Source organism: Macrotis lagotis, chromosome 6 (assembly GCF_037893015.1).
Source record: "Macrotis lagotis isolate mMagLag1 chromosome 6, bilby.v1.9.chrom.fasta, whole genome shotgun sequence".
Taxonomy (NCBI): domain Eukaryota; kingdom Metazoa; phylum Chordata; class Mammalia; order Peramelemorphia; family Peramelidae; genus Macrotis; species Macrotis lagotis.
Window position 1 is genome coordinate 81,046,259 of NC_133663.1, and position 112,702 is coordinate 81,158,960.

A 112,702-nucleotide genomic window follows, 5' to 3' on the forward strand; every position below is an offset into this window, starting at 1 on the left:
TTAATAAGTAATTTGCCCTCTTGTGTTTCCATGTCTTCATAAGTACCTCCTCCCATGAAATTCGTGTTTTAGTAGTGATTTCCACCCTGATTACTTGCAGATTGATTGATTGATTGATCAACTGTACTTACAATCTCTTTCCCACTACATGTAAGCTCTTTGGGGATGAGGCTGACATTTTCTCTACACTGTCTACACTGAGTAAACCTCATTAAGGGACTTTATGAATTCAGCCATTAGCTTCTAAAGGCTTTTTACTCAAAGGCTAAATAAAAGCATTAATTCTTTATGTAAAACCCATTCAATTATTTGATTCTACGCAAAATATAAGGGCTGAATCTAAGAATGGTTGTGCTGAGACAGATAGTTCATTTACTTATATTATACACAAAAAGGATAAAATATGGGGGAAAAGGACATACATTCATGAAACAACCCTCCTCTAAATACCTAAAAACATGTCAGATACATTTGTACTTAATTTTCTATGCAGTATTAAATCGGAAATACTAAAACAAAGTAGGAAATTTGGAAGCTTTCTTAATTCTAAAAAATAAAACACTTTTTCTATTTTCCTCTGCTACAGAACAGTCACACCTTGAGATACTGACATATGAATACATAACACAGGCAGTTTTAAATAAAGCAAAGGAAAGTAGACACTTGAGAAAATTATTCAGATTGAAAGAAAGTAGATATATATTCTAAGAACTAGTGTTGACTACAATGGATCTATTGCCAAGAAGAGTAATAAAAGGCTCAGCCCCAAAGGAAGATAGTTTCTCTATATAGGGAGAAAAAAACTAACTAGGAAAGCAACAAGTTGGTTTGCAGAAAGGGCAGACCCATGCCTATAGCTGATTCTAAAAAAAATGCTCAGTGTTCAAGGTTGTGATTTATATTCTCAGCATCACAACTTGCTTTAAGTATGATCTTAGCTAAAGTATATTGATATTGCTGCTCAGTTTTCCTTCACGTCTGACTCTTTGTGCCCCCATTTGGGAGTTTTTTGGAAAAGATACTGAAATGGTTTGCTATTTCCTTTGCTACCTCATTTTATAGATGAGGAAATATAGGTAAATGGGGTTAAGAGACTTGCCCAGGGACACATAGGGTCTGAGGTTGCATTTGAACTCAGGACTTCCTGAAACCTATAAAATGAGATGGTAAATGAAATGACAAACTACTCCAGTATCTTTGCCAAGAAAACCCCAAATGAGATTGCAAAGAGTCACACATAACTAATAAAGGAAAAACCTACACATTAGTGCTCCTGAATGTAAAATTAGTTTGTACTAAATGATGTTCAAAAATCCCTTTCCCCTTGCAAAATCTTTGATGCTAACCACTCATCATAAATACAAAATCTCTAAGTTCATAGATTTAGACTCAGAACTGAATTCCAGAAAGGGAAGTAATTTGCTCAGGATCACATAAGTGGTCATTGGTAGAGCTAGGATTCCATTCCAGATGAGTTTGTTTAAATACAAAACCATTAATAGTATTTAATATTCCAGGACAAAAAAATCAAAAGAAGAACATTGAAACCACACTGCAAGTCAAACTACATATGTCAGTAGTCAAAGGAATTTCATGGAGATTTATCACAATACAATATAAATTATCTTCCATTGATATACCATTTCCTATGTGCTTTGTATAATTCTCCCATCAAATGAATTATTCCAATAGCTTATTACAAAGTTGAGAATCAATACTATCAACAATTCATGCTCATATAGTGCTTATACTTGTTTTTAAAATGATTTGATGTATAGCATTTAATTCTCACAGTTGATTTTACTATACCCCTAATACTTCCAGAACCATAGAATTGAGATGTTTGAAAGAATTGAGATGATCAGTTGAATTCTTATCACCTCATTTTATGGATATTACTGGCAGTGTAAAATCAAAGTCTAAAATCCTTTCCATATATATATATATATATATATATGGAAAGGATTTTAGACTTTGACATATATACATATATATATATATATATATATATAAAATATGAAAGGGAAGAATATTTTCAAAAATAAAAATGAATTCCCTGCCTACAAAAAAGTTTGTTTCCCATTTGAAAAGACAAGCCAACCCAAATTAAACCATTGAAATATATCCATTCATCCAACTAGACATTTCTCAGACATTTCAAAAGGACAATAAACTGGACTTGGAACTTAATAGGATTGCTTTCAGGGCACTGTAAAATGTCTTTAATGGCCTTGTCAAGTTTATCCCTAAAACAAAAGCCCAACTTTTTAATACCAATGTTCTTCCAGAGATGCCAAGTACCTGGAAATTATGAAACACTAAAGTCTCAGAATAAAAGTTGAGAATCACTCAAAGGACAACAGAGAAGCTCATGGCAACTCTGAGGATGCTACAATGCATTAAAAACAAAGAAGAAACTCAATAAAGGATGAGGAGAAGAAGCAGCAGAAAAGATTTCATCATTGAAATGTAGGGTCAAAAAAACTGAATCAATTGTATAGGAAAAGCAAATGAAAGCCAGTGGAGAGTCTGCATAAAAGATTACTATGCTCATCATGTCCTGAGATTGAGGAAGACCCCTAGTGTATCAAGTTGAATCCTGGTGTCAACTTAGAGGAAGACTGAAGAGAAATTCCACATGGTCCATGAAGAAATATGTGGGTTTCAAACTGCATCCATCATTGGATGGGATGGCCTTGAAACCAAGATCCACTGGAACATAAATAGACCCACTGAAATATAAATAGAAAATTGTGTGGTACTGACAGCAAATTCAGTAGGAATTAAAAGAAGAAAGACAGCAGTGTAGGCTAGGCAAGTAAGAGAAAGTTTCATGAAGACATGAGCCAATGGAAAGAGCTCAGGATTTGGAGTTACCTGGGACTTGGATTTGAATCCTATCTCTTGACATTTACTGGTTGTGTAACCTTAGACAAATTATTTCACTTCTCTGAACCTCTATTTTCCCATCTGTAAAAAAATTAAAAAAATGGGACTGGACTAAATGACCTGGAAGGTTTCTTCTATGACACTCATTTAAAAAAAAAAGGAAAAGCCCATACATGTACAAAAATATTTATAGTGGCTCTTTTTGTGGTGGCAAAAATTGGAAATTAAAGGGATGCTCATCAATCAGGGAATGGCTGAATAAATTGTGGTGTATTAATGTGATGGAATACTATTGTTCTAAAAGAAATCATAAGTACATGGATTTGCATGCACTGATGCTAAGTATAGTGAGCAGAACCAGGAGAACATTGTACACAGTCATAGAAATGTTGTATGATGATCAACTATGATTCTCAGCAATGTAGTGATCAAAGACAATTCTGAAGGACTTGTGATAGAAACTATCATCCACATCCAGAGAAGGAACTATGGTGTCTGAATGTAGAACAAAGCAAACTATTCTTTTTCTTATTTATTTTTTCCCTCATGGTTTTTCCCTTTTGTTCTGATTCTTCTATTACAACATAACTAATATGGAAATAAGTTCAGCATGTATGTGGCCCATATTAGATTATTTGCTTTAGGAAAAGAAAAGGGATGGAATGGAGGGAGAAAATTTTACAAAAGTGAATATTGAAAACTATTTTTACATGAAATTGGAAAGACTCTATTAAGATTTTTTTAAAAATGATTTAAAAACTTAAAAAAAGATTTTAAAAAATAAATCCATGAACTGTAAGAAGTGAGACTCGATTTAAGTCTTGGAAAAATGGGTAGGATTTATGCAGGCAATCCAACTAGGGATAACAAATAGGAATAAATACACAGAAGTATGTGGAGAACAGTTAAGCCAATGGATGTTTAAAAGTAGTGGGAAATAATGTTAAATAAGTAGGAAAGGTCTAAGCATCCCATCCAGACAATGAAAGACAGATAGAAGAGTCTATGATGGATGTCCTGGGTAAAAGAATGCCACTTTTGACTCCTAAGCAAGGGGACTGACAAAAGGTGTTTTAGGAGAATTGTTCTGGAAGCCTTATGCATGAAGTTTGAAATCAGACATTCAACCAACAAATATATACTAAAAATCCATTATTTGTCAAGGACAGAGAAGGCACTGAGCATACAAAGACAAAAGCATTTGTAAAAGTCTGCCCTTAATAAGACTCCATTCTATGAGAAGAAAGAAAGTAAAGACACTTAGACTAATTCAGTGATCTCAAAGAGGGTTTTGATTAGGGCATCAACAGTGGCAATGCTATAGAAAGGAGTAGCCATATCAAAAAACAAGTGACAGAACTTATAACTTGAATTCATAGGTTAAAGGAAAGATAAAGATTAAACATTTGATTAAACAAACATTTAAGTACTTCCTAAGCAAAAGGTACTATTTAAGTTAGAAACTTGCAAAGACAGAAAAAATGAAATCCCTGATAGAAACAGGATAGTTGAGAAGGGGAGTTCAGTGGGAAATGGTTAGGACAAGATGATGAGTTTGAGGTGATCTCAGGATACCTAAAAACAGTCATCTTGTAGGCTTCTGTATATTTGGAAGTTGAATAAGTTAGGACTGAAAGATATAGATATGAAAACACTCTGAAAGGTCCCTTGAAGTTTGCCTTACTCCATTCACTAAGTAAATCAGTAGTCTATTAACAAGTTACTCGGGTATTTAAGGCTCAGGTACTGAACTCATTCTTGGTTTTTAAATTGGGGTTTGAGTATGGTCTCTCTTGACCCTCTCTTAGTCTTTCTCCAGGAGAAATTTCTTACCTAGAAGAAAGGGAATTCAGCCCTATTATAGTAGCAATTCTAGATTCAAAAGTACAAGTTTGGATGGCTTCAGTTTCCCAGGTGGTTTTATTTCCTGGTCTCCCTAAATAATTCCATCTTCCCTTTCTTCTTTCTCTTTTTTCCCTCCACTCTGCTACTATTGAATAAAAAATCTTTACTTAATATACAGCCAGGGACTAATTAGGGTAATATCTATCTATCCATCCATCTATCCATCCAATTATCATCTATCTATCCATCCACCCATCCATCCATCCAATTATCATCTATCTATCCATCTATCTATCTTTGCAATATCTATCTATCTAATTCAAGAGAAAATTTCTCCATTCTCCAGTTCATTCATTTCAAGGTAAAAAAGTTCTTTTCTCTCAGAGGTTTGAAAGAAAAAGTTGGTGCTCAAGAATTAAAGCAGTCATCTTTTGACTTTTCTCCTAGAACTAAAAATACTCCACCCAAGATTTTCAAAGCATTTTGTTGTGTTTTTGAAGGAACTATAGCTACACTCAATAGGAAAGAACACATATTCCGTTGAAGCTGTCTGGATAGTTCCCATCGTAAACATCCAAAAGCTAAATTCTCTGGTGGCAGCAGTAGTCATGAGAACACTGAGAAGTCACAATTAAAATTTGCTATTAGATGTGTAGAGAGTTTTTCTGTTCCCCAAAAAATAACATTAGACTACTTAGATCTAAAAGAAACCTTAGAGGTCATCTAGTCAACCCCATCATTTTACAGATAAGAAAACTGAGGCCCTGAAGGATTTAAGTGATTTACCTAACTTCATCAATGGAACAGCTTCCCCTCCAGTGCATTTCTCTTTGTATTATAGATAAAAGCAAAGAAAGATTAAAAAAAAGATTTGTTTTCAGAATCTTGTCTGGTAAAGAGTTTAAATTTATGGCTAAAATCATGAAAAAATATATAGTAAACTATTTTAACATTTTTGGACTAAATCAACAAGTATTAGCTTAGTATTCACCTTACTCCAGGTATTATGTTAATGCTGGAATACAAAGAAAGGCAGAAACAGAACCTCAGCCTTCATAGAACTCACATTCTAATGGGGGAGAGAATATGAAAATAAATATATGTATGTGTGTCTTAAATATTTTATTTATTTTTTCCAACTACATGCAATGGAAATTTAAAACCATTTTTTTGGACAAGATTTTGAGTTTTGCATTTTTCTCTCTCCCTCCCTTCCCTTTGACAGAAAGCAATCTAACCTAAACCATACATGTATAATCAGAACAAATATAGATTCATGTTAGTTATGTTGTAAGAGAAGAATCAAATCAAAATGGAGGGAAAAAATACATAAGACAATTTTTAAAAATTGAAGATAGTAAGCTTTGGTTCTGCATTTAAACTTCACAATTCCTCCTCTGATGTTTTTTCCCATTACAAGACTTTTAGAATTGTCTTTGGTTACTGTGAGGCTGAAATGAACCAGTCTATCATAGTTGATCATCACCCCATGTTTTTATTAGTATGTATAATGTTCTTCTGGTTCTGTTCACTTCACTCAGAATCACTTCTTGCAAGTCTATCCAGGCTATTCTGAAGTCCCATCCTTCATGATTTCTTATAGAACAATAGTGGTTTCACCATATTCATACACCACAAATTGTTCAGCCATTCCCCAGTTGATGGGCATCTCCTCAATTTCCAATTCTTTGCCACTACCAAAAGAGCTGCTAGGAATATTTTTGTACCTTTTTTTTCTCCACCTCTTTGGGATATATAAGACTAGTAGTGGTATTGCTTGATCAAAGAGTATACAGAATTTTATTTTCCTGTGGGCGTAATTTCCAAATTGCTCTCCAGAAAACTCCACCAACAACATATCAGTGACCCTAGGATAAGTTTCTTGAATAAGGGAAGCACTGAGCTCAGTTTGAAAGAAACCAGGGATACTAGATGGAGGTGAGGAGGGAGAGCCAGTGCAAAGGCAAGGACTCAGAAGATGGAAAAAATTTTAAAAATTTAAAGAATTCCATAGCAGTGTCTCTGTTATGAAGATCAAATGAGAAATTTGTAAAGCACCCCCATAGTGCCTGGAAGGGACTTGCTTCTTTTCTTTACACTAAAATTATCAAGACTTTTCACATGAATTGCCTTCTAGTCCTGTCTCCTCCATCCTATATTTGTGCAGTGGATATTTTGAATTCAGTTCTATGACTTTACATTTATCATAATTAAATGTCATCTTGTTAAGTTCATCTTACTCTTATAGCCTATTTAGCCTATTTAGATCAATTCTAAAGTTAAGTTCCTCTTAACTGTTCTAATCTTTTTAGATAAATTCCATTGCTATCATGTAAAGTGGAATAAGTTAGATGGCTCAGTGGACTGAACAGTGGACCTTCGTATTGCGGAAATAGAAAAAAACAAGATTGGATTTGTGAGGTGAGTAGTCAAGGATGTCAAAAAGATTTGTGAACTAGATTGACTAAAAGAATGATGCCATCTCAATAGAAATAGGGCATATGAATCCCCAAACTATGTATCCAACCCTAATCTCTTGAAGTCCATTTCTGCATCCTTAATGAATTATTTCAAACTCAATGTCCTATGGGTGTCTCAAATTTACTATGTTCAAAACAGAGTTCATTATTTTCCCTTCTAATAAAGCCAATAAGCATTAAGTATCTACAATATGGGAAGTGTTAAAAACCTTCTACTCTTCCAGGCTCACTTCAGCATTTCTTTGACTCTCTTCTACCCACCTTTTGGCTTTATCTAATCTGTTGCCAAGTCTTGTTCATTCTATCTTCATGAAACTTTTGATTCCTCCTCTTTGTAACAAGGCCTCCATACTAATTCCATTTAAAACTATTTTAATAGTCTTCTAATTGGTTTCACTACTTCAACTCATTGCCCTCTTCAACTCATCTTCCAAACAGTGTTAGGTCTTTCTGATTCCAAGTTCAGCACTCTATTCTACCACCTAAGAGTTGTCAGTGATATTATAGAGGGGATTTACAGACTATATGGTCTCAGATCTCTTCTAACTTTTAGGATCTGGGATTATATACACATAGAAATTCTAAAATATTTGCAAACATTTCCAAATGTCCAGGTCTCTAAAATAGTGGGTACCATTCTTTCAAAAAAGTTGTTCATACTTAATTTACTTAACAAACTCTTCATGTAATATGCAAATATGTAAATCTAATCTTTACCAAGCTATCAGTAATTTTGAATTAGTGGCATATAAACTAACGATATCCAATATGAATTGTAATCAACATTGTTCTCATAGGATAATAACAATAATACACTGAAAGCTTTGTCTTTGAATTATTCACTTCCTTTGTACATTTACCACCTATATGTTTTATTTAATAGCAAAGATTCAAGTTGCTCATATTGTATATTTTATAAATTAGCCAATGAAAATAGGAAAAGCAAGGCCATTACTGTATATACTGAGATGTTTCCAGAAACAATTGGAATGGGGCAGCTAGGTGGCACAGTGGATAGAGCACCGGCCCTGGAGTCAGGAGTACCTGAGTTCAAACCCAGCTTCAGATACTTAATAATTACCTAGCTGTGTGGCCTTGGGCAAACCACTTAACCCCACTGCCTTGCAAAAAAAAAAAAAAAGAAAAACAGAAACAAAAGGAATTATTGAGTTATAGCCCATTAAGAGGTTTTTAGTTGTCTTCGTGTTGCTTACTTTTAAATATTTTTCTTTCCCATTGCATAATGAAAGCAACTTATAAGTAATTTTGAGAAAGTTAAGCATTGGATTCATAAAGTTATAATATGCATAGTATGTGGGTCATAATAAATCTCAACTGATATGTAAGGTAAAGAAGAGTAAGCTGAGGCTTTTCAGTATTGGAGAATTATAGCATCTGAGAATGAGAAGGGGACATTCAAGGTCCTCTACTTCAGCTTCTTCCATTGGTGGGCTTCATGAAATGGGAAATTAGGGTCAATAATAGCACCACGTTAATAAAGGCTCACATTTACATAGTATTGTAAATCTTACAAACCAGTGAAGTAGGTCATTCAAATTTTAATATCCTATATTTAAAGTTGAAGAAATGAGGCTCCAAACAGGCTAAGGGAGTAGTTACTGAGTTGAAATCTGGCCTCGGACATTTATTTGATGTGTGGCCCTGGACCAGTCACTTAGACCTTCATAGAATCAGTTTCTTCATCTGTAAAATGTGGATAATAATAGATCTGACTCAAAGGGTTGTGAAAAAAATGAGGTAATATATGTAAAGCATTATGTATGAGAATTTGAAAACCTTCAAGTCCTGTATAAATACTAGTGATGATTGTGCATCATGATGCTGCTCATGATGAAACATTTCTGAGAAATGTTACTAAAGTTAAACCTACTTTCTCCCAAGAAGTTTGTTTTATGTTTTAAAATTTATTTCTCTCACTGTGAGAAGGTTTGGGGTTTTAGATTTTTTTTCATGCCTGCATCAATCTTAAATCTTCCTGTTTTTTCCACTCTTTAGTCCTTTTCCTATATTCTAGAACTGAGCAGATTAATCTAATTCCTAATATTCAAGTACTTGAAAACAAAAGCTATCCTGTTTCCCTCACCATGAGGGAAACTGCTACTGCTACTACTACTACTACTACTACTACTACTACTACTACTACTACTACTACTACTACTACTACTACTACTACTACTACCTCCATACAGCTATGAAAACTTATCAAGCCTTCCTATGGCTAGGATAAAGATGCACAGTTCCTTCCAATTACTCATGACATAGTCCCCAATTCTGGCACCATCCTGATTAATCCTAATCAGGACAGGTGGCTGAACAAAATACTCCAGTTGGGATCTGAACAGGAGGAAGGATATAAGCATTCAAATATTATTCTATTCGATTCTCACAATAACCCAGTTATCACCATTTTACAGGTGAGGAAAAAGGGACAAGTAGAGGTTAAGTGACTTGACCAAGTCACTAAACTTACAACTAGTAAATGAATATGGCCAGATTTGAATTCCAATCTTCCTGAATCCAGGTCTAGTACATCCTCTGTACTACCTATGAACAGACCTATTGGCACTATGTTCTAGAAATGATTCTTGTCATTAATATAGGCTGAGATGTAAGTAACTTTTTGGGCTACCATGTCATACTCACACTCTTATATTAAGTATGTAGTCCACAAAACTCCAGAACTTTTTTAATTGACTCAGTATAAATTCCTTATTTTGCCCTTATAAGATTAGTTTTTCAAACAATTGCAGAACTTTGCATTTCTCCCCATCAAATCACATTTTACTTTATTTTAGCTTGTTGAGACCCTTGAGTTTTGGCTTCAGTCATCCACTGTTTTACTTATGCCCCTCAATTTGCTCATCTACAAATTTGGGGAGTATGCCATAGATAAAGCATCTAAATCATTTCACTTGTGTTGAACAGAAAAGGGCAAAGGAAAGATCCTAGGCACTCTGTGCTTCCTCACACCTGAAACCTGACTAGTTCATTAATAAAAATGATAATGAAGATGATAACAATATTTATATAGAACCTATTAAGTTCTATGCACTTTACCAATATTATCTCATTTGATCCTTATCACAACCCTGAGAGGTAGATGCTTTTACTTTTTTTTTACAAATGAGGAAACTAGGGCAAACAGAGGCTAAATAACTTGTCAAGGGTCACACATAAATATCTGAGGTCAGTTCTTCATCTGTTAAACTAGGGGTTTGAACTAGATGACCTCTAAGGTCTTTTCAACTTGAAAGATATGACCCTCTAGGAGCATTCATAACTGAAATTGGAAGAACATAATACTTTGAGCACAAATGTGGTATATATCCTCTACATTCAATCACAAAAATAGATTGATACTGGCAAATTTGATCCACTTCTTGCTCTTATTTCCAGATGACATTATGCTGATTACAAAACTAAAAATATTACAAATTTTTCTGAATGAAATCCATAGCCACTCACCAGAAATCTGTGTCACAACACACACAGGAAAAACTAAGGGGATAAAGAATGCATAGAGTCCAAATTATTACATGTAGTTGAATGGGCCCACTGAGTTAATCTATCAGCATTATGTCTTAGACAAGCACTACAAATGTGTAATGATCTGGGCACTGAATTTAATTTAAAAAAAGGCAGATTGTATTTTGGAAAATATGCAATATTTTCCATGATTACAAGCTGTTCCCTCACACTAACATCCACCATTTTAACATTGTCTTAATCAAATTATATGGCTTCAACTCTTAAATTAACATCTCTGAAATATTAATATTGAGGATGACCAGAAAGGAGATTTGGTCAATTTAAGTAGTATGTAAAGTTCCACTCAAGAAATAACATGAAAAGATTATTAAGGGTTTGTATGACATAAAAGATATAGCAAAGTTATAGATTAACAGATGGGAAACTAGACTATTTCATTAGTAAGTATTCATAAAATATTAAAAGGCTTGGAAGATGACTTCCAGTACATTGAGTAGAATATCTATGGAGAGCTTACGACATGATCTGTATCATTTGGGTATTACTAACAGCAGAAAAGTCAGGGATCCATCAAAATATGAAAGTAATGGAGCACTCATTCTTCAACCTGCCTAATTAAAATTTCCTCTTAATGATCCTAGTTCCTCCTGGAGCCAAGGATAGCTTCTCTTCAATGTGACAACTAAAGAATTTCTGAATCATTAAGTTGAAAGTAACCTCAAAATTCATTTGAAACAACTTTCTTGTTCCCATTACTAAAGTATGAATCCTTCCCTGATGAAGTGTTTCTGTAAAACCTCTTCTTGAAGATCTTTAGTATTGGAGAGTACACGATTTCCTTTCAAAGCAATTTGTTCCATTTTTGGAAGACTCTAATTGGAGAAAAATCCATCCTTATAATTATCAAAGATGTGCCTCCCTGTGACTTGAACTTATTGGTATCAGTTCTAACCTATCTTTCTATGATACATTCCAAATTGTTAACATCTTTCCTAAACTATGGTGCCCCCTGGGGAACCATATATCTCTAAGTTTTTTAGGCTGCCCTATTACACAACTGAAAAATGCTGAGCTTATTAGTCTACTAAAATACTTAATTTTTTTTTTCAATGATACTAGGTTCTGGGTCATTTCGTATTTGTATAAAAGTACATGACCCATTTTATCATACTTGAATGCAAACTAACTGATGTATTCTTTCCACTAGTGCAAATCTGAATTCAACTTCCTCTTTTAGGGGAAGAAGGGACTAATAAAAGTGCTGATAAAAAGTAAAAGTAAAGTTAAAGTTAAAATTAAATGCAAAAGGAAAAGGGAGCAAAACATTGGTGAGAAGGGATAAGGGGAAAGGAAAGGAAAGAGAAAAGTATAACCCGGTAAGATAGCATCAAGGGAAATTCAGTTAGTAATCTTAAATGTAAATGTGAATGGGATGAACCCTTCTATGAAATGGAAGCAGAATGGATTAAAACCCAGAATTCTACAATATGTTGTTTACACCTGAAGCAGAGATACACACAGAGTAAAGATAAAAGGCTGGAGAAAAATATATTATGCCTCAGCTAAAGTTAAAAAAAAAATAAGGGGCAGCGATCTTGATCTCGGACAAAGCAAAAAGCAAAAATAGGGATAAGCATTAAAAGGGATCAGGATGCAAACTACATCTTCTTAAAAGGCTTCTTAGGCAACAAAGTTATAAAAATTCCAAGGAGGCAATAGACAGAAAAACTATAATGGGGGATCTTAACCTCCCTCTCAGAATTGGATATTTATTCTAACCACAAATTAACAAGAAGGAAGTGAAGAAGCTGAATAGAATTTTAGAAAACTTAGATATTTTAGAACTCTGGAGAAAACTGAATGGGGATAGAAAAGAATATACCTTCTTCTGTGCAGTACATGGCACCTATACCAAAGATCACATACTAGGTCATATAAACCTTATTATCAAATGCAGAAAAGTAGAATATTAAATGCATACTTTTCAGATCGTGATGCACTAAAAATTACATGTAATAAAAGGGTCATGGAAAGATAAACAAAAATTGGAAATTAAAAATCTAATTTTAAAGACTTGAGTGGATCAAATAACAAATTACAGAAAATCAGCCATTTCATCCAAGAAAATTACAACGAGACATCATACCAAAATTTGTGGGTTACAGCCAAAGTAGATTTTTTTTTAGGTTTTGTTTTGGTTTTTTTTGCAAGGCAAATGGGGTTAAGTGGCTTGCCCAAAGCCACACAGCTAGGTAATTATTAAGTGTCTAAGACCAGATTTGAACCCAGGTACTCCTGACTTCAAGGCTGGTGCTTTATCCACTATGCCACCTAGCCACCCCAGCCAAAGTAGATTTTAGGGGAGATTTGGTATTTCTAAATGCCTTATATGAATAAAATAAAGATATCAATGAATTGGTATTACAACTACAAGAGCTAGGGGAAAAAAAAAAACATCAAAAATCAACTATCCAGCCAGCTAGGTGGCGCAATGAATAGAGCACTAGCCCTGGAGTCAGGAAGACCTGAGTTCAAATGCAACCTCAGACACTTTAATTGCCTAACTTAACCCCAATGCCCCTTAAATAAAAAATGCTTAAATTAACTATCCTTTTTAATAATGCTTGATTCCTGTTTCCCAAAGCATTGATAGATTAATAAGATATGCTAGATGTTTTCCTCTTTTTTACTTATATATAGTACAATTGCAGTACTTAAATTGTGTATCTCTCACTCACCCTTTTATGCTTCATTTGCATTTTGTTTAATCTGCTCAACTTTAGTGTAAATAAAAGAAATTAAAGGTCATCCCCCCTGCCCCAATAAGTTTTTAGTCAAATAAGCAGGGTAAGTTATCTTAAAGAGTACAAGTCATTTTCTGTTATATTCCGGCCTCTCTTTCCTTTATTATGAATAGTCATCTTAGGTAAGTCAAAAAGAAGCACTTTGGATCATATCTCTAATCATTTATAAAAATTTTATTTCTTTTAACCTGGAACATTTCTAGGAGGATTCAACAGTTTTTTTCTCCTTCACATGGAGTGCTAACTTTGATGGGTTCTGTATTTTTTTTACATACTTATATTTGTATGTCATGTGAGATTCTAGGTTAATGCTATCTCATAAAATTTTTTTAAATAAAATATATCATTTCCTCCAGGCCAGTAGCTGCTCCTAGCACTAGGACCACTAGGTGAAGTGGGGCTTCCTTGGGGTGTCAGGTGTTACAACCAATCCAAGTTAATGGGAAAATCAGGCTACAGCTTTGCTGGGACCAAGGGCCAAAGTCTGCATAAGTAATTGGTTAATTTTAAATGCATGGCTACACCAAGGTGGGGAGTTTCACTCACTGAATCTTGCATTCTGAAGTTGCTAATGGTTGGGGGTTGGATGACAGAAGATGGAACACACAACAATGTAGTGGGGGCCCCTTAGGAAATGTCTCAAGAAGCAAACCAAATGAAATAAAAACTTAATTTATTGGAACTCTTATTTATATACAATACAATTTTCCAAAGTTATGGGAAATATCACTTAAATAGTTAGCATGTTAATCATATAAAACAGCTAGAACCAAGGTAGAAGAGAAATATATACAATATAATACATCAAGTGCTTTCAACAGTTAGCTGGATTTCCTTTAATTAAAAGTTATTGTGATATACAACATAAGCAATTTTCCTAGTTAAAATGAATAATGTCAAAAATTCATCTTACATTTATACAAAACTGATAAAAGCAGTTTTACAAAACACTGCCCATGATTGTAATTAATTTTCCTATAATACAATGCACCCTTCTTAAAAAGAAAAAAAGACATTGCACTAGACAATAATGCCTGATCCACATAAGCTCTGTCAACTCTATCTGGCCAGGGATCATAGCCAAACAATATTTTTTGCATTTCTGTGGACATCCTTCCTCGCTAATCAGTTTTGAACAAGCCAGTTTCAAATAGGAGCAGGGTCAAAGAGAAGCTGCTAACTGAAACCAAAGCTGGTGTTGGCTCTGCTATCTGCAGTATTAAAAGAAGCACTCCATTCCTGTTTCATGGATATAATTAATAGGCTTTTTCGTAATGCTAAGTTTTGATACATTTATAAGGTGAAAGTACTCAAACGTTCAAAAGTGCTTGAGAAAGCTCTTATTTTCTTAAATGATGGTACTATATAATATCTTTACCTTTGAATATCACTCAGCTAATCAGTCTCTGATGCCAATAAAAACTACGCGTTTTGATAAAGTTGTTTAAAAAACTACTGTAAAGTAATGTACAGTTTACTTTTATTCATCAGTTATACACTCATTTTTTCATAGTTTTTCTCTAAGAAAAAAACAAAAATTTTCTGGATCCAACCTTATTTTAATTCTGAGGCAAATCTGTATTGTGACATAATTAAAGTTATCTTATTTTCTACTCTCAGTTGTAAGGTTGGTTTTTATAGGTAAAGGTCATTTCCTTGAAAGCAACTGTTTCTGCTGTCTCAAGATTTATCTTGAAAAACAAAAAACAAAATAAAACAAAACATGGTCGTATAAGGTTCTACCCATTTCTACTAGACAGTGGTGCTCTGAAAATGACATTTGGGGATTTTTTCTGTTATTTAACAAAAATAAAGGCATTATGTATTCAACCATACCACACAGTGCTATAGCTGCTACAGATGGTATTGAAAAAAAGGCCATCTGTGATTTTTTTTTTGGGGGGGGGGACAATCATGTTAAAGCATTCTAGTAAATTCTTTCTTATCAAAGGTAGGGAAAAGTAGTCAAGAGCATATAACCCTCAATATCCTCACAGGAGAAATAAGTAGCAAGTCAAAGTTTTATTCTGCATTCAAAACCTGTCTCTCCAGAATATATTTAACAAATTTAAGTGTTTGTCAAAATGAACTGTTGAAGTTAAGATGTACAACATCATTCTAAATAAATATTGGCTATAGGAATGTCTTGATTTAGAAATTTTTTTCATAGAAAGAATCTGAGGAGGAAAATAACTAGACATGATTACTTGGCAGAAGACTATAAAAGTCATCTTTTGCTCAACATGCTTCAAAAATCCCTTCATCACCATTCTCTACAACCTAGAATAAGACTATGGAACATTTGAAATTTACTAAGACATTGAAATAGCAATTCAGTCTCAAACTATATTTAGGAATCAAGAAACTGGGTCCAATTTGTTGAACTTACTGCAGGAATCTTGACCTGAACTGACCCTTCTCTATCCACTGAAGGAATAAAAAATACTATTTCTAATGGAGTCATACAAATGACAAAAGTAAAGATCTTATATTATGATCTTCATGGATTCTGCCACTCACCTTATAGAAACTAAAGCAGTTTTACTTCTTGTTTAGTTATATACTTAAGATGAGAATAACAATGCCCACACTTCTCATCTCTATATAAATTCTTCATTTTTAGCAAAATAATCAAACTTAAACCACCTACCTTTTTTAAATCTACAAAAGGACACACAACTTTTAAAAATAAAACAAAAAATTTTTATCTTTATAGTATAACAATTCATAAATCCCTGGAAAGTTTATTTATTATAGCAACTAAGTTTCTAGTAAGCATTGATTTGTATTTTAATTTTCCAAAACAAGTTTCAAAAGAATTGTTATTTCAGGTAACCAGATATCTGAACTATATGTAATTTGAAAAAAATCCAATCTTTTTTTTACTACAAAAATATAGTGAATAAATACTGCAGAATGTGCTACTTGTAATAATTTTGGCTCAATCACTTATGTAATGTAGGAAAAAATCCAGGGGAAATAATCTGGTTTCAAAGATTATTTTTAAGATATTCTTTAAGAACCACCCCCCCCATATTTATTTCCTAAGAGAAAATCTAAATTCCTTGTTCATATTCATTTAAGTAACCATTAAACAATTAGCAAAAAAGGGATCATGAAATGGAATTATATAGACCTGAGAGGTAATACTTTATCCAAAAATCTCAGAGTACTAAGAACTAATCAAACAGGAAGAAGAGAGAAAACTGGCATAGGTAAAAGATGCAGATTCATATTAAGCCACTAGAAATTCTGAAATCCCATAGATTCAACATGGGTTGCTTTTCACTGGAAAAAATTTGAATTCACCTTCGTAAAACAAACACACTGGACTGACTTCTTCATTTTGTGAATCAGGTAGCTTTTGGGAGAAGGTAAGAATACTTGAAGATTTAATAAGTGATCAGAGACTTGCTTAGCTTTGCTAAGACTTGATTGACTTTTTTGAACATGTTGGGGGAAAGAGGAAGACTAAATAGTGAAGGCATAGAAACGAGGTATAGTTAAAATATATTAAATTGCATAAAATCTTTATACAAAGAAAAAGTGCTGCAAAATCATTTCTGGTAATTGCTATAGTCATCAGTCAGCTAAAATGCTCAAAATAGCAGCACTTATTAGAAGCCCGAAGATTGAATCTGTAAACCATCATAAATAAGTAGGGAAAAGTTACAGGGATACACAAGAAATACAGTTTTTACAGGAAAGAAAGAAACCACCTTCTGTCAAATCTTTACATTACAGTAATATATCAAACTGACTTATTTGGCCATTTAATGGAATTCTTCAAAATGAACCCCCCGCTCAACAATTAGGCAAATATACACCATTTTAAAATTCTGAAGATGGCTGGTATTAGGCTGTATACCAAAAATGCAAAATAAGAACTCACCCAAAATATTTTCAAAAGATGGGGACAACACAATATGTTGGTCACCATTTAGCTCTTATGGTTAGGCAATAAGTGTTTCATTATTCCCACCTTCTTATTTACTGGCCCTTAAACATACATGTTATCTTTAAGCTTTTGATATTTGTCTCTGTTCTTCAATTCAAATGAGGAAGAGAGATTGTATCTTCCAATGTTTCCTGACAGTGTGTAGTTAATTCACATGTTTCAAAAAAAAAAAAAAAGGTGCAGATTAAGATGCAGATTTTACATTTCAGGTACATTTGGCCTCTGTAAGTATTGAAAAAAAGAGGCCTTTGCATATAGCAATGAATGTGAAGGACGGGAAAAGCCTGGAGCTTCTTTTTTGGTCCTCTTCTTCTATTCCTACTTCACTCTAGCTCACTTCAAAACATGGGTTTCATGTCAGCAATTGAGACCCAGTCCTGTCCAGTGGTCAGGCACCATTAGGAAATACTTGTCCATTGCTTCACAAAATCTAGTCCTATACAATTCTGGAGAGACTACTGTTGGCATCTTACCTAAATGAGAAAAAAGGGAGGAGGGGAGTTACAAAATGGAACAATTAATTGACAGGCAGGTCATTAGAGCAGATAATGCTCATTCTTACACATGAGCTGTCCCAACACACACACACACACACACACACACAGCCAGAAAAGTTCAGTTCTCCAAATGCCATTAGGTATTTCTAATGTATTAGTGCATTTTCTATCATCAGACTATTACTGGAGAGAATAATATTATGATTCATTTTATTTTGCCCTGAAGTAACAAATTAACTGAGTTGTATTTTGTTAAGTGGTAAAGTAGATAAATCTCCAATGAATTCAGGAAGACCTAAGTTCAAATTGAGGAAGACACACGCTATGTGACTCTGGGCCAAGAAATATAAACTTCTTAGCCTCAGTTTCTTCCTCTATAAAATAGGTAAAATAAAAAGCATCTGCCTCATAGGTTTGTTTTAAGAATCATATGAAAACATGTAAAAGGCATTTTACAAACTTTAAAGGTATTGTATGTACAAAAATGCTGGCTATTATTACTACCATCCCTACCAGATTATACATAAAATCACTTCAGATTCCAAATAAAAATTTACACTTTTGAAAAAGGCATGTATGCTTAGGAAGTACTGTCAGAAAGTCAGAAACTAAACCTATACTAGCAGTGCTGCCTGCCCATACAAGGAGACTCAATGGAATCTTTTCTATAGTTAAAAGAGTGCATCCCTAAAGTTCCAAGAAGAAGCAATAAAAAAAAAAGCATATATAACTAATAAGCCTAGGAATAGGGAAATAAGATCTAAGCCATTTTCTTCGATGAATTTTTAAAATATAGGCACAAGATATGGCATAAGGAAAAGGAATATAGATCAATTAGCCACAAAAGCATTTGCTAAGTAAGTACCTAACTTAAGCAGGCACTGTGCTAAGGAGCTGGGGTACAAGGGAAGGCAAATCCAGTATCTCCCCTCAGGGAAAAATAGGAAAAAGGATGAAATAAGTACAAAGGAATGTTCAAATCACCTTGGCCTCCTAAAATTCCTGATGATTTCACTACCATTTCAAGCTTTTTGTCCCATGTAAATGTTCTAATGTAATCTGTCAAAAGAAAAAGAGGTTAACAGTAAAGTAAAACTCAGAAATGTATCAAATTAAAATTGTGACTTTTCAATGAAAATATGGGAGCAAAAGAAATTTTGGGGGAAACTCACTAAGATATTATTAATCAGGTTTAGTAAAAATCTACAATTTTTCATTTCAATTTATATCACCTTAATGAAAGCAAACTTCAAGTATTTACTTACCAATAATTCCAACTACCAGTTCGTTACTGGTATCATCTCGTCCCACCAGTAAAGAATAGTCTATAATGAGGTGACTGGAGAGAAAATGAGAGTCACTATGGATAGAAGCTCTCAGCACAGCTTTGCAATGAGAACGGATGTACAGAGGATTATCTCGAACCATCTTTAAAAGATTTTCATCCAGTAGAACAACATCACAGCTCTCTTTTCCAGTGTCTGTTTTCACATTGCGGTTCCTAAGAGAGCCTTTCAGATCAAAAACCTGATCAAAAAAAAAAAAAGAATTCATGTTCAATAAAACACTCATAATGATATTTGGTCATATCTTGTAGCAATGGTCAAGTAATGTCATGAAAACTATGGGGAGCAGTGTTTAGTGCAGAGAGTGTCATACTAGAGTTCAAGTTCTGCCTTTGACATATACTGGCTGTGTGACCCTGGGCAAATCAAAGCAGTTGAATGTCTATGATAGAAGAGGGGGATGCTATATCAAGAGTTCTTATATCAATAAAATCATAGATTTAATCCCATCCAGCCCTAAAAGAAGTTATTTAATGTAAGTCAATTTAACATGTAAAGATACCTAAAATTAGTACATGAATTATATTATTAAATTATAAGAATTCTCCTTTACCCTATTACTATAATTTTCTCAGGGATCTCGCAGGTCAAATGTTTCTCTATTAAATGGTTATAAAGAGCTATGTAGTGTGAAATTGTCCAGCAGTCAATTGTTACTGGACTACTTCACATAAAAAGTTTATTATAACTGTCTACATTTGTATATCTGCAGAAATAGGCTGTTGTATACAATCAAGAATACCTTACCTGAGCCATCTTTCTCCCATAGAAGAGATTTTCCATAACCAAGAGATCCAGCTTCTTCTCAGTATTATTCTGAGAGTTCTTATAACCAATTCGGTAAACTCCAAGAATTTTGGCCAATGCTGTGGGTCTCTAAGAAACAATCATTCAAAAAGAACTTCTGAAAATTGTTTAAACATAAGTGCATATGTTTTAGTGTTTTAACAGCACCCAAAATATGCTCAACTGTTACTGACAAGTTAAATAGATATCTTAAGGGATAACTGCATTATGTGAATGACATATTTGAATTACAATTCAATGATAAAACATTAGGTTGTTTTTATACAACAATTTTAACCAATTTGATTGCTTTGATACAGTTCAAGGTATGGTGTTTTTCAAAATAACAAAGATAACAGATAGATAGACCAAGTGCTGTACCTGTATAATGTTAAAAATCCCAAAGATACTTATTATCTACCAAGCACTATTCAGGGAGATACAAATACAAAAAGCAAAATTGTGCCTGTTCTCAAGGAACATACATTCTAGGAGGTGGCTTCTAGGTGCAGGAGAAGAGACCATTACAGCCCTTGGAAGCAGGGTAGGTGACAAGATGATGACCAGGCCTCCTGGCATTACTAGTAGTAGAACCAGGATTTGAACACTTTTCCAAGGATAAAACTTAGATCTTTCCACTCCAAGTAAATGCTACTGCTATCCATCTCTTCTAGAAATTTGTCTCTTTGAAATTCAAAGTTCAAGATGTCGGAGGCGGGGAGCATAGAGAAATCTAGTATATACAAATGAAATTGGTTTTGTTCCTACCTTCTGTTGTACAGCATTAGTGATATAAGTGAAGTAGTGTGGTGCAAAGTCAAGGAAAGACTGGACCTCCAGGCGGGGCATCTGCTTCAAAATGAATCTGTCATCTGAAAAGTTTCAATTTCATATGTCCATAAAATATAATACCTATATAACACCTACATTTATGTATAACTTCTCAGCATTTCAGAAAGTTAGGAAAATAATTCAGGATTTTATCTAAAATGATTCACTGTGTATAAATCAACTATAGATGGTGCTTAAGTCTTGAAGGTATTCATAGTAAATCATTTCAAAAAATGTTGAATACTTCAGTATTTTTTTAAATTACTTTGTCAGTTACTTTAGCTCTCTAATTCTAATAATGGATACATGCTTAAGTGATTATCCATGTATAATTTTATATTATGGCAAAATGATGAGGTAACTGAAGCAAGGATATATGATTCCTCCACTTTATGTTTTATAACTGTAAGTTATAAACACAGATATTTTATGTGTGCTCTCCCCTAAATCCTTCAAAAGCTTTAAGCTCACAGGCTGTCTTCCCAGATTCATATTAGCAGTGTTATCTCTGCTTTTCCCATGTCCCTTATCACCTAGAGCCAATCAAATGTCAGGTCTCTTCCATTCCGTCCACCCCACATCTTTTATTTCTCTCTTGTCCCCTCACAAAACCATTGCTTTAGTTCAGTCCTTCATCACCATTATAGAAACTAATGACCTGACCTAGAACATCATCACAATAAAAATTCTTCCTAATCTAAATTACTCTTCTCAAAGTTTAAATCCTTTTTCAAATTACCTAGATTTCAGTTAAGAGATGAAAAAAATTTTTTTATGCCATTTGTATAACTTTCACAAAATAATTTAGCTGTTTTCTCATCTCCAAGTTAAATACTTAATTTCCTTTAACTCTTTTTCATTAATCTATTCCAGTTCTCTTTTGAACTCTGGCCCCAAGTTACTCCATTTCCATTTTAAAGTGTGGGACCTAGAATCAGACATTTTTTATTTAACTAGTGTTTATTCAAGCCATTACATCCCATAAAATGCATTTTCTTTACTATATTATATATCTTTAAGTTCAATAAAAACAAAAAGTTTCTTTCTAAAAGATAAAACTATCATTATCATATATCTCAATACAAGTATGATACCTAAACCATAGGATTTAGGGAAATGTTAGCAATATTATAGTCTAACATCCTTATTTTATAGATGAGAAAACTGAGATCTACTGAGAATAAATGAGCTAGTCAAGATTACACAGGGCATAGTAGTAATTAGCTGGATCACGATTCAAACTCAGATCCTCCAATTTTAAAACCTAATTTTTCCTAGTCATATTCCTTAAAAAATGCCCCCAAATGATAAATGTGATCTACCCAGTAAATAACTAACTTACCTTCAGTCACATAAAATGCAGCTCCTGATTTTCCACCCCTGGCTTGCCAAGGCAAAGAATGAGAAAGTGAACGAATAAAATCCTCTTCACTGCTCCCCAAGATTACTTCACGCATCTTATGAAATTCTCCAGCATAATAGAGCCGACAATAGAATTTGGCATTAGCATCAGAAAACTCTATGAGCAAACACAAGAGAAGAAAGAAAACTTTTTATAAAGTTATATATAAGATATTTACCTTCCAAAAAAAAAACCTCTTCCAAATGCCATTTTCAATTTTAAAACCACTCTTCTAGAGTATTATCATAGTTCAGACCAGGAAATGTTCAGAAAAGACAATGGAAACTTTACAAATGATAAGTCACATACTTTCAGATAAATTAAGAACAACAAAATCAAGAACCAATTCCCTTTCTCTACAGTATCCTTTAAAATCATTTACACTATATAATTAAAATTATTCTCTTCACTCTATATGAAATCATGCAAGACCCTAAAGATTTCTTAAGTCAAAAAATCTCTAGATTTCAATTACTAATTATTAATTAGCAATTACTAATAGGAAAATCTAGATTCAAATGGCACATTCCTACTTAAATATAAATTTAGCCCTTTAAACAGTTTGAAGTCAGCTTGCCCAGACTTAAGATACCAATTTTTATTACCATATAGCAAAACAACCAATAAGTACTATTTGTTTTAAAGCCAGAAAGCCTGGAAAAGATGACAATTTATACAACTACAATACCTTCCCTGAAAACAACCCTAATGTATACTTACGAAGCTCTACATGAGGATTTGCAAGCTGTTTTTTTTGGGTCTCTCCTCCATCTATTTCATCTAAAAAAATTATTTCAAGAACAATTATTTTTATGCTTTCTCCATTTCAAAACACAGAACATTGATTAAAGGCTACTATTTAGAATTTTATAAGCCATAAGCAACTCAAAACATGATAATTAAAGAGTTCTTTTAAATTTTAGCTTAAAAAAAGGCAACAAAATTATTCTTAAGGGTTTTGTAGATGTTTACTTATACTCTAGTCCCATACCCAAAATAAATGCTAAAAAAAAAAAAAATCAAAATGAGAAAACATTCTAAATTGTGCTGTGAATTCCTGAGCCAGAGAAATATGAGAAGGGGGTAAGCCACTTAACTACATTGCCTTGCAAAAAAAAAAAAATTTAAAATAAAAAAATAAAAATAAATAAGAGAAGGGAAGGGTTAATCTTATCAAATAAACAACATCACTTCAATGATTCTGGCAAAGCTTAGCTGTCTAGGTACATGATAAATTCAAAGTCTTACCATGAAAGTAAGCACATACTGCCTGTCCTACAGTAAGGTAAGGTAACTGGAAAACATTTTATGTTTAAAACGGATGACATTTTCTACACTCACCTTGAGGCTCTATTCCTTGGTTCTCTGCCCCTTCTTTGCCCATTTGCCCAACCTGGTAGTAAGCACTATCTGCACCACGTAAAGTCTCCTTTTTTTGGGAAGACAGGTCAGGGCTCTTCCCTCCTGTGCCACGGAAGAAAGACAACACTCCAGAAGCTTTTTTGGCTGAAAACAAAATAAGTTAATATTAATTTCCAAGTGCCCTTAACAACTGTACTTGAAATTCAAATGTTTGAATTTATTCCCTGGATGGAAGGAAGCATTATACAAACACAGAAATCTTTGTTTCATTGAATCTCTCAAATTCGTTATTTATGGTTTCTTGTGATGTGCCCTCTTGCCCTGCTGAGTCAGTCATATGTCTCCCAGACATCAGTTCCTGAGAACCAACCCAGTGACTGTCAATGAAAACAACACTTATTTTGTACTTCAGTCCATTAGCATTTTAAGCTCAAAGCCAGAGTTATAACAATACAATTGTCAAAACAAATAAGTTCAAGTTTTTAAAACTACAAAGGGAATTTACAGTTAATTTATTTACTAAGTAGTAATCTTTATATAACCTTTTCTTTCTGAAGGATGATAAAAATCAAGTTGTGCTTCTGCACTGTGTTTAGGATTGGAAAGAGGGGCCTTAATACAGCTGGGCCTCATTTTTACTCTAGCATTAACTCTTGCTGGTTTTGAGTTTCATGATGTGCTTGCTGTTGATAGTATGTGATCTCATATCATTTGTTCTTTACAAAATCCACAGGAATTACCTATTTTCTGAAGAGCATGTAGTTGTACAAGAAAAAAGGCAACCATCTGTTTATAGTATGACAACAAAATAGATCACACAAGTGAACAGAAGTTATTTAAAATTCGATAGTTTTAGGAGACTAAGGGAGTACTGTATTACTTCAGCTCAAAATCACTTCAAAAAGTAAGGATGTACAAGATTGACAAATCAGAAAAATTTGTACAATTCAAATAAATCAACATGCCTTTATTTAGCACCACCTATGTGCTAAGGTCTGTGCTAGAAATACAAAAAAAAATAAATAAAACGGTTTCTATTCTTCCGGTCCATGCCTCATGGATGCATAGTGAGCACAACTAAGTTCTACATGGAATAAATATAGAGTAAATACAGCAGTTTGAAAGGAGCAAGCACTAGCATTTCAGGGAGATAAGGAAAGGCTTCATGTACTCAATCTGAGTTTTGAAGGAAAGCTAGGTAGAGAGGGCAGACAGTCATTATGTGAGAAAAACCAAAGAGGTCGATTTGGCAAGACCCAAGGATGAGAACCTGGATACACAGAGAGAGGAATGATGGCACAGTTATACCATAGGAAGGGAAGTTTGGAAGAGGAAGTTATGGGGAGTGATGTGCAGACATCTATGGAACATTCAGGGTGAAGTGCCCAAAAGGCAGCTGGATGGTGTGACAGGCTTAGGAAACACTAAGGAAGATCTGTAAATCTGCCAGCATAAACAAATAATGTACCTGCAACAGCTGATATGGTCAACAAATAAGGAAAAGAAAAGGAAAAGAGAGGGACCAGGCCAGGAGAATGATAAGTAATTAGACAAGTAAAAGAAATAGGAGAAAGTATTGTTACAAAAACACATAACCAAGACAGATTAGTATGAAATGTAGGAGAAATGTTAAGAATGGGGGGGAGGGCAGATTTAGAGATCACCAATAACTTTGATGTTCCAGTCAAGTGATGAAATTAGGGAAGTCAGATCACAAAGGTTTGAGAAGGGAATGAAAGGCAAGAGGTGGAAACAAAGAATGTATAGTTAGCTTTTTCTAGGACTCTGGTTGAGAAAGGGTTAAACAACTTAAAGATAACTGTTTGAGGGCACAGTAGGGTTAGTGAAGGTTAATAAGGATGTGAAATTTGCTCATGTTTGTAGGTACCAGGAAAGGATGATTAGAGAGACAATGAGATGTCACTCTGCTGGATGGCATACAGGACCCATGAAGAGATGTTGGTTTTGGCTAGGAAGGACAAGCTCTTACTAAAAAACTAGAATACAAGTAAAAGCAGAGGATTGATAACAAGGGGTTTTATAAAAATTAGAAAGGAGGAAAGACGCAGAAAATGGCCTTTATTTTCTCAAATTCATGATAGTTTAGTTCCTTTAGTTGATACGGTAATCTGAAAACTCCAAATTAGTAAGCATTAGTATAGCATCTAGTCAAAAACTTAAAAGTTTTATTCAACTGACTACCTCCATCAATAGAACTAAAGATTTAGAACAGGAATGGGTGTGTATCTAATTCAACCCCTTCATTTTACAAAACAGCACCAAGTGCAGAGAGAGAGAGGGTAAGGGCTTAGCCAAGCTCACAAAGATAGTAAGCAGGAGAGTCAGGGTCCAAACCTAGGTATTCTGATGCTAATACAGTATCTTTCTGCTATACTAGACTACAGGAGAACAGGACCTCGTAAAAACTTGCAAAAAAATATGTAAAAATTTCAAAGCTAAAAACCAAAGAAAATAAATACTTTTGAGAGTCATTTCTTATTTGATTGCTTTTCCTGTTTTCAACAACACCTATAAACACATCTCAATGAAGTTGGAATTACAAACTAAGCCAAATATTAGGGCTAACAAACTACAGCTGGGCAGTCTTACGTGGCTGAGGTTCAGCTTCGACTGGTCGACTTGTTGATCCTCCTGCAATCTCAGGTAATCTGACAGGACTGCTACTCTTGGGTCTGCTATCCAAAGTACTAAAATATCAAGCAGAAATGAGTTTTATAATACTCTGAGTTCTACATTTAATCGATAACATAGAAACATAGAAAAAAGGCCTTTTTAAAGGCAAAAAACTTGCTCCTCGGGTAGCTCTCTTCTTAATTTTTATTCAGAATCGGTTACTTTTTTCTTGCTTAAGGCTTTACTTGTAACCATGAAAACCTTACTTGAACACTTCATTGAGGCCCAGGATTGTTAAAGGAATTCCAATACATCAAAAGGTCTGGCAAGTTCTACCAAACTAGAAACAGGTTGATAATTGACTATTATATTTGATGCCTGCAGACCTGTAGAAGTTGGGACAATGATATCTTCAAAAGGTGGGCCACCAAGTGATAAAATTATTTTGGACACACACCAACAATCATTTTAAAGGCAGGAAGGCCTTGGGTGTACTCTGTAGGGGTTACAAACTTGAGCTTGCAGTCTTATGCTGAGGAGGTATGTCCTGGTCTCTAGAGCAGCAAGTATTTTTCCAGATTGGGAAGGAAATAGTGATAAATAAGCAGTCATTAAAATTTTTTAAATTATACCACTGAAGATACAAAGTCCAGAATTCAATTAAAATTTTATCTCAAATTGTTTAAAAGACTACCTTATTTTCCTCATATTCTTCCCGAATGAACACAATCTTTCACCTCAGCTAACTAAATTGTATTAGGTAAACCTAATTTAGTGAAATCAATGATTAGGATGGTTTAACTTTGGATGACTTAAAGAAGAAATTCTCAGTTTAGGGGGGAAAGAAATTAGACTTGCTTTTTAGTAATATTAAGTGAAATTAAATATTTTATTTCTCAAGCTGTCAAATAAATTTCAACGACAGTGACAATATCATGTCTCTAAGTGTTTCAGAGAATGACCCTATTAAATAGGACCAAAGAAACTAGTTTCCAAAAAGTTACTCAAACTCAAAAAATATAACTTTCAAAAAATTTTGCAATTTTGCTGCACCATAACTAATTTAACAAGTGCCTTATTATTTGAAAAAAAAAGTAGAAGTATCAAAATCCTGCAGACTTTGAATAATTATACAATTACTGATCAAATCTCACTACACCATGCTCCAAAAGACTATTCAGGATCATTTGCTATAAGCAGAATTGTTTTATCAAATAATACCCAAAATAAGCAAGTCATCTTCTATAACTTAGAAATTTTTATCACATACTTTACTATAAAAGTTATAAAAACATGGGGGCAGCTAGGTGGCACAGTGGATAGAGCACCAGGTCTGGAGTCAGGAGTACCTGAGTTCAAATCTGGCCTCAGACACTTAATAATTACCTAGCTGTGTGGACTTGGGCAAGCCACTTAAGCCCATTGCCTTGCCAAAATCAAAAAGTTATAAAAACAAAAATATTAATTTTAGTACAAAATTTACCAAAGAATTTCAATTTATAAAATATTCTGTGGAATGTCACAAACCTGCTTGATTGCAGCACTTCCTCAGTTATATTCCTCAGAGACACTTTGGATAATTCATCTAAGGCATTTTTGTACTCCTTACAACTTAAAAAAGTAGGAAAGAGATTGAAAAATATTTAAAACATTTAGAATCATAGAACAGAAACTGTTAGAGATAGTAAGTCCCTCTGAGACCATCTAGTGCAATTTTTGTTTATTAATTTCATAGCTTAACTCCAATATAAGCAAACTTATTGAGCTTTCTGGGAACCATAACAATAACAAAACCCCACTACTGTTAAAGAAAATGTTGGTAATTAATCAAATGTTCATTTAGGGTGCCTAAGGAAATGTAAGCTTGAGAAAAAGACAAATCTTTCATATAACTGTCCATAACTCCCTCTACCTCCATAAGAATACTTGATGATTACAAAGGCTTAGTCATTAACCTTCAAGTAAAGTAGATTATTTCTATATTCATCCACAAAGTAACAAATTTAAGATGCAGTTAAATATTAAAAGTTGTTTTAAAGTAGTATCTAAACTAGAAAACCTGCTCCTTACAAGTGCAAAGGATATTATTTTGCTCAGATAATTTTTTTTGATTTCTCATCTATTAATAGTTTATGGCTCATTAATGCTTGGGAGAAGCAATATCATCTTCACAACAGCAAAAAGGTAAATGCCTTCTCATTGAAACAGAATAAAAAAAGACAATTTAGATTCAGCCATAGCAATGATATTTGATATTAACAATTGGACAATAAACATTAAAATCTCATTTTAGATATAACATACATATTTTACAAAAGTGTCAAAAGTATTGCAAATTACTAATCTTTTTAAAAAGTAGGAAAGTAGCCCATGCTATGGACTACTTACAGTTCATGGGACATATTATGGAACAATATATTCTCTAGGCCAGAAAATTCAACCTAAGTGAAACTGCTAGAAAAGTACATGTTTTGAAATCTTTCATTATCAGAGAGTATCAATGGAATGAGGTGATAAGAAAATGAGAAAATACAAAGAACAAGAGGGATAATAATTATTGGTATGATTATTAGGTTAAAAAATTATCTAAAATATAATCTGATATAATCATGATTGTAATATCTTTTTTAAAGGTAATAATCTAAAAAACTTAATTTTACTTATATGTAATTAATGATTTTGTTTTAGACTTTAAAATGTTTTTAAATGCATAAAAGAAATGTATAGGATTATAAATGGAACCAATTATACTAAATAAAGTTATCAAAATATTTTTTTAAAAACAAGTTTAGGGGCAGCTAGGTGGCGCAGTGGATAGAGCACCGGGCCTGGAGTTAGGAGTAACTGAGTTCAAATCCAGCCTCAGACACTTATAATTACCTGTGTGGCCTTGGGCAAGCCACTTAATCCCATTGCCTTGCAAAAAAAAAAAACAAAAAACAAGTTTACAGACTTCAAGTTAAGAACTACTGCTTTAAACATAGGTGAATGATCTCAAAGATAAAATCTGAAAAGTCAAATACCTGAGAGCAAAAGCAATAATGGAGCTGGGTTCCTTCTCACAAACTGCAATGGGTACCCGTTCATGTTCGTACATTAAATAGTGTTTATCTGGGTCACTAAAAAGAAAAATGTAAAGAGGAAAAATGATAAAGACTTCACTTTGCATGCTGATTAGTGAATGGTTAGTTAAGTCAAAGGCGTTAACTTTTTCTATTTTCTACATCTATGTGATAATTTATTACTAAAAATTAAATTTCAGTAATGTACATTTCATCACAAAATTCTATACCTACAGAAAAACTTAATTCAACCACACTAAACCTTATATAATACATAGAATTATACTGTTTTGTGTAAAAAAAAAAAGTGGCAAATATCAAAACCTCTTACCATTTTTCAGTTCATTGCCCATGTCTTGAAAAGTTTAACTTTTTCAACCCCAAAAATTCAAAGAGGTAGTCATAAAGTTTATCAGCCCAACTAGCCAATTTCTATACAATATATAAATGATGAAACTATCTCATGGGAATAAATGCTCTTAATACAAACTAATAAAATCAATTAGATTTATATTAATTAATATTAAACATACCATATAAGAGAGTAATACTTGTGGTAAAAGAAATTGGGATAGTTTAAATTTAAACACAAATAAACTTTTAACACAATGAACTTGCATTAGACTAATACTCACAAAGGAAAGGGAATGGGATTATAGCTATTTCCTGGAAGCAAATTTGCAAATATAGCCTTCATTGTTGATTTTTCTTTCACTTGGCTATCTGTAGATCCCAATAAATGTCCATCAAATACATCTGGAATGAAGAAGAGTACTCTGTGTATATCTAATAGTTTATAAGCACAATATAAAATGTATAATCTCATTCTTAGATTTCTTCCTACAGTAATTTGTCATCTATACTATATATGAACGTCATGCACAATTAATTAACTCTACCTTCTGAGCTACTAGTTGTATCTGCTTCAGAAGGCCCCCCTATCAGTTGCTCAGACAGGACTTCAGGAGGAGTAGGCAGCTGGAGATGTGTGGAGTTCGTGGAACTCTGACTTGATAAGGTTGTTAAGAATCGATCCTCTGAAGGAAAATGAAAGCAAATTTGAAGAGTTTTTAAACATCTGAATTTATATTCATTTATTATTTTTTATATTTAATATTATGATGATATTAGGATCCCTTATTTGAAGTTTTAAAACAGAAAACAAACTTACTTGTATCTGATACAATTTTTAAACTAAAAATAAAACTTTTCATTTGGATAAACTGATTTTATAGATAATCTGAGCATAAGTTTTTTTTAACTGACTCATCTTAATATCTCATAGTTCATTAGTTACAGAGCTTCAAATCTAATCTTAATTCCTAATCTAGTGCTTTATTACTCTGTCACTCTGTTTGCCACCATGCAACTAGGAATGCATAAAACAAAAATACTTCTTTTTCCTTTTTTTTGGTTTCTGCAAGATAATGGAGTTAAATGACTTGCCCAAGGTCACCAAGCTAAGTATTAAATGTCTGAGGCCATATTTGAACTCAGGTCCTCCTGACTCTAGGGTTGGTGCTCTATCTACTGCACCACCTCGCTACTCCAAGAATACTCTTTTTAAAAAATGTATCATAAATTATTTTCTATCAAAAATAACCACAAAAAAAAAAACTTTTCTAAAAATCTCATTTAATCATGGCTAGATGTGCTGCTCTAAATCCAAATATTTTCTTTGGGATGAGATTTCTAAATAATTTTTGACTAGAGGGTCACACCAAGTTAGTTACCAAATGAAAGTCACCAAGTTACTTAATGAATCAAACAGCTTCAAAAGCTTAAGCTAGAAAAAATTTTTAGAAGGAAAAAAAAAAGGAGGGAAAAAACCAAATATGCAGACTTAGTAAAACCTGAGAATTTACTCTCTAACCAGAAATTAAATTTCAGTTTATTCCTCTGATTCCTTGGCTCCTATATATAGCTTTAATTTATCTGCATCTAATATATGATTCTTTAAAGCTAATAATGTAATGAAAGCTCTAGAAATGAAACACATCACTTATTCCAAGAGAAAGAAAAGAATGACAATGTTTATTTTTAAAGTCCTCAAAGTGACATAAAACCTTTCAGCTTAAAGACAAACCTTTTTCTCCATTCTGAAGTCCAGGAGAAACATTGCGAGGAGATGCATCCATTGCACTTATCTGAAGAGAAGCAGAATACTTAATTCTTAAAAAGAGCATTCGAGATCTACCACATGTGAACATGTTTGTTCCAATTATCATTCTAGTATCTGATGCTTCGTTCATCCCATCCTGTAATAATAATTTTCCATAATATACACCCCCAATGAATATGGAGATTTTTCATTCCTAAGGATCACATCCAGAAATGTTATCAACACTGAATATTTTTACAAATTATTTGATGAGAATTATGTGTTAAGACTATATGAAAAAAAGGACTATATAAACAATTCTCAATGAACTTTCCAATTAAATTTCTTACAGCTGTGCTGAAGGTTATGTATCTGTTTCAATTAGATATTAAATTGACCCAGATGCATTATCTCCATCACATGGAAACAGGAAGACAGCAAACTTATGCAGTATCATCTATTAAGTCATGAAAAACTTCCAGGCATTCTAAATAACAATATATGGTCATTTCAACCTATTCTTTTACTAGCCTACTGTCATCTATACAATAATAGTGAGCATTATGCTCTAAAGCTTAAAGAAATGAAAATGAACTCAAGCTAGCTTAACTGAAACCCAAGAGCACTCTGATCCAACTCCCTAAAGAAATATCCCCAATAAATATCCTGCTCTTGGTACCACAGTTAAGTATTCCACAAACACTTATGTTATACCTAAAATGCTTCAACTATTTACAAATATGTAAAAAAAGTTCCAGTCAGTCTGGATGTTAGATATCCATGCAGAGTAATAGAATAAAGGAGGAAAAACTGGGTGTATCCTTTGTCTGAAGGACTTCCTATGTGATGACAATCACATCACTGAACTTGACTAAATATCAGCTTCCTCATCTATGAAACAATGAATGAGAATGCCTGACAACAAGAAGGTTCTTAGGATAAAAATGAAAGACTTCGAAATACTTTTCAATCCTTGGACCACCTCACATTCTCCTCATAACAACCTAAGCAAGAGAGACAATTAGAATCTCTTTTATCCAGATAAGGGGTCCATAGTAATGACTGAGGCAGAATATTAGGAATATTATTAAAAGTTAATGTGGATTCATTGGCACACTCAGGGCCTTTTGAGAACAAATGCTCATAAAACATCAATTTTTCTAAAATAAAATGGAATCCTTTTAAAGCAGGTCTTATTAAAACAGATTTGTTAATAATGTGGTATGGCTCATATTCCTTGAAATGGCCTGACTTCATATACTGAAAATAAATTTAACTTACTATGGGGCAAGTTAACTTTAACATCAGTATTTTAAAGATGTTCCTTAATACTTAGGAAATAATTAAGAATATTTATCTTAAACATATATTATGGCTATTATATATTTAATATATATGTGAAAGATCAAATATACAAAATCAAATTTCATTACCTTACTGTCTTCTCCTTGTCTCATTCTTCCAGGACTTGGAGGAACTGAAGGACGTTTCCTACCTTTTTCCTGTTGGAAAAGATCCTGTAATCTACAATAAAAGAAGAAGCAAGGGAGTTTTATTTGTCTACAGCATAATCATGCTTACAAAAATCTGTTGACATATTAAATATAATTAGGTGAGCCAAAATCAATCTTAAAAATTTTATCTATATGAATTAAATTTTTTATTTCACTTCTGAATATTTCAGAGTCTGTCATTTTAGAGCCTAGTCTATAAAGGACTGGATATACTGGATAATAAAATAAACATTCCAGTAAAAACTTTTTTTAAAAATTTGATTATTATATTACATTATTATATTTATTATATTAAATATTATATTATATTACATTACTGAAATTTTCATACATAAAAAGTTTAAATATCTTAAAATTTAATCCCATAAAAATAAAACATTTTACTGAAACACCTGAAATAATTATTTACACTTTTTAAAAATTTATTCAACACTGATATATTCAGCAGTGATATAGCATATAACAAAACATTTAGGGAAAAAAATTTGAAACTTGAAAGCCAAATATATTTTATAATGAAGTCAATTAACCAGAGATTCTTTTAATTACAATGTCATAGTACAAAAAAATTGATGATAATAATAATAATGCAAAAATAACAAAATAACTAAAACTAGATAAAAATGTTACTGTTATTTTATCATCATCATTATTTTTATTACTACTGCTACTACTACCACTACCTGTTATTCCAGGCTTGTAGCATTTCACAAAGGCTTTGTTTCTTAGCAATTAGAGATTCAAAGACTGATTGCAGCTGTTGAGGGGTTTCTATTGAGGAGGTCATCAGCCTTGCTTGCATCTTCTCAATCCAGTTCTTGAACTCACCTTCCTCCATCTATGGAGAGAGTGAATAATGGCGTATCTTAAGAATTTTTTCAAACAAACCACAGCAAAATTTTTATAAGATAATAGTTGATTTACTTGATATTCTGAAAACTAGTTACCTCTTTTTGTGCAAAAATGTCTTCCATCTTTTCCTCTCTTGTTTTGCTAAATGTATCAGTTTTCAAAGAAGCAAGCCGTTCATCAACTGCAAGATACACCTGTGACACTCTAAAAAAATAATGCCAAAAGTATTTAATGATGATTTGAATTTATCTATCTCCATAGAAACAGCAAAAAATAATTTAATGAAATAACTATAGAATTTACATTTAATGTAAAAGTAGAGTCTCAACTAAAATTTTACAGCACGAATGCTAATGAAATCAGTATTTTTTTGATGATCCATACCTCAATTGATAATTTCAAAAAAACAAAAGAAAAATTCATAAATGCCATGAAAGTACTCAACTAAAGAAAAAATTCAAAGCAATAACAGAAGCTTTCTCTTCTCAACCTCTCTCCCAAGTTATGAATAACTACACTTAGCTTTCTGAAGCAGCTGAATCACTGTCAAAACAAAATGATGCAAATTCTTTGCCTTCTCTAAATGATAAAACACAACTTTGAGAAGCAACATGATGGAGCAGGCCAAGTGCTACCCTCTGAGCCAGGAAGAACTAGTGATAGTCCCACCTCTTGATAAGACTGAATCTATGACCCCTAGAAAGTCACATAATAGCTCCTTATCCTAGATTTATTATTTGCAAACAAGGTGATGACCTGAATTGGTAGAGGAAGTTTCCTCATATGAAAAAAATTACAGGTCTAGTCTATATCCTAGTTTCTATTTTTGTGACTGGTATAATTTAAAAGCTCGAAGTACTCCAACTTTTTGTAAAAGATAGAATTTAAGAAAATCTGAAAAAAGTTTTTTTCAATAAAAACATAATAAAAAGCTGATCTATTTTTTGATTTTGTGAAAAACAAACTTTAATCTCATTTCCACAGCAGAAGCAGCAATATTCCTCTAGTCTAGGTTTCTAGAACAAATGGCACTAAAGAAAACAGAAACACTTACAAAAAGTCCACAAAAAAAACTTACTTTTGAAAGAAGTCCTTGAGATCCTGAAGAATGGACAGTTTTAATGGAGCCTGACGTTTGATGTATATTTTAGGAAATGGAACACATACTTCAAGAAGCCGAATCGGAGAATAACTGAAAGGAGAAAAAATGAGTAACAGGTCATACACTGAATTAACTTTCCACACTTGCTACCATTATTCTGGATGTTGTGACATTTTTGTGCACCTTGAGAAGAGAGGTATATTCAGGTAAATTCTATGGGACACAATGGAAAATAACTTTGTTATTAAGACAATATTCTTGCAGACAAATTTTAGTTTTTATAAAAATGAAATCCTAAAAAATCTAAGGCATAACACAATGACCTCAAAGATCATCTATCTCATTGAGCTGAGATTCCTCTTATCTTTTATAAAAATGACTTTTGTAGAAAAGCAGCAGTATTATATAATAAATATAGAACTAGATGTAGAGTAAGAAAGACCTGAATCTAAATTTCACCTGAGATTTAAACCCCAGGAAATTTCAGGCTAGGTCACTCTCTATGACTCTTAAGTTTCCAAGTAGTTTGCCAATGAGTAGAGTTCATTTCTTCTACTAATGAAATCACAGATGAGGTTCAAAAACTTCTATGGAACTCTGAGTGAGCAGAAAGGTTTATAGAAGTAGACCAAAACTTGTCATTTTATCTTTATGGTCCCTTATACCTCTCCAGGAAACTGCTTTCTACCTTCTAATTTCTTCACTCTCTTCCTCATCTACTTTCTTTCTTCTTTTATGTTAGCTTCCAAGAAGAATGTATTCTTCCTCAGCTAGATTTGCCTGCTGTAGCTCTAAACACATCTATCCTTTCTATCAAAAACCACCAGTGAGACTTCTGTTCTCAAGCTACCTTTACCACATCCATCACTCTCCCAATGGACAGAGCACCTGACCATTCATCATAGCTCCCTCTTCCCAATTTCATATTTAACATCATTTCATGACCATTTCCTGTTCTCACCTTCTTTACTCCAGTCTCAAGGGATAAAAATGATCCTTCTAATCAAGGCCAACTCTTCTACTTACAACCCTTCATCCCAATATCTCCCACCTCACCCAACAATTTGCTGGCTTCCATTATACCCTGCTCTCTAAATTTGCTACTATTCCTTATCCACTCTTTCTGTGCTGCCTATAAATATGCCTAGACTACACAACCCTTAAAAAAAAAAATCCTTCAGCTGACATGACCCTCTATTTCACTTTATCATCCATTCCTAGAATGTTCTTCTCATAGACCAATCCTAGAAAAAGTTGTCTACCCTCACTGCCTCCAATTTCTCCTCTTCCACTTGCTTCTTTATTGCTTGCTGTCTTGCTCTATTCTCCATCATTTGAATAAAATTGCTCTTAAGGATCATCAATGACCTTTCTCATACATCTTGACCTCACTAACATTTGACACTACTTGCCAGTCCTGCACCCCCTCCCACCATCCCACTGCTTTCTTCTCTTTGGGTTTAAGACATTGATCTACTGCAATTTTCTTCTTACCTGAAAAAACTAAAGTCTCCTGAAAGATCACCATTACCCATGGCCCATTTCCTTATAGAGAAGTACAGCCCAAATCTATGTCTTGGTCCCCTCCTCTTCTCTCTATACACTCAGTGGATTCATCAGCTCTCTTGGATATAATTTTCAACGATCCACTGATGGCTTCCAAATTTACATTTCCATCTTTTTTGTCTTTCTCCTGAATTCATCTTGTATCTTCAAAGGTCAGCTAGACATTTGTGCCTAGATGACTGCTAGACACCTTAAATTCAACAAGTCCAAGTCAGTATCTTGCCACTTAAACCTCTCTTCTAGCTAATTTTTCATTTCTTTTTAGGGTTCCACATTGCTTCCAGTCAAAACTAGCCTCATTTCTTCACTCATGCTCATTTCCTATGTCTAATAATGTGTCAAAGTTTATTAATTCTCTCTTCTCAAGTCTTGTATCCATATGCCTCCCTTTATCTATTCATACTGCTACCTCCTAGTCCAGGACCTTATCCCCTTTCACCTGGACTCCTCCCCAGTTTCCCTGCCTCCTCTCTCAAGTCTTCCTATCCAACTTCTGCACTGTGAATTCTCTGAAGCATAGACCTGTCACTCAGGTGTGCTCAACAGGAATAGAATTAAATACAAACTTCTAGTTGAAACTTAATATGCTTAGAGAAAGAAGGCTTTTGAAAAACATTTAAGATAAATGAAGCCAACTTTTCTCATATGAGAATTCATTATGGTATCTTTCCAATACAAAAGAAATGCTACATTTAAAAAAAAGTTAAAAGTATAAAATGACTTTAAAAACTAGAGTTCTCTAAATCTTACCTGAATGAAGCCACCATTTGGTTATAAGAGAAATACTGATGATAATCATGATGGATAGAGTGACCACATGGTTCAACATTGGCTCTCCGAGTATACTGGTATCCATAAAATCTAAGCTCAAGGTATTTTGCAAATGACATTGACCAGGAATCATTGGAAAGAGCAACAACTGGTGTTACCTGAAATTTAAAATATGTTTAATATTTAATAATTAGTTGAATTTTTAAAACAAAGCATATATAATAACATTTGACATAAGGATCAGATAGATTTCAATCCAACTTCAATCCATAAGTTATACCTGCTTCAATATCTCTGACAAAATATTATTAAACATTTAGCAGACAATAAATGACTTAATAAACAACTACAAAAAATTACAATTGAGAGTCAATGGAAACTGAGTTTTTTTGCACACAACTGCTTGCATCAAAGGGAAACAAAAAATATCACCTTCTTTGGGGGAAAAGGGGGAACTTGGTAAATTATCACTTTATTTTGTGCTAGTTATAACCACCAGTTTCTACTGTTCACTATCAATACTTTAAAAATCCATTTGCAGGGCGGCTAGGTGGTACAATGCATAGAGAACCAGTCCTGGAGTCGGGAGTATCTGAGTTCAAATCTGGCCTCAGACACTTAATAATTACCTAGCTGTGTGGCAGCTTTGGGCAAGTCACTTAACCCCATTGCCTTGCAAAAATCTAAAAAAAAAAAAAAAAAATCTATTTGCCATATAATGTTGAAAATAGAGGAATATAGGAAAAAATTTAAAAAGGCTGACATTGTTTTATAACTTTTCCTGTTCTAGTCAATATTCTAAAGCTAATTTTTAAAAAAGTCAAAGAAAAATATTGTGCCCTAATTTAACCTTACTAATGTTTTCTTTCAATTCATTTAGAGTAAATAAAGTAAATAATCCTTAAAGTTGTTGCTATTGGTATTTTTTCTGAAACACATACATAGGAATACAAGATAGATAAAATCTAGAATGTGAAATAAAACTAGAAAGAATTACAAGTCAGAATATGGAAGGCTTTAAATACTAAACTAATAAATTTGGATTAAGGGGAGGTTGGTTGTTTTACAAAGGTAATAAGTAGCAACTTAAGATTTTTGAGCAGGGAGGTGACATGGTCAATCTAATTTTACTAAAACTATCTGTCACTTGAATTTTTCATTTAAAATAATGAATCAGGGGCAGTTAGGTAGATAAAGCACCACCCGGGAATCAGGAGGGTCCAAGTTCAAATCCAGCCTCAGACACTTAATAATTTCCTAGTTGTGTGACCATGGGCAAGTCACTTAACGCCAATGCCTTGCAAAAAAGAAAAAAAAGGGTACAAAATAATGATGATGATGATGATGATGATGATGTTGATAAAGTTATGCTAATCAAGAGTGATGGCTAGTTTTCTTTAAGCCCTGAATTAATACCTAATTTAACCACTATAAGTGTCATTTCCCAGTCACCTACATTGATGAGAGCCAGAGTTTGCTAATCCTATACTTAAAATAGTGCTGTACACTATTCAGTTCAGTTCAACACACATTTATCAAAGTGTCTCCTACATATACGAAGCACTGTGCTTCATTCTGGTGACTCAAAGACCAAAAAAGTAGAATATATAACTCCTACCCTTTAGGAGTTTATACTATAGTGGGGAAAATACAACATTATATACAAAGATAATGCAAAAGACATACAAAGTATTCCAAGGTAATTTCAAGAGAGAGAGGGGATAACAACAAGAGGGTCAATGTAGAACAAATGTTTGTGAAACAATCAACCAGCTTCTATTATGTTTTAAACATTGTGGTTTGCACTGTGGTAGAAAAAAGGGATCACAGGACCATACATCTAGAGAAAGGGACAGAGGGGAATAAAAAGGCAATGTGGACATAGCAATCAAAAATATTCTACAAAAAAAGATTTCAAATGACCTTCTAGCCTCAAAGAATTTACAACATAGAAATAAGACTTATTAGTTACAAAACAACTGAAAACAATATCAACATGTTCATTATCATCCATGGAAACAAAGTAAAATGAGTTAAAAATTAAGATCAACTCCAGATGTTTAGATGGTGATCTCATGTGCTCACATGATTCTGGCATCATTAACACATCTGAAATCTATCCAGGTTTAATTCTCTTCCCAAAACTTCATACTTCAACTAACTGCTAAAGACTTCTACAAAAATTATATATATATATATATATATATATATATATATATATATATATATATATAACACACACACACACACACACACACACATACATTATGGAACACTATTGTTCTATTAGAAACTAGGAGGTGGGGGCATCTGGATGTCATGGGGCAGCTAGATGGCACAGTGGATAGAGCATCAGCCTGGGAGTCAGGAGGACTTGAGTTCAAATCTGACCTCAGGCACTTAATAATTACCTAGCTGTGTGACCTTGGGCAAGTCACTTAACCTCATTGCCTTGTAAAAAAAAAAAGTTGACTAGAAACCAGGAGGGGATGAGATTTCAGAGAAGCCAGAAAGACTTGCATGAACTGATGCTGAGTGAGATAAGCAGAGCCAGAAGAACAACATACACCCCAACAGCAACATGGGGGTGATGATCAATCAACCCTGATGGACTTGCTCATCCCTTCAGTGCAACAACCAGGGACAATTTTGAGCTATCTGCAATGGAGAATACCATCTGTATCCAGAGAAAGAATTATAGACTTTGAACAAAGACCAAAGACTATTTACCATCAAATGGGGGGGGGGGGAGTATATTATAATGTAATTTTACTATCTCATACTTTATATTTCTTCCTTAAGAATATGATTTCTGTCATCACACTCAACTGAGATCAATATAGCATGGAACCAATGTAAACACTAACAGAATGCCTTCTGTGGGGGAGGGGGAAGCAAGAATGGGGAGAAATTTGTAAAACTCAAAATAAATAAAATCTTTCATTTAAAAAAAAAAGGAAACAAACTAAAATGAGTTAAAAATCAAGATCAACTCCAGATGTTTAGATGGTGATCTCATGTGCTCACATGATTCTGGCATCATTACCACATCTTTAATCTATCCAGGTTTAATTCCTGTTCCAAAATTTCATACTTTCTCTCCAACTAACTGCTAAAGACTTCTACCAAAATTATATTTTACATTATGGAACACTATTGTTCTATTAAAAACCAGGATGGGATGGGATTTCAGAGAAGCCGGAAAGACTTGAAGGAACTGATGCTGAGTGAGATGAGCAGAGCCAGAAGAACATCATACACCCTAACAGCAACATGGGGGTGATGATCAACCTTAATGGACTTGCTCATTCCATCAGTGCAATAATCAGGGACAATCTTAGGATATCAGCAACAGAAAATATCATCCATATACAGAGAAAGAACTGTGGAGTTAAAACAAAGACTAAAGACTACAAACTTCAATTTTTAAAAAAGTTGTCTTTTTTGCCATCTCTAGTATTTTAATTTTTCCTCAAAGATGTTTTTTTAACACATTCAATTTTGATCAATGTAAAGATTATCAGACTGCCTTCTGTGGGGGGGGGAGAAGGGGGGAAATTGTAAAATTGTAAAATTCAAAAAATACAAAAAAATCAAAAATTCAAAACCTTACAAAAAACCTTGCACAAATCAATATTTTTTAAAAAAAGACTTCTACCAAAATGTCCTGCCTGGAACTGAAACCTAATATATCCAAAATGAATTCATCTTTTTCCTTGTCACTCTCCAATTAATCAAGCAAACATTCATTTAGCACTTTATATAGGTTGACTACTACTAGGTGCTAGGGACACAAAAATAAAAATCAAATCATTTTTGGCCCCAAAAGAACCTGAACTCCATTTAGGAGACACATATACATTTTTTTTTAACAAAACCTGTGATTTCAATGGCAATTCTGAAATCTCAGGATGTCTGCATATCATGTATATACAAAAGAAATAACAGATACCAGGGAGAGGTAGCTGGGGGAAATCAAGAAAGGTCTCACTTGGGCTGAATTTGAAGGAAGCTAAGATCTTAAGCAGCAGGTGAGAAAAGAAGGACCTTCTGTGTAGCTACGGAGCTACATATTACTAAGCAGAGGTCTGAATATCACTCCCCTACTCAAATCCTTAATTGGTTTCTTAATGTTACTGGATAAAACACAATTCGCTTAGCCTACAAGTTAAGGGTCTTCAAAAGCTTACTTCACATACTTTCCATCATGAATTCTAAATTCCAGTCAAAGTGAACTACTAGTTGATCCCCAAACTCAAGACTCCATCTCCTGATTTCCCTTTATGTAGAATGTATTCATTCCCTAGCTGGCCTTTATCTTTCAGAATTCTTATCCTTCAAGATTCAGTTTGGGTACCACCCCCTCCTTTGAAAAACCTCTGATCCTCCAAGTTGCTGGTCTTGTCCTCCTCAAATAGTCTAATCTATCTACTGATGAGACCAGGGTTGACCAGTGTGGCTCTAGTCCCATCATTTCAGCCTCTAACAAGAGTGGTACAGTTTAGGTTACTTTTCCCATTTTCCTCGCTGCATTATTCCCTCCTTATTATTACTTTATCACTACTTTATTATTACTTTATTTACTACTTTATTAGTTCTAAAAATTATAGGGCATTCTCCCACTGGTATCATACTTGGTTCACTGTCTCAAATGACATAATAGGTTGAGCTCCAGCAGCTCTGGGTCTTTAACTAAAGCACAGATTAAAGTCTACCACCCATAGTGAACAGGGAGGTCACACAGGCATATCTTCCTCCCCTCATGAGTGGTAATACAAGTCTGATGATCTGTCAGCCAAATTCCCCAGCTCTAAAATTACTAAAGTACTTCCTATGCGTGTGTACTGCATACTTACAATAATCTGTTTTAGGACAAATTCAGTTTCAATTTTTGCCTTTCATCTCTAAAGTTTATTAGCACATAGATTATATTTAAGAAATATTTTATATTAATTTAATTCTCCCAGACAAGAAATTAAACAAGCATTAGTTTAACTGATTGTTATTTAGGGTTACTGAAATCTGCAGACAGTTGATTGATTCTAAAAGTACAACATTCAATATATAAGAAAACAAGTACATTAAAAAAAATTAACAAGACATAAATGATTTTGCCCAAATGCTACCTACTATGAGTTTAAAAACAATAAGAAAAATGAGACAAGCCAAATAGGTAAATGAAGAAGAAATCTTACACACTGTATTACATTACCTGTTTGCAGATTCTACACCAGGAATAGGTAAGAATTGTGTGTTGATATCCAGGCACTGGAGAATCCAATTCTTTCAATATGATCTGTACACAGCCTTGTCCATGCACAAATCGACGAATATGATGTACCATAGGAGTATCACAAAACATGCTGGGACAATGGTAAGAAGGCCTGTGACAAACAAATGAAGAAAATCCTTTTCATTGTTCATAAAATGAAAAACTTTGCCACAATGCATATAACAAACAGGTCAAGAAAGCTTAGCAGCTATAAGTGATTTCTCTATAAATCTAAGCACTAAACAAACTTAAGGCATTTAGAATGACACTTAAAGAATGAAGGAATTTAGGACAGTATCTCCCTCAGATTTCTAAAAGTTGGTTCCCCTATAGATTATTACCAAGACTTTACATAGCTTAAGAAAAACACAAAGTCAAACCAGGATTAAGAGCAAAGTAAACAAAACATTTTAAATCTATTCATTCAAGATATTCTGGATTCAGAGATGTGATTTTCCACACCTTCAGTCAAAGAAGTGATATGATGTAGTACAGTGATTCCCAAATCTTTCAAATCTGGGGAAAGACCCGCCTTTTAGCAAAAAAACTGTGGACTCATATAACATTCATTTTATTCTTGGTGTCCACTGACAGAGGAAAAAGTGTGATGGAAAATAGTTACTATAAATTCAGAAATGTTTCGAAACAACTCTATATTGTGTAAATCATAAGAACATCTATATACATGAAAAATAGTAATGTAATTTATTCATACAATCTATAAAGGTATGTATGCTTATTTATCATAGAGTTACCATAAGTACTTTATTGAGGCTAAAGATCAAAATGACAAGACTGTGAGATACGTAATAGATCTGTAAACACCCCACAGTAATAATACCCCACCCAAACTCCTCTCTTTCCTTGGTCCACAGGTTTGGATTACTTATGAAGTGAGTATTAAAAAAAAAAAAAATCCAACCCTCAATTTGGAAGACCTAAGTTTTATTCCTAGTTCTATCACTTAATAGGTTTGTAACACTGTCCTCTTTGTATTCTCTTCTAGAAAAGTGTGGATCCTCACATTCCCTGTCTCATAGACATTGTTTAAAGCTGAAACAAAACTTACTGTTATCAGTGTCAAAGAAAAAGATTTGGAAAAGATTTAAGGAGTTCATCTAGCTTAGCTTCCTACTTTCAGAATCTTTGATATTCCCCATTTTACTAATTAATAAAAGAAGCAATTCCTAGGTAAATTTTGGGAAAAGTTTGGCAAACATGACAGACACAGAAACAAGAAAAGGACTATTTGACAGAATGAGTTAATTTCTGTATACTATGATTTAGTATGTACAAAATCAAGACAAAAAACGTCTTAACAAGGATAACAGTTTTAAGTCTCTTAAATCACAGAATCTTTTCTTCCCCACTAAACTTCAGAGTATGAGGGAAAAAGTATATAGAATGGGGAAAAAACTCTTACCTGAAGCAATACCTCTCTAAAAATATTCCTAAAGTGAGATCATTCTTCCCATAAAATTCCATGGTTACAATCCTAAAAGAAAAAATTTTAGAAATATATATATATTATGTCATAAATGCATTAGAGGAACTAATTCTATCCAAAAATTTCATAATACTTCTGAGTATTCTTATTATATGTAAAGTAAAGCTTTACTAGCCTAAAAGTTCACTTTTGGACTTTTGGAATATACTGTGTTTACAATATGGCATTAATAGAAGCAATTCCACAAAAGGCATAATTCCTCATTGGAAAAAACAGCTCATATTAGAAATATCTATGGTATCTGACTCTACTCCTAGTGCCACACCCAAGTTTCTTTTAAAGTTACCTAATAAATAGAAATAAATATTGGTTATCAACAGAATAAACCTGATTGAATTGGCTTAAGATATCTTTTTGCCAGTTGTGAAAATAAAAGGCTCCATCACAAGATTAAGTATTCCCACATGTAATAGAATTCTTGATTACTGCTTTGGATTTGAAGTGGAAAGTTCAGGATTTAGAATCCTAGCTCTTCTTACACTCAGTTTCTTACCAGTCAATAGTCAATAAGTATTTGCCACTAAAATGTGAGGCCCTGAGCTATACAATGGGGTTACCAAGAAAGGCAAAATACAGTCCTCAAGGAACTCATAGCCTAACAAACACAATTTATCCGGACCTCAGTTTACTTATCATGAAAGAGGTCCAGGAAACAATTTCGGAGATTCCTTCCACTCTTGGCTAAAGGCAATGGCTGTCCTGTGTCTTTATATCCCCTGCATTTATCACAGTGCCTGGGACATAGTAAGCATAAAATAAGAATTTTAATAAATAAATTTAATAAAAGCTATTACTCATTTACCCAAAGAAAAGTGACTCAATTAAAGAATGCAACAATTTTTACAACTAGTATTTCTGACAAAGGACATATTTCTAAAATATACAGAGAACTGAGTCAAATTTAAAAAATAAAAAGTCATTCCCCAATTGACAAATGGTCAAAGAATATGCAAAGGCAATTTATAGATGATGAAATCAAAGTGATCCATATTCATATAAAAAATTGTTCTAAATCTAATCAGTAATGATTAGAGAAATGAAATTAAAGTATCTCTGAGGTACCACCTGACACATATCAGACTGGCCAATATGACCACAAAGGGCAATGATCAATGTTTGAAGGGATGTAGGAAATAATACATTGTTGGTGGAGTTGTGAACTCATCCAACCTTTCTGGAGAACAATCTGGAATTACTCCCAAAGAGCAACAAAAATGAGCATACCCTTTAACCCAGCAATACCACTACTGGGTCTATACCCTGAAGAGATCATGAAAAAAGGGTAAAATCATCACTTGTACAAAAATATTCATAGCAGCTCTATTTGTGCTGGCAAAAAATTGGAAATTGAGTGAATGTCCATCAACTGGGGAATGCTGAACAAACTGGTATATTATTGTTCTATTAGAAACCAGGAGGGATGGGAACTCTGAGAAGCCTGGAGGGATTTGCATGAGTTAATGTGAGCGAGATGAACAGCACCAGAAGAACACTGTACAACCTAACAGCAATATGAGAGTGATGGACCTTAATGGACTTGCTCATTCCATCAGTTCAACAATCAGGCACAATTTTGGGCTATCTGCAATAGAGAATATCAGCTATCCAGAGAAAAGAATTGTGGAGATCAAAGACTATTACCTTTAATTTGAAAAAAAGAAAACATTATCTTTATTATATAATCTTGCTATCTCTCCTATTTTATTTTTTCTTTTTTTTTGTTTTTTTTTTCTTCTTAAGGATAGGATTTCTCTCTCAACACATTCAATTTAGATCAATGTATAGCATGGAAACAATGTAAAGACTATCAGATTGCCTTCTGTGGTGGGTCGGGGTAGGGAAGCAGAATTGGGGGGAAAAACTGTAAAATTCAAAAAACAAAACTGTTGGTCTTTTAAAAAAAATTAAAGAATATATCCAAATAACATAGAAAGTAATTCTTACCAAGGACTAACACATGCACTGGGAGCATTACTGGACTGGGCAGAGGAACTACTAAAAAGCACACAAAGCCTTTGGTGGTTGACAGCACTCAGACAGTCCACCTAAAAAAAAAAATTAAGTTACAGTTTAGTAATTAATAATTATTTTATAGAAAAAATACTCATTAATGTGAAATATCCTAAGTCCTTCAATAATTCACTGCTGTTGAAGGCTGTATAGCAGAATGTAAGCACCAGCTTTAAAAAGGTCTTCTATCCAGAAACTTAGATTAGACTAACACCTCACACCCTATACCAAGATAAGATCCAAATGGATCCAGGATTTAGACATAAAGAACAATATTATAAGCAAACTAGAAGATCTAGGAGTGGTTTACCTGTCAGATCTATGGAAAGGGAAGCTGTTTATGACTAAAGATGAGATGGAGACCATTACTAAAAATAAACTAGATGATTCTGATTACATTAAAAAGCTTTTGCACAGACAAAACTACTGCAGTCAAGATCAAAAGAAAGGTAGTAAACTGAGAAACAATCTTTACAACTAGTATTTCTGACAAAGGACTCAATTCTAAAATATACTGAGAACTGAGTCAAATTTAAAAAATAAAAAAGCCATTCCCCAATTGACAAATGGTCAAAGGATATGCAACAAAGGCAATTTACAGATGAGGAAATCAAAGCAATCCATAGTCACATGAAAAATTGCTCTAAATCATTACTTACTAGAGAAACGCAAATTAAAACATCTCTAAGGTACCACCTCACACCTATCAGACTGGCCAATAAGGACTGGCCAGAAAGGACAATGATCATTATTGGAAGGGTTGTGGGAAATGTGGGACACTAATACATTGTTGGTGGAGTTGTGAACTCATCTAACCTTTATGGAGAGAAATTTGGAACTACATCTAAAGGGCAACAAAAATGTGCATACTCTTTGATCCAGCAATACCACAACTGGATCTATACCCTAAAGAGATCATGAAAAAGGGTAAAAACATAACTTGTAGAGTGAGATGAGCAGAACCAGAAAAACACTGTATGCCCTAATACCAACACAGGGATGATGATCAACCTTGACAGACTTGCTCATTCCATTGTGTAACAACCAGGGACAATTTGGGGCTGTATCCAGAGAAAGAACTATGGAGTTTGAACAAAGACCAAAGACTATTACCTTTAATTTAGGGGAAAAACCTGTTATCTTATTGTCTGATCTTGCTATCTCTTATACTTTATGTTTCTTCCTTAAGGATATGATTTCTCTCTCATCACATTCAATTTGGATCAATGTTTACCATGGAAACAATGTAAAAACTGGCAAACTGCCTTCTGTGGAGGTGGGGGTAGGGAAGTAAGATTAGGGAATTGTGAAACTCCAAATAAATAAAATCTTTAAAAAAAAAAGTCTTCCATCCAACTGAAAAAGCTCCAAAGTATGGACCAATGACACAAATGTATGCCTGTTGTCCAATGATCAGACTAAGTGCAGAAAGGCTCATTCCCAGACTGGCCATAAGTTGATGAATTATTCAACACAACTACTCCAGAAGAACATCTAAGCTGAATTAGGGGGATACAGCACTGACCTTGGAGTCAGAAGGACAGGAGTTCAACTCTGACCTTAGACACCTGAGAATTACTAACTGTGTAACCCTGGGCAAGTCATTTAACCCTAATTGCCTCGCATCCAGCACCATCTCCAAACACCCTGCTTCATATCTGACCACTGAACCCAGATGACTCTGGAGGAGAAAATGAGGCTGGTGACTTAGCACAGCCCCCCCCCCCCCAATCTGATTCATGTACTTGTCATGACATCACCTCCCTTATGTCCTGGTCTCCTCTGAGAACGAAGGACAAACATCATAATCATCATCATCATCAATATCATCGAGCTGAATTAAGGAGAAACTGTATATAATTGATTTCAATGCAAAAAATATCCAAACCAATAAAATTATATCACTTTGAAATGGATTTATATCTATGCACCTATTTTTGGTGACTGTTTTTGCCTAGACTCTTGTTCATATTTTCCTGATATAAAGTGCTTTGTTAAATAAGATGTAATCATTATACTTTTGTTACTGTATTTCATTTCCCAAATTCTTAATTCCACCCTATTCATTAAAAAAAGGTTAAATATTAATTTCTTCTTCACCCAATATTTATGAAATATGGGTATAGGTAATGCATGGATTTATATTTGATACAATGATATTTGACCTGACCCCTCCTCTTCCAAGAGTTGTAATTAGAGCAGACTATAATCTAATGGTAGAATACAGTGACATACACACACAAATAACTATTATACAAAGGGAAATAAAATAAATGTAAAAGAAGATCTGGACAAAATGCTATGGAGAGGGAAAGATCACTCTTTTTACCAGGGAGAGTCAGAGAAGGTCTCATGGTCAAAACAAGGACTTGAAGAGAGAGAGTGCAACAAAAAGAAATGGCAGCTATGAGAGGAAATCATTCCAGACAGGTTCTGAACAGTGGAGGGCCATAAATTATTCAGCAGCAAGGTAAAGGACCAATCATAAAAGGGAGAGAGAATAAAATATGAGAAATTTCATTTTTTAAGATCAAGCATGTGATCTGGATTCTATCAGGTAAAAGTTGAAAAGCAGGATATTCTAGGTTCATTTCAAATCTGTACAGATAACAAAAGTATGAAAATTTCAAGAGAAGATATGAAGTGACAGACAGAAAGCAGTTTATAAAGGTTAGAATATGGGGGCAGCAGAGGGGCGGCTAGGTGGCGCAGTGGATAGAGCACTGGCCCTGGAGTCAGGAGAACCTGAGTTCAAATGTGACCTCAGACACTTAGTAATTACTAGCTGTGTGGCCTTGGGCAAGCTACTTAACCCCATTTGCCTTGCAAAAAAAAAAAAGAATATGGGGGCAGTTAAGAGGAACAGTGGATAGAGCACTGGTCCTGGAGTCAGAAGGACTTGAGTTCAAATCTGACCTCAGACACTTAATACCTATCTGTGTGACTTTGGGCAAGACACTTAACTCTATTGTCTTACAAAACAAAACAAAAAGGTTAGAATACAAAATCCACAGAAGTATATTTCAAGAAGGCTGTAAAGATAGGCCAGCACCTTATTGTGGAGAATCTTAAATGAGAATCAAGGATTTATATTTGATTCAGTAGGAAAAATTAGAGCAACTAAAGAAAAAAGATGCAGTCAAACCAGAGGATATATTTGTATCAGAATTCTCAAATAAAGTTTTGATATCTAAGATTGATATAGAAAAGGAACAGAAATATTTAAGACAAAAATGTGATTTCCCCAATAAAGAAAAGGTAAAGGTAAACAAAGATTCTCAAAGGAAGAACTGAAAACTATTATTAATAATATAAAAGAATGTTTCAAAGTGGGGTCAACTAAGTGGAACGGTGGATAGAGCATTGACCCAGGAGTCAGGAGGACCTAAGTTCAAATGCAGCCTCAGACACTTAATAATTAACTAGCTATGTAACCTTAGACAAGTCAGCAACTCACTTAACTTTATCCCACTGCCTCACAAACCTACCCTACCCCACCCAACCCCCCCAAAAAAAAGAATGCTCCAAATTACTATTAGGAAAAAAAGGAAATCAAATAGCTCACACACCCCCAAAAATGGCAAAGAAGATAAAACATAGTGTTTGATGGGGTAAAAGAAGAGATGCCATTTTGTACCATCAGTACATATGGACTGATAAAATCATTTTGGAAAGCTAGTTGGAATTATGTGAATAAAGTAAATAAACTGTCCATAATCTTTGAAATAACAAAAGACAACTGCAAAGAATCCTGGGTAGTATGAATTGATACAAAAGTGAAGTGAAACTATTAGGGTTGTATTTACCCTATATTCCAAAGAGATCACCCTTGTGGAAAGTACAAAATATAGAAAACTGGGCTTTCTAAGTTTGAATCTTGCTGCATAAACTAACTGCATGATTACACATCTCTGGGCTGATTTTTTTTTATCTGGAAAATAAGAGTGCTTAGAGGTATTACCCAACCCACCCTAAATCTATACATTTCAAAGTGGATAATAATATTAGTTAACATTTAAATAGCATATGGGGCAGAAGGATGTCACAATGGTTAAGACACCAGGCCTGGAGTCAGGAAGACTCAACTTCCTGAGTTCAAATCTGACACTTCCCAGTTGTGTGATCCTAGATAAGTCACTTCACCCTGTTTGACTCAATTTCCTCATCCATCAAATGAGCTGGAGAAGGGAATGGCAAACCACTCCAGTATCTCTACCAAGGAAATCCCTCATGGGGTCACAAAGAGTCAAACCTGACTGAAAATGACTGAATACCACATAGCACATACTATGTGATAGATTCTATATACTGTGCACTTTACCAGGGTGATCTCACAGGATCCTCACAACAACCCTGAGAGAAGTGTTATTATTAACCGGATTTTATAGATGAAGAAACTGAGGCAAACAAAGATGAGATGACTTGCCGAGCCACCCTGGCTTGATTCTCTAACTGCCATGCCACCTAACAACCCCTAAATTTATTATAAACTATTCCATTTTGCATCAAAGCACCTTATAAATTTTCCTGTGTGACTTCTCAAATTATTATGGCTGCTTTATTACTTAATGTGCTTGTATTTCTTAAATAAGCAGCAGTGGACATGCATAAGTAACACCCCCCCCCCAAGAGTTCTCTCTTACCTTTGTGGACCATAAGACATCACTCTGACTCGGGACTCTATCTTCATCTCCCTCAGCTTTGCTTCCAGATCTTCCAGCAGGATTATCTGATGAATCCTTTGACTGAACAAAAGGATCTGCATTTTTCTGCTGTATCCGTCCTCCTCTGGCCCGGTAATCTGCTAGCATTCTACCCAAATTCTGACTCCCACTCAAATGTTCTGTAATTCTGGTGCTCACTAGCTCATGGGATGGTAATACTTGGATAGGCTTTGTCTGAACACTTCCATTCACGACTTGAAGTCCAGAAAGATCTCTTAGAAGTTGTTTCTTCCTTCTGCTCTCTAGTTCTTTTAACTCTTTATTGAGTAGAGGAGATAAATAAACTTGCTCTGGGAAATAGTCCCGTGCTGGGCACTTCATACCCTTTTCAGTCAAGAGGAAGGGTTCCCGGAATGTGATTACTGGAGAGATACAAAGGATAACATCTTTCAATTCTTGTTTGAAGGTTACAGAATGAGTCTTGAGTCTATCTTCAGATGATGTCACTTCTTCTGCAACATAAAATCCTGTATCATCCTGGAGAGGGTCTCTGAAGACTCTCATCTGACTTTTAGGCTCTTGTATCTTATCTCTTTGCGACAAGGCCTCTGATTCATTATCAAAGGCATCATCGTGCTCTTCAATATGGATAGGCAATAATGACTCTGGTACTGATGGAAAGAAAGTGGGTATCACTGACGGTCCAGGCATTGTGAAATGCTCCTGATGTTTTAAAGAGGCACTATCCTGTGGAACGCTTTCACTTTCCTGGCAAGTTTTCTCAAACAGGGTCCTTGATTCCAAATGGTTACTATCATCAGAAGATATAGATTCAGATATTTTAGGCAATTTGTCAGGAAGAAAGTCAGCCTCCCTAGGAAGGGGGCTCCCACTGAACTGGTCCTGCTGACCACCATCATTGTCCTGCTCTTCAATTAGAGAATTAAATGAACTATTTTTTATTAATGTTGGTGGCATGGCAAATTCATCCATAAGAAAAGAGATTTCCAGTTGAGAATGGTAAGCCACACAGATCATGAATATAAGGATCTCCTTTACTCGAGCTAGCTCATAATCAGAGCCTCCTCTCAATTTGATGGTACAGCCAAGGTGCTGTGGACAGCCTTCAAAGAACATTAGCGTTTTTGTTTGTTCTATAAGGCACAAAAAAAAGTTGGAAAAGGTTAGAGTAGCATATTGGAAACTATTCAGAAGACTTCAGAAAGGCAGTACCAACTAAAAAGTGACCATAAATATATTAGTTTCTGTTTACTAATTTTTATGTAAGACAATATTTTCACTATTTTAGCTTTATTACAATGATTATTTGACTTGTTTCCTATATTTTCTAAATACTTAATGCTATATGTTAACATGTTACTCACCATTAGGGAGCTGAAATATCTGCATGTAAAATTTATGACAAGTTCCTAAGTGTGGCTTTGTGAGCAGCTGATCCATTGACATCACTAGGTCACCTTGGGTCATCCGACTAATTCGATCTAAAACTTGCTAGAAAACAAAAATGATATCACAAATGAGGATAAAAATACTACAACCTTATTAAATATGCAATAGAAAAGTAACAAAAAGTTCAATCAGTGGCACTTTGGTAGCAAAGGGCAATCTTAATTATAATTATATAACAGCTCATTCAAGCAGAATAATTTTATAAGCAGGATTTTTGGGTCTTTTTTTCTTTAAAATCAAACATTTATTCAATAAAACACTAAAATATTTTCTAATATATCATCAAGAGGATTATTAGGTAGGTAATTTGTTTAACAAAGTGCTACACACAAAGGAAATTACACAGAATTTTTCCCTAGGTCTACCTCCCCTATTTTAAATCATTTAAGACGGTATTTTCTATTTATTCTATAATTCCTTACATGGTAACTCACATAGTTGGAGTCTGTATACAGAGACTATCTGGTAAATACTGCCATATTTTAATGTCCAAAATACCAAGACCTCAAGTAACTATGGTCACAAATATATTTGCTTTTTATTTTCTTAAGTCTAAATTTTCTACTTTTGGGGAAGCCAGAAAAACAGATGAGGGAGAAAAGAATTTTTTTTTAAAATAACTTTCTTTCTCACTATTTCCCACTTCCAATCCACATAAGGGACAAAGAAATGAACAAGAAAATAACAGAAATTCTATGTCACTAAATAAACAAACAGCAACAATAATTTTAAATCATATCTACATTTTTGTAAAATACTACTATACTCACCGGTTTTACATTAATGACTAAAGTAATACCATGTTCCAGCAACATATCCTGGGCAATTCGAGACACGGTTTTTTCAACTAGAACCAAAGTAGGTCGAACATCAACTATCCGCTGTACATAATTCTTCAAGAATTCTCTTTCCTAATTAATAAAATAAACCACAAATATATCAATTATGATGCAAAGTGTCAGATAAATTAGGAGAATTTGCAATAAAATGTGATCAATGTTAATCTCGACATAATAAGGTTGTTTCGTCCATTACTATCTCCTCAAATACTTTCTAAAAGATTAATTTTAAATTTCTGACTCCAATTCTTTAAAATCTAACATTATAAAGATGTTAGTAAACCCTAAAGGATGTTTCAAGTAAGAAGGCCTGTATCATTCAACATGTATTTATTTAATCATATATTATGTGCCAGGCAATGAGGATACAGATAAAAAGAATGAAACCCGTCCGATTCAAAAAAGAGCTTACGTACTTAACCTTGAACAAGTGCAATCATTCTTTGGAAAAATTTGCTTAATTTACAAAAAATCCACTATTCTAGCTATTATTTTTCAAGCACCGTACTGCTCAATTATCATTTAGCAGGAATTAAAACAACTGTATTCTACCAGTGGGGAAGCTAAAAAATTTAGCAAAACCACATTGTAATTTTTTTTTAAAAACTACTGGGGAAAAGAACTTGGGAATCTGGAATTCCACTTCTTCAGATACATACTATTTGGTCATGTTCATTTTAGGACAGCTAAGAAAACTTACTACAAAGGTAATTTATGATAAAATATATTAAACAACCTGGCAATAAACTCTTGCCTTTGCCTCAATTGACAAGTTATTACAACCAAAACAACTAAAATAATTAAGAATTAGGAAATACCTAACATAATAAAATGATAGGAAAGCTAGGTAATCCAGAGGATATAACACTAGACCTGGAGTAAGAAAGACTTATCCTCAGGAGTTCAAATATGGCATCAGACATTTACTAGCTGTATCATTCAATGCTATATAACCCTGGAAAAGTCACTTAACCCTGTTTGCCTCAGTTTTCTCATCTATAAAATGAGGTAGAGGAAAAAATGGCAAACCACTCCAGTATCTTGCCAATAAATCCCCAATTGGGATCACAAAGAGTTGAACACAACTGATACAACTCAACAACAACAACAACAGAAATAAAAAGATAACTACTGTCCCACACATACATCTATAACAAATTCTAACCTGAAGAACAATTGGGTCAATGCAAGTAAATTTTGTTTCTTCTCTGTAGAGATACTCAATGGAACATTTCAATAAAAGGATTTTGGGATTTTTAATAGAAGAATTCATCTAGAAGAAAAAAAGCAGAAAAGTAATGATTTAAAGCATTTAGAAAGTTGAATGGGTAACACAATTTTCATCCCTTCTACCCTTACTGTGTAGGTCCCTCTCCAAAACATTATCTTCCTACAAATCTTTGTTAATCATTAAATATGTCATTAAAAATGACATACAGATCATGACACTAATCAAGTGTTCCAATATTCTCATGGTTTCATTTCACCTTGGAAATCCTCCCATCATCTAAATCTTTTTATAACAAGTAATTTCATTCCATGAAATGTGAAAAAATGCTAACCTACAGGAAATTGTGGAAGAATGGAAGTATATTATACTCTAAAATTTTTTCACTATTCTTAGATCTTAAAGACATTCTTTTACATTTTCTTTCAATATTCAATCTTAAACTATTTCATGTGCTATATATACAAAGTAATAGCAATATTGTAGGATGATCAGCTGACTTAATTTTTCTCAGCAATGCTATGACCCAAGACAATTCTGAAGGACTTATGATAAAGAAAGAATACCATACATTCTCAAAGAAAGAGTTGATGGATCTGAATACATATTGATGCATCCTCTTTTTTAACTTTATTTTTCTTAAGTTTTCTTTTTTCGAGAGGAAGGTGTGGGAACACAGGCTATTCTAACAGCCATGACACAAATCATTTCCAAGTAAACCGCCACCTGGACAGTCTCAGGAGCTGGCATGCCGCCCTTAGAGATAAGGTGCACCAGAGTCCTTGGGAGCTGGACAATCTGCCCCACAGACCAAGGGCACTAGACATAGCTGTGTTTTATCACCTCCCCCCAACCTACCCCCTTATCCTGTAACATAAGACGCTGCACGTACACACCACTTGTGCACCCCCATTCCCTCAATTATTCTTTGTTCTACCCCAGAAGACCTAACAGTATATATGTAAAAGCTAAGCAGTAATAAAATTGAGCTGGAGACATAAGGCAGTAGTGGCTTGACTCCTTATTCTCAGCTCCCCTCCGGGAGGGAGGTCATCACTGTGGGCCCCAAGATGAAGCAAGCCACAGAGAGGGAGCCTGGTTTTTTTTTTTTCCCACAAAATGGAAATGTTTTGCACGACTACATGTTTTTAACCTATGTCAAATAACTTATTTTCTCAATGAGGGGGAATGGGATAGGAAGAAGGGAAAGAATTTAGAATGTTTCAAAAATGTAGGTTAAAACTTGGTTTTGAGGCAGCTAGGTGGCACAGTGGATAGAACACTGGCTCTGGAATCAGGAGAACCTGAGTTCAAATCCAGCCTCAGATACTTAATAATTGCCTAGCTGTGTGATCTGGGGTAAGTCACTTAACCCCATTGCCTTAAATTAAAAAAAAAAAATCAAAATTTGTTTTACATGCAACCAGGGAAAAATAAAATAAAATAAAAATAAAAGAACATTTCAGTTAAATGTCACCTTACTAAAAGTTAAGAAAAATTAAAATATTTTGAAAACTTCCGGTGCTATGAATTTCAAGCATTTATTACATTAACAAGTACAGAAAGAAATGAAGAAACCTCTTTTACCTTGAAGCAAAGTTTCATAGAACATAACTATAGATTAAAGAAAAACTACTGCTCAAATTCATAGAACAGTTAAGCAAATTCATACATTAGCAATTAGCACACTTTATCCTTCTGTGAGGGGAAAAGAATTTGTTTAAGTGGCCCATAAATGGAAAGAAAGATTGATTTTTTGCATATTTTGTCATTACACAAATTGTGAAATTTTGACACCTATAAGTCAAATATACAAACTTATTGAACAGTCAATTGTGATTTTAATAAAGCAATTTATTTTTCTTAAAGAAACAATTAGGCTTGGCTAAGACAGGAGTGAATGGAGGGTTCAAGTTTCTGAATTTGCTATTACACAGAGATAAGTTATTTTTTTCCTTTATTAAGGAAATACCAGTTAGCAAATATCTAAAAAGAAAAAACTTGGTCAATATTATTATTGATTTTTAAAAAATCAGTAAATATCTAAAAAGAAAAAACTTGGTCAATGTTGTTATTGATTTTTAAAAAATCAGTACAATTATTTCCTATACTTTCTGCTAGAGTTACAATACCTTTTTATGTGCGATATTCTTTGTACACACAAAGCCATTGACAACCATAGAATCAAACTTCTTTCCACCTGGAATCTAATAAAAAGAATTGTCATTTTTTTAAAAGGCAAAATTTTTCTATTTCAGTCAGATTATTTTTATACTTTTTAAATTTTACTATATATAAAAAAAGAAAAATACCTCCCATAATGCAATTCTTTTATACCAAATAATTAGTGGCAAAATTAGAATGACTGCCCTTTATATTACTACTTCTAGTAACTAAAAAATTGGGGATACTTTGGGACTCAGGAACCAATCAAGTAAAGTCAACTTTAAAATTTTTTAAATGAAATACTTTTTAAAAAGGTTTAAGCTAAATATTCTGGAACAAAACTACATTCAACACTACCTATACAAACAGTAATCATGCCACTGCCTGGATATTTTAGAAGAGGTATAAATATGATTTCTAAAGATCCCCCAATTCATCTCTCACGTTTTCCTTTCAGTTTCCCTTTCATTTCTATCCCTCGGCACCATGATAACACTGGGGGTCAGAACAAAAGCAATATAAAATCCCATTCTCTACTCCCCACCCCAAGTCTATCATTCTTTTGATACTGTCCTTGTAAACCACTCATTTCTTATAGCATCCTCCCAATTCTGAAAAAAATAGTACAGTCAATAAAGCTCACTTTTTTGACATGGACAAACTGACGGATATCCATGTCATCATCCCTATTTTTGACATCAGGTCGGACAGTCTGCACCACCTGGCAGACCACTGGCACAATGATATCTCTCCAAGATGGTGATAATGAATCATTATACAGTAGTTGTTGAAGTAGTGCCATCATGTGATTATGATTAGCTGAACTGTAAAAATATTAATGAGGAAGAAAAAGAGGAAAGGGATTAATGGTAATTTCTAGATGACTCTTCTATAAGAAGTAATGTTTAAGATGCAATATATAATGTGGAAAAAATAGTAAATGTATTATATAAGTTGCTCTAAGTCAGTTGATTCTTTTTAAAAATAGCACTTTAAAAATTATGTCCCTTGTCCATAAAAGGAAGTTTAATGCAAACTTCAAAAACAAGACTTCCTTCAACTAATTGGTGGAATATTTCACCATAAGGAATAAATTGCTAACTGCGGATAAGGCAATTTTGTGCTATTAAGGAATTTCATCTGAAAATTTCACTTAATAGTCTTCATTTTAAAACAGAGAAACGCTGCACCACTCATTAAAGGAAATGGAAATTAAGAAAGCTGACTGACTTACAGTAATCTCTCCATGGCTTGTTTCTCCCCATTTTCCTCCCTTAGGAGCTCCAGATTGCTATGATGCCAACCTAAAGGTGTAAATGGCAGCTCCTTGGATTTCTCCTCTACCCGTCGGTTGAACAGGGACTCTAGGAAAGCCAAAATAATAATTTATTGTTCATTTTTGTTCACAAATTCACATTTTAAGAAATTTTTTTAATGTATAAACCTAGATATTAGGTAATAATAAATATGGAAACAACAAAATCAGAAACAAGCTTTTGCTAAGTGTCTCCACAAAGTAGCTAAAGTCTCATTCTTGAAATCCTATTTCTAACAAGCAGAAAAAATTTTGGATTATAGCCCATGTGACTTTAACAGTACTCTTATCTATCTAAGAAATCTGAAAAAGAGGAATTGCCCCATCCTGTTAAATTATGAAGTTTGGAAAAAAGCAGAAATATAAATGCTGACAAAACTCCATGTGGTAGTGGTGTAGGTGTCAGATTTTAAGAGTGAAAACTCTGGCATAAATGTTTTAAAGTCAAATAAGAAATCCAAAATGTCTATTCAGAAACCAGTGCTTCTAAAAAGTTCCTTTTTCATTAATCTGTAACATTTTTGGTAGATTTAGACACAAGGCAAAGAATAAATGAGAATTCAAGAAGAATGAATAGCTATTATTAACTGTTTTTTTCTTTTTAAAAAAGCAAACTATTAATCTCTCCCAACAAAATATTGTTATAAAAGTCATTAATTAATTTTTTAAATGTAAATTTTAAAAATGTAATGAAACTCAAGATCATTTTGGCATATATGGAAAAGAGTCAATTAGAGGTGAAGAAAAGTTTCCATGCTACATCCCACCAAAAAAAAAAATCCTTCCCAAGACATAAAAACATTTAACAAAATCTACCCATCTAATATAATAAAAAAAATTACATCTGTAATATTTGAGGTATGGAAGGTCTTTCTATATCTTAATAATCTGGATTGCCAAAAGACTAGCATTCTTTGCTGAAATCTCAAGGCTAGGACAAAACAGATGATAGCCTTTAATCTCATACAAGATTTCTTCCCCCAGGGTCCTGCATTTTAGAGAAAGCAGATTATCATGCCCATTTATTCATGAAGCCTGCAGTTACAGCGTGGTTAGGGAGGAGTTAGTGGCTGCTTTAGATCTCCACATCCATTTAGTCTCATGAAGTCATACTCAAGGAAACATTCTTCCTGTCCTACTTTCCGCTGATGAAATATCAAACTGGGTCATATCTGTCTATTGGCTACAGAGTGGCTCAAGACTTGGGTAGGAAAAAAGTATTTAATATTAAAATCATGAAAAAGGAAAACTTTATATAAATAAACCTCAGGGTGAAAAAATAAAATTTCCCTGGTAAAAGTTTTTTAAAAAAAGCAACAAACTATTATTTAGACTAATTCTCCTTACCCCAAAACAAGTCAAAGTGTATAGCTACTGCTAGTTCTTGAAACACTTAAAATCACTACATATACTTGGAAGTAGCTTCCTCAACTTCTCATATAAATTTACCTTTAATGAAGGCGTCACTTATTGAAATCTGTTGTCCTCCATTGTCAGAAATCAAGTACTCTAAACAGCAGAGAGAAAGCAAAGAGAAAAAGCAAAGTGAGAGATGACTAATATGCTGGTAAAATTATACAAAACACACCCACTCCATATATAGAAAGTATTAGTCATAGAACGTAAGCTCCTTTAGGGAGGGACTATTTTCATTTTTTTTTCTTTGAGAATGAAATATATATCAAGCACTTCAGAGTAAATGCTTGCTAATTTACGGAAAGTTCTAATCATTCAAGTTCTTCCCTACCTGAACCAAAGCTTTATACTCTGAACTTCCATTACATGGGTTTCTAATTCACTGCAACATAGTCTTTCTTATTCCAGGATTAAATATATTGAAGTCTTAATTCTTAAGGCATTAGACCTATTTTTAGATCTTTGTTCACCGCCCTCTTCTAGAAATGTTCTACATCAATGGTAACAAACTCAAATAGAAACAAGGGTCACTAAATCATATTATGAGGATCCCTGTTAGCCAAATACTGACATAAAACCACATATTAATATTATCTATGTTGTTTCGTTTCTTATATTACATTTTAATCTAACATCCAGAACTGTTGCCTTTGCTTTTAACAAAAAAATCATGTTAAAATATGCCATCTAAAGCTGAACATGTGATATATTCCAGAAATGATTTAACAAGAATAGAAAATCTTAAGAATCAAAAACAAAGAATTTCAGAGTTAGGAAAGTCCTCAAAGGTCATCCAGATCCAACAGGAATTACCTCTATAATATCTTCACTTAATTGTTCACTTAAAGACCACAGGTGTGGATGTACAAAGTTAGGTGGCACAGTGGATAAAACACAAAGAGCTAAAGTCAGAAAGACTTCAAGAGTTCAAATCCAGTCTCAGATACTTATTAGCTTGTGACCATGAGCAAATCATTTCACCTACTTGCCTCAGTTTCCTCATCTGTCAAGGTGGGTATAATCACAGCATCTCCATCCCAGGGTTGTGAAGATCAAACTTTACAGATAAAACTGTATCTGACACTTAAATGCTATAGAAATGTGGGTTATAAGAGTTATTTATCCTCTCCCTCCTAAGGCAGTCCATTCACAGCAAGCTCATTCGCCTTCTTTCCATCTTCCTCCACTGGTTCTTGTCCAGTAGAATGAGTCTGATGGCTCTTCCACATGACAGACACACTGCTCAGGTTCCAGTGTGTGAAGTCTTTATTCACCTCCCCAAGTCTAACTCGGATGAGCTGGAGATCCTGTCCACCCTCCAGCTGCCTCTGGGAACTCCCCAGGCTCAGGACACTCTCCAGTCCCACCTTTATAATAGTCCTCAGTTCCACTTCACCTCTTCCATTGCCTGCTGTCCAGGGAGAGTCAATCTACAGCAGAAGTCCAAGCTGCCCTGTGCCCCGACTTCAATCTGTCATCTCGCTGGCGGCCCACATGGCACTTTTAGTTGCAGCCTCAGCTTCGGGGATTTCTTTCCAACAGAGGCTCTCGTTCATAAAGTGCTTTTCCATGAACAGGGTGAGGTAGGTACCATTATTCCCCTTTTATCAACGAGGACACTGAGGTTCAGTGTAGGGAACCCCAAAAAATCCACCAGGTAAAACTAAGTACAGATACTTCCTGACTCCTAGAATACTGACTTCCAGCATGGTTCCACATTTCTATTTCTATGCAATGTTACTTCCATACAACGTTACTACTTACATATTTCTAATATGTCTTCATAGTAGATAAGGTATTAAGTTTGGGAGTCAGAAAGACGTTTGTTTCAATCCTGTCTCAGACCCTTGCTAGTTTGTAACCTTGGACAATCATGTACTATCTCAGCATTGGTTTTCTCATCTGCAACAATGGAATTGTAATAAGACATAGTTCACAGGATCATTATAAAATCAATCAAGATATCACATGTAAAGCACTCTGAAAACCTTGAAGAGGAAACATCTGTTAGCTATTGCCACAGTGACTATTTTTTAAAATCTAAGCTGGGGAATTCCCCAGGCATCCATTTGACCTTTGGTCAATTTACTTTTTCCCCTCCTTTTAATTATTTTTCTTTTTGTCTTCAAAAATCTCATTCTCAAGAGCTTCAAATACTATTGATTTTTCATCTGCATCCTTTGAAATGTTATTCCAAAGTCTATGTACTTTATTCTCAATTTTGCTCTCCTCCACAACAAATTATATGATGGAATGGTCTCTTCTAAGAGAGTTCTCCCTGTTGGTAACAAATAGTTCCCAAAATAAAATTGCCCCTTGTAGGCTTCGCTACTTTTTGAAAAATGAAATCATGGGGGCGGCTAGGTGGAGCAGTGGATAGGCCTTGGAGTCAGGAGTACCTGAGTTCAAATCCAGCCTCAGACACTTAATAATTACCTAGCAGTGTCGCCTTGGGCAAGCCACTTCTTCCCTCTGCTTTCCTGAAACTGGTAGTCACTTCTGCTTCATTAGAACCTTTCTGTTGTTTTTATATTAATTTTTATCATCAATTTTCATCAAGCACTACTTCAATCTATGACTTTGTTCTAAAATATGAAAGTAAAGACACATAAAGAATGCCTTCCCAATATCCAAGGTTCAAATGTTTGAATTTTAGAAAAATGAGACACAAGGGCAGTTAAATGACATGGTGGATGCAGCTCAAATTTGACCTCAGAAACTTGATACTTGCTATATGACCTTGGACAAGTCATTTAACCCTACTGCCTCACAAAAAAACAAAATGAAACTCCAAGAGAAAGCTGGATATTCCAAATTCCTTATATGTAAGTACAATATCCTGTCTGTGTGGCAATATCATAATAATTATTAAGAAGGTACATGTAGGAGAGGGAGAACCCACAGAGGGACTCAGTGAGGCAGTTCTCCAACCCCAACCCAAGGTAACCTGGAAAAGAGCGGAAAGTCTTGGCTCCAGGGGATAGAGGGGCAGCCCTGCAGAGCTAAGGAACTTCAGCCTCTTGGAGGCAGCCCCAGGGTGCTGGGAGCCCTGGCTCACAGTAGCAAGGGCAGTTTCCTGACCTACACCCCGGGAAGCACCAGGCACAACTTGGAGGATCAGCAGGGGGACCTCTGCCAGTGCAAGCATGTGAAGCCCAGTCCTCAGGGCACACAGCGAGCAGCATGGCAGGAGCCCCCCAGGGCATGAGTGCTGAGCCTAGGGAGAATGGAGTGAGACTGCTGAGCTCTGTTCTCTGTCCCTGGAACAGGACTTTGGGGTTCTGACCACATTCAGATCCTGATCGCAGTCTAGGGCCCCCCATAGAACAGCAGGGCCCTCCCCACCTCAGCCCCATGGGGGGGGGGGGGGCACACTTATGGTCATTCACAGACCAGGATGGAAGACAGAGCCTCACACACTGAGATCCTTGTGGGGAGTGTGTCCTAATAATGCTCAAAAGCTCAGGAAGCACCCAAAAACCAGGCTCAGGCTGGGGAAATGAGTAAGCAGAGAAAAAAGAGGAACACCATTGAGAAATACTTTGCCTGTGATCCCAAGAAGGATCAAAGCATTCAACCTGAAGATGAGGAAGCATAAGCTTCTGCATTTAAAGACTCCAAGAAAAACAGAAATTGGGCTCAGACTATGACAGAGCTCAAAAAAGACTTTGAAAATCAAGTGAGGGAGATAGAGGAAAAATTGGGAAAAGAAATGAGAGAGATGCAGGAAAAACATGAAAAAGAAGTCAGAAGCTTAATCAAGGAGATCCAAAAAAATGCTGAAGAAAATAGCATGCTAAAAACCAGCATAGGTCAAATGGATAAAACAGTTCAAAAAGTTATTGAGAAGAATGCTAAAAGCAGAAATGGCCAGATGGAAAAGGAGATAAGAAAGCTCTCTGAGGAAAAATCCTTCAGACAAAGAATAGAACTCAGGGAGATTACTGATTTTACAAGAAATCAGGACGCAATACTTCAAAACCAAAAGAATGAAAAATTAGAAGAAAATGTGAAACATCGTATTGAAAAAGCAACAGATACAAAAAACAGATTTAGGAAAGATAATCTAAAAATTACTGGAATACCTGAAAGTTATGACCAGGAAAAGAGCCTTGACATCATTTCCAAAGAATTATTACAAGAAAATTACCTTGATATCCTAGAAGCAGAGGACAAAATAGAAATGGAGAGAATCCACCGATCTCCCCGAGAAAGAGATCTAAAAAAAAACAACCCCCAGGAATATTATAGCCAAGTTCCAGAACTCTCAAGTCAAAGAGAAAATATTACAAGCAGCCAGAAGGGCACAATTCAAGTATCATGAAGCTGCAGTCAGGATCACACAGGACTTAGCAACAACTACATTGGAAGCTCATAGGGCTTGGAATATAATATACCGGAAGGCAAAAGAGCTTAGAATGCAGCCAAGAATGAACTACCCAGCAAAAATGAATGTCCTCTTCCAGGGAAAAAGATGGACTTTCAATGAACCAGGGGAATTTCAAATGTTCCTGTTGGAATGGCCAGAGCTGAACAGAAGGTTTGATCTTCAAATACAGGACTCAGGTGAAGCATAGAGAGTGGAGAAGGGGAAAATATGAGGGACTTAATGATGATGAACTACATGTATTCCTGTAGAGGAAATGATGCTGAGAATACTCCTATGAACCTTCTCATTTAATAGAGCAGGTAGAAGGAGCTTTTACAGATGAAGCACAGGAGAAAACTGAATCTGAAGATATATTGTGGTGTAAAAATGGAGTCAATAGATAAAAGGGAAATATAGTGGGAGAAAGAAAAAGGAGAGGAGGAATAGGCTAAGACATTTCATATAATAAGATATTTTTTATTACAATGAGCTATTGCAATGATATGTAAGGGGGGAAGGCAAGGGGAAATGAGGGAATTTTCACTCTCATCAGAGGTGGCTAGGAGAGGAAACAACAGATATACTCAATGGGGTACAGACATCTGGAGTAAGAAGGCGAGAAGGGGGATGGGGGAAAGGGGGGAGATGTGAGTGATGGAGGAGAGGATGGACCATGGGGGCGGGGAGTGGTCAGATATAACACATTTTCTTTTTTACTTCTTGCAAGGGCTGGGATTGGAAGGCCTATCCAGGACCATAGGGCCAGGTGGATGCTGGGCCTAAGGGGTGGTATGTGGGCTCAGGGCCCCTTGGCCCCAGGACAGGGGATCTGTTTGCTGCGCCACTCAGCTACCCTACAGCAGAGACAGAATAAAAGGAGAGAAAAAACATAGTTCATGGTAGTAGAGAAGTACGAATGGAGGGAGTTGTGATCAGCAAAGGCAAGGGTGGAAAAATATTGAATTAACTTTTGTGATGGACTTCTCATAAAGAATGTGATCCACCCGCGACAGAGCTGGTGGTGTTGGAACACAGACTGAAGCACATTTTTTATTATTATTATTAATTTTGGCGGGGGAGTGCAGGGCAAATGGGGCTGGGTGGCCTGCCTGGGGCCGAACAGCTGGGTGATTTTTGGGTATCTTCCAGATTTGGACCTGGGTGCTCCTGGCTCCAGGGCCAGTGATCTGTCTACCACCCACCCCTACTAGTATTATTACTATTTTATTTTATTTTGCGTCTTTTTTTTGTTTTGTTTTTCTAGGGCAATGGGGTTGGGGTGGCTTGCATGGGGTCACACAGCTGGGTGATCGTTGGGTGTCTGGGGCCTGATTTGGGCTTGGGTGCTCCTGGTTCCAGGGCCAGTGTTCCATCTACTGCACCACCTGGCCCTACCTATTAATTATTATTATTATTATTTTTTCTCTCCCCTTTACCTTATCACTCATGAGGGTCTATATTTTGGGGGGGGATGGGGGTATTATGTTTACTCTTAAAGAAGAATATTTTAGAAATGTATAAAAAAGCATTATTTGTACAAAAAAAGTAATTTTTTAAAAAAGAGACTACAAAGTAAAGTCTTTCCATTAAACCAATCATATTGCTTCTCTGTAAGAAAGATGATAAAATTTCAAAGAATAAAAATAAACTTTATCCTCCAAAAAACAAAAGAAAAAAGAAAAAGAAAAAAACGAAAGTACATGTATACCTTCAATTATGTAAGGTAGTCTGTGACACAGGCTCCTATACCCAAAATGATATAACTTTAGTTTTTATGTTGTCATTATTCATTCATTTCAGTTGTTTCCAATTCTTCATGAACCCATTTGGAGTTTTCTTAGCAAAGATACTGGAATTATTTGCTATTTCCTTCTCCAGCTCATTTTATAGATGAAGAAACTGAAGAAAACAGATTAAGTGACTTGCTCAGGGTCACACAGCTAGCTAATGTCTGTGGCCAAATTTGAACTTAAAAAAACGAGTCTTCCTGAATCCAGGCCTAGCATTTTTTCCACTGTGCCACTTAGCTATATGGAATTATTTTTTATACTCACCTAAATTCTTTCCATTGCACTTTGATATCAAAAAATATATATTTTCTTCCAGATATGGGACTACTTACCTCTTCCTATTATATATTTTTCTCATAATGCATATACTTTCATTCCTTTATTTTATCATTTTGATGATACTCTAAAGTTGTTTAAAATTTTTATTTTCTTCCAGTTTTTTGTAGAGCTATATAAAACTCTAGAGAAGGAATGTCCAACCTGCAGCCTGTGCCAATGTTGCATTGGTATTGTATTTGTTGGTGGTGTGGGTTGCTTTGTATTTCTGAATGAATATGACAGTTTTGGTTGGGTAATGAGGTCCAAAAAGACCTAAAAGGATGGATACCCCTGCCCTAGAGGTTTACAAATATTTTTAATTTTGACAAGGAAATGACAAGATGGAAGACTAATTTATAAACAAAAAGGACTGACATTGACTCTGGTAGGGTTACTAATACTCATGATATTGATTAACAAAAGTACAATTATTTTATTATTTAACAGAATGCCACTATTCTATTAAATTAGTGTTTAATTATATCTAATAAGTGAAACATCATGCTTAAGAAAGTAATGGGCAAGTGGTGGTACACTAAGTGCTATATATTAGCGTACTAGCTATATAATAGCATGTCATCCATTTACTAAATATCTTCTTTTAAAATATGGTCATTATCATATTGGACCAGTAAAGGAACTATTTTATGAAATAAATTAATGGTTCTAAAGAATGAATTTTTTCATTGTCTTAATTTTGGAAGTAATTTTCTTAAAAATAAATGGCAATACAGAGAAGCATGAAAAGATTTATGAACTGATGTAGAAGTAAAAGCAAAACCAAGAAAGCAATATATACAATGATTATAATAATGTAAAACAAAAGAACAAAACAACCAAAAGATGTAAAATTATAATGAATTAACTTGGCCCCAGACATAAGAAAACAACTTCCCCTACTCTTTAAAGAGAATGAGGGTCTATGGGTATAAAACACTGCAAATAATAGCAGAATTTCTTGATGGGTTACTTTGTTTTCCTGAATTTTTTCTTTTTTCCCCCATTTTTCATTCTTTATCCTGAGAACTGGTTCTCTAATATGGTTTAGGGATAGAAGGAAATGTAGATAATATTAAAAAAAGATATCAATAAAAAGCTAATTTTTTAAAATCAAATAAATAATAAGCATCTTAAAAATATTAATGAAAGGTTTCTGTTGTTTAAGAAAACTAATCTGAATAATTTCAATGGACTTGTTAGGCACTGTGCTGCTAGTTATTTGCATAAGCTAATAAGTCTGAAAAATACTCTCAATCTTTTTAATGGAAAAGGAAAGAATAGAGCAGAACATCCACATTAGAACTGCAAAGAAATACCACCTTGGAAGTTGCACATTATGCTGAAGTAAGAGGTATAGGACAAATCTCCTTTGAAAAGCCACAGGCTTAAAAGTGGACATGGGAGAGGTGAAGCAGGGGGCTGAGGGAAGGGGGGAAAGCGGGAGGAATTAACTTAAAAAAAAAGGAAAAGAAAAGAGGGAGGGGGTGGAAAAAGACCCACACCAAATACCCTCAGCCATAAGGGGAGGAGGGCACAGGAGAAAATACTGAAATGAAATCTCATGGCCAAAGTCTCCATCCTGTGTTCTGATTTCAGATGGTGACTACCTCCTACCTTTTTGGTCAGCAGGGTGAGGGGGCACATGTGGGTACTTGGAGGGCTTCTTGATATGGAAGTTCACGTTGTCCAGCTCCACGTTCAGGCTGATAGAAGCGGCTGAGTCACTGTCCATTGTGGACTGGAAGCTGCTGACTGATGTACGCTTGCTAGGACTGGCAGAATCTTTTATTGTTCGGGAAGGGGAAAGAAATATAGGGAGGAGAGGGGAGTAAAAAAATCGGTATCATCAGGGTATTGGGGAAAGGAGAAAAACTGTTTTTAATATACAAGCCCAATGTGCAATACCAAAATGGATACAGTATTTTCATGTATTTTTGGGCAAACTCAGAAACAGTATTTCACCAAAATTTTGAATAAGCTAATTACAAAATAAATTTAAAAAACAAAGAGGAATATTGGAAGTTCTGCAGGGAAAAAAAGCCAAGCCTGGTACCAAAGTAAGAAGATGAGCAAGTTGATACTACTAGCTTATTATGTGCACAAAGTTATCTTCAAATTGTTGGAAATTAGAAACAAAGGAAAACAGAATATTCCCTGGTAACCTGTGAAGGCAATAATTCAAGAAAATACTGTATCAACAACAAGGGCTACCACACGATGTTTCTATTTAATTTGATCCATATAGCCTAGAATTACTCCAATTCAACGAGCCACAGAAACCGCTTCCTCAAAAATAAAAACTCACTGGCTAGGTTCTCTTCTCCTTCTTCAGCAATCTGCTCCGTGTCACTGTCATCAAATTTGATATCTTTAAACCAGGATGGCTCAGAGTGTCCCTCAACAGAGTTGACCGAGTCACTGTCCGGAGAAGGCGTCTCAGAAAAGTCTGTACTCTGAAAAAATCAAAATCCAATTTACCCTGAATATCAACAAGTGTAAAGTAAAGATGCTTACAACATTTCTACTATATGATAGTTTAATATCATGAGATTGTGACAACATTTTAGACTGATATTCATTTTCTTGAGGTCTTTCAGGACAAGTTTATAATCATAGTGAGAAACCCTTTTTTTCTTTGTCTAACATAAAGTACAGTAAAATCTCTATTAGTTGAAATATTTTGAAAAGATTTTTTGTGGCCAACTCACTTTTTCTAGTAAAGATAAAGATTCAGAACAATTTCGCTTCAATACTTGTTAAAACTCTTTATAACACATATTAGTTTGTTTTTCTACATAAACAATATTATAAACATTTTCTCATATTTTAAGGATCTCTGATTTCATTACCATGGGCAATCTAACCACTGATGCCAATCATAACAATCTTAGGTAGTTTTCAAGAATTGTAACAGTCAAAAAGTTAAACTTCCTACAGGAAACTTAGTGATGAGCTTCCCTAAAATTCTGACAAGACACACAGTCCATCCTCCATCAATATTTATTTATGTGCTTTTCCAGTTTATTGGAACTGCCAAAACTTGTTATCAGAAATCCCACATCACTCTGGTTTCACAAGACGTTAAATGAAGAGCATTAGTAGATGATGAACATAATACTTCACTGTTAATTCAATCCTTAGGGGTCAGAAAGTTAGGGCTAGAAGAGGCCTTTCAGAAGCAAACTATTCCATCCCCTTATTTTATATGTGATAACACTGAGGTCCAGCAAAGTTAAGTGAAAGTCACCCAAGATCACACAAGAAATAGGTATTACAGACACTTGAGCTCAGGTTCCCTCTAGAAGATATTTAAGAGGATTGCTCTGAATATATAAACTTTAAATAGTAATACTGCACTCATATGCATTTTTTATTTTCCTTTCTCTTCCCAAAATCAGATGTCCCCTACTTCATTGCAATTAGTTGAAGTTTTGCTACATATGCATCTTATTTTTTACATAACTCTAACATCATACTTCAGACAAATAATACAGAAATCTATGCATGTATGCAAGGAATCTTCATTTCTCTAAATGAAAAATAAAAACCCAGTGCTGTAGTTGGAACACTTAAGATGTTATGTTATTTTTTTTTTAGTTTTTGCAAGGCAAACGGGGTTAAGTGGCTTGCCCAAGGCCACACAGCTAGGGAATTATTAAGTGTCTGAGACCTGATTTGAACCCAGGTACTCCTGACTCCAGGGCCGGTGCTTTATCCACTGCACCACCTAGCTGCCCCTCTTATATTATTATTATTTCAATGCTTACTACTACATTTTGCCTTGCAAAAACAAAAACAAACAAAAAAAAAGATAAAAATCTATTGCAACAACAGTTTTTTATCAGTTTTCTCTCTCACAAATTCATGTTTCACTTTGTTCCAAACAAAGTTAAAATGAATTTAAGTGAAAATAGTAAGTAAAGGTTATCTTTGTAAATTAACATTTTTCCTTGAGCCTTTTTGGGCTCAAGAACAATATTCTTTATAACAAATATTTCAGAGTGTTAACTCATCTAGTGGTAATGCTGAATGTATAAAGAAAACATCTCAAAAGATCCAAACCCTAAATTTAAACCAAAGTAGCTTTCCACCAAGATTTTCCATTTACCTGAAGTGGTTTATATAAGGCATATTCATCCCTGAAGATCTGATCATGGTGACTGACACAATCTAGCCAACGTCCATCAACCATTGCTTGTCCAATTGCTATGGCTTGTGCTCTTTATAAAGACAGGAAAAAGAATGCTTTTTAAAAAAAGAAAACCTTTGGTTGGGGAAGGAGATACAAGCAAAGGATAAAAAGCTGTTGGAATACTAAAAACACAAAAGACACAAGATTAGGGTATACAAACATTTTTTAAAAGGCTAAAGCAGATTTGGAAATTAAGAATACTATCTAATTAAGTGATTAAATTTAATTGTATGTGAAGTAATGCAAGGTACCTATTCATAACTGTACCTATCCATAAACTTGGTTCCTACTCTTTCAGTCAACTTTGCTCCTTTGTGTATGTATGTATATGTATGTATGTATGTATATATATATATATATATATATATATATATAAAATCTGATAAAAAGTAAAGAAGGAATAGAGACTTAAAATGGGATTATTTGCAGAATTTTTACCCAGTCTACTATGCATTACCTAACAATCAAAATAACAAATGTTTTAGATTGACATAACACCCTAAAGACTGCATGTTAAGAAAAAATTATGCCAAAGTAACATTCTGATTAAGGAAAATGTTCTCAAACTAACAAAGGAAAATCTCTCAAGGTAAGAGTTTTATAAGCTCAAGTTCTCTCAAAACCTTAATATCAAAAAAAAAAAACCCTTAATATATTTGTAATCACCCAGAAGTAATCTGGAGTGGTAATTTCTGGGGAAATAGTCTATTTTAAAGTCAAGAAAGGATTCATTGCAAAGACATCAGAGTAGTAGGTTTCTCAAAAACTTCTGCCTTTAAGTTCTCTCAACAATCTTTAAAACATCAACTGCAATCTTTATGCTTATTTTCTTTCTCTAATGTCATATTGGTCAAAACTCTTCTTAAATTCTTAAAACTTGCAGGTCCAATATCAATCACTTAAACTGTTTTATGCTTGTCTCCAAATATACATTTCATCCTATTTAGATAATACAAAACAAAAACATCTGTGACATACACAAATAAAGATGCTTCCAAAAGTCTGAATACCTTGTAGTTACATGTCCATTTCGGATTAACCAATTGACCAGTTCCTTTCCTACAATGCAGTTAGGGTGAGTCCTCAGCCAATAGCGATGATCCTGGAACTCCATTCCAGTACTATGATGGCAGATTTTCTTCCACAAGTCTTTTAACTGAACAGAGTCCTGAAAAAGAGTTTTCAACTGCTTTAGTATATTGCTAAGGATCAATTCATTAACTGTCAACCAATTTGCTTATGGAAAAAAAGATGGCAAAAATTTTCAAATCATTTTTTCTAGGTCCAGAAAAGCAAATTTTAAATTGGAATGCACAATAATAACTAAAAACTTAATACCAAAAAGAGACAAGTGAAGCACTCTCTTTCTTGGACCAATGAACTAATCAGCTTTTACTGAAGGCCTACTATATACCAGATCTCTGATGAATGTAAGTTTTTTTACAGTTATTGACAGTTAAAGCAATGCACCAAACCAATACTCTTTTCTCAGTGTCATTCCCTTGATTTCTCTGAAGTACTTGATATTGCTTGTAAATAAATCATTCCTTGAAGCTCTCTCCTCACCTAGTTTATATTATACACCACCCTAATTTTTTTCAGTAACTCCAACAGCTTTCTTATCCCTTGCTTATACCTAATTCCCCAATCAAAACCTTTTAAGTATAAGCTGAAAGTTTATTCCTCATCCTCTAGATAGATTTTTCCTGGAGATTTCATCTATTATCAGCATCTCTGGATGAGTCCCAAATCTACATTTTCAGATTTGATCTATCTTCCATAACTGAACATTTCCCACTTTGGACATGGGCTGCCAGCCAACTTAGCATAACTAAAATAGAAACCATCTCTCTTCTAGCCCTCAAAGTGCTCTGTCTCTTCTCCATCCTAATTTCCCAATTTTTGTTTCTAATGATGGTTACATCATTCATGCCAAGTAATCTTTTCTCCTCCTTATTCACCTCTGACACACTCCTACATTTTAATTAAGTTAAATTTCAAGCAAGTCACCTATCCATAATGAAATTCAATTTCTGTATCTTGAAATAAAGACTAGATCTTTAATTTCAGTATCATTTCCAAAATTATTTGATTTTATAGCACTTCACTAAAAAATATTAAATGTTCAAGATTGTCATAGTCATAAAAGTTTAAAGCTAGTAAGCATCAAATCATCTAGTCTAACCAAGTATCTGCTGAATAAAAACAAGTACAACACCTTCATTTTACAAATAAGAAACTAAAGCCCAGGGCAGCTAGGTGGTGCAATGGATAAGAGTAATGGCCCTGAAGTCAGGAGGACCTGAGTTCAAATCCTACCTCAGACACTTAATAATTACCTAGCTGTGTGACCTTGGGCACATCCCAAAGCCTTGCAAATAAAAAAAAAAAAAAGAAAAAATAAAGAAACTAAAGCCCAGAATTCTCAAAGCTACTTAGTGGTCAAACCTCAAATTAAACCTAGATCTCTTTACCTTGGGTCACAATCCATTTCTTCTACAAAACACCATCTCTCATCAAATTCCTTATGTTTTGATTTTAATGTCCCAACCTACCTCACCAACTTTATATTATTCTACTACTCCAAAAAATCAAACCCTCTACTCCAATAGGCTTGGTCTATTCATTGACTCTGAATCCTTAACGTCTTCAATAACTGAAGAATTTATGATTGTGTTGGGCACTCCTTCCAGGTTGTGAATCACAACCTTTCTATGATTTAGTAAATGATGTCTTCAGGGTGCTGAAGTCAAAAAAAAAAAAAAACTACTGACTTACATAAGTCTCTCTAAATTTAGTTAGCATCATCTAATCCTCAGACAAAAGATGGAGATACCATCATGAGGCCCGTACTTCCTCCAAAACACCTAGTATATTATTGTCTCAAGTTTTTTGTGTTGTAATCTGCACTACCCCCACCCTTTAAAAACAATTCTTATTCTTCCATCCAAATCTCTCTGCTACTCATAGATCCAAAACTTCTAGATCCTCAATAAAGCCTTCCCTTCCCTAATTAACCCCATTACCAGTGATCTATGTCCTTTGAATTCTTCTAGCACGGAGTCATGTTTTTGGCACTTAAAATCGAATGTCTTATACAGATGAAAAAAAAACTAAGAATGCAAATCTCAAGAAAAAAATCTAATTAAAAAAACTAAAAAAAGAATGCAAGTCTCATCAACCTAACTAGAATCCATGAAGATCATAACCATTTCACAGGGTTTTTGTTAACACCATTCCAGTCCCAATTCCAAACCCCAAATCCTACATGCACTCAAAAAACATTTGCCAATTTCTATAACATTCATTCATTGAAGTCTTACTCTAATCATATTGCTATTAAAGTGAAACTGGATTCTCTAAAGCTAAACCAGGAAAAGGCAAGTTTTGGCAGGTCCTTTAAGTTGAAAAGGTTAAAGTACTGAATGACTGATTATAGGGGGACAAATTCAGTTGAGATAAGAAAGATTTTTCAACATGTTAAGTAGTTATGTAAGTTTACTCTAATAACTAAAACTCAAGATCATTTCTACACAACCTAGGAACTTATATTGGTCAGCTAAACAATATTATATACTTCTAGAATAAAGGAACCAAGAAGAGAATTAAGTAAAAAATGAATGCTGAAATTTATACATTTCTTTATTAGGCCAAGGAAAAATATAAACCAGTGATTACTTTTCTGTGTTTTTCACTTCCATTAACCCATGTTCTTTTGAATTTGTAAGAATAAAGTACAAAAGACAAACATTAAAGTCATTAATAGGTCAAGAATAATTGAACTGCTACCAGAAGAATTTTGCGTTCATCCTCACTAGTCTCTGTCTTCCCATATGTTCGATTCGCCTGAGGACTGACAGATGTCTCATAGGAGGGAACCATTGGAGAACCAGACCGATCCAATGACAGATTAGTAATACTGGCTGATCTGAAAACAAATGGCATAAATATAAAGTCTCAATTCACAGATAACTTTCAACAATAAACTTGTTTTAAATTGAATAAAGCACACTAACATGTTGTTAGAATTGTGAAATGATCTGATCATTCTAGAAGGCAATTTAAAACTGGACCCAAAAAGGTGATCAAAATATATCCTAGAGATTCTATTACTAGACATCAAGAAAGTCAGATACACAGATAAAGAGAGAGAAATAAATGTTCAAATACATGTATCTATATGTATTGTATATTTCATATTCATGTCAGGGAATATATACATGTGTATATATTTCAGCATGTATGTTCCTTTTCTACCTCAAAAAGTACTGATATACAAACATATATTTATATGTATTTGTATGGACATATAAACAGAGCAAACAATTCAGTGTCCATCAAATGAGAAATGACTAAATAGTGACAGATGAATGTAATGGACTATCATTTATTCTAAAAAAATGATGATTATGAAGAATTAAGCAAAGGGGACTTACATGAAGTGATGCAATAAAATAAACAGAACCAGGAAAATAAGATACAAAGCTTCTGCAAGGTAAACATCAAATACAAAAAAATAAAAATAAAACACTAAATATTGTGGGGCGGCTAGGTGGCACAGTGGATAAGGCACTGGCCTTGGAGTCAGGAATACCTGGGTTCAAATCTGGTCTCAGACACTTAATAATTACCTAGCTTAACCCCATTTGCCTTGTAAAAACCTAAAAAAAAAAACCTAAATATTGTATAATTATAATGATTAGAGAAGAAATATAAAAAAAAAGTGAGTCTCCCTCCTTCAGTGTCTGTCAGATGCCTTAATCACTTTGATGAAATGATTTTTTTTTTAGGTTTGCAAGGCAAAGGGGTTAAGTGGCTTGCCCAAGGCTACACAGGTAATTAAATGTCTGAGGACACATTTGAACTCAGGTCCTCCTGACCCCAGGGCGGGTCCACCGCACCACCTAGCCCCGCCTGATGAACAATTTTTTAAATTTTTTTATTCCTTGTTACATGAGATGGCTCAATAGGTAGAAGAGGGAGGGGTCTATCTGAAAATAGGACAGCTGACTCTGGGATGGTATCTCAGTGGGGTGAGCACAATTCCAAGGAGCAGGGAAGGTCAATTAAGTGAGGATGTCAAGTTTTGAGCTCAGGTTTAATATATATTAAGGTTCTAATCTCCAAGTGGCTATATCAGGTAGCCTTAAAATACTTGAAAATCTGTTTGATTAAAAAATTTGGTCAAATTCATGTATAATTTATAGATTACCAAAGAAGGATATGTCAGGACAATTAGCAACATTCTCAACCACAAGGTAGAAGGAAAATAAAAAATTAAAACCTAGATAAAAGGGAAGAATGCACAGTAAGCTCAGACTGTAATGTAATTTAAACAAGGTAAAAATATCAAGAAAGAAAAGAGACAGAGGAAACCAGGAGGGTGGGAGAAAGTAAGAGTCATCAGAAACAACACTCACTGTTAATCTAAAGTATACATGTTTGAAACACTGATTATTCCTTTTTGGAAAAAGAAGCCATTTTTATAAAATTATTATTTTCTATGTAAAGAAACTGACAAATTTCTTTCTTTCTTTTTTTTTGCAAGGCAATGGGGGTTAAGTGGCTTGGCCAAGGCCACACAGCTAGGTAATTATTAAGTGTCTGAGGCCAGATTTGAACTCAGGTACTCCTGACTCCAGGGAAAATTGACAAATTTCAGTCAAAACAGATGATTTGAAGAAAAAATTGGCAATAAAAATAATTTTTAGTTGCATATTTTTAAACTTTCCCATAAGTATACTATTAAAAACAGAAACAAGGAGAAAATCTTTCAAACAAGTCTTTAGGAATCTAATTTAGAAACAATCTTGTTTAAAAATAGAAATGACAGCTTTATACTTCACTTTGAAAATGACATTTTGAAGTCTGGTAAATGCATAGAATCAAAAACCAGAAGTGTTACCTTAGAATCCACCTAATTGATTTGATATCCTAGAAAGCAAGTACCTTTTACAAGTGATTTATTCCTCAGTCCCAAGTGGGACATTTTATTAAAGCTGTACTTGCGTACAGGCTTGATTATCTGATTTAAACAAAAAAAAAATACATTTCTACAAAAAGCAGAAAAGTTGGAGTGAAACAAGGCACAGGGAAAACACTATCCATTCTCACATTCTCAATGGTCACGTCCTTTGGAGCAGGGAAGACTTAATACCTAGCATGTGCCACCCATGTGGAATGTAGTCTTAGCCACTCTTTGGAGTGCCCCTATGGCATAAGCAATGGAGAATACTTGGAGCCAGGTGCTAAGCCACTCCTTAATCATCACCCTTGTCCCACCCACTAGAAAGGTGTTGGAGCAGGTCTTTCACCAGAGGCTTCTTCCTTTTCCTTTTTTGCCATCTTGCTCTCTCTAAGCTTCTCTCTAATACTCCTCTCTTTAACACTATGTCCCCAGTTTCATGTGGCTGGATCTATGTGGATCTATGTTGATCTAAGCTTCTCTTTCTCTCTTCTCTCTCCCTCCAGCTTTTCTTCTTTTCTTTTTAATTTGACTACTTCTTTCCTGGCTTGTAATTAATTACCCATTAAGGTACCAGCTCCATACTGGATCCAGGTGGGTCCAAGACCAGCCACAGTGGATCACACCTGGAGCTGCTTCTCTTCCTTTTCCCTTTTTCCCTTAAGCACTTCAGCCTCAACTTTCAGTTATTCAGCCAGTACTTTAAGTAGCCCACTATCTTGCTGCCTCTCCAGAGAGGCTAACCTGTGGACTACAGTCTCCAGTGAAGACTTGTGACCTTTCTATAATAATGATGCAGAGAATTGTGAATGTAGCAGGAAACAAAATTTGTCATCTTTTAATGCTGTTAAAATCAGAAAATCTTGTTAAGGGTGGGGGAAAGGTCTTTGCTCTTGAAATGTAAATTGACTCCTATTGTTTCATTGTTTAGTGTAAAATTTGTATCCAGATCTCCTCATTTCTAAGCCCCCCAGCAGTCTTTCCCTCTACCTGATTCCAGTAAGGGGGGACGGAGTTGCCCTTATGCCCTCAGTGCCCAGATAAGGGGCAGGGCTATAACCTGGGCTGAACCTCTCTCTCTCTCTCTCCAACTGTCTTTCCTTATCTCCCTCTAATTGTCTCTGCCTACCAGGCAGCCTTTTTTTTTTATTCATTCTGTCTTAACTGCTTGTTGACCTTTCTGGAGGAAAAGTTTTTTTTAACCTGTTTACTGTATATTTATTATAAAATCCTGAGAAATTTTAATGTCCCAGAGAACCTGCAAATTGCTTTGCTTTTCAGTGGCCCCCAAATTCCTATGCTTCACCTACCCCAGATCCCAGCGGCAACAATAACATAATTCTGGGGTCAGATGATCTGTGAGTTTTCTCACTTAGAACAAGCCCCCTTTCTCTGAGGTCACCCCATTTTCTCCTCATCAAGAGGAAGCACCTGCTTAGATGCTATCTTCACAGTTCATTTTCAGAAAGATACAAGAATTTCTCTCCCTTGGTGTCATGAAATACAGTCTTTTAACATAAGATATGTAAGCCAGCTATCTTTTGTCACTGTTTATAAATATGTAGAGAATTTTAAACAAAGTAAGCCAAAATTCACTAAGAGAAAGTTGTACAGGCTGTCCCAAAAATCTTGATTCAAGACTTTTAGGGATAGCCTGTATGAACATTTAAATTTCCTGTCCCTTGATTTTTTAGTAAATCCCACTACCCAAATAATACATACAGCATCTGTTAAAACAAAAGTTCCAAACAATGTGTGGTAGAGGAAATACTGGGCAGAACTATATAATTAATGTTCCCTCCCTGTAGACTATGTCAAATAGTTAACCTCTGAGCTGACCCCCATTCCACTGTCCAAGCTATAGGGATGAGTCCAATGGCCCTCCAGACCCAATCAACAAAACAATGGATCCCTGCCCTAGCCTGAAAGGATTAATCTTTGTGCTATAGCCCTCCCTTCTACATATTACTACCTCATCTTCCTGCCCTTTTAAAAGCTCCACCTCTCCTCAGCTGAGTAGTGGTTTCCCTTTGGGAAGTCACTCTTGGGGAGCAGGATCCCTCAAATTTTTTCTCATACTTCTATATCACTCTTTATGCTTATTCTCTGATGGCAACTGCTGCTGCTAATTCCCTATTCTCTCCTAACTTCTGCTAATCACACTAATATGTAATAAAACTTTCAAGTCTTTTAAGTGAATTCATTCATGTTCACTGGAACCCCTGAAGTCTTTGACATTTTCCAGCAACAAATGAAATGATTTGAATTAACATTTCCAATACAAAGAGGTTATTTTTTTTCTGTTGTTGTTCTAGCTCATCCTTACTCTGAAAAAGGCCATTTTGTACTATTTTTGACACTCTCCCTGCACATTTTAAAAGGCAAGGAAAGCTCAAGATGGAGCCATGTCTTCCCTCTGCCTCAGTTCCTCACAAATTCAAACATAGGAAAAGAAAGTTATTAGAACTTTCATAACTTCTGTGAAAAAGATAACAGTCCTGCACTGTACATAACAGTACTAACACCCTAAAACAACCCTATGAGGTAAGCATGGCTTTCATTATTTAGCAGATAAGGTCACTGGGATAAAATGTTTAAATTTTAGTAACAGTAATACTAATGTTAGTATATAGTAATGTTTTTATTAAGGTGGCTAGATGGCACAGTGGATAGAGCACTGGCCCTGGAGTCAGGAGTACCTGAGTTCAAATCCGACCTCAGACACTTAATAATTACTTAGCTGTGGCCTTGGGCAAGCCACTTAACCCCACTGCCTTGCAAAAAAAAAAAAAAAAAGTAATGTTTTTATTTAATTTTTTAATGACACAGAAAGGATAATTACTTCATGGAGTCTAGTCTGTTTTCCCCTACCTAAATTATGCCACATGTATTTTTTCTTTTACAAAAATCTGAATTTTCCATTATAAACATTTAATTATCTTCCCCATATTCATACACTGTCCACTTGGCAGAATTTTATCACCTTAATGATAGAATGTCTTAACTCTTTAAAAACCTTCTATTTTAGACTACTGAGTTATAATAGGACAAAATTCTAAAATTCAATGTAAGAGTCATGATCTCACAAAGATCAACAAAAATATAGTTCACTTCCATTTAAATCTTTCACATGGTCTAAATTTTATTAAAGCATTGTTTTTCTTGTCACAAGTGAAGGTTCAATTTGTGTACTTGAAATAACTGTGATACAAAAATATCAACAAAAATTTTTTTTAATTAGAAAAAGTATCAAAATAAGTTTATGGCAAATTCCCCTAAAAATCAAATTCTTAAAAATTCAATTTATCTATGACCCCCCCCTGAAATTTGCTAGACAAAAATCCATTAAGTACTTCCATCTACATAAGCATATACTTGGACTTTTGTTTCAACTTTTCACTAAAATCTACTGTGCTTTTGCAATTAAAGATAAAAAGAGGGCAATGAATTATGTGAGATCTCTACATAGTTATATGTTCCAAAAATCTTACCTAAGGCTCCAAATCTCACCTCTCCTTCCTCTCTGGCCACTTCCTCCACAAACTGCACCTCTCCTAGGCAATCACAGAAACAAAACTCTGGAGCAACTTCAGCCCAAGGTGGCCACTCAGTAGATTAGTAACAGACTCTCCAAGAACATCACTTTAAGAAGCTAGATCTTCCATATTCTTTACAACTTCCTGTCTGACAGTCAGGTCCTCCTTAGGACCTTCCTAATTAAATCCCCAAAGATCTAATCAACTCTATACATGGGGTGTGTCAGAGAGACAAAAAAAAAAATTCCCTTCCCTGGCTCTTCCTAGTAAACTAGAGGTCAGAGACAAGTCTTGGATTTTTTGTGCCATATTCTAGCACTGGAGTTAAATGTTCATTTTGTTGTTTTATTGATGTTTGGTTCTTTTGTCCCATTCTCCATGACCCCATCTGATGTTTTCTTGGCAAAGATACTGGAGTGGAGAAAGAAATATGGAATCTGAGAACAGATCAAAGCATACTATTTTCATTTCTTTTTTGTTTTTATTTCCTCTTTCTCATGATTTTTCCCTTGTGAAAGATAGGCAGACTGTCAGACATGGCAGAGTGTCCTCTGGAGGAATGAAATTGGAAATAGTAATAACAATGGACACTTATTATTGAAGACTTATGCTTCTGATGACCTCATCATCAACACTGCCTTTGTTAAACAAAACAATAAAACTTTGTGGACCTCGAAGCAAATGTTGACATTTAATAGATTATGTGATTATAAGGAGAAAAGACAGACAGGGTATGACAGTGAGGAAGGCAATGGAAGAACACTTCCATAGTGTTTTCAACTATCATCAATCAATGCTTTAGTCACTGACTTTACCTCAGGTTGAAGTCAAGGCCTCCTTAGATAAACAGATTGTAAATAGATTGTCCAGTGACAATCAAGGGCTGGGGTGGGGGGTGGGGGGTGGGGGGTAGGTGTCCTTTCTCTTAGTCATTGCTGGCTAGATTCTTTACAATCCTCCTAAATAGAATGATTGGGTTTTTTTAGGTTTTTGCAAGGCAATGAGGTTAAGTGGCTTGCCCAAGGCCACACAGCTAAGTAATTATTAAGTGTCTGAGGCTGGATTTGAATTCAAGTACTCCTGACTCCAGGGCTGGTGCTTTAACCACTGCAACACCTAGCTGCCCCCTAAACAGAATGATGCTTCACCTGGAAGATGGTCATCTACCTGAGGGTCAGAAAGTTAGGGAACAGTTGATATAGTATTTGCTGCCTGACACCTCCAACAGAGATGCCAGGAACAGAAGTCCATATACAACTTTTGTAGAGCTGACCAAGGTTGCTGATTCTGTCAATCAGGAGGACTCATAGAAAATTATGTAAAAATTTGGTTTTAGAGAAGTTCATGATGGCATGCTTGCCTGGGTTCTGATGCTCTGGTTATTTCCCAGTCACCAATGGAGCGAAACAAGATTTATCCTTGCTCCCATGATTTTTTCAGTCATGAAGTCAAATGTTTTCAAAGTGGATGAACACAGCATCAAGGTCAGCTACCATGCAGTAAATTCTTCAACTTGAAAAGGCTACAAGCCAAGACTGAAAGCGAAAGAAGGTTGGTGCAGGAACTTCTGTTGCAGATGATTGTGCCCTCAATGCAGCCTCTGAAGCTGAGATGCAACAAAGTATGAATTGATTCTCTGCTGCTTGTGCTAATTTTGGTCTAACAATTAACACCAAGAAAACACAGGTGCTCCATCAGCCAACATCACACCATCCATATGTGGAACCATCGATTACAGAAAATGGAGAAGTTTTGAATACTGTGGGTAACTTCACTTACCTTGGAAGTGTCCTTTCCAAGGAGGTACACATTGACAATGAGGTTGACACTCGCATTGCCAGAGCTAGCTCAGTGTTTGGGAGGCTCCAAAGGAAAGTATGGGAGAAAAGAGGAATTAGACTGACTACCAAGCTAAAGTTCTGCAGAGTTCTGCTGACTTTATTGTTGTTTGCCTGTGAAACCTTAACAGTCTACCAGTGCCATGCCAAGAAATTGAATCACTTCCATTCGAATTGTCTTAGGAAGATTCTGAAGACCACCTGGCAGGAGAAGCTACCAGACACTGAGGTCTTTTATCAAACTCTACTACAGAGAGCTCAACTATGATGGGCTGGCCACATTGATTGAAGGCAAGTGCTCACATGCTAGTCAGAAAAAAACAAGGACACTTGCTTTACAAGGACACTCTCAAGGTCTCACATGAACTTTAGAATTGATTGTGCAACATGGGAGACACTAGCTCAAGACTGTCCAGAATGGGCATGTCCTCATTAGAGAAGGTGCTGTACTTTATGAGTGAGGCAAGATTGAAGTCACTCATAAGAAAAACATGATCCACAAATTTAGAGAATCAATCTTAAATGTTCACATGATCTATTTGTGTCCAAGCTATGGTAGAACTTATATTGGCCTGACCAGTCAGTCAAATACAAGGTAACTTAATTCTAACATAGTAATGTCATTTTGGTCCTCTTCAACAAAGAACACCCATCAATCATATATATGCTAAAGAGTAGACAATTAACAATGAGTCCCTACCTTCATAAAGTTTACCATCTAATGCACTAGAGGAGAATATAACATGTATACTAGTAGTAAGAATTTTTAAATGATTACGTGTATAGGAGATATCAGAAAGACCTGAGAGACTCAAAAAAGGAAAATCACTCTTAGTTAGGATATTTGTGAAGAGCTCTAATATTCTGTTGCAAATAAATATTTCCATAAGCAGAAACAGATTTGTCATAAAAAAAGAGAAAAATGTCTACAGAATGTCAAGTTGCAGGGGAGAGGGCACTGGTTGATGACTGAACTCTTTATTGACCCCAACTGAGATTTTTTTTGGCAAAGATTCTAGTGGTTTGCTCATTTTACAAATAGGAAACTGAGGTAAACAAGGTTAAGTGATTTTCCCAGGGTCACACAGCTAATAAGTGTTTAAAGCCTAATTTGAACTCAGAAAAAATGAATTTTCTTGACTCCAGGTCCTACTGTGTGTGTGTTTCCCAGTTGATTCACTGAACTAAAGCATTTAATCAGTCTGTGCCTAAGTTTCTTCATCTCTAAAAATGAGGGTTTTGGCCTTGATGATCTCTAAAATGCATCCTAAGATCCTAAGTCTCTAAGGGAGACTTAACAGACAACACATTATCTGAAAAGAAAAGATGTTTTAGATATTAGCCAACATGTACCAATTACCAGTGTTGCTAGGAAATCTGCAAGTTGATTATTTTCTCTCCTTATATACTTTCAAACATGACTTCCTAATACAATGATAATGCAAATTAAGTAATGAAAAAAATTTTAATCAAAATCTAGTAATAGTCTACACAGATATCTTCTCCCACAAAAAGGTTTACCAAATCAGAAAAAAATAAAAAGGGCCTATCTGACAGGATTAGCTAAAAAAGTTTTCAATAACAGTTAATACTATAAAATCGCAGTATTTCAACATATTCCATGAAACCAAAATTATGTTTAAGCTTTTATTTAAAGCTAGGTTCTAAAATAAAGGAAAAATACCAAGATGACTCTAATTATCCACAAGAAGGCAATTTAATGGTAAGCCTGGCACCCTGTCTAACAAAACCAACCACAACATAATATAATAAATTCAGTGGATGCATAAACTTTGAATTTATTCTCTAAAATGTGCTTTTGAAAAGTTATCATGTGGCATGACAGAAAGTGAGGATCAAGTAACTCAAGTTGTCATTTCAGCTCTGCTACTAATCAATGAAGAGGTCTTAAATTTCCCTAAGCTAAGGTTTTCACATCTATGAAATGAAAAGATTATCTCCAAATGTCCCTTCTGATTCTAATTAACTTGGGAGAGGATAATTTAAGCCATATCAAATAACATATCCAAAATTTCTTGCAGGAAGCAATTTAGATAGTTTGACTACATTTTGAAAAAAGTTGTTCTGTGAACAGTGAGCATTTATTCAGCAAATCATTTTTATAAATTTGAAGTAAAATCCCTCTTGCTACTTACAAATAACAGCTAAGAAAAAAAAGTGTCTTTATGGAAGATAAAATGAGTTTGGTACAATGAACATGGCACTAAACTTGGGAGTCTGAAGTCCTGATGTTGGATTCAACTTAAGATATTTATTATTGGGGTGCCTAGGTGGTGCAGTGGATAGAGCACAGGCCCTGAAGTCAGGAGTACCTGAGTTCAAATCCAGCCTCAGACACTTAATAATTACCTAGCTGTGTAGCCTTAGGCAAGCCACTTAAACCCTATTTGCCTTGCAAAAACCTAAAAAGAAAATTAAATTTTAAAAAAAGATATTTATTATTACTAAGAGTTACTAAAGTTACTAAAGTTACTAAACTCTCAGATTCAGTTTCCCCATCTGTGAAACTGAGTTAATTTTACTTGCTACCTAACAAGGCTATTGTGAGATAAATGTTTTTGCAAATCTCAAAATATTATATAAATTTAAGTTTTTGTCATTAATATACCAGGAAATTGAAGCAATGGCTTCCAAAGAACTGGAAAAAAAAAAAGTGTACCATTATTGAATCAGAACCCTGCTGTTCCCTTGGTTCCAAGGTTTTAAATATATAAACAGGTTAATCTGCAAAGATTTCATTTGCTATTTTACCTATTTCTAGCAGGAGATTTTCCAGCATCCTCTTGAACAGAAACAAGTCTTGTTGAGAGAGTAGAACTTGAGGAGTCTGGATGAATCAAACTAAAAAGGAAAATAATAAAAATCTTTATCACAAAGAAGGAAATTAATGAACCAGTCATCAAAGAACAAAACCAAAACTATAAAAACACTATTCTTCTGCGTTATGGTTGAGCTAGGAAATAGTATTCCCAGTCTAAAAGTGTCTGAAATGTCAGAAGACCTGCTTTTAAAATATTAAATATGGAAATAAAACATCACAAGTATAAGAAGAGCAAATTATTCAGTAGGCCTAACTAATAATTAATGTGGTTTTAATATGTGTGGTTAATAAATCTAGTTTTAATTTATAGTCACACTATAATAAAAAAATAAAGGCAATTATTAAAGTACTTTACTGAAAAAAGTAATGAACTAAAAAAAATCTAATGACCCTGAGCAAGTCAATTAATCCCAATTACTACTTAAAACATAAACTTAATTTATCAATGCTTTCCATACTTATTTTCTGATTGTTAGATAACATAGCATCAAGTTTTTCATATTTTCAAGTCACTCGTGCAAAGTAGTGAACTACTGAGAATCAACTTATCTTCCCCCAAAAGGAAAGAATATAGCTGTCTGAATTAACAGAACAGTCAGTGAACCTAATTTTCAAGTCCGTTCACTCATGATTTCTTTCAAAACAATAGTACTCCATAACATTCATATAGCATAATTTGTTTGGTCATTCCCTAATTCAAGGCTGTCTAAAATGAGATATGAGGACTGCATGTGGCCCAAAGGATTACTTTATTGGGCCACATATGAGTTTATTAAATGCTTTGGTAAATGAAGCCAAGCCACTGAAGAGCTCTCACTAAAATAGTAAATTGAAATATATTGTCTATTGTTTCAATAAAAACTTTAAAAGTAAGGTTGGACAGCCCTGTCCTAATTGATAGCTATCCCCCTCAATTTACAATTCTCTGCTACTACAAAAAAAGTTGCTATGAATATTTTTGTACATGTGAGGTTTTTTTTACCTTTTTTTATGATCTCTTTGGGGTATAGCCCTAGTAATGGTATTGTTGTATCAAAGGGTATACACCTTTTTATTTTTTTTTATTGCCCTTTGGTCATAGTTCCCCAAAATGGTTTGGATATGTTCACAACTCCAACAACAATGCATTAATGTTCCAGTTTTCCTACATCCTCTTCAACATTGATCAATTTTCTTTTTTTTAATCATTTTAGCTAATAATAATAATAATAATGTTTGTACTTCATCTTTGAAGAAGTCCACAACATCAGGGAGGTGATGCCATAAGAAACAAGTGGATTTGAGTGAGGGGGAGCTATGCTAAGTCACCAGCCTCCCTTTCTCCTCCAGAGCCATCTAGGTCCAGTGGCCAGTTAGGAATCAAGATGACTGGAGAGGGCCCTGGATGCAGAGCAATCATAGTCAAGTGACTTGCCCAAGGTCACATAGCTAATTGGGATTCGCATTCCTGTCCTCCTGAATCCAAGGCCAGTGCTTTATCCCCTGCACCACCTAGCTCCCATATCATTTTAGCTAATCTGACAGATAAGAGGTGGTACATCAGAGTTGTTTAAATTTGCATTTCTTTAATCAATAATGATTTGGATCATTTTTTCATATGCTCATACATGGTTTAATTTCTTCATCTGAAAAGGGGCCTGTTCATATCCTTGATCAAGGACAATTCTATAAGACTTATGGTGTTTCCTTTATAATCTTATATATTTTGGTTTTGACATGTAAAAATCTTATTATGGAAAGGATCTATAGACTTTACATAATACAAAAAAGGTGAAGAAGCCCTGCTCTAACAAAAACAGTCATATATCTTTAGATTGTAATCTCAAAAATACTAAAGTTTTAAAACACCTTCCCCCATTACCACTGCCACCACACACACACACACACACACTGATAAATCAAAATAAGATTTTCAGTACCTTTGCCAGGCTAAATCTTCCTCTAAAAAGATGTTGCGGCTTGCTTTTCTACTACCAACAGGTGTTCGTGGTTCAATGGGATCCAGTATAGAGACAGAGGAGGCAGAATCTGAGAGAGCATTCAAATCCTCCCCAATGGAATTACTATCTGTGGAATGAGCATAACTTAAAGCTATTTTTCGACAGTAAGTGCAAGCTCGAAGATCTCCTAAAGGAAAAAAATGAAAAGAATGTGATTAGATATGTTGCTTAATAAAATATTTTATATTCTTAAATTAAGGGCTAAAGTCATTGAGTTAGTAAATAGAAAGTCTCAATGAGTTAACATATAAGCAAATAGAGAAGAAAACTTTTTAAGTATTCAATTATAATTATTTTACAAATTTGAAGAACCAATATTAAGGAATGTAAACTACTCATTATCAATATCTAATCAGGTACCAGAAAAACATAGTTCAAGAATGCTAAACTTCAAAAAGAGAAAAAGGCCACATCATAAAGGACAAATTAAGAGTAAAAAGCAAGTTTTTAGCAGGGTAAGCAAAGCAATACAAAGAAAAGATTTGGCCCACAGTAGGGGGGAAAATTAAAATTAAGTTCTCTGTTAATAGACCCTGAAAAGGGACTTCTCGTCTAATGTATCATAAATGAAAGGGCTAAAACACAAATGGAGCTTCAGTCAGAATGGAGAAACATTTCTTGTGATAAAATCACTGATTCATCAGGAAACATAACTATAAGGGGAAATCATCCAGTTCCTATTTCAGCAAACTCAGAGGAATCTGCTTGTGCCAGGCCAGTCAGTTCTCTTGCTACAAAACACCACATGTAAGCTGACAAAAGAGAAAATAGAACAGAAAAGAGAACACATGGTCTCAGTCTCTTAACAATCCTCTACACAAGAGATCTGTTCACAATGAACAGATTTCAGCAGATTCCTCCGTTCTATGAGTCCCCAGAATGAACTTTTCTTAAGCATCCAGGGTATCTTTTCCAGCTTTCTGGACACTTGGATGTTCCTCCCATATGGACAATCATTCCATCATCCATTTCCATGTTTTGATACAGACTGTCCCCCATGCTTCTCAAAATTGCTACTTTTATACTCTAGATGAGGGGAGTCCTGATTCCCCAGAAATATCCTCATCTCTGCTTTAGGCAAACTTATATGCACACAAGTTACTTCTTCTACTTTTGTCTCTATATACCAAGTCCCTAGCATAGAGTAAGTATGCGAAATTAGTGCTTTTTGATTGTCCAAATGTGAACCAAAAGATAAAAAAAGGGCATTGCAGAAGAATTAGTTTCTAGTGGGTGCTATCACCTCATGCCTCACATGCAAATACAAGAGTAAACTTGGCAGGGGAGATGCTTTTTCCTAATGTGACACATTTGCAAAGTGCACTTGCCAACCACTCCTGCCTTAGCTCTTTTGTTTCAGCTCACTCTGCATTTAATGCTGTTCCCTCTCCAAACTCCTGAAATGCCAGAATTCAAAACTCACACCTGTCAATGACTCACTGTGGAACCTTGTGAAAGACATTTAACCTCCCTAAAATGTATCTAAGTCACAGATAGGCTGAAATCTATGGAGGGAGTACCCATGCTGCTAATTCCATCTCCACACTGATGCAATCACAGATCCTTTGCAAAGTCATAACCAGTACTCTTAATGTATCATATACTTCAAACTCAAACACAGGTTAAGTTTCCCAAAGATAGTGATTAAAACTCATCTTCACTAAAAGTAATCATAAAGAGTAAGTTTTGTTATTTTCTATGTAAAGGTTTTATTTTTTAGGGAAATAAGACTTGAAATTTAAGAACATTAATATGCTTTTCCTAATTCCCCCCAGCTGCTAGAGCCTCCTCCCCCAAATTACCAATAGAATATGAGCTCTTCTTCCCCAAAAAAGACACATTGCTTTCTTCTAATAGAATATAAGTTCCTTGAGGGTAATTTATGATCTTTAGGTTAGAAAGTTTTTATTATAAAATATGAGTTTTGTCATAAGTTCAGGAGACCATAAATTTTGGGGTCTACTGAACTTAAATGGATTTATTGATATTTCATTAAGCCGAAATATTAAAGAGTAAGATTTGTGTCTACTCTTTTACCAGAAATACTATGAGAGCAAAATAAAATCAATTCTCATAATAGCTAAAGTCATTCCACAAATTTAAATATTTTGAGAGTAGTTTTTCAGCTAAGCTGTTGTTGACAGAAACCTGTCGATCCATATTGTATTCTCAATCTTAATTGCAGTGATGTTGACTAATGGTCATAATATTTATTATTTTATTTTATTTATTTATTATTTATTATTTAAGTCCAGATTCATAAACCATAAAATGTAACAATATAAGAAACCTCAAGATTTAAACAGTAACAAAAGAAAAGTGAAAAAAAAGCAGCATGAGTAGCCATATTATTCCTTTCTTTAAATATTTCTGAACACCTAAAGTACAGGATGCAGTAAAATAAGACACACAAACAGTTTAAGATAGTGATTAAAACTCACCTTCACTGAGAGTAATCATAAAGAGTAAGTTTCATTATTTTATATGCAAAGGTTTTTATTTTTTTTAAGGAAACAGACTTAAAATTTAAGACTATGGGTGGTGGCTAGGTGGCTCAGTGGATAGAGCACCAGCCCTGGAGTCAGGAATACCCGAGTTCAAATCCGACCTCAGACACTTAATAATTACCTAGCTGTGTGGCCTTGGGCACACTTAGTCCCATTGCCTTGCAAAAAAAAAAAAAAAAAAAACTTTAAGAATGTGTATAAAATTTAAGAACATGCTTGTTCAAAGCAACTTATCATCCAATAAAGTCTCTTTGATCCTTAATTGAAATATATTAAACTTACAAAAAAGTCTATTCTAGCATCTAATAAGTCTGTGTAAGAATATCGGGAAATAACTTTTTGTAGAAACAGTCCTTATCTCTAGTTTTATCTTAAATTTGTTGTTGTTTCAGTTATGTCCATCTCTTCATGACCCCATCTGGGTTTTTTTGGCAAAAACACTAAAATGGTTTGCCATTTCCTTTTCCAGGTCATTTTACAATGAGGAAACTGGGGCACAAAAAGAGTTAAGTGACTTACCCAAGGTCACATGGCTACTAAGTGTTTATGGTGAGTCTTCCAGACTTCAGGCTCTGCCTGTGCCACCTGTAGCCCTTTTCTCACTATTTCTATAAAACAACTAATTTGAGGATCAAATCACTCACCTGTTATTATCAGGCTAAAATAATTTCGCGTTCTCTGAATCACTTCTTTTAAGAGCCTTCTGCAAATCACTTGGTAAATAGTAAGTTATATACCCAAGAGATTTCTCAAAATCTATTTTTATACTTAAACTCAACTTCAAGGCTTCTGTGTTTTGTGAATTTCATTTTCTTAGTAATCATAAGAATTCTACAAGTTTATTTACACCACTCTAATGGTATTTATTATGTGCTGCCTTATGCTATAGCTATATTATTAGTTTGCCTATTAAATATCAGGTTCTTTAGTGGGAGAAACAGTCACTTATCTCTCTCTCTCCCACTCTGTGTAATCATTCCTTTATTCAGTATACATTCAAAGACTTGAAGGACTGAATGAATAAATACTGCATTATACATTGCCTAAAAGTAATAGTTATAATAATGACACACTGGTCAGAAGAACAGACTTACCTGTATAGCCCATAAATTTTCCAGGTATTTCTTGATTACAACATCGACTACAGAAAATCTGACCACATAGCCGGCAATGGTGCCTACGCCTAAAGGTGGTAAACTTCTCACTACAGTCATAACATTCTTTACATTGGCTATCTGGCATCCAGTACTGCTTCAGGTCACTATCCTAGAATGTAAAAGTGATATGTTTGGTTCATTCATTGTATTGTTTTTTTAATCACAGAAAATCAACTTTCAAGGCTCAAGGAAAGAAAGAATTAAGAAAAAGCAATAGCATATATTTACCATCCCAAATATGTTACAATTCTCCCTCCTCCAAAATGTAGGTTGGGATCCAAGTACACATGGTGGAGTTCTATTACTAGTGTTGCCATTATTTGAAAGAGTACAATAGCACAAGTGAAGTTTGTGCAGTTCCCTGGAAGTGCATTTACCAAGAATCAGTGAAAACCCTTGATCTAGTATCTTAATCTGCTCAGTTCCAGGCAGATTACTAACCTTGAAAATTAGAAGTGGGTTTCCATATACACTTATTACTAATCTTTTTAAATACCTGTATCCAAATTTAGTATCTAATATAACAGAAAAAATGAAAAGACAACAAAGTTTCTGAGGAAATCACAGATCCTCTAATGTAAAAAAATTCAGCACTATTTAAAACTTCTGATTAACATTCTAGAAAGACTTGCTGAATAGAAGTGTTTTTCTTATGTAGAAAACACACAATTATGGATACTAACATACAGTCAGTTTGTTTTTTACTATTACAGAAATACAAATGTTCCAGATATTAAAGGTTAGCTTGTAACACACTTAAGATACAAGCTCTGTAATCTCTCTTATTTTTCTATCTTTAAAATAAATCACTGGAATATACTAATACTTGGCCCTTATTTAACTCAATTCTCTTAAATCGGTATCTAGGCAAGTGTCCATGGCAACCATGAGCATTGTCAAAACATAGCCAGGAAAGAAGGGTTATGAGGCATTAATGCCACTAGCATTTTTCTCAACCAACTTTTAGGAAATCCTTTCACTGGGGTCCGTGAACTTTTTAAAATACTTGAATAACTCAATTTCAGTAGTCTACTTTGTAATCTCACATATTTTATTTTAGGCATTTAAAAATATTATTCTAGAAAAAGATCCATAGGCTTTATAAGATGTCTACCTTAAAAGCCTATCTTGAAGGGGTCCGGGTCACACAAAAGTTGAAGAATTTCTAAAGCTACAAGGATACTTCTATAATCTAGGACAAGTTATTTAAGTAAAAGAAGGCTTGATCTCCTATGTGTAAAACAAAGAGTTTAAATAAGAAAGCTTCTAAGGCCCTAAGGTTCTGATCCTTCACATAAAATTTTTTGTTGTTGACATTCAGTTGTTTTAGCCATGTTCATCCCTCTTGGCAAAAGATACTGGAGTGATAAGCCATTTTTGTCTCCAGCTCATTTTATAGGTGAGGAACTGGCTAACAGGACTTGACCTGACTGACACAGTTAAGTGTCTGAGACAAGATTTAAATTCAGGAAGATGAGTTTGCAAACTTTTACACCACTTCACCACCAACCTGCCCTACAAAGTTAAATACAGTGCTTTATGTAATTTCCCTATAAGATTCCAGAACTATGATCCCTACCCAGCCTCCACTCTTTCTAATTCTGGAGCTTATGATCCCTCTTGTCAATTCTAAAGTCATAATCCTTCTAGAATCTAGACAATTCTAGAGTTATGGCCACTCCCTCTCTCTAGATTTCAGATCTGTGAACTTGGGTCAGTTGGTCAGTCAGTTGATCTCTGACTCTATCTCTTTCCTTTTTCTCTCCCTCTCTGACCAAGAGCTATGATCATAATCTCTCTAGACTTATATCTATAACCTCTACAAGTGACTCTGCAATTGCTCTAAACCACACTGAAACTGTAATTCTATAATCCTATAAGTATTTGAAGATCTACAAGGGTAGACAATGAGACACATGCAGAAGAAATGTGACAAAAATTTCTGACACTGAAGACCTCATAATTTAGTTGGGAAAGTCAGGAGTAACATTCAAGAAGCAATAGTAGAAAAAAAGACAATACATTTTAAAAATCATAAATTTTATATGATGTTTCAAACTCTGAAAAGCACATCCAGGTTACCTCACTTAAGTCTCTCAACAATCCTGTGAAGTAGGTGTTAGAGGTAGTATCCCCTTTCCAAAGATGAGGAAACGAAGGTTCAAGAAAGAGAAATGACTTGCTCAGAGTCACACAGCTGGTCAGGCATTAAGAGGCAGGATCTAAAGTCAAGTCTTCCTGAGTCCAAGTCTAGTACTCTATCCACTAGACCATACTTCTCCAAAAGCACAAATTTCAGGGTACAAACTTTAAATCAAGAGTAGAAAAGAAAGAAAAATCAACAAAGGTTTGAGCAGCCAGGGTCAGTTACATGAAAAGGGACACAAGCTGGGCCTTAAAACATGCACCAGATGCTCTAACTCATTATTGATCAGAGAAATGCCAATTTAAAAAATTCTTAAGACATCACATCCATCAGACTGGTCAATATTACAAAAAAAAAAAAAAACCATGCACCAGGGTTTAGGTAAACACAGAATGAGTCTCTCCATGAGATGAAGAATTTGGATGAAATAGAAAAGTGAGTAATGAATGAATGACTCTATAAAGATTTCTGGTTTTTGCCATCACCCTTAGTTCCCACCTGTCTTCTTAAGCTGGGATACACTCTCTATTCTGCAGTCATGCTCTATGGAAGGAATAGCACCTCAGCTGTCCTAGAAACAGAAAAAGCAATGACCCAAAGGTCCAACGTCAACTAAGAGCTTCCTTCTCTCACTGACCTCAAGAAGCCTTCATTTCAAATCCTGCCTCAGAGCCTTGCTAACTGAATGACTCCAGGCAAGTCACTTACCCAGTTTCCTCATTTGTAAGATGAAAATAATAACAGCCCCTGCCTCCTGGGTTGTTTTGAGCATCAAATGAGACAACATGTGCCAAGCTTTGCAAATGAAAATTTTTACTACTACCCCTCCTCCAACTCCATTTTCTTCTGGTAAAGGTCCCCTCATGTAGCATTCCCCCAGCCCCTGGCAGAACTGCTCAGTCACAGGGCAGACGATGAGTAGACACTGAGCCTGGCCAACAGAGCGCTTGCTTCTGGTCACACTAGTCCCATTCAAGCTACCTCACTGAGGTTGTAGCTTCCAAGGCTGGAACTTGGTCTGCAACAAGATTCTTAGTGCCCGCTGAACTGGCCCTGAAATCAGTGTGAGGCCAGGCCCTAAACATCTGAGAAATATAGATTGGGGATCAAAATTAAGAAGCAGAAGTAGAGAATACTAAGAAAGCACTAAGAGAAATGGGGGGGGAAAGAAAAAAGAAAAATCTTGTTAAGAAAAATGTGATTCCGTATATACCATACCAACAAAATTATAAATTCTTGACACTGATAGATAAGTGAAAGAACTACGTACTCATTCTCTAAGCAAGAAAAAAAAAACAGGGGCGGCTAGGTGGCGTAGTGGATAAAGCACCGGCCTTGGAGTCAGAAGTACCTGGGTTCAAATCTGGTCTCAGACACTTAATAATTACCTAGCTGTGTGGCCTTGAGCAAGCCACTTAACCCCATTTGCCTTGCCAAAAAAAAAAAAACCTAAAAAAAAGAAAGAAAAAAAACCCTAATTATGGCTGATATTCATACAAAGACCATTAGTTTCACATCTATATCCATTATGGCAAAACAAAGCCCTTGAAAAACCCATCCATCATCTTTAGAATCTCTAAAATATTTCCATCCATAGTCTCATCATCCTCCTGGCTAAACTTGTCATTTTTCCTAACACCAGAAATGAAGATATATTGAAAACTATTTATTCACATATAAAACTATTAATCACATTTTTACAGCTTTTAGTTTCATTTATTTATAGTGTTCTAACACACTGGGAAATCACTTGTTTTTAAAGTGTTTTGGTAGGTTTTATGTTTAAATATAATTTATAATTTTTTAAATGTGACTTTAAATTATTTTATACTGTGGGTGGGTTTGAAAGAGGAACTTAACTATTTTATTCCATTATACCATGAATTTTAAAATAGGCTTTTGTTGACTAATTATCATCTCTTATCTTGTTGCTATGGAAAATGCATTATAGTTCCAAGACAATTAACAATACAACTCATTTTTAGGTTTGAGAGACTTCTAGAAGGGAAAAGGGGAAAGGAGGGAGGAAGGGAGAAGAATTGAATAGGAAAAGAAATCATTTAAGGAAATACAAAAGATAGATTTGTAATTCTTTCCCCAGTGCCTAGCACAGTGTTTGATGTATAGGAGGTGTTTCATAAATGCTTGCTGGGACAGCTAGGTGGCATATGGATGGAGCACTGGCCCGATCTCAGACAATAATTACCTAACTGTGTGACCTTGGGGGAGTCACTTAACCCCATTGCCTTAAATACAAAATTAAAAAAAAAAATACATGCTCGCTGGTTTGTTGTTATCCATCCTTCATTTACAAAGAGGACCAATGACATCGCTGTGATTTAGGGTAAGACAGAGCTGTCCAAAATCCTCAGCCTCATTCTCTCTTCCAGAGTCATCCAAGTCCAGTGGCAGGACAAAAGTCAGGGTTGCTGATGGTTCGGGATTCTGTGGATAATCCTGACATCTTAGTGTCTGACCAAGTTCTCAATGGTCCACAGAAACTACTTCATTTCCTCTGTAGCCATGGAACAGACGGTTCTCAGTCCTCCAAGCGACCAGGCTTTGGAATGGAGATTCCTCCCAAACTCCCCAATAGGTCTAAGGTCTGATGTTTACCTTCAATCTGATTTAGGCCCATCTCCAGAGACCATTTTACTAAGGTGTGGATACTACACATGCGTCTTGATTTATTAATTAATAGAAAAAATATATATCCCAATTTTTCTGGCTCAAGAATAAGCCCACTCCAAATTGTTTGGACTCTGAATGAAATTGTTATATTTACATGTAAAATAGTAATAGTTTCATATGTAATGTAATAAGAAAAACAGAGGATAGATAATGCCAAAATCTCTGCCTACTATTGCTTTAAGTTATGAGGACCATATACATCCCATTTCTCTTCAATAGTTCATTCAATATATTGGTAGGATAGGGAACAAGCAGCATTAACTGCTGAAATAAGCACTTTAGCATGACATTTCTAGCATGTTTTCCGTGCTCATGTCATTACCTAAACAGCTGCTTATTAACCATCCCAAGCTTCTAAGCAATACCTGGCTTTTCCCTTCCATGATTTCCTTGAGACGCTTTAATACTGTGCTAAGACTTCGAAGCTGGACAGCTGTTCGAGGGTCATGGCCACCAACAACAGCTTCGGCTTTCCTTCTGGTGTCTAGGAAGGGTTGAAAAGATTGAGTTAGTTTGGAAACAATTAAGACACTTTATCAAAGCAATGAAAAAACCTCCAGCAGACCAAAGATGGAGCATAGTAGCTACCGTCTGACAAAGGAGAAATAATTCCCAAACACAGAATAAGACAAATATTTCTGGCAAATCTGTGATTTGTTTTGCTTGACTCTACTTGTTACAAGGACAGGGTAGGAGGAGTAGAGGTAATGGAGAAAGAAGGAAAAAAATGAAAGGAAATTTTATTGCCAAAAAATAAATAATACCAAAACACTGAAGAATCCTTAGAAGGAAAAAGAAGGAAGTTTGGAGGAAAACATAGACAAGCAGGACATCTCTGAAAGTAACAAACTGAATGTATTTGCATGCTTTTTTTTAATAAAAAGCAATCTGCACTTACTAGATTAAATTTATGGTTTTACATGTAATACTGTTTCCTGTTATTTATATAGAATTTTTTGGTTTTTGTTAAATCCAGAATTTAAAAAAATATTGACAGTATTAGATTGTACTTGGCTTTCAGTGTATGCTCGTGTTAGTTGATAAGCATTTATGCCTTTATTTTAAGATAAGTGTAATTTTTAATAGGTTTGGTTTATAATAGATTTAATAGGGGTCGAAACTAGCAAAAAATTCTGAGTGAATTGCACTGTTGGTGGAGTTGTGAATTGATCCAACTATTCTGAAGAACAATTTCAAACTAAGCCAAAAGAGCTATAAAATTATGAATAGCTGTTGACCTAGCAATACTGTTACACTAGGTCTGTATCCCAAAAAGCTCATATAAAAAAAAAGGAAAAGGACCTACAAATACCAAAATATTTAGAGCAGATCTTTGTGGTAGCAAAGAATTAGAAAATGAGTAGATATCCATCAATTGGGGAAAAACTAAACAAGCTTGGTATATATGAATGTAATGGAATACTATTGTACCATAAGAAATAATGAGCAGGCAGATTTCAGTAAAATCTGGAAAGACTTACATGAACTGATGCTGAGTGAAATGAACAAAACCAGGAGAATATTATACACAGTGGCAGCAACACAGTGTGATGGTCGACTATGATAGACTTAGATTTTCTCAATAATGCAATGATCAAAGATAATTCCAAAAAACTTGTGAAGGAAAATGCTATCCACATCCAAAGGGAAAAACTATGGAGTTTGAATACAGATCAAAGCATATTATTTTCACTTTTTTTTCTTTTTCATTGTTTTTCCCTTTTGTTCTGATTCTTCTTCTCACATCTTAGAAAGGGGTGAGGAAAAGAAGGGAAGTAGGAAAATTTGGAGCTCAAAAATCTTACAAAGATGAATGCTGAAAATTTATATATAATTAGAAAAAATACTTATTAAATGCAAAAAAAATTCTGAGTGACAATATATAGAATAAGTTTTAATTTAAAGCTATCTTTGAGGCTAACTACAATTAATAAATTATACAAATAGAGAAAATAGTTTTATAAGGGTCTAGGGGCCCTCATACCAAAGGAAATAGAAAATGTTGAGCCCAAGGAAAGGATTAGAGACACAAAAGGGTGAGGGGAACATAGAATTAAAAAGGTTCAAATTCCAACACCAAGATAACAGAACCATTTAGCATTACTCAAAACAGCTAGATTAAAAAGCAATCATGAACTGTTATATTATGAACTTCTAAAAGTAGAATAACATGATCAAAGACCCATTCCAACCTGAATCTGTTACCCTTTGAGCTCTGTTGTGGGTTACATCAGGAGGTCCTTCATGAGTAAATCAAATCACCCATCCCTCCTAAAGGGAGCTGACATCAAGAATCTTCTGTAACCCAGCTTCAGCTCTGAGCTCAAAAGATCTCATATCACTTAAGATGCCTTGCCTGTCCAGGTCAATACTCCCTAGCCTGAGGGTTCCACTGCACAGCATTTAAATTATAATTGGAATACATAAGAACACCAACCCACAAATATGGTCAGTTTTAATGTTGCTAATTTAAGAATGGAGATGAACATATCTAAAAAATGTATGCAAGGTTGAGGGTCCTTATTAGATAGTTCCCCTGTAGTAATCCACTTACCCAGTAATGTATATGTGTATCATACAGAGTACAAGTTCCGTCTTTAAACAAGCACCCCCAAATTTCCTGGGTTACTTTGCTCTATTTCCATTCCATATCATTTCCACACCATACTGCCTCCACTCCAAGCTCCTCCTCAGATCCCTCTCACCAGACCCACCAGAACTCTGCCCCTAAACCTGGGGTTCTTCTGTTAAGTGAACTTTCACTTTTTCTTGCCTATAATTAGACTTCCTCATCACTCGCTGGACATTTCCAAACCTCACTGGCAAATGCATCTCCCTTACCCATTTTCTTCCTCTTCTTCCTAGACTACCCCCTTCTCATTAGAACATAAACTCCATGAGGGCAGGGGTTTCCTGCTCGCCTGAATTTGTATCTCCAGCACCTTGGACAGTGCCTGCCACAAAACAAGTGCTTCATAAATACTTGATCATCATCCAGGTCTGAGACAGTGTTTGTTATATGCCTGAAAGCTTGGGGCAAAGGAAGGAAAAGAAAAAGTATGCATTGTGTTCAAAGCATGAAAAGAAATCTATAAATATGAACATGGGGAGAATTCAGCTACACTGTCTTATAAAGAATGGCAAAAATCCCAGGTACAGTTTCTTCTGAGTCACAAGATGATTGTGGCAAGGTATCGGTCTGTGATTTGTGATTTAACAAGGAAGGGAGAGATATAAAAAGAAGCTCCAGGGATCACACCAGGTTCTCAGTCATGCACGAGCTCCAATCCTGAAGCCATCTTTATCCGATCATCCCCAGAAAAATGACAAGAACCTTTACTTCCCCCTCCCAAGCACCACCACCTCTCCCCTGAGGAAAAGGCTCAAAAAAAGAACAAAACTTGTCTGTCTATGTTCCTGACTAAGAAGAGGGAGAGAGGAGGACTAAGTTCTTCCAGGTCCCCTTCCTTTATTAGTTCTATCTCAAGCACTGATCCAAATTCTTGACTGGACAAAAGAATCACATAAAAAAACAGAGTGACAGTAGGGTACCAAGACAGTGTGTGTGAGAGAGTTAAAATGGAATCTGTTTTTTCACTATGAAAGAAGTAGGAACAAGGAAGCAGCCCACATGGGGGGGAGCCAGCCAAAGCATCAATGCAGAATTCATGTGGGAAGTTAAAACAAGCCTGAATTGAATTCTTCTGAATATGCTATAAACTATGAGCCACTGGAACTCAAGCAAGTGACTCAAAAGCCAATCAGGAGCTCTCTACTTAACATGAACTGAAACAATAATAAACTCTGAAAATGAGTTTTTTTTAGTTCCTCCATTAACTAATTTAGGAATTTAATCATTTTAGACAGCCTTTAATTTCTCAAAAATAAGACTATGTAAAGGAGAAAAATAAGTCAAAAACAATCAAGGAAAACAATGATTAAAAGAAAAAATATTTTATCATCACATAAAGACAGTTCGAGGAAAAAAATTTTGTTTTACCTAAGACAGTAGATGATCGGCGGTGTAGATCATCATTAAGTTGCTTTTTACAGGTTACAGGGGATGATCTCACAGATTGTGTTCTTGAAGAGTGTTGAGGACTGGCCCAACTTCCACTCAGAGACTGCTGATCTCCCTGTCCACCTTCTGGTCTCTCTGCAGAATAAGACAACCTATCACCATTTGAAAAATATAAGATTTGAAACTGAAGACATAAAGAGAACTCAAAAAGAAAGGGGAATGAGACAAATTAATACCTTTGTCTCTACTTCTTAAATTTTAAATTTCATTTTAAACTGCATTAATGCACGCACACATTAACCTTATCCAAGACAATTTTTTACATTCTGCTGATGTCATTAACATTTTCCTAAACCAAACTGAACCTTAAAACTCATAAGTCCTTAAAATACTGGCAATCATTCAGGCTGTTTTAACAAACTATTTCACATGGTACAATCACATGTGAATCACATGTTAATCAAGCTCTTTTCTAATTTTCCCCTTAGAGAAGAAAATTTTGCTTTATAAACCTCAGCTATAAATGTCACATTGGTCATTTATCACAGTTGAACTTCAATCTAAAAGAGTTAATCAGCAACATACTTGGTAACTTCCTGAGCTTTTAAAAAAAACTTCTTGAACCTTTGAATGCTTTAATTAGAATTCTGTGGCTATTTCTCAAGAAAGAGAAAAGAGTGAAGAGAGGACTTAGACTCAGCCTGCTATACCTTCCTTCAATAAACAGTTTTGCATTTACTTCCATTTATGTGCCATCTTCCTTTTTACTGATGGTTCACCGTTTGACCTTTCAGTGAGGCAAAAGACATTTTGGAAGAAAAAGAAAACATTAAGTATTGATATTTTTTTCTATGAGGAACTTCTTTTTACTACTAGTCTTCAATTCAGAACCTCATATATCCTTGGATGTTTAAATTTTATTGCTGAAGATTTAATTGATGATGCCACTTTTCCTTACTAAGCAGTTTTTCCTTATTGGCAACTGAAGGATAAAAACTGCTGTCTTGTTGATATTTCAAGAAAACATGTAAGAGCAAAGTTAAAGAAACTTCAGATTTCCTTCATCAAAGATGTAGGCTCACTGACATCCAACATCTAAAATTTACCTTTACTGAATCGAAAAAGATTTACAAAAGAACTATATGCTGATTTAAAAGGAGGTTCATCTTGATCTGGAGTCAAAGGTTTGAAGTGCGTGAGATGAGAGGGACTAGTAGGAGATCGAGGCAGATCATTAGAAGAATCCAATGTTGGAGATGTCTTGTCATCTGTGGCCATTTCATGTGTCTGGCAAAACAAAAACGAAATGAAAAGTCCAAGAGTCAGCAACAAGCAGGTTGATGACTAATCTCGAGGAAAATTTACACATATGAAAATAGATTTCTAGTTCATATAAGGAGGATCTTAATTAAACTGTATTCATAAAACTAGCCTTAGGTGGAAAAGATGGTACATGAAGCTTTTAAAATCACCAAAACATTCCTTCCAGAGCAAGTACCAAATAGCATACATTTAAAAAAAACTGGAAATGAAGCTGAGATAATTTTATGAACAATTTATAAGGAATCAACTTTAAGGTATTTAAGAAAAAATTAAATTAAAATTTATAAAAAAAATGCTTTTAACTGAGTTTATGAACCCGTTTGTTAAAGGTTTTAATTTTCATTAAATAAGGACTGAATCTATGAATTGGTAAAAAAAAAAAAACTTCCTGTACCAACACAGATCAGCACCTGTTCAGCAATTGATAGCTTTAAAGCTCTTGAATAGCTTTATATATATATATATCATGAACCTCTCTATTAATCTGGTAGTCTATGGATCCCTTCTCAGAATTTTTTTTTAGTGCATAAAAATAGTTATAAAATTTATTTTAAAAAAAAGTTGATAAGCCCTACATTAAGAACCCCTGCCTCAGAGAGATGCCTAGCCACTGAGAGATAAAATGACTTGATCCAGGTCACAGTGTCAGTTTATATGTCAGAGGTGGACTGAATTCAGATTATCTCCAACACCAGCACCCTATCCACTAAGCAAACCTGCCTCATATGCTTTTCATCAATTTTTTTTTAATGTTTCCCTTAACATTACTTATTGGAGAAATGCTTCCTAGGCATTTTTTGCAATGCAATAAAATTGTATGCTTGCCTCAAGTTAAGATCTGAAAGGGACACTAGAGATTATAGATGAAGCAAACTGAGGCTCAAAGAGATAAAATTATTTAACTAAAATCAAATAAGCAGTAGTGCTGATATTTGGACCAAGATCTTCAGACTCTAAATCCCATGCAGGTTCTACTATGCCAATCTTCTTCCTCTTAAAGATTCAATTTAGGCCCTTGGGGATTTTCCTAAAAGATTTAGGGTCATCTGAGGGGGAAAAATTTTTTTTTAATAGTTCAAATACCTCACAGTTTAAGTATACAAAGTTTCTGCTTCTCTCTGAATTATTTCCACTATTACAAGAGGGATTTGGATATTTTTGTTTTACTCCCTCCTATCTACCTATGAAAAATAACAGTCATTAACACAACTTAACATTTAATAGAATAAGCTTAGCAAATAATACTTTGTGCCTCAATTTCCCTGTCTCTAAAATATGGAAGAATTGGACTATCTAAAGTGCCCTCCAACACTAACATTCTATGACGATGATTTTTACTCCTCTATAATACTTGCAACTTTTCAGAGCCCTATGTATTTTTATCTCATTTCATCTTCCCAACAACCAAAGAAATATCTAGACATTATCCTTTCTTTCAGGTGACGATAGTAGGGCAAAGATTAAATGACCTGTCTAATGTGATACTGCTAATTAGTGGGCCAGATGGAAATAAAATTTGTCTTAGTTTCAGGTTTTTCATATTAGACCAAATTCTTTACATATTAGACCAAATTCTGACTCTAAGAAATGTTCAATTTTAAATTATCTGAACTAGCAGTGACACTTCTTGACCAAACTAACCCAAAATTGTGAGAATTAACTACTAGTTACTTGGACAGAATTTTAACATTTAGAGGTCTAAAATAAAGAATTTGGGGGGGGGGGTAATTCGGGTACTAAGTTTCACAAGCTCGGAGGCAACCTTGCCATAAATTTAAGAACTCTGGATACTCAAATCAAGTCAGTAAGGTTTGAAAATATTCACACATACATCCAGTCTAAAATAAATAATTTGTGGAGTGGCGGGAGGAGGGGAGGGGAGGGTATCCAGGTACTAAGTTTCACAAGCTCAGAGGCAACCTTGCCATAAATTTAAGAACTCTGGATGCTCAAATCAGTAAGGCTAAAGAATATTCACACATACATCCAGTCATACATCAACCTAAGGTAACTAATAATTAAGTGTTCTCAGGGAGCAGGTTTTAAAAGTCAGAAAACAGGATAGTGGCCTGTACTACTTTTGAAAATCATTGCAATAAAGCAGGTGACAACCCTTACAATACTCTCCCAAATGGTGTTGGTATCACTTCTATAAGATCACCCTTGGGTTAGAGGGTCTATTTTCCCATGTAAATGAAAATGTCTATTATGTCAATTTGGAGATAACAATAACTTCGAAAATTTCTGGGGAAAATGCTCCAATGTGATTGTAATCAAATAGTGTTAAACCTAAGAGGGATGCTTCCAAAATGCTTCGGAAAAAAAACTGAATGCCTTCCAAGATTTTTTTCAAGTTAACAGTTCCAAGTGAAAAGCAAATTTCTTCCTTAATCTCACTTCTTAGAAGTACTGCCCTTAGTTCTGAAACAGCTGATGAGTTTATCATCAACACTTAACCCTTTCCCACTTCAAAAGGCAAAAGTAAACATTTACAATACTAAACAGGACTATAACCAGAAGATGTTTTTTAGCAGATAAAAGAAACTTATGAGATCTACCAGTGCTTTCTTAGTCCATTCCAGACAACCAAAAAGTAACTATTCATTAGAACCTCTCATAAAAGAAAAAAGCTGAACATTCTAAACTTTAACATGAGATCATTAAAGATCTTTCTTTCGTTTTTTGACCAGAAATTAAGTGCAAGTGATCCCGGCAAGATGTTTTTTAGCAAATAAAAGAAACTTATGACAGCTCTACCAGTGCTTTCTTAGTCCATTCCAAACAACCAAATAGTAACTATTCAGTAGAAACTCTCATTTAAAAAAAAAAATGAACATCCTAAACTTTAACATATGAGATCATTAAAGATCTTTCATTTGTTTTCTGACCAGAAATTAAGTGTTAAGTGACCCCGGCAAGGTGTTTTTTAGCAGATAAAAGAAACATATGACAGATCTACCAGTGCTTTCTTAGTCCATTCCAAACAACTAAATAGCAACTATTCAATATAACCTCTTTCATTTAAAAAAAAAAGCCTGAACATTCTAAACATTAACATATGAGATCATTAAAGATCCTTCATTTGTTTTTTTGACCAGAAATTAAGTGCAAATGACCCTGGCAAGAAGTTTTTTAGCAGATAAAAGAAACTTATGACAGATCTACCAGTGCTTTCTTGGTCCATTCCAAACAACCAAATAAATAGTCAATATTCAGTAGAACCTCTCATAAAAAGAAAAAAAGCTGAACATTCTAAACTTTAGCATATGAGATCATTAAAGATCTTTCATTTGTTTTTTGATTGATGGGTTGCTGTAGTCACTGAAGTAGAAAAACCGAAGTGTAACTTTTTTTTTTTACCATTAGTAGGGAAAAAAAATTAAGAAAACTACCAGTCACTCCCATTATAAAAAGAGTGTTATGCAAAATCTGGAGGACTGAGAACCACAATGAAGGGCCTATTCTCTCCACAGGCCTTAGCCTGTTCACCCCCTTCAACAAATAATAGTCAGCAAGAACCGAAGAGGGTTTCTTTCAAAAATACGTGTATTTCTGGTGCTGTTTCATTTTTAAGAGTTTATTAAAAAGTATCAAGAAATAAACTTCAAAAGAACTGGGAGATGAGCAAATGAATGTTTTATTTAGCCTCTACACATCTGGGGAGACGAGTGCGTTTTCTAGTTTCACCATCCATCCACACACCTGCCAGCCTGGGGCATTTCTCCCATTGTGCAGGAATATTTTACAAAAAACACTGTTTTTGGAATTGGAGGGGGCTCCTGATTTCTAACCCAAATCGGTATTCACGTTACCCCACCACCACCACCACGAGGAAGCCCTTCCCTTCCCTTCGATGGCAAACTTGGTGAGGGGGTTCTCCTGGGGGCTTGGGAGGGGGTCGCGGCTGAACAACAAACCCCCCCTCAGCCCGGAGATGCCAAACTTTCCTTCGGGCTCTCTAGAAGGGAGCGGGACCCCTCCCCCCGGGCGAGACCTGTCATTCTCGCGGCCCCCTCCCCCGGCGGGCGCGGCACGTGACCCGGCTGGGCCCCGCGCCCCACCCCCCCCACCCCCGGCTTCCCGTGCTGCCTCCTCCCCCACCCCCGCCCCGGCACTCCCCTCCCCCCTCACCTGCGCCTCCCCTCCCCCACGCCCGTCGGATCGCCGCCACCCCCCAGTCCCTCCGTTGCAGGCTGGGGGGATGGGAGTGGGGGGGCGCAGCGACGCAGCGCCGGGGGCTGCAGAGGCTCGCGGCGGCGGCGACCGGCGGCGGCGGCAGGAAGCGGCGCTTACATGGTGGATGCGGCTTTTCGCTTCCCCTCCCCCTCCCAGGCCCCGCCCCCTCCGCCGGCCCCGCCTCCTCCTCCCGATCCGCTTCCTGTTCCCCCGCCCCCTCCGCCGGCCCCGCCTCCTCCTCCCGATCCGCTTCCTGTTCCCCCTCCCAAGCCCCGCCCCCTCCGCCTCCTCCCGATCCGCTTCCTGTCCCCCCGAGCACGGCCCCGGCCCCGCCCTCCTCTCGGGCGCTCTCGCCTCCCTCCCCGGCCCAGACTCGAGGAGCCGAGCGAAGAGCGAGGAACAGGCATCTGCAATCGAGCCGCCGAGCCAGCGGGGACGCATGCGCCTCCTGTCGCCGCCAGTGTCTGGAGTCCCTGTGCGCCCACCCAGAACCAGGCTGTACCGTAATCGTAGGAAAGCTCGGGCCTGTGATCACTTCGATAGTTAGCATCCTTGCTGATTTTTTTAATTAAATATTTTATTTTATTTATTTATTTATTTGTTTGTTTGTTTATTTATTTTCCCCCGATCTTACTTCCCTCCCCCCCCCCACAGAAGGCAATTTGCCAGTCTTTACATTGTTTCCATGGTATACACTGATCCAAATTGAATGTGATAAGAGAGAAATCATATCCTTAAGGAAGAAACATAAAGTATAAAAGATAGCAAGATCAGACGATAAGATGTTAGGGTTTTTTCCCTAAATTAAAGGGAATAGTCCTTGAACTTTGTTCAAATTCCAGGGTTCCTTCTCTGGGTACAGATGGTATTCTCCATCACAAACAGCCCCAAATTGTCCCTGATTGTTGCACTGATGGAATGAGCAAGTCCATCAAGGTTGATCATCACCCCATGTTGCTGTTAGGGTGTACAATGTTCTGGTTCTGCTCATCTCACTTCCTCTTTGCTGATTTTTAAGCAACTAAGGATGTAGCCGTAGATTTAGAATGCGATCATGGGTTGATAGTAATAAAACTAGCTTTTGTATCATGCTTCTTTACAAAAGTACTTGTTTATTTACTTGTTTATTAGTTAATTGATCGATTCTCATTTGGTCCCAGACCAAGACCTCCTAGCCCATTTGATCCAACCCCTTCATTCTGTGATTGTTCAGAAGAGCAGGATTTACCCACATCTATATAAGGGTATTTCTCTATTAAGGCATTTCTAACATTGTGCAGGAATACTTTACAAAAAAGAATGTGTTGGGGCGGCTAGGTGGAACAGTGGATAGAGCACAGGCCCTGGAGTCAAGAGGACCTGAGTTCAAATCCGGCCTCAGACACTTCATAGTTACCTAGCTGTGTGGCCTTGGGCAAGCTACTCAAGCCCATTACCTTGCAAAAAGACAGAAAGAATGTTTTGTTTTTAATTGGAAGGGGATTCTATTCCTTCTATATATTCCTATGTATGTGTCCTGTAGGCCCCTCTCTATTCATATATATATGTAATATATAAAATATATATCCTTATTTTATATATACATAGATAATACATACTACAGACACATACCTACATATAGGTCTAGATACAACCACATATAGGTCTCTGTGTGTGTGTGTGTGTGTGTGTATATATATACATATATATACAGAGAGAGAAAGATAGGTATTATATATATATGAAATGTATATCTAAGTATAACTTTAAACATGTAAATATATACATATATGAGTCTAAAGGACATATATATATATATTGCATATATGAAAAAGAACAACATTTGTGGAAAGACAAGAATCAAACCCAATGTAATACAGCTATGTTTTGTTCATCCCAGGTCATATAATATGGAAATGCCAACATGGGACCTCTTTCTGGGAATAGATTTACTATGTTCTCCCACTGTATTGTGGGAACAGCCTCTTTCCATTGGCTGAACTGCTACAATAGTAATCCTTACTCCTACCATCTAAGTATTCCTTCTTTAGAATTAAATTCCTTTCACCAAGCATTTATTATCATCAAGTTTATTTTTGATTGTTTCATTATTCATTATTATTCTATATGGTTTTGATATTCTATATTCTATATGGTTTTGATACTTATTTACTCTGCCCAGGTTCAATTCTGAGCACCATCTTTTACGAAAAGTATTATCAAGTTGGAAGATGAGGAAGATAGATGGTGGGAAGACTGCAGATCTTGTCCAACAAATATGAGGATGAAGTTAAAAAGTTTTGAGTATAGAGAAAAGAAATCTCATGGGGAATATGATCAGTGTCTTCAAGTAGAAGATGTGCCATGGAGGAAGAGGCATTAGATTTGGTGTTCTATTCTCCAAAAGAAAAGCTTCAGAGCAATAGATAGAATCTCAGAGAAACAGTTAAAGCTAATCTTCCTAATAATTGGAGCTGTCCAAAAGTAGAATTGACTGCAATAGGAAGTAGTGGAATTCTCATTAAAACTTTACAAGGAGAGATAATGTCTGTAGAGAGGATTCTTGTTCAGATATAGGTCGAACAAAATGACCTCTTAAGTTTTTTCAAAAGCTTTGAGATTTTGTAATTATTTATGAGTCTCTGCCCTCACTTGTTTACTCCTATCTAGTCTCACATTGGCAGGTCTGACTTCTCAGAGAAAAACCATTACTACCTTGTTATACTCTTAACTCTCTCAGGATTCTAAGGGCAACACTCTATTGGAAGATTTACTCTTTCCTAATTCACCACTAAAGCTCTTGAACCTTTCTCCCTCACCTCATTGTAATTCTTATTTACATAAATCATCTACTCACAATGATGACAATTAAACCTAATCATTTATTTAACAATAAAGCAAAAGTAAACATAAATTTTGCAGCAAAACAAATGTCAGAATAATCAATACCTCATCGTTCACAAGTAGAAATTTTCCAGCAATGTCTCAATGTCTTTGTGGGATAACATACTCTGCCATGTACTTGGTATCTGGGTGGGTGCGGGGGTCCAGCCTCCTCGGGGTTCTTGGAACCTGACAGGAGGGATAGAGTCGATGAAATGAGTTGAGTCAACAAGTGGGTATAGGCAGGAGCAGGTTGACTGTCAGCTGCTTGGATTTATTTTTATAGTCTTAGAATCATATGAAACAAGAAAACTAAAATCATTTCCTTGGTTACAAAAGTATACAATTTTCATCATTAAACACATAGTTCATATGGTTACAAGTTTGATCATGTAGTGGTTACAAGTGTGATTATCAATCATGTAATTAATTTTCTTGTCCCTGCTCAGACCGTGATGACCTCAACCTGCCTGTTGCCTAGTTTGTTGCTGCATAGTAAAGTTATTAAACAGAACTTTCCTTAGAATAATCTTTGATATAATTTGCTTAATGGAATGCTTCTATGTTTTTGTACCGCATATGTAACATTTTCAATATACTCCCTTGACAACCTATAGCGAGGGTAGTTATGTTTGTCCGTTGACTCCTTCAATAACTAATTTTCCTTTCAGCCCTTGTTGGTAGACGCTACGGTTTCTATGACTTTTTATTCTTTCCCAATAAACTAAGGTTGTTAGAGTTCACATATTGGTTACCTATACTAACTATTTTCTCACCATCTTTATCATATATTCCTGTGTCTGATAAGGGGGGCAAAACTGTTAATTTCCCTGGAATTCTATCTGACCCATCCTGTATCTGGTTTCCCTGTATATATTCTGACATCTCCCTGGAACTCCCAGTGCTGTGTCTTCCAAAGATTTCATAAAGCTGAAGCCTTTTGTATGTCTCAGGGAGAGGCAGTCCTGTTAAATTTGGACAGAGTTCACAATCTGTTTTATTCAAGGAATTTCTCTGAAATCCTCCCTTTATGATCATTCCACTATTAGGATGAGTAAGTTTTGCAATCAGTAATAGACCTATAAATATGGGTATACATGGAATCCCTATATATATTGAAGAAGGAAATGTTGTTCCATCAGGCAGTGTGACTGCCCTGAGTCTTCTTGCCATGACGTGTGTCAAACAGCTTAGAGACCCTGGCTCCCAACAGGTGGGGGGGGGGGGTGATACCATTATAGAAATCTGGCAGCAAAGTACATAAGAAAGAAAAATCAATGTGTTCAGGGTGGATCCTAACTCTCAACTACAAACATGGAGGTCAATGGTCTAGGCCACACAAAAAGGCTTCTCCTCTAATGTTCTCTACCTTGTCACTACCATTTTCCTACTAGACAAATGTTCTTCAATTGTCGAACTGATGAAGTTTTTAATGAACAGGAGAAGAAATAAATAAATTACATTCTTCTCAAATTAAGTATTTACTTCTTTATGTGAAAATGTTTTTTTTTTTCCCTGCCCTTTCCAAAACCCAGTTTAAATATTAAAAGAGAAAAGGTTTGGGCAAATATCAACTGCTCATGGATAGGTAGAGCTAATATAATAAAAATGACAATTCTGCCAAAATTAAACTACTTGTTTAGTGTCCTACCAATAAAAATTCCAAAAAATTATTGAGTTAGAAAAAATTGTAAGTAAATTCATATGGAGAAATAAAAAGTCAAGAATCTCCAGGGATTTAATGAAAAAAAGCGCAAAAGAAGGTGGTTTAGCCTTACTAGATCTAAAATTATATTATAAAGCATCAGTTATCAAAATTGTCTGATATTGGCTAAGAAAGAGAGTGGTGGATCAGTGGAATAAACTAGATGCAAAAGAAATAGCAGGAAATGATTATAGCAATCTGCATTTTGATAAACCCAAAGAGTCTAGCTTCTGGAATAAAAACTCTCTTCAATAAAAACTGTTGGGAAAATTGGAAGTTAGTATGGAAGAAACTTGGATTAGACCAACACCTCATACCCTATACCAAGATAAGATCAAAATGGATACAAGATCTAGACATAAAAAAACAATATTTTAAGCAAACTAGGAGATCAAGCAATAGTTTACCTATCAGATCTATGGAAAGGGAAGCAGTTTATGACCAAGGAAGAGATGGAGAACATCATTAAAAACAAACTAGATAATTTTGATTACATTAAATTAAAAAGCTTTTGCACACACAAAACCACTGCAACCAGGATCAAAAGAAATGCAGTAAATTGGGAAATAATTTTTACAACTAGTATTTCCAACAAAGGACTCATTTCTAAAATATACAGAGAACTGAGTCAATTTTTTTTTTTAAAAACAAGCCATGCCCCTATTGACAAGTGGTCAAAGGATATGCAGAGGCAATTTACAGATGAGGAAATCAAAGTGATCCATAGTCATATGAAAATCTAAATCACTACTTATAAGAGAAATGCAAATTAAAACATCTCTGAGGTACCATCTCACACCTCTCAGATTGGCCAATATGACCAGAAAGGACAATGATCAATGTTGGAAGGGATGTGGGAATCTGGGACACTAACACATTATTGGTAGAGTTGTGAGCTTATCCAACCTTTCTGAAGAGCAATTTGGAATTATACCCAAAGGGACACAAAAATATGCATACCCTTTGATCCAGCAATACTTCTTCTGGGTCTATATCCTGAATAGATTATGAAAAAGGGTAAAAACATCAGTTGTACAAAAATATTCATAGCAGCTCTGTGGTGGCAAAGAAATGGAAACTGAGTAAATGTCCATCAGTTGGGGGATGGCTTAACAAACTGCGGTATATGTATATGATGAAACACTATTGTTCAATTAGAAACCAGGTAGGAATTCAGAGAAGCCTGGAGGGATTTGCATGAACTGATGCTGAGTGAGATGAGCAGAACCAGAAGAACACTGTGACATGGGGGGTGAGGGTCAAGATTAATGGACTGGCTCATTCTAACAGTGCAACAATCAGGCACAATTTGAGGGTATCTGTGATGGAAAATACCATTTGTATCCTGAGAAAGACTTGTGGAGTTTGAACAAAGACCAAAGACTATTACTTTTAATTTTTAAAAAAAAAAGTTATCTTATTATGTAATTTTGCTATCTCTTATATTTTATTTTTTTTCCCTTAAGGATATGATTTCTCTCTCATCACATTCAACTTAGATCAATGCATACCATGGAAACAATGTAAAGACTAACAGACTGCCTTCTGTTGGTGGGGGGGGGAAGCAAGACTAGGGGTAAAATTGTAAAATTCAAATAAACTCTTAAAAGGGGGGGGGGGAAGAAGCAGGAGTTTATATTTAAATTCTCATGATCCTTTCCTTCTGGGATATATACAACACAGTATGCAAATAAGTATACACTATACTTCTACCACTGCTGTTTCCTCTTTAGACTTTGCTCCTCTTTGGCTAGGCTTGAAAGCCAGTGACTGAGCATCTTGTGACTATCTTGTTAAGACAAAAGTACTATAAAAAAGGAAAAGGGCTGAGGTTAGAGAGAAAAATGTAATTTCCCTCTAGAGTCTTTTTTATGAAACATTTAATTCAAAAGTTTTTCCATTCAATTACAACTCAAAATTACTTTTTTATTTTAATTGTAAAAAGTCAAGTTTAAAATCTGGTCTGCCACTTGAGATTTGTTAAATCAGTAAAGTTAATTAAAACGATATTTATCATGAGCTGGATAATGTCCTCCCCCTCCCCAGCTACTACTGAAATTACATTGTATTGTATATATTTCTTACTTATCTTTGTGCATGTTGTTTCCTCACCCCACCCCATGTAAGCTTCATGAAAGCTCCATGATGATAAAGATTTTCACTTTTTGTATTTTAGCCCTACCACCTAGCACAGTCCCTGGAAAGGGAAAAGGAAGGAAAAGAGGGAGGGAAGAAGATAGGGAATGAAGAATGAGGAAAGGGAGGAAGGAAAAAAACTGCTTGTTAAGACTCTCCTGATGGATTAAAAATAAGTAAATGACCCCACTGAGGTGGCAGTATCAACCTATAAAAATTTTAAAGAAAAAGGCATTTTCAGGATGGATAGATTGATAGGGTAATTAGAACTGGTCAAGGGGACCAAAAAAAGGACAATCAGTTTGGTTTTTTTTTGTTCATTTTAAGTGAATAAGGCCTAACTTTGATGAGAAATTTAAAATGTGTGTAATTCACAACTAAAATTTTAGAGTTAGAAGAATCCAAGTAGATCATTTAGTCTAAGCACAGATAAGGACTCAAAAGATGAAGCTGATTTGTTAAGATCACTCTCATAATCAATCACCTTGATTCCCACTTCATTGTACTGCTTAACCAATTATAATTTTTAATGGGTTATTTTCTTCAGCATTTTTATACTTTTTTCTCAAGTTGTTCATTCTCTTTTCATAATTTTCTTATATAGTTCTTATTTCTTTTCCCAATTTTCCTCTGCAATTCTTATTTGATATTTAAAATAAAATTTTGTTCCTTCTTAAAAATCTCATCAAGTCTTACAGGAATTCTTGTTGATCTTATTTCCAACCTGCATTTTTCTTTGAGGCTTGCTTATAGATATTTTCAAACCAGTATCTTCTTCTGAGTTTGTATCTTGAGCTTCTTTGTCACCATTGTACTTTTCATGGTCAGGGACCTGTTGTTGTTTGCTCATTTTCCCAGGCTATTTCTTGATTTTTTTAACTTTTATTTTGGAACTGGGTTTTGCTCACTTTGGGAGAGGGGGTAGAGGCATCTTTCTAAGCTTTAGTCTTTTATGTCCTGCTGTTGTTTTCCCAGCAAGTGAAAACTTGGTGTAGGGGCATATAAGGTTTTGGTGCTTCAAAAGTGATACAATGGTCTGGTCACTGCCTTTCTTGTCTGTGCTCTGGTCCTTACCCAGGTAGGGTTCCTACTCCCTCATGATTATAACTACTTCTCTCCACCTTGGAACTATGACTGGAAACAGGGAAATGGTTGAAGAAGCAGCCAAATAGCTCACAGTACTGTACCCACTGCTAGCACAGGCTTTCAGTCCCTTTGCTTGACCTGTGCTCCCAGCACCCATGGTGCTGTAGCCAAGCTGCTACAGACTCCACCAGCCTCTTACCCACATGTCTGAAGACCAGTCTCCCTCCCTCCCTACTCTATGTCTCTGTCTCTCTCTGTCTGTCTCTCTGTCTGTGTCCCTCTGTCTCTCTCTTCCCCCCCCCCCACCCCGTGTCTGTCTCTCCCTGTTTGAACACTGATACACTGTGATTATTTTTTTTGGTTATCCTACTCAGAATTTAGTTTGACATATTTTTTTAAAGTTGTTTAGAAGGCTGTATTGGGAAAACTCAAAATAAATGCTGACTTTACTCTGCTGTCCTGGCTCTGCTCTGCCTACACCCCAGTATCATGATGAATGTGGGACATTCCTCTTCTTGATCTGGCTCTTACTGATAATCCAAATAAATCTAGATCCAGAAGCTAGCTGCCACTGTTGAACTGAATTTTTCAAGGAATCCTCAATCCTCAATTCCCAACTGAAGAGAAGTCATCATCATCAAAATTTATTAATAATTGATGCTTCTTTGACATTTGCTTAAATTTTTGCTTTGTCCTAACACAAATTTCATAACTAACAAAAGTGACATATAAAAACTAAAGTAAATATATAGATATAGATCTTTATAAAATGGAGGGTAACCTCTCTCCCATCTGCACTAAATAATTAATGACTTTTTAACAGTTCATTTAATTAAGAGTTCC

General features: G+C 35.1%; 1 protein-coding gene across 7 annotated transcripts; it reads right to left on the reverse strand.

Annotated features, from left to right (window-relative positions):
- Window positions 1-14,170: 14,170 nt before the first annotated feature.
- Window positions 14,171-104,211, reverse strand: PIKFYVE (phosphoinositide kinase, FYVE-type zinc finger containing). 7 transcript variants are annotated; one of them, XM_074191489.1, is made up of 43 exons: window positions 104,188-104,211; window positions 99,678-99,858; window positions 98,551-98,706; window positions 94,916-95,034; window positions 89,651-89,822; window positions 85,969-86,176; window positions 83,980-84,069; window positions 81,149-81,232; window positions 73,658-73,796; window positions 70,879-71,036; window positions 69,785-69,896; window positions 67,982-68,129; window positions 67,291-67,458; window positions 59,233-59,292; window positions 57,703-57,832; window positions 57,112-57,292; window positions 56,435-56,509; window positions 54,240-54,347; window positions 53,006-53,146; window positions 52,151-52,277; window positions 50,745-51,919; window positions 46,036-46,136; window positions 44,008-44,079; window positions 42,525-42,696; window positions 37,292-37,470; window positions 34,952-35,065; window positions 33,969-34,077; window positions 33,705-33,859; window positions 32,941-33,031; window positions 31,493-31,553; window positions 30,306-30,443; window positions 30,042-30,162; window positions 29,368-29,463; window positions 27,872-27,955; window positions 26,321-26,418; window positions 23,690-23,854; window positions 23,069-23,128; window positions 22,289-22,465; window positions 20,884-20,987; window positions 20,077-20,205; window positions 19,249-19,510; window positions 18,968-19,042; window positions 14,171-17,959 (listed from the first exon to the last, which is right to left on the reverse strand). In XM_074191489.1, the coding sequence occupies exons 2-43, from the start codon at window positions 99,847-99,849 to the stop codon at window positions 17,844-17,846; spliced, it is 6,402 nt and encodes a 2,133-aa protein (XP_074047590.1). In that variant the 5' UTR covers window positions 99,850-99,858; window positions 104,188-104,211; the 3' UTR covers window positions 14,171-17,843. The 7 variants fall into 7 exon arrangements, with proteins under 7 accessions (XP_074047590.1, XP_074047589.1, XP_074047591.1 ...); XM_074191488.1 differs by lacking the exon at window positions 104,188-104,211 and adding an exon at window positions 104,026-104,132; XM_074191490.1 differs by lacking the exons at window positions 81,149-81,232; window positions 104,188-104,211 and adding an exon at window positions 104,026-104,132.
- Window positions 104,212-112,702: the final 8,491 nt, after the last annotated feature.

Bases quoted from the DNA above. Each gene is read 5' to 3' on its own strand.
- PIKFYVE (XM_074191489.1), bottom strand. From the start codon at position 99,849: ATGGCCACAGATGACAAGACATCTCCAACATTGGATTCTTCTAATGAT. The intron at 52,278-53,005 runs GTGAGTATAGTA...TTTGTTTTCTAG, and splicing joins TAGTCATTAATGTAAAACCG to CAAGTTTTAGATCGAATTAG. The intron at 51,920-52,150 runs GTGAGTAACATG...TGTGCCTTATAG, and splicing joins GATATTTCAGCTCCCTAATG to AACAAACAAAAACGCTAATG.